Source organism: Lacerta agilis, chromosome 14 (genome assembly GCF_009819535.1).
Source record: "Lacerta agilis isolate rLacAgi1 chromosome 14, rLacAgi1.pri, whole genome shotgun sequence".
Lineage (NCBI taxonomy): Eukaryota > Metazoa > Chordata > Lepidosauria > Squamata > Lacertidae > Lacerta > Lacerta agilis.
The window spans coordinates 11496897-11639798 of NC_046325.1; the positions used below are offsets into that span (position 1 = coordinate 11496897).

General features: G+C 42.2%; 12 protein-coding genes across 12 annotated transcripts; all 12 read right to left on the reverse strand.

The window, feature by feature from the left end:
• Positions 1 to 1027: 1027 nt before the first annotated feature.
• On the reverse strand, positions 1028 to 15010 carry LOC117057437 (vomeronasal type-2 receptor 26-like). Its single transcript, XM_033168280.1, has 7 exons — positions 14793 to 15010; positions 13977 to 14268; positions 11954 to 12565; positions 6099 to 6127; positions 5748 to 5979; positions 4478 to 4604; positions 1028 to 1929 (listed from the first exon to the last, which is right to left on the reverse strand). The coding sequence occupies exons 1-7, from the start codon at positions 15008 to 15010 to the stop codon at positions 1028 to 1030; spliced, it is 2412 nt and encodes an 803-aa protein (XP_033024171.1).
• A 2401-nt stretch (positions 15011 to 17411) lies between these two features.
• Positions 17412 to 25859, reverse strand: LOC117057438 (vomeronasal type-2 receptor 26-like). Its single transcript, XM_033168281.1, has 4 exons — positions 25042 to 25859; positions 21814 to 22041; positions 20526 to 20652; positions 17412 to 18313 (listed from the first exon to the last, which is right to left on the reverse strand). The coding sequence occupies exons 1-4, from the start codon at positions 25840 to 25842 to the stop codon at positions 17412 to 17414; spliced, it is 2058 nt and encodes a 685-aa protein (XP_033024172.1). The 5' UTR covers positions 25843 to 25859.
• A 5348-nt stretch (positions 25860 to 31207) lies between these two features.
• On the reverse strand, positions 31208 to 39239 carry LOC117057439 (vomeronasal type-2 receptor 26-like). The gene is made up of 7 exons (XM_033168282.1): positions 39022 to 39239; positions 37299 to 37590; positions 35329 to 36189; positions 34590 to 34817; positions 34144 to 34178; positions 33079 to 33167; positions 31208 to 32109 (listed from the first exon to the last, which is right to left on the reverse strand). The coding sequence occupies exons 1-7, from the start codon at positions 39237 to 39239 to the stop codon at positions 31208 to 31210; spliced, it is 2625 nt and encodes an 874-aa protein (XP_033024173.1).
• Positions 39240 to 44051: 4812 nt separating this feature from the next.
• On the reverse strand, positions 44052 to 56411 carry LOC117057440 (vomeronasal type-2 receptor 26-like). The gene is made up of 8 exons (XM_033168284.1): positions 56358 to 56411; positions 53988 to 54215; positions 52871 to 52974; positions 51297 to 51588; positions 49412 to 50272; positions 48220 to 48447; positions 45907 to 46033; positions 44052 to 44955 (listed from the first exon to the last, which is right to left on the reverse strand). The coding sequence occupies exons 1-8, from the start codon at positions 56409 to 56411 to the stop codon at positions 44054 to 44056; spliced, it is 2796 nt and encodes a 931-aa protein (XP_033024175.1). The 3' UTR covers positions 44052 to 44053.
• Positions 56412 to 57848: 1437 nt separating this feature from the next.
• Positions 57849 to 75020, reverse strand: LOC117057441 (vomeronasal type-2 receptor 26-like). The gene is made up of 8 exons (XM_033168285.1): positions 74803 to 75020; positions 72794 to 73085; positions 65450 to 65613; positions 64084 to 64375; positions 62330 to 63190; positions 61609 to 61836; positions 59614 to 59740; positions 57849 to 58752 (listed from the first exon to the last, which is right to left on the reverse strand). The coding sequence occupies exons 1-8, from the start codon at positions 75018 to 75020 to the stop codon at positions 57851 to 57853; spliced, it is 3084 nt and encodes a 1027-aa protein (XP_033024176.1). The 3' UTR covers positions 57849 to 57850.
• Positions 75021 to 77947: 2927 nt separating this feature from the next.
• LOC117057442 (vomeronasal type-2 receptor 26-like) lies at positions 77948 to 86349 on the reverse strand. Its single transcript, XM_033168286.1, has 6 exons — positions 86132 to 86349; positions 84779 to 85070; positions 82281 to 83141; positions 81630 to 81764; positions 79546 to 79672; positions 77948 to 78849 (listed from the first exon to the last, which is right to left on the reverse strand). Exons 1-6 carry the CDS (start codon positions 86347 to 86349, stop codon positions 77948 to 77950), a joined length of 2535 nt encoding a protein of 844 aa, XP_033024177.1.
• A 2095-nt stretch (positions 86350 to 88444) lies between these two features.
• LOC117058708 (vomeronasal type-2 receptor 26-like) lies at positions 88445 to 89345 on the reverse strand. The gene has a single exon (XM_033170046.1). It carries the CDS (start codon positions 89342 to 89344, stop codon positions 88445 to 88447), a length of 900 nt encoding a protein of 299 aa, XP_033025937.1. The 5' UTR covers position 89345.
• Positions 89346 to 103004: 13659 nt separating this feature from the next.
• LOC117057443 (olfactory receptor 4K14-like) lies at positions 103005 to 103964 on the reverse strand. Its single transcript, XM_033168287.1, has one exon. The coding sequence runs from the start codon at positions 103962 to 103964 to the stop codon at positions 103005 to 103007; it is 960 nt and encodes a 319-aa protein (XP_033024178.1).
• A 5412-nt stretch (positions 103965 to 109376) lies between these two features.
• Positions 109377 to 110330, reverse strand: LOC117057444 (olfactory receptor 4K3-like). Its single transcript, XM_033168288.1, has one exon. It carries the CDS (start codon positions 110328 to 110330, stop codon positions 109377 to 109379), a length of 954 nt encoding a protein of 317 aa, XP_033024179.1.
• A 5221-nt stretch (positions 110331 to 115551) lies between these two features.
• On the reverse strand, positions 115552 to 116490 carry LOC117057445 (olfactory receptor 4K3-like). The gene has a single exon (XM_033168289.1). It carries the CDS (start codon positions 116488 to 116490, stop codon positions 115552 to 115554), a length of 939 nt encoding a protein of 312 aa, XP_033024180.1.
• Positions 116491 to 123880: 7390 nt separating this feature from the next.
• On the reverse strand, positions 123881 to 124840 carry LOC117057446 (olfactory receptor 4K3-like). Its single transcript, XM_033168290.1, has one exon. It carries the CDS (start codon positions 124838 to 124840, stop codon positions 123881 to 123883), a length of 960 nt encoding a protein of 319 aa, XP_033024181.1.
• Positions 124841 to 132799: 7959 nt separating this feature from the next.
• Positions 132800 to 133741, reverse strand: LOC117058587 (olfactory receptor 4N2-like). Its single transcript, XM_033169827.1, has one exon. It carries the CDS (start codon positions 133739 to 133741, stop codon positions 132800 to 132802), a length of 942 nt encoding a protein of 313 aa, XP_033025718.1.
• Between the last annotated feature and the right edge of the window lie 9161 nt (positions 133742 to 142902).

Genomic DNA, 142902 nt, shown 5'->3' on the forward strand with positions numbered 1-142902 from the left:
GAGCACCAGACTTTGAAAGGCTCAATTATAGTACCTTTCGCAGACTTTCTCATTAGCTTTGATAGTGCACTTTGCAAGTCCATGAGGTGGTTACACAAGTGGGAACTTTAATTACAGTTCTTTTGATAATTAAAGGGAAGATAGTCACTTGTGCATCTTTCCTAACAGAACTTTTCATATCCTCTTTGCTTCATAAGATTTTGGCTTACAATAATAAACAAGAAGGAGAAAATACTGGAAATACAACCCTTTGGTCTCAAGCGAGAGAGAGAGAGAACATGTTTGACCATAGCACTGGCCTCTGGAAATTCTGACCTGGAAAGAAGAAACCTAGGGAGAGGGGGAGTCTTCCCCTAATTACATTGCATTCAAAGATCACATGGAAGAAAAACAATTGCATGAGTTGGTCTCCATGTCTTGCCAACAGATGGGAGAAAAGCACCAAATTTTATGCTGGAGAAACTAAAATAAGGCACGGGTAATGTTGAGAATTTCAGATGTATTATAAATGACCTTGGAGAGTTGTGATGGGTGTGTATGTATGTGCATGTGTGGCTGAAAATGTGTTTTTTGTCTTATTTTTATGGGATGGCATTCAATTTCGTTGCACTTGTACAATGTTGTACTTGTACAATGACAATAAAGAAATCTTATCTTTTAATGTGACCCCAAAATTCTCCAAGGGGGATCCTACTTCCATGAATAAAGATGTTATTGTGGATTTCATTGGAGTCTCCTGATCTTCTGCATCAAACAGTGATAGATGTGCTGGACTCCTCTTTCCCTATCTCTAACTCACTTGAGGGGTCTCATCCTAATAGGCTCCTCAGATCGCGCTCATTTTTTCATTAATAATTCCTGCCTTTTCTTGCTGTTCCAGCTTAATCAGCACATTTGACCAGCAGGTTTGGTTTCATACAATCACCGCCCCTCCACAGATTCCTCATTTAGACAATGTGACAATGTGATGGGTGGACACAAATTCCGGGCCTATAGAATATAGGAAAGAGATACTCTCATGCATTCGTCAAGACTTCCTTCTAATTAACAGCTCCCTACCGTTCAGTTCAGGTCTCAGCAAAATAATGTAACATTTTGGGGAAAAGATGCAACCCAACAACCCAGCACTGGAGGCTAAGATAGAGAAGATCTCCACAGCCACCATGTATTTACCCTTTGTGCTCATGTAGGAAGGCACAAAGGATAACCAAACACTGCAAAAGACCAACATGCTGAAGGTGATGAACTTGGCTTCGTTGAAACTGTCAGGTAATTTCCGGGCCAAGAAAGCCACAGTGAAACTGACAGTAGCTAGGAAGCCCATGTAGCCCAAGACACAGTAAAAGAAAGTCACAGTCCCCTCATTGCACTCCAGTACAATTTCTTCAGCCACTGACTTCATGTCAGCATTAGGTAATGGAGGAGAGATCACCAGCCAGAGAGTGCAGATGACTGCTTGGATAAGGGAGCAGGAGAGGACAATAGAGTTCGCCAGTCCTTTACCCACCCACTTCCTCAACCTGGATCCTGGTTTTGTGGCCATGAAAGCCAGAACCACAGTGATGGTTTTTGCCAGCACACAAGAAACAGCCAATGAGAAGATGATGCCAAAAGCAGTTTGTCGGAGGAGACATGTCACCTTGTCAGGATACCCGATGAACAGTAATGAAGAAAGGAAGCAAAGCAAGAGGGAGATGAGCAGAGCGTAGGTGAGGTCCCGGTTGTTGGCTTTCACAATGGGAGTGTCCCTGTGCTTCACAAATATTTGTAGTACCAATGCTGTAATGAAAGCAAAGGAAAGAGCAGAACAGGCTAAGCTGAGGCCCAGAGGTTCTTCAAAGGACAAGAAAGTTGCACACTTGGGAATACATATAGTCTTATTTTTGCTTGGATACTTATCATCTTCACATTCATAGCAGTCATTCATGTCTGAGAAATAAAAACATGGTCCTTAATCCCCAAAATATGAGCAACATGCCACTAATTGTAAATACATAATTAAAATAATTTTAAAAATCTACAAGGAGTTCCATACAATGGATTCTGAAAATGATGGAACCATGCTCTTCTGACCCAATTGATGTAAAATAATGATTGAGGCAAAATGCAAGGCCACTAAGACACGTCCTGTTCTCTGGCTAGAAGCCAACTAAAGTTAACCTTCCAGTAGCACCTTAGAGACTAACTAAGTTTGTTATTGGTATGAGCTTTTGTTTCAACTATGGCAGACCAACACGGCTGCCTACCTGTAACTCAAATTAACCTGTCACTGATCTAGTTGCTCACACTTACATACTCCCTAATTAAGGAGTATTTGTGTAATTCAGTATTTGCCAATTTGACATTTGAAGACTTAATCAACAACTTTCAACTGCTTTCTGGATTTAAGTACAGTGGTGCCTCGCAAGACGAAATTAATTCGTTCCGCAAGTCTTTTCGTCTTGCAGAAATTTCGTCTTGCGAAACAAGGTTTCCCATAGGAATTCATTGAAATTTAATTAATGCGTTCCTATGGGGGGGGAACCAGTCAGGGCCTGTTGCTGGCAGCAGCGGGGGGGGGGGGATTGGGCCTGGCTGGGCCCAGCCAGAGCCTCTTGCCGCCTGCACGGAGCCAGCGGGGAGAGTGGTGAGTGAGCGGCGGCGGCGGGAGAAAGCTGGGTGTTGGGAGAGCAAGCGGGGAGAGCGGTTACTTACTGTAGTGAGTGGTGGCGGCGGTGGCGAGAGCAAGCCGGGTGTGGAGAGTGGGGCTGAAGCCAAGGCAGGAATTGGGCCTGGCTGGGCCCAGCCGGAGCCTCCTGCCGCCTGCGGGGAGAGCGGTGAGTGAGCGGCGAGCGGGGAGGGCAAGGGGGAGGAAGCTGGGGGTTGCGGAGCACAATCGGGGAGAGGGGGGAGGGCAAGCGGGAGGAAGCCAGGGGTGTCAGAGTACGATCGAGGAGAGGGGAGGGCAAGCGGGAGGAAGCCGGGGGTGTCGGAGCGTGATCGGGGAGAGGGGGAGGGCAAGTGGGAGGAAGCCAGGGGTGTCAGAGTACGATCGAGGAGAGGGGAGGGCAAGCGGGAGGAAGCCGGGGGTGTCGGAGCGTGATCGGGGAGAGGGGGAGGGCAAGTGGGAGGAAGCCAGGTGTGGGGAGTGCGAGCGGGGAGAGCGGTTAGTGAGCGGCGAGCGGAAAGGGCGTGCGGCGAGCTGGGAGGGCGACTGGGGAGGGTTCTTCTTACATTGGTACCACGCAAGACGAATGCCTCGTCTTGTGAAGCACCGCCATTGAGAAATTTGTCTTGTGGGTCAACTAAAAAATCGCAAAACCCTTTTGTCTTGCAAGTTTTTCATTGTGCAAGGCATTCGTCTAGCGGGGTACCACTGTATTTCACACTTCTCCAAACATTACGACACAATTTTCCGAAGTTTAAGGGCATCAAAATACATGTTTATATATGTTAACAGAAAGTAAATGCACATTCAAATATTATTTGTAAGGAACAAAATATAAGCCTAAACACATTCTAATTGAAAATCCAGGATTAAATATTTAATAAATCAAATGAATTATGGGCAAAAATGTGTGAAAGTTACAGGGATTCAGCCAACTGTATCCAAAGTGTCAAAACAGATTACAAGGACTGTTGTAGAAAATGATTTCACATTTAGGGACCAATACTATGCCAAGATGATGGTGTAATCCAAGCCTGGCATAAATTAAGATGGCATAAAGTGCACCAGATGCAAAATGCATTCAGGATCAGGGCTGTCACTGCTTGAGCTAGCCAAAGCTTATCAGAGAGAAAACATACTTTAAAAAGAGTTTTGGAGTTACACCACCCTTTTCATTAGCTTAATTTAGGCTGGGTTTCCAAGTCATGTGACCCAGCCGAATAGCCTTCGTGTATTGTATTGTATTCTTAGTACCCTACCCTGGTATCAACCCTGATATGATGGCATATTTCCAGCTGCTACAGAAACCTCCTGGCTCATCTGAATATCTACTTTATACTAATCCTGTTCAACCTGGTGGATCTTGCTATAGGATTCTTCCTTAATAACAGAATTAAACATCCACAATCACTAATAATAATAATAATAATAATAATAATAATAATAATAATAATAATAATAATAATATATTTATACCCCACCAATCTGGCTGGGTTCCCAGAACTCTAGTGTCAACTGATCTTCCAAACTCATAACAATATATTCAATATCATCAAAATCTATTTAGGATTCTCTTCTTCAAGTTGTAAGATAACATATTCACTTTGAGTGTAATGGAACCAATCACAAATTCTCTCTCTCTCTCTCTCTCTCTCTCTCTCTCTCACACACACACACACACACACACACAAACTTTCATTATGTCCCTATTCAGCAAGATTTCTCAATATTTCATGAACTGTCAAAAGAAATCTTGCTGAATACAGGATTTCATATGCATGTTCTTGATCAGTGGCAACAAGCTATAAATATAGACAGTACATTTCTTACCCTCCTGGTCTGAAATCTTCCCTTCTGGACATGGGATGCAATCGTAGCAGCAAAATGCTTCCCCCTCCTTCACCTTCTTGCAAAAACCAGGGCAGCAGCTCTCAGTACATACAGACTTAGGCTGTGTCTAATATACAAATGAAAGAGATATATAAAATAAGTGGACTCAAAAAAAGCTAAGAGGAGAAATTAAGCTCTTTCTTCAAAGGGATTTGCTATAGAACAACAACATTCATTTCAGAAATTCACTTAATAGCTTGTTTCAATTCCATTTGGACTCATTTTCTGACATTTCCCAGTGACTCAATGTGCAAACTCCAATAAATTGTTGCTTTTTTGCAGTTACTGTTGTGTTTAGTAATTATTTTAGTATCCTCTATAATCAGGCCTCTGACTCTTTATGCACACCTCTTTCTGCCAAAGTGACATTAAAGGGTTGTGGTGGTTTCCCTACCGCAAATTAAGCCTCAAAGTTATGCACCTGCTATTCTAAATCCTTGAAACATGGCATGTATAATCGGCTTTGTGAGGTGTACAAATGTGTCAAAACTTTATACCAATTTTGTAAAAGGAGCCACAGTTTAGAAAGTGTTGAAAATGGACAAATGGACGCTTTTTAAACTGAAATATTTACAGCTGAAATCCATAGGTCTTAACTAGCCGGTCAAAACCTCGACAAAGGAACTTATTCAGCAAACTTCCCTTATTTAGAATCATAGAATCATAGAGTTGGAAGAGACCACAAGGGCCATCCAGTCCAACCCCCTGCCAAGCAGGAAACACCATCAAAACATTCCTGACAGATGGCTGTCAAGCATCCGCTTAAAGACCTCCAAAGAAGGAGACACCACGACACTCCTTGGCAGCAAATTCCACTGTCGAACAGCTCTTACTGTCAGGAAGTTCTTCCTAATGTTTCGGTGGAATCTTCTTTCTTATTATTTATTCTCCCCTCACTGATGCAGGAACCCAGAATTGTAATGAGAACCAGGGTTTCAACCAGACTGATCCTCCAAACTCATAACAATATATTCAATATAATCAGAATCTATTTAGGATTCACTTCTTCAAGTTGTCAGTTAATATATTCAGTTCAGTTTGAAAGTAACTGGAACCAGTATAGAGACTGGGCAATTAGCTTATAACATTAAATCATAGCTTGTACTATCTTTAATCCAATTTTATAAGGCTCAAGGATGTACAATGAAATTATATTTGCATGTTATGTTAAAGTGTTCAAAATCACAAATGGCTGATGGTTGCATCCTACCTGGTTAAACCAACGGTGCCATTTTATGGCTCCCTCATTGATGGTCAATGCTTGCTGTGGAGGAGCTAATGGGTCCATCCCTCCAACCTTCACTCTGTTAAAGGATTGGTTGGAGGAAACAATCCAATTGGTAATATCAAATCCAGCTAGTATCTCCCCATTCTGGTCCAAGGAAATCTGATCCCCAGCACTGTTGTTAAATGAGATACCCCTCAGAAAATTATGGACCTGGGTTGAGGAAGAAAGAGAAAGTATAGAAAAGGTTTCAATTCAGCAAGAGACAATCATGATGTTTACTTTCATGTCAGGTTTACAAATATCCACCTTTCATCTTTCCATTTATATATATATTTAGAGGTGTACTGGTCCAGTAAACGCTTCTGCTGCACAGACCAGCAACATTTCTCTTTGCAGAGCATTAAACAAGTCCAGCAGCGGGGTTCTTTGTGCAGCAACGAAGTAATGACACACGGGAGCTCAGCTTCCTAAAGACAGGTTTATTGTAGGCTGATAACAGAAACACCTCTGGAGCTTTCACTGTGCCACGCCCAAGAGGCAAATCAAAACAAACGCTCTGTGTTTACTAAGCAGCTTAACAACTTAACGACCTAGATCACCCTTCTCGCTAGCAAACAACAACAGGATTACTTCAGACCCATTTCTTCACAAAATTTTTCATGACGCTGAAACCCAAGTGGTTTTGTAAAACCATCAGCTTGATTTTCATGACTAGGACAGTAATTTAATTTAACAATTCCTGCTCTCACTGTTTGACACACATTTTGAAAACGGATATCCAAATGTTTTGTACAACCTTTAAACTGTCCATTTTGTGCTAACTTAAGACACGGTTGATTATCGCCACATACAGTGATTGGCGTGATTACTTTTTCATACATCTCTTGTGCCAAGCATTTGTAAAATTCTAAGTCTCTACATAATTCGGATAAAGCACAGAACTCAGCTTCTGTCGATGACAAAGCAATCAGGTTTTGTTTTTTAGATCTCCATCCAATCAGAGAGTTACCAAATTTTATTACACAGCCAGACACTGATTTTCTATCTTTTAAGTTTGCCCAATCACTATCTGCCCAGCAAGTAACCTGTGCTTGTCCTTCAGAAGATAATTCAAGACAGATATCTTTGGTGTATTGTAAGTATCTTAAGACTCTTTGAATTCCTTTCCATGTATTTACGCTAGGTTTTGATGCTTCCCTACTCAGCACATTAACAGCATACGCAATGTCTGGTCTACTCCATTGCGAGATGTGAAGTAAGCTTCCCAGTGCTGACTGAAAAATTTCAGGACGCTTGAATTCAGCACTCTCCTTGAACTCATTGTCTTTTACGAAACCCATTTCCATTGGAGTTTTAACACCTGCACATTCTGTCATGCTAAATTTTTTCAACATTTGCAATATCTTGCCTTTTTGATTCAGTAGGAAACTGCCATTTTTGGTCCTATCTATCTGAACACCAAGATAGACCTTTACATCACCAAGATTCTTAATTTTGAAGTGTTTATTTAACTCTTTGGCCAATTTTTTTACTTCTTCTTGCGTCTTTGAAATATAAATCAGGTCATCTACATAAACAAGCAAAGATTCTCGAGCGTCTCCTGAACCTCAGAAATATAAGCAATTGTCAGCCTTGCTTCTGCTAAAACCAATGCCTACCAAAACATCATTCAGGCACTCATTCCAATTATGAGCAGATTGCCTGAGTCCATAAATGGATTTATGTAGTCTCCATACCTGATTTAATTTATTGTCTTTCAAACCTGGCGGTAGCTCCATATAAAGCTCTTCAGCCAGGTCTGAATGAAGATAAGCAGTTGAGACATCAAATTGACTCACTTTTAATCCTTTCTGAGCAGCAACCACTAATAGTGCTCTCAGGGTTTCACTCCTTGAAGTGGGTGCATAAACTTCGGTGTAATGTAACCCCTTTCTTTGGGTAAAACCTCAAGCTACAAGCCTTGCTTTGTACTCTGGTTTCCCCATTGCTGTTGTCTTTATTCTATACACCCATCGGCAACTTACTGCCTTGGTACCTTCTGGCAGTTTGGAAATGGAAAACACACCAAGTTCCTTCATAGAATTTAATTCTTTTTTCATGGCCTCACGCCACCTATTGGCCTCCTCCTGGGGTAATTGCTCAACCTCCTTAAAACTTTCGGGTTCGGAATTCGCCAACCCTGCCCAAACACTAATAGCTTGATACCTCTCAGGAGGTTTTCCTTTGGTGGTACGCTTGGAGCGTCTTAACAGCTCCTGCGATGTTCCTTCAGTTGCCCCCTCTAACTCAGAATCACCTGTTGTCACTAGTAGTTGAGGAACTTTCTGATTCTGATTTTACACGTCTCCCTTGCTGTACAGGTGAACTTTCAGAGCTAGATGATTCTGACTTTACAGACTTGTGTGAACTAGACGGTTTTTCACCCTCGTCCTCAGACTCAAATTCCTCAGCCTGTTCTGGAACTAATAACTGCCCTGGGGCCTGTGTTTGATCGTTACTGTTCACCACATCAAATAATATGTCAGGATTTCCATGTATTCTATTCCAACCATCCTGTTCACAAAATTCAGCACTTCTGCTGATTGTGACTTTCATTTGATTGCCTTCCACATTCACAAATCTCCAACCTTTTGTGTTTGTTTGATAACCACAGAAAAACATTTCTTTAGATCTGGGATCACCTTTCTTACGTTGTGCCCTAGGCACCAGTACATAAGCACGACATCCAAAAACTCTTAGATGATCAATTTTTGGTTTTTCCCCAAATAACATGAAGTAAGGAGTGTTGCCTACTGTGACGTTATACACTCTGTTAAAAGTATAATTTGCATACAGTGCAGCCTCAGCCCAAAAACGCTGTGGAAGTCCAGAATCAAACAATAAAGCAGCAATGGCTTCTTGTAATGTTCAGAATTTTCTTTCCGCAACTGCGTTCTCCTGGGGTGAATAAGGATTGGTAAGCCTATGAACTATACCTTTCCTTTTTAACCACGTCTCTAGCTTGTGGTTTACAAACTCCCCACCACAATCTGATGGTATTTTACGTACCCTAGTGTCACATTTACACTCGACTTCTTCAATCCAATCCATTAGAATTGAAGCTGCTTGTGATTTTTCTTTCAGAAAGAAAACCCAACTAGCCCTCGAAAAATCATCCACCAGAATTTGCATAAATCTCGCACCTCCAAGCGATTTGATTGGCATTGGTCCACACACATGTGTGTACAAGTTCAAAGGGTTTCTTGCTTACTCTATCAGATCTAGGGTAGTTACATGTCTTAACCTTAGCCTGCTTACAAGCACAACAATCCAAAAAATTCAAACAGGGTTTAATGTTACACCCCTCAGCTAAATCTGGCATCTTTCTTACATACTTAAAGCATATATGAGCTAACCTTCTGTGTAGTAGATGTGCACAACCTGTATGAGGAGCCTTATTTACACACTTAGCTTGTGCTTCACCTGTTGAACACCTGCCTGCTGCTAACTGCTCTTCATCCAAAACAAAAAGCCCATCTTCACAGGGAATTTTAACCAGCTCCCTCCCCTGTTCTGAAATGGTGCACACATCATTTTCAAACTCAACCTTAAAACTACTTTTTACCAGGCATGACACACTCAAAAGTCCATTCTTCATTCCTGGAAGAACAAAAACAGGAAGGTTAGTTTGCAAACAATTAACATAAATTGTGCCTTTAAGGTTCATTTCTCGTTTACTATTGTCTGCTATAGTCACAGTTTTTGCAACTGGTAAGGTCTTGCAGTTCATCAGGCTGCCACAAGATGTCGCCGGAATTAAACTGTGACTTGCTCCACTATCATTTATCCATTTCAAGGTTTGTAGATTTCTTTTAGGGCTTTGTTGCGCTGCCATTGCAGATAGTTCCTTATCAGTACCTCCTCCCCCTCTGGGTCATTGGTTCTTGTAGTTCTCACGTCGTCTTCCCCGGTAGCTCCTGAAATTGGCTTTTGGCTGTTGAAATTCCTGTTGCTTTTCTGGACACTTTGCTATTAGATGAAACCTGCTGCCACATTGAAAACATGACTTGCTGGTCATAGCAGACACTTGTGAAGCTTCCTTACAGCTCTGCTTGCCAGTTCCCCCAAGTTGGGAATTATCTGAACACCGAACACTTGGATTATCAGCATGCTTTCGATGATGTTGATACTCTTGCTCACACAATCTACCAGTCACATAATTCACATTCAGCTGGTCCTCTGGCAAAACTTGTAAAGTTAGTACTAAGTTTTCAAACCCTGCATGCAGGCTGCTAAGCAGAGTATAAACTTTAATATTTTCAGGAAAATTCACGCCTAAAGATGACAACCGGTTAAAGTATTCAGTCATTTGTGATGTGTGATCAACCACACTGTCCCCCGGCTTCAATTTTAACCCATACAAAGCATGTATAATATTCACCTTCTCTCCGGGCGTGGTTCTATGGTGAATACGCCTAAGGGCTTCCCAAATTTCAAATGCAGACCGTAGGTCTTCAACATGGGGTAATTGAGAGTCCTCTATCGATACCATCAACATACATCTAGCTTTGGTATCCATTTTATCATGTTCTCTATTCTGAACATGTGCAGCAGCCTGTTGCTCTGGTGTGGCATCTGCTGCAACAGCCACAAATGGCTTTCGCCTCTGGACGTAGTCTGTCCACACTTCTTTAGCTTCTAACCAAACTTGTGCCCTCTTAGACCACTGCACATAATTAGTGGAGTTCAACTTTGGAAAAGGAACCTGAAAATTTTCTGCTGCCATTCTTGAGGTCTGCTGCTACTCCCTCCGTGTGCCCTTGCTTCTCTTCCCCCTTGAGATTTAAATTACTCACTTTTCAGATGCTAGGAGCCTTCTCTGAAGCCTTTAAACTTCCCTCTGTTTCTTCACTAGCAACCTTCCACCGTCTGCTGTTTTTAGTAGCAAAAAAAAAAAAAAAAAACCCACACACACACACAACGGGAGGTTAAGCTAGCCTTTTGCAGCTAATTAAGCTGTTAATCTTCACTTAAGCAGCTCCTTCAACTTTCACAGCCTCTCGGTTCCTGGATTTACGACCAAGCGGGTCTTCTTTCACAGGAAGGCTGCTTTCACTGTCTCTGCACACAACACAGCCACAAAAAAGTTCTGGTGTCCATAACCTTAGAGGTGTACTGGTCCAGTAAACGCTTCTGCTGCGCAGACCAGCAACACTTCTCTTTGCAGAGCATTAAACAAGTCCAGCAGCGGGGTTCTTTGTGCAGCAAGGAAGTAATGACACACGGGAGCTCAGCTTCCTAAAGACAGGTTTATTGTAGGTTGATAACAGAAACACCTCCGGAGCTTTCACTGCGCCACGCCCAAGAGGCAAATCAAAACAAACGCTCTGTGTTTACTAAGCAGCTTAACAACTTAACGAACTAGATCATGTGACCTTGCTAATCTCCCAGCGTTTCAGGTTTCAAACCCTAACATATATGACATTTAAGCCAAGCCTTTCTCACATGTGGAAGTTCATTTCAAATTACAGATTCTTAAGATCTCCTACAGGAAATGCACGCACAGCCATGAAAAACTGGGTGCTCTGTTCATTTTGTTGTCTAAAATATATCACTTTGCTCTTTATAGACTTTGTATGCTATGCCATGTGATACATTATTCCTTTGATACTCCAGCTTCAGAGGTCAATGGGAAATCAGCCCCATGCTCATCTAAGAGGTTGGTATGAATAGTTGAAGGAAAATTTAAAAATAAAATCTGCAAGAAATGAAAGGAGAATAAAATACGTCAACACCCATGTGACTGGGAAGGCTTTCCTAAACAAATAGGTTTTAAGCAGGTGTGTAAATGAATACAGTAAAGGTTTCTGTCTGATGTCAATAGGAAGGGTAGTCCAGTAGGCTGAATTTGAACCTAGAAAAATGTGGAGAAGTTCCCATTAGTCACTATGTGCATTTCAAGAGAGATAAAGTGACTATCTCATCGCCAAAGGGCAGTGAATTGAAGAAGTGGCTTTGGCGGCACCTATGGAAGATTTCAGGAGCATTACTGCACCCACATTGCTGACCCCTGCTGGGGTTGCAAAGGAAAAGTGAACATTACCAAGAGATAAAACCAAAGGCTTTTGAACCTCTTTCAGGAAGGGTGTTTAGCTCATTACCTGACTCAGATGTTGATTCTGAAATTTCATTCCTCCACTGATCATTACTGGTCTGTGTTTGACTCGGGATGTAGACATGGCATGTAAAGCATGGGCCACAGCATAGACAGCATTGTAGATGTTGTAGCTGTGGCTGGTCATAGTCATTTCAAAGAAAGGACCAGGAAGATTCTCCAACTTCTCTTGCCCAGTGCAAATATCCCCCGTCACACTGCCAACAACTTGATTTGGAAATACACAGCCAAATGCCTGTTGCCAGAAGTCCAGAATAAAGCCATCTCCTTTTGGGCTGGAAGGGGTTTTGCTCTTGACAAATTGACGAAATCCTGGTGGATCATTTGAGTGAGTTGTGAATGAGAGAACCCCATGGAGTATTTCTGTATCCCAAGTCCGTTGAAAGACAAAAGAAGTGAGCTGCACCTGGGCTGTCATAATCCACACTTTTCCTTTTGGTGTATTTGAACTTTGTTCCCGTTCTGATAGGTAAGGCAACCATCTAAAAAATGCCAGAGCATATGATTCTCCATAAGCCAACACTACATTGGCTTTGCTATCATTTATTTTGTCATGTACTTTTGCCCCCTGTTTATACATATCATCAATTTCAGTGACATAACTAGATTTGTGGCTTCTTTCTATGAAGGCGAAACAGATGCCACTCTGGGAAAAAAGGGGAACCACAGTTTGCACAAATCTTTCTGCATTCTCATCATAGAAAGTAAGGATCCCAATCCATATCCACCTGAAATGCAGAAGCAAAGAGAGGATTCCCTTATACTGGTGGGCTTCCTTGGGTGCCATCTGGTAGAATAAAAGGCCTGGGGTTTTATCATTCATCACTGGAGCAGGGCCATAAATGAGCTAAACATAGTTGTGGTAGGAGGAGAAAGAGACAGAAGCAACAATAACTTTTAGACATTTGATTTGTGTGTTACAAGCTTCACTGGGGCAATTTCCAATTGGGGATTGCACTCCTTTATTTTTGGCAGTGCATGCTATTTTTGTTAAGCCAAGCTACACTTAGATGCCAATCAGCTGTTATCATATATCCGAATTCGATGTTTCCGTTTTTATTTAATTACAGCAATGGGTATTGAGATGAGTATCTGTATGAGATGTACAGGTAAGTATTGATAGTATCATTTCCACCCTCTCTTCCATTTATTCTCCTCCTTGTTAATGCAGAATACCTGCTAAAAAGCCCACAATGAGAGTATATATATATCTGTAATCAAACATGGCTACCTTGCTAAGCTATTCAGTTCTTTATGCTTAAGAAATTGTTTCTATAACTACATGTAAGTATATAATTATGAATCCTTGCATTAATTTTGTATCCAATTGTATTTAATCGAACATCTGGAAATGTATTATGATGACTCTAATGAGATTTTGCTTGGATTATTATTAGTTAGCACTAATAGATACATTAATGGATCGAGACTACTGAGGAAGCACAGAAAACTGTGCTCAGGGAGTAGGCTATCCGCCAACCCCAACAAATTGGCCCTGTCTGGGGCAAAATAGCAGCTCTTTAACTTTATGGACTGCTAGGGCGAAACGGGGATAGAACGCTGGCACTCTGTCTTCCATCCGCACTTTACAGCTACTGGGAACATAAATGAACCCACCTACCTTCCTCTTGAACTTACTTAAAAAACAAGAAAAAAATTGAGTCAATAGGTTGTTAGAACTTAGTAAAATCTGATATTGCAAGTTCACTTTATTTTTGATAGCTTATAAGTTTTCATGGCATGTTGTAAGTAGTTGTCTTATTCATAGAAACTTGATGAATGGTGAAAAATTGTTTTTGAACAAGAATATTTATTGTGTGAATAATTGTCGCCTATGTGCTCTACGGGTTTTACTACTACTGTTATCATATATCAGGCAATGACTAGGCCAAAAGGGATATCTGAAGCAAAAACATATGTGCTATCAAGACTGTTTCTTACCTTGGATCTGTCATTAGCATGGCTCACCTGATTATATGAAATTTGCACATTTATTTATCCAAATCTATCTGGATATGTATAGCTCCCATGACATGTCAGAGATATCTCTCTCTCACCTGTGGAACTTTATAGATATCCAAGATGGTTGCCACATGAAGGGAGGTTTGGGAGTCCAGTCCCCCAATGATGGCTATCAAGTTTTTCTTGATGTCACAGATGTAGTTGGGGACAAATGTTTCCAGTGTGGATATGAGCAACATTGTGGCATGAGAGGTCCATTTGGCATTGAAATAGCTATCATAGATGCGGAAGCCTAAAGTGACATTGGGTAAGAGCTGAGGGTTCTCGTTGATCTCCTTCACTGCAAATTGCAAGGCCAGGATGTGCTGGTAATTCTTAGGCAGCACTCTAAGAAGAGAGTTTCATATTCTATTAGAAGGCCATTTAACACTTTGTAAATTTATCACAACTCAGTTCTACATTATCCTCATTAGTATTATTTATTACTGAATTTCTTTAACGTTTTGTTGCAGGGGAGGAACATCTTGAACAGATGTCACTAAAAGTGATCCACCTCTTCGCCTACAGTAGTAGAAAAGAGATGTAGGGGGAAATTCTATGGGATGTTTAATTCAGTGGGGAAAGTGGCAACATTTTATCATTTTATTCAAACTAGTGGAGATCCTCCTGACTACATTTCTCCCACATGATATCTCTCTCTACCCAAACAGTAATATTCTGCCTCTAGGACAAGGGTGGAGAAGTGTGGCCCTCCAGATGTTGCTGTCCAACAATTTCCATTATTATTGATGCAACTGATCGAGTCCAACAACCGCTGAAGGCCACAGTTTAGCCACCCCTCCTCTGAAACTGGTTACTCCAGTGTCCAACTAAGGAATCAAAATGCATAAGTGAAATTATCCAGTTCTTACTGTATCTCTTCCAGCAATGTTGGTGGGGGGTTTTCGGTGAAGCCCATTGAAATGGAAACGATGATGCTGTGAGAGGCTATGCCACCAATGATGAGGTCTCCTTCCTGATGATACTGATGAAGTGGAGTGTGTGGATCATGGATGTTGCATTTAACAATGGGAGGTTTGGATAATGCATGATGAAGTAGAATCAGCAGCAAGGCCAATAATGCCACCATTTCGCCTCTATGCCCTAAGATGTCCCTAGTACTATTACAGCTTTTGAGACTGAAGTAGTCTGACCTAGTTGTCCTTTTAGTCTCCTCATATATCTGAAAACTAGACTGTGAAAACTGGGGGGGGGGGGAAATAATGACACTGAAGGATACTTGCTGGTTTCTGATTCCTAGGTCTAGCTGTGATTGCTGGAGGTAATATATTTTTAGCATGCTTCTCCAACCTTGTATCCTTCAGATGTTTTACATATAATTCACAGCATTCACAGCAAGCTGCAGGTGTTGGGGGTTATGATCCAAAACAGTCCAAGGGCACCAGACTTTGAAAGGCTCAGTTATAATACCTTTCACAGACTTTCTCATTAGCTTTGATAGCGTACTGTGCCAGTCCATGAGGTGCTTGGACTAGTGGGAACATTAATTATAGTTCTTTTGATAATTAAAGGGAAGTGTGTGTTTTTCTGAAAAGAAGTTTACATTTCCACTTAGTTGCATAAGATTTTGAAGAAGAAGAAGAAATACTGGAAATGCAACGCTTTGGTCTCAAGAGAGGGAGGAAATGAACATGTTTGATCGTAACACTGGCCTCTTGAAATTCTGATCTGGAAAGAAGAAACCTATGGAATTGGGGGTGGGTTCACAGCATTAACACCCCTAAAGTCTTTAGTATGATAATGTGACCCCAAAGCTGTCCAAGAGGGATCCTACTACCATGCATGAAGGTGTAAATGTGGAGTTCATATGAGTCTCCTGACCGCATCAACAGTGAAAGATGTGCTGGACGCCTCTTCCCCTATCTCCAACTCACTTAATTTTTCTTCTTCTTATGGGCTCAAAAGGTCTGTCTCTCTTTCCCATTGATAACCTGGTGCTCAATTCCTATCCCTATTGTTCAGTTCAGGAAGGGGGGGGGGAGATTTCTGGCTATGCTATTATGCAGATGTCCAGGAAGTGCTGGGAGATGCACACACACACAATTTAGCCTTGAACCTCTGTAAACATGCAAGTATGAGAGGTGGATCTTTTTTGTGATTCAAACACATGGTGCCATGAAAATGTGCCTAAAGAGTTCCAAACCCAGAAATTCACAACACAGACAATTTCAAAGGCAAACTTTTATGACAGTTGGGTTCGGGGAACTGAGGTTTCAGTCACTATGTTATAAGTAATCAATGCAATGTAATGCTTTCATTGGTGTATTTTAATTCTAATATTCTAATTCATTCATACACCTTAATCTGAAGAGATAAGAGTTCCTTCAAAGTGGAAAAGAAAGTGGCAAAACATTACCCTTAGCTACAGAAGCCCCTATGTTGTGAACCATTCCTGGGGAACCCCACAGAATCACCAGGAGGGAGCCCCTCGTCCTGCCCATTGCTACCAAGGATCCAGCCCAGTGCCCCTTTTCAGTGCTATTTTTCCAAGAAAAAGAGGTGGCAGAACTCCACATGAATGCCTCCACCCAAGAGGTAGCAGAACTGAGGTGTGGCTGAAAAAAAGCCCAGACTCTTGTGTCAATGTGATAAGTTGGTATTGGTCTCTTCTGTGGTTATTTGGTATACTGCCAACTTACTACCAAACCGAGCACATCAGCAATCAACCCATGAGGACTTTCTGAGTCCCTCCCAGCCCAAGTCACTGCCAGATGCAATTAAGTGTATAGGCGGCGAGCATTTTGCGTATGCCTGTTGAACTTGTGACTGCCGAAAACCCAGCCAAAAACGATTGGAAACTCAAATAACTACATTTTGAGTGTTTGACATATTTATTTCCCTTTACGTGAGATGGGAATTTATTTAGCTCTTTCCCTTTCTTTGATGTGGTCATGGTAATTGTTTATCTTGGCTGCTAAGGGCAAATCGTTATAATAAGAACAGTGCTCTTGTTATTACTGCATCTCACTTTCCTTATCTCATGTTGTCACATCTTTCGTTGCCAAAATTTAAACGGTTGTGCCAGAAATATGTTTTTATTTTTCCCTTTCCCTTTCTTTGTGCCTTACAAATGAGAATGTAATTTAAGAGCAGACAAATTCTTTCTTGCACTCCACCCCAAGTGGTGTGAGATTCTTGGGGCTTTAGGCATTCACCAACACTTTGTCTTTTTTTGTAATTAGGCACAGCAGAGACTGTGACTTTTAAAGATATATGTTTTATTTCTACATATATATGACCTGAGCCTATGATGGAGGGGTTCACAGCATTAACATCCCTAAAGGGTAGCCTTGGATTTAAACAAACATCATACAATCACCCTGATTCCCCTGATTCCTCATTTAGACAATGTGACAACGTGATGGTTGGACACAAATTCCCGGCCTATACAATATAGAAAAGAGATATTCTCATGCATTCGTCAAGACTTCCTTCTAATATCAGATCCCTATTGTTCAGTTCAGATTTCTTTAGCATTTTCTTCTTATTAGGTGTTCCCTATTGTTCAGCTCAGGCCTCAGCAAAATAATGTAACATTTTGGGGAAAAGATGCAACCCAACAACCCAGCACTGGAAGCTAAGATAGAGAAGATCTCCACAGCCACCATGAATTTCCCCTTTGTGCTCATGTAGGAAGGAACAAAGGATAACCAAACACTGCAAAAGACCAACATGCTGAAAGTGATGAACTTGGCTTCATTGAAACTGTCAGGTAATTTCCTGGCAAGGAAAGCCACAGTGAAACTGACCAAAGCTAAGAAGCCCAAGTAGCCCAAGACACAGTAAAAGAAGCTCACAGTCCCCTCATTGCACCCCAGTACAATTTCTTCAGCCACTGACTTCATGTCAACATCAGGGAATGGAGGAGAGATCACCAGCCACACAGTGCAGATGAGTGCTTGGATGAGGGAGCAGGAGAGGACAATAGAGTTTGCCAGTCCTTTCCCCACCCACTTCCTCATCCTGGATCCTGGTTTTGTGGCCATGAAAGCCAGAACCACAGTGGTGGTTTTTGCCAGCACACAAGAAACAGCCAATGAGAAGATGATGCCAAAAGCAGTTTGTCGGAGGAGACACGTCACCTTGTCAGGATATCCAATGAACAGTAATGCAGAAAGGAAGCAAAGCAAGAGGGAGATGAGCAGAGCGTAGGTGAGGTCCCGGTTGTTGGCTTTCACGACGGGAGTGTCCCTGTGCTTCACAAATATTTCCAGCACCACTGCTGTAATGAAAGCAAAGGAAAAAGCAAACGAGGCTAAACTGATTCCCAAAGGTTCTTCATAAGACAAGAAAGTTCTATGTTTGGGAATACATAAATTCCGATGTTTGTTTGGATATTTTTCATCTTCACACTCATAACAGTCATTCATGTCTGAGAAAGAAAATATTTTGTATTAATCTCAATGTATTTATCTCACCAACACACTAACTCTTGTTTCCTTCTTTCTTTTCTTATTGCATTTTATAAACAAAATTAAAGACTGGTTTCATGGCTACATAATTAAGACTTGGGGGGGGGGAGAATATGCAAAAATGGTAAATGATGGAGCTCATACTGCTCATACAGCCAATCAGAATTACAGAATTGAGGGGAAATGTAGCAGGGTTGGAAACCCTTCCTGGTCGACTTCACATAAATCAGGAACTAACCAAGATTTTCTAGTCCATATTCTGTAGCTTAATGTTTTAAAATCTACATCTAAATGTATTTTATGAAAAAATGCACATTTAAATAAGACTTTGATGAGCAATGATACAGCTAAATGCATATTGAGGGAATGTGCAGATTTACATTTTTAAAAGAGGATATTTTAAAAAAATAATACAAATTAATGAAATGAAACTGTGTGCAAAAATACCCGCACCCCGGGCTCCCCGGCTGTGCCCACTATGGCTCTGAACCCTTCCCTCGCTCCCCCTGTAAAGGGGGAGTGGGGGTGAAGGGACAATGGAGCCGGGCTATAGGGGACATGCCCCAACCGGGACGCGGAGTGGCGGTCACCCCCGCGACGAGCGTTAAAGTTCTACCTGTTATGTTTGGAGCTAAAGAAACCCGGTGGTCATGAGTATCTGATTGGATTAGTTTCTGTGCTTTTTTAACGATCCGGGGGACATTTGAAAGGAAGCCTGCCTCCCTCCCTTCGGGGGAAAGAAAATAACCAGTTTAAGAGGCTGCTGTTACAGAGATGGTTACAAAGTATTTGAATTTTGATAAGTGAGACTCTTTTCATCTCCCTTTGGGGAGCAAGTCTGTGGAAAATATCCTCTTTTAAAGTTTTGGTCTTTGCGCCCTGGTTTCAGGGAAAATGGCTACGAAAAGTTGGAGCTGAAGTGGAAAATCACTGGCACAAAAGGGAGAACATAGAAATAGAAACTGAAATCTGATACCTATCCCCCTTCTCAACATGTTGGACTTTGTTTTTGAACTCGTTTTGAACTCTGGATTAACGGATGAACAAAGATTTGTTATCTTGAAGCTGGAACTGCTTGATCAGAAATTGAAGGTTTTGAGTGGGGACATGAAAATTTTTTTACTTCCCACAGAGGAGGCCTTTCAAGTTTTCTACACCATGGAAGAGAACCTTGGCAAAGAGCTGAAGGGGATGATTGAAGATTGGAGAGAGATGGTTTGGCGACTCCCGAAAAAAGGAACGTCCTTTGGGGGTGGCAGCCCCGGGACGGCAAGAACTGTTATATCCAGCCCCCGAGGTGAGAGCTTGGGAGTGAGGGTCAAAGAACTAAGATATCTACAAATACAAGAAGAATGCAACATTGAATCGGAGAAGCTGAAAGAAGATGAACTGTGTACCCTGATGCTCGATGCAAGGTCTATTGGGAACTGTGTCTGGATCTGTGGACGTATAAGAAAAGAGAACAATTGGAGGATTGGTTCCGGTGATAGATGGAAATGGACAATGGACAGAGGGGGAATAGGGTGAAGTATTAAGTGTAAAATTTAAATGGTTTGTTATGGTAATTTGAAATCGGAGGGTTAAGACTTTAAGTTTTATTTTATTTTTAATAAGAAAAGGGATATTTTGAACTTTATGTTATTAGCAGCAGTATAAGGGATAGAAGAAGTTCGTATAGATTTGATATAAGAATAATGTATTAAGATCTAAAGATTTGTTATTAACTACTATGGATTAAGATAATTGTTTAGATTTGAATTTTTTTTAAATGAATTCAATTTTCAGAGAGATGATGTTATTAAAGTAGATTTTGGATTTAAAACCGAAGGTGAAAAGGCAGGGGAAGTCAATCGTCAAGATTTGGAACTAGAAATTTTTATTTATGCATGTAAACAAGAAGAAGAATCCTGGCTATGTTTATATTTGTTTTATATTTGTAGGTGTGGGTGTGGGTTTATGTTTTGTTATGAAAATACCAATAAATTCTTATATATAAAAAAAGAAACTGTGTGCAAAAATATGTTAGGCCAACCATTAAGTCCATTGCTACCCAACTCTTTCTACCTTGTTTCAAAAACTGAGAAAAGAAACCTTAGTGAATATATGGTTTCATACATATGTTGCTCTCAGTTTCAGGGAACCAGATATAAATCTGTACCATATATTTCTTACCCTCCTTGTCTGAAATCTTCCCTTGTGGACAAGGTGTGCAGTCATAGCAGCAAAATGGCTCTCCTTGTTTCACTTTCTTGCTAGAACCAGGAAGGCAACTATTGGTACATACAGAGTTAGGCTGTGTCTAATTCAAAGTGAAAGAGGAATATATATATATAATTTTCAGAATGATACAGTATAATAGAGGAAGAACAAAACTGAGTACTCTTAGTAGGTTTTATGTTAAAAAAAACCCCAACTCAGATTACCTGTTTCTTAAGCATTCTTTCTGCTTTGCTTATATGGTGATTGTCTTCCCATTATTCATTCTGCCCACTTTCCCATGCAGTTCTCCATCCCTTTCCCAACAACTAAAAGTATTTTTTTGTATAAGTGGGTTTGTTGTTCTAGGCTGATAGGGACAATCTAATAGTGCAAATTACTGGTATATGCTTGAATCAATATCACAAAATAGGTAAAGGTAAAAAGGTAAAGGACCCCTGGACGGTGAGGTCCATTCAAAGGTGACTATGGGGTTGCAGCGCTCATCTTGTTTTCAGGCCAAGGGAGCCAGTATTTGACCACAGACAGCTTTCCAGGTCATGTGGCCAGCATGACTAAACCGTTTCTGGTGCAACAGAACACCGTGACAGAAACCAGAGCGCACAGAAACGCCACTTACCTTCCTGCCTCAGCAGTATCTATTTATCTACTAGCACTGCCATTCTTTTGAACTGCTAGGTTGGCAGAAGCTGGGACAGGGCAACGGGAGCTCACCCCATCATGGGAATTAGAAGCGCTGACCTTCTGAGCGGCAAACCTAAGAGGCTCAGTGGTTTAGACCACAGCGCCACCTGCAAATACTGGAAGTCTGAAGGCACCCCAAATCTCTGTTGATGAGTTGTGGGTGACTTCATGCAGTTTATGTTCCAGTTCTATCTAGAAATATATCAGTAAGAGGTAATAGGACTTCTTATGATTATTATAGTGCTCATGAAGATTTTTTATCTACAAGAGACACTTATATGTGGCAGGCCAAATATTTCACTCATCATCTAGTCTGGTTTACTGGGTGGAATTTGAATGTATATGCAAGAGTGATTATTGTGGATTGTGACCCTTATCTATTTTGAATTCATTTCACAATACCAGTTGTATGACTAGCATGTAACAATTATTTATGTGTTGTGCTATTTTCAGTCCTATGATTTTAATAAGGGCTGAACAATGCTCACCATAATTAACTTCATATGTTATACACATTCAAAATTGGAATCTTCACAAATAGCTGACATTTACATCCTACCTGGTTAAACCAGTTATGCCATGTTATGGCATCCTCGTTGATAGTGAATGCTTGGTCCGGAGGAGACTGGGGGTCCATCTTCCCAACTTTCACTCTTTTAAAGGATTGGTTTGAAAAAACTATCCAGTTGTTGACATCAAATCCGGCTGCTATCTCCCCATTCTGGCCAAAGGAAACCTTGTCCCCAGAACTATTGTTAAACGAGATCCCCCTCAGAAAATGGTGGAGCTATATTGAAAAGAAAATGGCAAGAATTTAATCAAGGCTGACATACAGGAAGGGATAACGATGTCTTGCATCTTTCAGGTCGAACTCTTTAAATATCCATTCTGGATGGAAGCAATTTTCTTCTCATCTTTTGAAGTTTATTTTCAATTACAGATTTTCAAGAATTATGGCAGTCTGTTTCTGAAATTAACAGGCAACCGCAAAACATTGGAAAGTTAATGGAAGTGGTGGCTCTGTGGATTTCATGGTCTCTCTCTCTCTCTCTCTCTCTCTCTCTCTCTGTGTGTGTGTGTGTGTGTGTGGTGGATTTCTGTATCATTCCTTCTATATGCCAAGTTCAGAGATAAATTTGATTCTGTCTGTAACCAAAACAACATCACCCACATGTAAGAGGTAGGTATGAACAGGCTTGGGGGAACCTCAAATTCTACAGAGGTACAAAGTAAGACTTTGGGGAAAGAAACCCCAAGGAGAGCACAAGCCCCCAAACATCCCAATGAGGACTGAGAGCATATAGCAGCCTCAGAATGTTAAGAGACACTCTGTTAGGGAGGAGTACAGAGAACATACACACACAAAGAGGACAATGTTATACAGTATCTGCAAGGAATAACACATTTCAAACTTTTATTAGAATTCCATGGAGTAGGAATGCAGGAGAAACCCAATTTTGTCTGCATTTTAATACTCAGTTCAGACTTTTGGAACAAATATGTGAACGGAAATACAATTATGCTTTCAAATTCACATGTCTCTGAATTTTGCAGTGCAGTTCTCAATGCACATTTAAATGCATTTATTAGGGGGAAGTGTCCATAAAATATATACACCTGTGAAAGGAACTTATATGTATGGTAAACTGCTTGGGAAAATTTGCTTATTTGGCAAAGCTGTTTTCAAAAAAATGCATAAAGATTTTGCAATATATATATTTCATTATATCATAATAAGAGTTAATAATTACAATTCTATACATATGTATCTAAAATGTGGATGATATTATTATTATTATTATTATTATTATTATTATTATTATTATTATTATTATCCAAATACATATATGTTTATTTTTAAGCTACTATATTTTGTACAAATATGTCCCAAATATTATATTTGCCCACGCCTTTGTCTTTAAGTAAGGTAAAGGTAAAGGTACCCCTAACCATTAGGTCCAGTCACAGACGACTCTGGGGTTGTGGCGCTCATCTCGCTCTATAGGCCGAGGGAGCCGGTGTTTGTCCGCAGACAGCTTCCGGGTCATGTGGCCAGCATGACTAAGCCGGTTCTGGCAAACCAGAGCAGCGCACGGAAACACTGTTTAACTTCCCGCCGGAGCGGTAACTATTTATCTACTTGCACTTGGACGTGCTTTCGAACTGCTAGGTGGGCAGGATCAGGGACCGAACAACAGGAGCTCACCCCGTCGCGGAGATTCGAACTGCCAACCTTCCGATTGGCAAGCCCTAGGCTCTGTGGTTTAGACCACAGCGCCACCCGCATCCCTTGTCTTTAAGTAATCTGTTGTAAATGTAGTCATATCTTCAATCCATTGCTTAAAAAGAGCCAGACATTTATCTTTCCACTGCATTAGCATCAGTCTTTTTGTCCATAGTAAGGACACAAAGAATCTATTTATGTTGTCTAGTTGTTAAATTCCATATGATGGATATGTAATTCAAAAGAACATTTTCCTCTGAAAATTTTAAATTTTCCTTCACAGTCGTATTTATATAACCCACTACTTTCTTCCAAAACTTAATTAGTGTAGGACATTGTAAAAACATGTGTTTTTAGGAAGAATTATCCTTACTACATCTACAACAACATGAAGTCTTAGATAAACATTTTACAATTATAGTAGTAATACAGTATAAATTCTAAATATTATTTTCTGTTGTACAGGCAGTTCCCTCTTTGTGTGGGGGATGTGCTCTGGGTCATTGTGTGTGTCAGCAGAGCACACATAAGTCCCGGCCTTCCACTGTTCCACTGTGGGGGATGTGCGGTGGCAAAGTTCTGTGCTGTCGCTATTAAACTTCGGTCCGCACAATTAGGTGGCTCGTGATCCTTCTTTTGATTTAAGTATTATAATAATCTGGATTGTTGATTTTTTAATTAATTTCTAAATTTATTCTTTTAAAGCAATAATTATTCATTTTAATGTACTTTAATTTTAATATGGCCAACCCCTTTTAGATCAAATCTCAGATCAATTTTAAATTGCATTTATTATTGATTCTGTATGTGTCTTTTTGTGTGTGTGTGTGTGTGCTGGTCGTTGACCGTAATAAAGTACTTAACATGAAGTCTTAGATAAACATTTTACAATTATAGTAGTAATATAGTATAAATTCTAAATATTATTTTCTGTTGTACAGGCAGTTCCTTCTTTGTGTGGGGGATGTGCTCTGGGTCATTGTGTGTGTCAGCAGAGCACACATAAGTCCCGGTCTTCCACTGTTCTTTCCTGCTCCGCCCCATTCCTCTTCCTGCTCCGCCCTTTCTCAGGACCAAAAAGACCTGCGAGTCAGGGTTCATGTGCCAATTGAATGCACACAAAATGGTTGCTGGCTGTGTAAATCATACTGTAAGGTTCATTGACACCTTTGTTATATAGAAGCTTCCTCATCGGTCAGTTGATCTAAAGTCAATATGTATGCTTCCATCCAATTTTTCCCTTATCATCGTTTTTTAAAAGTTAGGTTGCTTCACAAAGTCAATTTAGCAAGGGAAAATAGGTCAATTCTATTTTTATTAGACATTATATTACATTTCTTTCTGACACAAATGTTTCCAGAGACTCCCAAGCTCTAACATATTTTGATCCTTATATTGTCCATCCAGCCAAAGGTGCTATTACATTTATATTCTAAAGTTGCCCTGATTAGAAAATTAATACCAATTGTGGGCTTCCGGTATTTATTCGATTTTCAAAGGTTCCTTCTTCAGTGGTACACAGTGAAGAGGCAAACAGTTAAATGGAGATGTTCAGCTCATTACCTGCCACAGATGTTGATGCTGAAGCTTCAGTCCTCCGCTGGTTACCATTGGTCTATGTTTGACTCGGGATGTAGACATGGCATGCAAAGCATGGGCCACAGCATAGACAGCATTGTAGATGTTGTAGCTGTGGCTGGTCATGCTCATTTCAAAGAAAGGACCAGGAAGATCCTCCAGCTTCTCTTCCCCAGTGCAGTTATCTCCCTCCACATTGCCAGAAACGTGATTTCTGAATACACAACCAAATGTGTGCTGCCAGAACTCCAAAATAAAGCCATCTCCTTTTGGGCTGGAAGGGGTTTTGCTCTCAAGAAATTGGTGAAATCTTGGTGGATCATTAGAATGAGTTGTGAATGAGAGGACCCCATGGAGTATTTCTGTGTCCCAAGTCCTTTGATAGGGAAATGAAGTGAGCTCCATCTGGGCAGTCATAATCCACACTTTACCCTTTGGGTGACTTGGCATTTGTTCTCCTTCTGATAGGTATGGCAACCATCTGAAAAATGTCATAGCATACGATTCCCCATGGACAACAACTGCATTGGCGTTACTATTCATTATATTATCATGAATTTTTGCCCCCTTGTTAAACAAATCATTAAATTCTGAGACAAAACTGATTTTCTGAGTTCTCTCTGTGAAGGCAAAACAGATACCCCTCTGGGAGAAAAGTGGAACCACAGTTTGTATAAATCTATCTCCATATTCATCGTTGAAGGTAAGGGTCCCAATCCATGTCCATCTGAAATACAGAAGGAAGTAGAGAATCCCCTGATACTGGAGGTCTTCCTTGGGGACCATCTGATAGAATGAAAATCCTGGGGCTTTATCATTCATCAGTGGTGCAGAGCCATATACAAGCTAAACAGAAATGTGGGGATGGAAGAAAGTGGAAAACACAATAGCCATTTAAATGGACCAGTTTTAATTACTTAGTGCACTTGAACCATGTTATATCAACAGTCCTTACAACAATGCTATAATGTATATAACTGCTAACTTTTCATGGAATGGACAGAGGGAACAATGACATTTTTAAGAACTTCCAACAGAGTCATTGTTTAGGAGAGAACTGCAACCATACTGGACACCATTTTGGCTCAAAATATCCCCTCTTTAGAGCCTTCACTATAAGAAGATAATGCGTATATATCTTGCAGCAGAGGCAAAAGTTATCAGGAGATTAGAAGTTCCCTGAATTCTCTCATATTTTATCCAAATCCTACAACAGTTTAAATTATAGCACCCCCCCTTTGTACCACTGTCCAGGGCAGTTGTTGGAATGACAGAGGCTCTTCTTCAGGGGAAGGTGGCAATTTTCTATAACTCCACCACATTCAAAATGCCTCAAATGAAGAGGCATTTCAGGGGATAGTGCCAAGAAGGGAGGAAGGGGATGGCAGCTACCACCAGAAACATTGAAAACCAATGAAAGTTCTTTGTTCTGCTGTTGTGCCTACCATTTCCCCCTCACCCTCCATGTTTACATGTGTTCAGGTGAAAGTATTGTTACACACCACCTTATGTTTGAGTGGTGTGAGATTCGAAGGGTCCACATGCTTCCAGTACCTGGGATTCATGTTTCCTTTTGGAATGAGGTGGACACTGAGATGTCTTTATGATATATGGTTTATATACGCATATACAATATACAATCTGAGCCTACGATGAAGGGGTCTATAGCACTACACTCCAAGAGGGTTTCCTGCTTCTCCCATAGGTGCAGCAGCCTTGGATCCAAAACAGCAGCCATGCTCTCCGACTACTTTCTGCAGAGTGTCACAGCTTTGTTAGGTCACAACACTACCAATACCAAAAAACACCACTGGCCTTTTATCTTAGGGAGGGGCTTCACCCAATTTTGCTGACAGGCACAGAATCATCTGATGGCCCATCTGCCTACCTTTTGTTAGGTTGATGATTCGGCTGTTATCAGATGATTACCTCATGCAGAAGATGCCCTGTGTTATTTCCAACACTTACTGGATCCAGGGAGTTAATAGTTTGCTTAATTTCTAACCCTTTACCGAATTTAGAGATTTAAGGGAGTCTGGATGCTACCACCCCAAACTCATAACAGTATGAAGCGAGACAGACCACACATTACTTGTTCATTAATGAATTATTTCTGAGACTGAGTTAAGTTCTTCTGGTTACTTGGAATGTTCACGTTTGTTTCTCCAAACTACACAATCCAACATTGATGTGGTAAATTTCCATACAGGACAGAGAGTGAGAAATATCCTACCTGTGGAAACTTATAGATATCCAAGACTGTTGCCACTTGAAGAGAAGTTTGGGAGTCCAGTCCACCAATGATGGCTAAAAGGTTTTTCTTGATGTCACAGATGTAGTTGGGGACAAATGTCTCCAATGATGACATCAGCAACATTGTAGCATGACAGGTCCATTTGGCATTGAAATAGCTGTCATAGATGTGGAAGCCTAAAGTGACATTGGGTAAGAGTTGAGGGTTTTCATTGATCTCCTTCACTGCAAATTGCAAGGCCAGGATGTGCTGGTAATTCTTAGGCACAGCACTAGAAAGAGAGTTGCATTTTGTATCAGAAGGATATGTCATGCTACCTAAATCTTTCACAACTATGTTCTATATCATCTTCTTCATTATAGTATTTATATAAGAATATATGCTTGAGGCAATCCTTTTTGTCAACACAAAGATTAGATAGTTGAAAAACAGACACATCTTATACTTTCTTTGTAAGGTAGTTATTTAGAGTTGGTTTTACTAAAAGAAGTGATATGATTCAAAATCCTTGGGAGATGCTATTTAACACAGAGAGGCATAAATTAATTTTCATAAAATTATTATTCCACACTATAGCAGTTTACCAATAAAAATTAAAAGACTCTTAAAAGATTAATGAAGACACTATTAATTTAACAAAGTTGTTGAAGATAATGAAATCAGAGGGATGAAACGATAGAGGATCCCAAGATAAGGTACAATATGGAGAAATTGGACAGACCTATTTCTCCCTCTCTCGTAATACCACATCCAGGGTCAATCCAATGGAGCTGAAAGGTGGAACATTTGGGTGTGGGGGGGGATGTTGTACTACATCAGGCGCCGGCAACCTGTGGCCCACGGTCCACAAGCAGCCCACAGGGGTAGTTTAACTGGCCTATGAGCCGCCCCCAAACCGAGCTGCCTGCTTAGTGAGTCCCCGCACACTGCGCTAAACTGGCGCGGCATGGGGACTCGCTTCTGCAGCGCCGGAAATTGCATCTGTGCATGCCCAGATGCCAGAAATCGCTTCTGCACATGCCCAGATGCTGGAAATCATGCATGCATGCTCACGTGCGATCCAGCCCACAGAGGGATCTCCGCGGGAGTTGGCCAGCCCAGGCAAGTAAAACCTAGCCGACCCCTGTACTACATCATAAGGCTCACATTATAACTATGTGTCATGGGATATAGTCATAGCCAAAAACTTAGTTTATATTAGACAAACCCATGAAGGATAAGGGCATTTTTGAGTACTAGATGCAATAGATAAGGCTCTTTGTGATGGACCAGCCCTCCCAATATCTGCTTGGAATTTCCTCAAAAACAATCTGAGTCCTCTTATGTGCTCTGCTTAAAAGGAAAGGGGGAAAAACCGAGGAGACAACCAATCCAGTCTGAGGGGTATGGAAAATTATTTGCAGATGACATCACAACTTTGCAGGTATCTCTACACGTGATCATCCCACTTATTTACCATGGTATAAAAGGGAGAAAAGAAGGAATAAAAATGCAATATTGAAAATACTAAGTCCTTACTTAAGGTCTTCAAGTAATATTGGTGGGGGTTCTTGGGTGAAGGCTATTGAATTGTAGTTGAGGATGCCATAAGATGCAATAGCCCCAATGATGAGGTTACCTTCCTGATGATACAGGTGCAATGGAGTGTGTGGATTGTGGACGTGGCATTTAGCAATGTGAGTCTTGCATACTACACAAGGAAGTAGCATCAGTTTAAAGACCAGTAACACCATCATCTTGACCATTATCTTCACACCAAAATTCCCATATTTCTAACCATAGCAGTATCATTAGAGCTTCTAAGAAAAAAACCTGCCAGAACAAATATGCCAATATGTGTGAAACCCAGAGATATTATTATTATTTTAATCCTGATCATACTAGTGAATCCTTGCCGGCTTTAACTCCCTAACACCAGTTGTTATAACATATTAATACCAGCCTTCTCATAACACTCTCCAGATGTTTTGCACTTTAATTCCCACCATCCTTTATTGACTAGCGATGGATGTAGTCCAGAATATTTGGAGGGCACCACATCTGGGTGTTAGGAGTTGGAAACAAACGTAAGTCAATCAATAAAGAACATTGTCAGAGAAGTTAACTCTTAATTCAAAGAAACAAAAAGAAGCTCAGGCCTAGTGATCACAGCACCTCTTCCCAGTAGGTCTTGCCCCAATGTGGCAGGGACCAAAAGTTCCTGCCTTCCTGCAAGTGCCCAAGTCCCCTCCTCTCTAGGGTTTCTTTCCAAACAGTTGCAGACTGCATCTGCACACAACCAATCTCTGCTCTGCTCTCATCATTTTTCTCTGTGTTCTAGGAGACTGGGGATGGGGGAGATGGTTGCAGCAGGAGACTCCCTGGCTTCCTCAGCAGCCTGCCTCACCACTGCCTCTTGGCTCCCCTCCTCTGCCCCTGAGTCTGGACTGCTCTTTGCCCCAGCCTCTTCCAGCTCACGAAACCCTGTTACCTCTTCAGCTTCTGACACCCCATTCCCCAAGTCTGCTCCCTCTTCTCCCTCTGACCACTCATCACCATCCCAAAACCAATTCCCTGGCCCTGTGCGTTCTTCCCTTGGGGAATTCCCAGCTAGTGCCCCCCACTGCTCCTCTGCATCCAGCCAGTCCATGGCAATGAGGAGAGCTCATTTATACTATCCTTGACAGACTGTCTCATTAGATTTGGTAGTGTCTAGTGCAAGTTCTTAGGGAATGAGGAGTGTGATAAGTGGAAATGTTAGTTACTGTCTTTTTGGTAATTACAGGGGAGATAATCATCAGCTGAAATCTGGCAATTCTCTGTACAATTGCAAAACTAAGCTAAACTAAATTAAGCTTTAACAGAAGTTTCCATTTCCACTTACAGGGGCACTAGCTCCCAGGGGCTGAGTCCTTCCATTCCCATTTTTTGGGGGCTGCCCCCTAATGTCCAAAAAGCATGGAGGCAGGGCTGTCGCAAGGGGGGGCGGGGGGCCCCGGGCAGCGCCCCTGCTGGGGGTGACACATCGGGGGCGGCCCCACCCACTAGGCTTTTTTAAAACTTTTTTTTCCTTTTTTGTTTTTTAAAAAATCTTTTTAGGCTATTTTCAGCACTGCTGGGGTGGAGCCGCAGGGGCGGCCAGCAAGGAGGCCAGTCTAATTTGAGTATTTTCAGTTCTGGGAACTCAACTTGCTTTTGTTAACTTTATGAACTGGTCAATTGATTTTGCACATATAACCTTTTTTTGGGGGGGGGGGGGAGAAACTTGGTGCTACTCATAGTAGCTGAAAGAATTTCTACATGCTCTTCCTTAGGGCAGAATACTCACAGGAAGAATATTATATTATCAGACATCCCATATCTTAAGATTTAGTGTCAGGAGTATAACGTATTCCTGGACACAGCAGAGTTAACCACAGACTTTTCTGGAAGCTTCTGGCTGTTGTCTAATTAACTGGACAGCACAACGCAGGAACTCAGGAACTCATTTGGATAACTATATACAGTATTTATTGAAGCAACTAGTACCCATAAGTTACTATTTACAGACTATACAAATAAAAGAAACAAAACATAAAATCTTTCCTCTCTGTCTCTCTCTCTACACTGACCACTTACTCCAGCACCAACCTAACACTACCACCACAAGCTCTCACACAGAGCTCACTCTTTAGGAACTCATTGACCAATCACAGGTCGTTGCTAAGGGTCTAGAGAGAGAGCAGATCTGGGCTTTCTGCCAACTGGTAATTGCTTGAAGATAGACAGCTGAATTTCTGCACGTAGGCAATTTGAAATCTCTAACACCATAATGCATTTGGCCCAGGAAATACAGGGAGCAGGCTATTGTGAGCATTGTGGCTGTTATGACTTGTGCTGCAAGCCTTTTTTCTGCAGAATGCCAGGTTTATTATTTCTTTAATTTTTCTTCCTTATCAACTGTTCCCTGTTGTTCAGCTCAGGCCTCAGAATGATTATGTAACATTTGGGGGCAAAGATGCAACCCAGCAACCCAACACCGGAGGCTAAGATGGAGAAGATCTCCACAGCTACCATATATTTTCCCTTGGTGCTCAGGTAGGAAGGAATAAAGGACAGCCAAACACTGCAGAAGACCAACATGCTGAAAGTGATAAACTTGGCTTCATTGAAACTGTCTGGTAACTTCCTGGCAAAGAAAGCCACAACAAAACTTACAGTGGCCAGGCAGCTCATGTAGATGAGGACACAGTAAAACATTGTCACAGACCCCTCATTACATTCTAGTATAATTTCTTCTGTCACTGATTGCATGTCCATATGTGGGTATGGAGGGGAGGTTACCAGCCACACAGTACATATGCCCACTTGAACAATGGAGCAGGAAAGGAGAATGGAGTGGCCTAGTCCTTTCCCCACCCATTTCCTCATCCTGGATTCTGGTTTTGTAGCCATGAAGGCCAAAACCACCATGAAGGTTTTTGCAAGGACACAAGAAACAGCGGTTGAGAAGATGATGCCAAAAGCTGTTTGTCGCAGGAGGCACGTGACCTTCTCTGGTTGGCCAATGAAGAGCAATGCACAAAGGAAGCAGAGCAGGAGAGAGATGAGGAGAGTGTAGGTGAGGTTTCGGTTGTTTGCAATGACAATGGGTGTGTCGTGGTGTTTTATAAATGTACCTAGAACCAGAGCTGTGATCAAGGAAAGGGAAAGAGAGCAACAGGCTAAACTGATGCCCAAAGGTTCTTCATAAGACAAGAAGCTGGTATCCTTGGGTAGACATGCATCCCGATTCTTGCTTGGATAATCTTTGTCTGGGCATTTATGACAGTCATTCATATCTGGGGGGGGGGGAATAATAAAGAAATTATCTCATATATATGTTTAGTACTGTCTGATATTCTGTAATGTGGTATTGTTGAATTTAATTGGTTCAGAGTTATGTGGACCATTGACATCTGAATGTTTATACACACTAGCCTGGGTGCAGCCTGTGTAACTCAGGAGGAGTGGCAAGGCCCCATCTATATATTATTTGAACCACATACTATCCAACTACCCTCAAAGCATTGTCATTCTCATTTGATTAGCATATTTTGACTATCTGAAGGGCAATGATTACAAAGAGGAAAGATCACACACACAGTAGATCATCTCCTCTTTTGAACCTTAAACCCAGCCATCCTTACAGCACCATTCAATGCTAAGTACTGAGTCTGGATCTATTTAATCTACTGTATTTATTTCTCCTACCATCCTGGTCTGCAATCTTCCCCTCTGCACATAGGATGCAATCGTAGCAGCAAGGTGGCTGTCCCTCCTTCACTTTCTTGCTGGATCCTGGAAGACATCTCTCAGTACATACAGAAAGAGGCCGAGTCTATTCCGTAAATGAAAGACCAGAAGAATCATCAAGAGAATAATGAGATTGGACATATTGCTCTTCTCTATGTTACTAAGTTGACCCAGAATTTCAGCAATATGTGGAATGGCTATATATAAGAACTTTGCTTCAGGATGAAAACAGAAATTTCACGGCATCGGTTGGAGGCCCCATTAGCTAAAGTGGTACATCAGATTAAGAACAGTTTCAGGTTAAGAACAGACCTCCAGAATGAATCAAGTTCTTAGCCTGAGGTACCACTGTAGTAATGTTTGAAGTGATGTGATATTTCCTCTGTTGTTCTAGGATGTGCAGGTGTTGTTCCCTACATAGCAGTGCCCTATCTGCTCTGCATAGATTGCCCTGTCCATTAATGTACACTCAGAAGTTTCTTTAGTGTCTCTGTTAAGTTTGTTATGATTGTTACTTTTGAGTTCGTTGTCAACTAGTTTTTCATCTCTAGAACTGATTTTGGTACCGATGGCCACGCCTATTCTTTGACCCCTCAGATGTTGTCTGGGGAAGAGACAAATAAGGGATTTTTGAAGAATGCAATCTTGGTAAATTCCAAAACAACAAAAATTCTGGACAAGTCCATGAATTGGAATGAGGACCTATGACACTCCTTGGAATGCTGCAACACAATTCTCAGCGTGTTAAGAAAAATATATACATTTGAATACCTATTTTGAGATAACTCTTTTTTGAAGACTGATGCACGCTTGCTCTTTACACCTTTCTTCTAAGCATTTTCCTCTTAGCTATCTCCTTCACTCTCTCAGTCTTCACCAGTTCTCCTGCTTGTACCTCTTCCACTTGTGGCCTTAGAACAATAGTGGTCTCCTGCACCTGCTGCTGTCTGTCCTCACTTTCTTCCTCTGGTATTGCAGTGGTACCTCTGGTTATGAACTTAATTTGTTCCGGAGGTCTGTTCTTAACCTGAAACCATTCTTAACCTGAGGCGTGCTTTCGGTAATGGGGCTTCCTGCTGCCTTCATGCCGCTGGTGCACGATTTCCATTCTCATCCTGGGGCAAAGTTTGTAACCTCTGGGTTAGTGAAGTTTGTAACCAGAAGCGTTTGTAACCCAAGGTGTTTGTAATCCTAGGTACCACTATATTATACATCCTTTTCTCAACCATCTCATTTCCCCATCTATTAGCAAGAAAGGCGAAATCTTGGGGCTTATCTATTTATACATACTCTTACACTCAGTTAAAAACCAGTATTTTATAAATGTAACGAAATCCTAATTTATTTTGTTTGTTTTATTATAGATTTCTCTTTTGTACTTAATATTCAGGTTGCCGTTTCCAGCGGAAAGAAAGAACCCATTTAGTTACTCCAACTTTCCACTTGTGTGCTCTGCCGGGTGTAAGATTGTTCAGGATCACAATGATCATTCAGAAATCCACTTTCACCAAGTACACCTTCTGGTGCAGCGGAAATATATGCTGAGGCCCTGATTGGCTGAAAAAAACCTGTTCTCTTGCCTCCAGTCCTTTTCATAGAAAAACTGGTATTTGACCTAGATCAAAGCACCCATATTCAGATGAAGGATTGTGCGATGCAAAAACAACATTTGCATGTATGCAGTTTGTGGTGGTGTCCATTAATGGTTTGGATTAGAGTAAAACAAACTAGCTTTTATTTTGGTCTGAACTAGGTTCCTTAAGGTATATTTGCACTGTTATCCTTGCTAAACTGTATTTTGTAGTATAAGAGTTCTTCAGTTCTGTAATCTCCTTAATAACATTTTCTTTTATAACTTGAGTGGCTTCTTGCAGTAAGCTTTTGCCTCTTAATCTGGTACTTGGATGCTTTGGTCATATTCTACACAATAACTTCCAGTTTAAAAGACAGCGAGTAGACATGCAGGTGAATGATCACCATATGCAAGACTGAATCTCTTTGGAATTATCTAACAATGAAACTCTACCTGATTAAACCAACTGTGCCACGTTATGGCATCTTCATCAAGGATGAAAGATTGGTCTGGAGGAGCCTGCGGATCTATCCTCCCAACGCTCACTCTGTGCAAACTTTGGTTGGGGAATATTATCCAATTGACAATATCCAAGCTAGATGCTGCCTCTCCATTCTGGTTGATGAAGACCACATCTCCGGCTGTATTGTTAAATGAGATACTTCTCAGAAAGTGATGGAGCTAGATTGAAAACAGAAAAGGCAATTATTTGGAAAAGGCTGCAGTTCAAATACATGGCTAAGGTGTCTTTCTGTTGGGGACAGGACCTACAGCAAGTGTTGGGTGGTGATTAAGTCAACTGTGAGTGGAGTCAGGTCCAAGCATGGAGAGACCACCAATTTTCTCTCTCCCACATCACTCTCCCTTTTGTTACAGTCTTTCTATCTCTTCCCTGCCCCACACTTCTTTTCCTTTCTCCATCTTCATCTCAGGAGACACAACAATGGTGTACGATCACCTGATTTGAGACAGGATTTGGTGTATATGGGATGGAGAGAATGCTGAACATCTCTCTCGACCATTACCACTGCTTTTTATCTGTGAATGCAGTAGCATCTCAGTGGTATCGAAAGTTCTCTCATACAAATGTTTTTATTTTCTGAGAGGAATGAGCAAGCTGACAACATTTTGGAAACCCATACTTTGTGAGGGAATAACAGGTCTCTTCCAGGTGAGGATGTTTAGCCTTTACCTGCCAAAACTGTTGGTTCTGATTCTTCCCTCTCCCTCCGTATGCCATTCTTCTGTGCCTGAATCTGGATGTGGACATGGTATGTAAAACATGGGCCACAGCATAGACAGCACTGTGGATGCTGTAACTGTGGCCTGTCATGCTCGTTTCAAAAAATGACCCAGGAAGGCTCTCCAGCTTCTCTTCTCCAGTGCAAATATTCCCCTCCACCTTGTCTGAAGTGATATCTGGGAATACACATCCAAAGGCCTGTTGCCAGAAGTCCCTGATAAAACCGTCCCCATCTATGCCAGAAGGGTTTCTGTGCACAACATACTGATGAAATCCGGGTGGGTTTCTGAAGTGAATTTCAAAGGCTATAGCACCATTGAATATTCCTGAATCCCAGTTCCTTTGAAAGACAAATGAAGCAAATTCAATCTGGGCTGTTGAGATCCATACTTTACTTTTCACATTGTTTGCCATGTCATCATGTTCTGATAGGTATGGAAGCCATTTAAAAGATGCCATAGAATAAGATTCTCCATTTGCCACTATTACATTAGCTTTGCTGCTCAGGATTTTATGGCTTATTGTTGCACCCTGTTGTAGCATTCCAGTAATTTCAGAAACAAATCTAAAACTGGGAATTCTTTGTAGGAATGCAATGCAGACACCACTCTTGGTAAACATTGGGGAAATGGTTTGCACAAATCTTTCTCCATTGTCATTGTCCATTGCAATGACTCCAATCCATGTCCACCTGAAATGCAGAAGCAAAGAGAGAATTCCCTCGTACTGAAGGGCTTCTGGGGCTGCCATCTGGTAGAAGGGAAGCCCTGGGATTTTATCATTCATCACTGGAGCAGAGCCATAAATGAGCTAAAATGAAAATGGAGGAAGAGAAGAGAAAATGCAGAGTACTTTCAAAGTATTCTTATACATTATGTGGTGAACCCTTTTGGTCAAGTATGCCCTTTGCCAATCTTTCAGGGTTTGTGTGCCTCTCTCTCAGATATACAAAAGACAAACATGCAGATGGGCTGAAAACTGGAATCATCTCCCATTTCTGGTTTTTAAAACTTTGATTTGATGATTGGAAAGGGGCACTGTGTCTGTTCTATATTTATTTTTATAAATCTTGTTAACGCTTTGACACTAGAGCAGGGCATTGTGTCTATTTTACATTTTTTATATAAAAAAACCAAAGTAACTTTTTGTGTTATTGCAAGATTTGGCAGCATCTTGTACAATGGATAAAATTGAATGGGGGAACATACCATGCCCCAAACAGCAGATGACCTAGACATTATCTGGCTTTGTCAGAATTGCAACTTGGTCCAGATACACATTTCTTCTCTGGAGCTTCATCTTTCTTCTTCATGATGCACATGCCCCATCACACAACAGAACTGCATTGACTCTTCTCAGACTTTATTTATGAAAATTTATTTTACTTGTGAATCAGCTGCTCACCGCTATTACTGTTCTCCTGCAGAAGTGGATTGTATCTGCAATTTGCCATAAATCCACAATAAATTTAATTGGGTTTGGTGTCGTAAGGAGGAATAGTTACTGTACTGGCTCCTACCTGTCAGCTTTTATCCTGTTAGCAATTTCCCCCTTTCCACAGCAATCCCATTCAGATACCCTCCTCCCTAAACAGAAAAGGCTGCATAACCAAAAACAGCAGGTGAGGGAGAAGCGCGCTCTCACATCCGTGGACTTTGGGATACCAGTGTTCTAGATGTATTTGTAAGACTGGGAGGAGTGATATTTTTTCCTGATATTGCACCCTTTCCCCTTTATTCAGGTTTGTTTGTTTCCTTATATTATATATATTATAATCATGTAGCACTTTTATTTTCTAAGGATCTCAAGGTGGTGTACATGGTTTTCCTTCCAATTTCATCTTCACCCTGAACTGAAACCGAGGAACCTGCCTCCTTCTCTATGCAAACTGATAGAGGTATAGTACATAGGGGTCCTACCTGCGGAATCTTATAGATATCCAAAAGAGTTGCCACATAAAAGGAGATTTCAGAATCCAGTCCTCCAATGACCCCAGCCAGATTATTTTCGACATCCCATATATAGTTAGGAACTAATTTCTCCACCTTGGATAAAAGCAGCAGTGTGGCAAGATATGTGCTCCTTGCATTGTAATAGCTGTCATATAATTGAAAGCCCAAGGTAATATTGGGTAAGATGTGAGGGTCTTTGTTGATCTCCTTGACTGCAAATGCCAAGGCCACGATGTGCTGGTAAACCTTAGGCACCACCCTAGAATGAGAGTTGCAAACCGTATCAGCAGCAACTTCAACAGATATATCCTTTTACATATCAACACAGCAGTTAATCATATTGAGTGTAGTGGGGTCAATTCTCAGTCCATTCTACTATTGAAAAATTATAACCTGAAAGTTCTTCCTAATGATTTGTTAGAAACTCATTTCCGGTAGCTTGAATCAACTGCTTCTAGTCCTTCCTTCTGGAGCAGGAGAAACCAAGCCTGCTCCATTGTGACAGCCCTTGAGATATTTTAGAATGGTTATCATACCTTCCCTCAGTCATATATATATATATATATATATATATATATATATATATATATATTCATGTGGCACACAAAACTTGTATTTATTTCATGTACAAAACTGCACTCTTTAGCATGAGATTTTATGATTTTCTTCGCATTGTTCCCCACCCCTCTTTTTCTGAATTAGATACAAAAGACTCCAAGGAAAAGAATAAAATGGAAATCCTCTATATATTGGTGCCAAGTGTTACAATTCCCCTGGCTATTGCCTTACTATTTTTCTTCAGCTGTATTTGCCGCAACAACCAGAAGTCTTCTTCCCCTCCAGTGCAAAGGCAGCCTAAGCATGTCAGAGGACAGAACGTAGAGATGTCTATGCTGAATGCATACAAACCAAAGGTATTGTTGGTGAAATCTATTTTATATGCCTATGTCATAAAAGAGAAATGTTTCCACTTAGTATTCTAGTTCAAAGAACCTTTGCTATGTTGGTCTCTTCCAGCTCTTTTGGGTGCAATAGTTTTCCTAATGATGTGTCAATTCCAGCTGACTGCATTTCACAAATACTAGTAGGACAATATTACAATTGTTTCCACTCCATAAAATATTTCTTCTGTGAATATAAAATTGTACTGAGTTTGGACATATGCTAACTGATTCAATAAAAACAAGAAATAAACCAAATCCCCAGTTTTGTACATTAGACTTAGGCTTTGTACATGAGACGAAATCCTGTACTCATTTACTTAGAGCTTAGCCCTATTGGACTCAGTGAGACTTACATGTGAGTGGCTATGTATAAGATTGCACTGTTAGGCTGCCATTTTAAGCATATTTACAATATGCCAAACTCCCTCAACTGTTCTTCATAAGGATTGGTTTCCAGACCCTTGATCATCTTTGACTCCCTCCTCTGAACATTTTCCTGCTTGCCAATATCCTTCTTAAATTGCTGCAATCAATACCAGACACAGTATATCAGGTGTGGTCTGAGCAAGGCAGAACTAGAGCAGTAGTATTACTTCCTTAGATTAGGACACTATACTTCTGTTGATGCAGCCTAGAATAGCATTAGCTTTTCTTGCTGTGGATTCACACTGTTGACATATGAAGAGCTAGATGGCTAGCCAGTGGATCATTCCCCTGCTGTAATAAATGAGTGGCTTAGTTCTTACACAAGCTCTTCAGGCAGTGCTGGTGGGGGTTCCTCAGTCAATGTTGCCGGAGAGGAGAAGAAGGCACCATGGGAAACAATGCCACCAATGAGGAACTCTCCTGGCTGATGATACGTGTGAAGTGGACGGTGTGGACCTTGGAGCCTGCATTTTGCTAGGTGAGCCTGACATACATTGTAAGAAATCAGTTCCAGCAGCAAGAACATTAAAACTAACATCTTTAATACAAGGGCAACTGCTTGTTCTAGGCAGAAACCATAATTTTTATGGCAATACTAGAATAGGTTTCTCCAAGATAAAAATTGTCTCAATTAAACAGTGGTTTAATTTCCTGAGAGGACACAATCTGTGAGTATTCAAAATCAGACCTGCTGATCCCAGACACTATTTAAATAATTCTGGTTAAATTGTAGTATCCTCTGCGTTATGTTGCCAGTGGTCAGGGAAAATGTACAGGGATTTTTGAGGCGCAGCAGATTAATTATAGCCTTTGTTAATAGCTATGCAGGAATGCAGTTATTCATCCAGTGCTTGGGATTCCCTGTGGAATTGCTGAAGAAAATTGCTGAAGAAAATATTCAGAACTGCTATTTTAAATAACCTTTCATTAAATAAGAATGGACCAGTGGTGTATGGGTGAAATTAGAACTTAGAAGCTCACAATAGAAGACCCTGTAGTCAATGGAGACTCCAAAATGTAGCATGGTGTAGTCAGCATCTTGGAATTTGGCTGAGTGGACCTGGATTCATACCAGCCATGCGGCATGACTACAATGGCCGCTCATTGCTGTCCTGGGGGAAGACAGTTGTGTCCCCTTCCTCCCAGCCTCCTTCTCCTGTGCCTTGGGAATGCATGTTTGCCCAAACCCTCAAGGGCAAATGCCCCTGTGATTCTGGAGAGGTTGAGTAGGTGCCCCAGGCCCTCCTGTATGACTCCTTTTATAGAGCCTTGTGTAAAATCTCGCCTTATTCTGTCAGCCTATGTGAGCTAGCACCTTAGGGAGAGAACGGATTCTTGAAATCTCTCAGACCCCACAGTTCATCCAGACCCAGGCGAGGGTGGTCAGGATTCCCAAAGTTGCTGAGCCTGACTTTCTAGCCTTTTTGCTGAATTTTAATTCAGTGCCCACCTTCATTCAGTGATGCTGATATCTCTGGCTTCTTCTGCAAACTTCTGCATTTTATTTTTCAAATATGTATTCTGTGTTACTTCCACTAGGGCAATGGTTGGGGATGTGTGGCACTCCAGATGTTGATGGATCCCAAAACAAACCAACTCCAGCCAGTGTGGAAAATGGTCAGCAATGATGATGGCAGTAGTCTAGCAATATCTGGAGGGCTATAGATTTCCTATCCCTGCTTTAGGGGGATTGAAAACAGATAACAACAAAAGAAATAATATTTTTTACTGTGTTTTTATATCTGCTGTAAGCCACTCAAAGTGGCTGGGGAAATGCAGCCAGATGGGCATGTTATTATTATTATTATTATTATTATTATTATTATTATTATTATTATTATTATTCTCATTATTCTCATTATGAAGGATTGGAATGTAAAGTAGGGAGTCAAGAGATCAAAGGAACAACTGGCAAGTTTGGTCTTGGAGTTCAAAATGAAGCAGGGCAAAGGCTAATAGAGTTCTGTCAACAGAACAAGGTGGTCATCACAAACACTCTTTTCCAACAACACAAGAGACGACTCTACACATCACCAGATGGGCAGCATCGAAATCAGATTGATTAGATCTCTGCAGCCAAAGATGGAGAAGCTCTATATAGTCAGCAAAAACAAGACCTGGAGCTGACTGTGGCTCAGATCATCAGCTTCTTATAGCAAAATTCCAGCTTAAACTGAAGAAAGTAGGAAAAACCACTGGGACAGTAAGACACAATCTAAATCAAATCCCTTATGAATACACAGTGGAAGTGAGGAACAGGTTTAAGGATTCAGATTTGGTGGACAGAGTGCCTGTAGAACTATGGATTGAGGCTCGTAACATTATACAGGAGGCAGCAACAAAAACCATCCCAATGAAAAGGAAATGCAAGAAAGCAAAGTGGCTGTCCAATGAGGCCTTACAAATAGCGGGGGAGAGAAGGCAAGCAAAATGTGAGGGAGATAGTGAAAGATACAGGAAATTGAATGCATATTTCCAAAAAATAGCAAGGAGAGAGAAGAGGGCCTTCTTAAACAAGCAATGCAAAGAAATAGAGGAAAACAACAGAATGGGAAAAACCAAAGATCTGTACAAGAAAATTGGAGAAATGAAAGGAACATTTCGTCCAAAGATTACCATAATAAAGGACCAAAGTGGAAAGGACCCAACAGAAGCAGAAGACATCAAGAAGAGGTGGTAGAATACACAGAGGAATTATACCAGAAAGATATGGAGGTCTCGTACACCCCAGGTAGTGTGGTTGCTGACCTTGAGCCAGACATCCTGGAGAGTGAAGTCAAATGGGCCTTAGATAGCACTGCTAATATCAAGGCCAGTGGAAGTGATGATATTCCAGCTGAATTATTCAAAATTTTAAAGGATGATGCTGTTAAGGTGCTACACTCAATATGCCAGCAAGTTTGGAAAACGCAGCAGTGGCCAGAGGACTGGAGAAGATCAGTCTACATCCCAATCCCAAAGAAGGGCAGTGCCAAAGAATGCTCCAACTACCGCACAATTGCACTCATTTCACACGCTACCCAGGTTATGCTTAAAATTCTGCAAGGCAGGCTTAAGCAGTACAGTGGAGCCCCAGGTTACACACACCCCATGTTGTGGACGTTCAAGTTGTGAACGCCCACAACCTGGATGTGTTTCCATAGTGCGTGCGACACGCACATGACCCCCAGATGCGCAGAAGCGTTCTGTGCACTTCGCACATGTGCATAAGAGCTCAAATCATGCTTCTTCCATTTCCCCCCTTGCATTTGTGATACGCACGCCCGCGTTATATACCGCGACCCGGAATGGATCGCTTATGTAACCTGGGGTACCAGTGTATGTGGACCGAGAAGTCCCAGAAGTGCAAGCTAGGTTTCAAAGGGGCAGAGGAACCAGAGACCAAATTGCAAACATGCACTGGATTATGGAGAAATCTAGAGAGTTCCACAAAAAAAATCTACTTCTGCTTCATTGACTATGCAAAATCATTTGATTGTGTCAACCACAGCAAACTATGGCAAGTTCTTAAAGAAATGGCAGTGCCTGATCACCTCATCTGTCTCCTGAGAAATCTCTATGTGGGACAAGAAGCTACAGTTAGAACTGGATATGGAATAACAGATTGTTTCAAAATTGGGAAAGGGAAATGACAAGGCTGTATAGTATATTGTCTCCCTGCTTATTTAACTTATATGCAGAATTCATCATGTGAAAGGCTGGACTGGATGAATCCCAAACTGGAATTAAGATTGCCGGAAGAAATATCAACAACCTCAGATATGCTGATGACACAACCTTGATGGCAGAAAGTGAGAAGGAATGAAAGAACCTTTTAATGAGCATGAAAGAGGAGAGCGCAAAATATGATCCGAAGCTCAACATAAAAAAAACTAAGATCATGGCCACTGGTCCCATCACCTTCTGACAAATTGAAGGGGAAGAAATGGAGGCAGTGAGATATTTTACTTTCTTGGGATCCATGATCACTGCAGATGGTGACAGCAGTCACGAAATTAAAAGACACCTGCTTCTTGGGAAAAAAGCAATGACAAACCTAGACAGCATCTTAAAAAGCAGAGACATCACCTTGACAACAAAGGTCCGCATAGTTAAAGCTATGGTTTTCCCAGTAGCGGTGTATGGAAGTGAGAGCTGGACCATCAAATCCCATGGACTGCAAGAAGATCAAACCTATCCATTCTTAAGGAAATCAGCCCTGAGCGCTCACTGGAAGGACAGAGCCTGAAGCTGAGGCTCCAGTACTTTGGCCACCTCATGAGAAGAGAAGACTCCCTAGAAAAGACCCTGATGTTAGGAAAGATGGAGGGCACAAGGAGAAGGGGACGAGAGAGGACGAGATGGTTGGACAGTGTTCTCGAAGCTACCAACATGAGTTGGACCAAACTGCGCGAGGTAGTGGAAGACAGGAGTGACTGGTATGCTCTGGTCCATGGGGTCATGAAGAATCAGACACGACTAATCAACTAAACAAATGTTATCTCATAGCACATGGATAAACTATGGAACTCACTGACATAGGAAACAATGGTGGAGACAGTGCATTTGCACTTGGGCATGGCTTGAAGGTTTCACACAGGCATCTGGTTGGTCAGTGTGAGTACAGGCCGCTGGATGAGATGGGGCATTGGCCTGATTCAAGAGGATCATCTTACATTTCTACAATCTTGGGTATGGTAGGTTGATGGTGAAATCTGATTGTTAGCAGTAAAGGTAAAGGGACCCCTGACCATTAGGCCCAGTGGTGGACGACTCTGGGGTTACAGCGCTCATCTTGCTTTACTGGCCGAGGGAGCTGGCGTACAGCTTCCGGGTCATGTGGCCAGCATGACTAAGCCACTTCTGGTGAACCAGAGCAGCACACAGAAATGCCATGTACCTTCCAGCTCGAGCGGTACCTATTTATCTACTTGCACTTGGATGTGCTTTCGAACTGCTAGGTTGGTAGGAGCAGGGACCAAGCAACGGAAGCTCACCCCATTGCGGGGATTTGAACTGCTGATCGGCAAGGCCTGCAATAGTACAGTTTCAAGGATCCTATTATGCTGAAAGCTGTGAGCCAAATTTTATCATTGAGAATTAAGGCCAGATAAAGATTTACTTGCATATATTTTGACAAAAATTGCTCTGAGTCGTCTTGTCAGCACATGCTACAAGAGAATAATGTATGTGTAAACTTATGATTCCTTTCTTCAAAGCAAATAAGTCAATTTTACAAATGAATTTTCAACTATGGAAACTTAGATTCCATAAAAATTATATAAGGAAGCAACTGAACATATATTTCCACATATTCTACTGTACACACAGAGAAAAGCACGAAAGACAGCAAAGGGCAGGTTTATTATTTCTTTAATTTTTCTTCCTTATTAGCTGTTCCCTATTGTTCAGCTCAGGCTTCAGTACCATTATATAACATTTGGGGGAAAATATGCAACCCAGCAACCCACCACTGGATGCTAAGATGGAGAAGATCTCCACAGCTACCATATATTTTCCCTTGGTGCTCAGATAGGAAGGAATAAAGGACAGCCAAACACTGCAGAAGACCAACATGCTGAAAGTGATAAACTTGGCTTCGTTGAAACTGTCTGGTAACTTCCTGGCGAGGAAAGCCACAGCAAAACTTACAGTTGCCAGGCAGCTCATGTAGATGAGGACACAGTAAAATATGGACACAGACCCTTCATTACATTCTAGTATAATTTCTTCTGCCATTGAGTGCATGTCCACATCTGGGTATGGGGGATAGGTTGCCAGCCACACTGTACATATGCCCACTTGAACAATGGAGCAGGAAAGGAGAATGGAGTGGCCTAGTTCTTTCCCCACCCATTTCCTCATCCTGGATTCTGGTTTCGTAGCCATGAAGGCCAAAACCACCATGAAGGTTTTTGCCAGGACACAAGAAACAGCGGTTGAGAAGATGATACCAAAAGCTGTTTGTCGGAGGAGACACGTGACCTTCTCTGGTCGGCCAATGAAGAGCAATGCACAAAGGAAGCAGAGCAGGAGAGAGATGAGGAGAGTGTAGGTGAGGTTTCGGTTGTTTGCAATGACAATGGGTGTGTCGTGGTGTTTTATAAACGTACCAAGTACCAGAGCTGTGATCAAGGAAAGGGAAAGAGAGAAACAGGCTAAACCAATGCCCAAAGGCTCTTCATAAGACAAGAAGCTGATATCCTTGGGTAGACATGCATCCCGGTTCTTGCTTGGATAGTCTTTGTCTGGGCATTTATAACAGTCATTCATATCTTGAAAAAAAATAAGGATATGGTCTTTAGCTCCTTTCACGCCAGCTTGCTGAAATGCTTACTTTCTGTCTGAGAAGAAAAGAGCTCAGCTCAAATTAAAAAATATGTCCTGTACTCTATCATGTGGTTCAGAGCGATTTGGTCCTATAATCAACACAGCCAGGGCCATTCCTCCTCGTGATATTTGAATGTATCATCACACTAGCTTGAGTGCAGCTTGTGTAAGTCAGAAGGAATGGCAAGGACCACTCTGGATACAATTTGAACCACATACCACCTGGCTATTCTCAGTGCATCGTTATTCTCATTTGATCAACATATTCCAACTACGTATCTCTCTAAATATTGTCCCTGTATACCCCAATTGTTCAGCCTGTATACTGAGATCAGGGGTGTAGGAATGGGGGTGCAGAATGCCCTGGGTGTCACCCTGAGGGGGGATGACAAAATGGCGGGCTGCACTCACCGCAGGGCCTGCAGCACGCCCAAGCCATGCGACTCGGGCGCCAGCAGGCTCCGCTCTGTCCGCCTGTTGCCTCGCCCCCAGCTGTAGGGTGGCTGAGGGTGAGCGTGCACTGTTGGTATGCGCACCTCACTTGCTCCATCTGTATGGGTGCTGCTCACGCGCCCCCCTTATGTCCAAAATAAACAACAACCTGACTTTTTGAAGACACCTGAAGACAGCCCCATATAGGGATGTTTTTAATGTTTGATGTTTTACTGTGGTTGATGTTTTCATTTTTTGGAAGCTTCCCAGAATTGTTGGGGGAACCCAGTCAGATGGGCAGCATATGTATTATTGTTATTACTACTACCAATATCTGAAGGGAAATGACCACAAAGTGGCAGGGACACACACACAATAGCTTATCTCGTCTTTTGAAACTTAAGCTCAGCCATCCTTACACCTTTCAATCAAATGGATCCATTTAATCTCATTATTTCCCTTACCATCCTGGTTTGCAATCTTCCCCTCTGCACATGGGATGCAATCGTAGCAGCAAGGTGGCTGTCCCTCCTTCACTTTCTTGCTTGATCCCGGAAGACAACTCCCAGTACATACAGAAAGAGGCCGAGTCTATTCCGTAAATGAAAGACCAGAAGAATCATCAAGAGAATAATGAGTTCAGAATGTTTTGGGTTCTAAGGCTCTTCTCTATGTTTCTAAACTGACACGGAATGCCTCTAGCAAGAGCAATTGCTACTTTTCTTTTTAGTAGTACTGTAGTAATGTTTGACGTGATGTGATATCTCCTCTATTGTTCTGGGATGTGCAGGCACACTTTGAAGTTACTCTAGTGTCCCTGTTAATCTTGTTATAATGGTTACATCTTAGAATGTTGTCCACTAGGTAGACATCTCTAGAATTGATTTCGTGTTGGTGGCTACACCTGTTCTTGGACCCATCAGATGCTGTCTGGAGAAGAGATCCTTATAGTTTCAAATAAGGGATTTTTGAGGAATGTGTACTTATGAGTTTTCATAAAATAATAAAATAAAAATTCTGGACAAATACATGAATTGGAATGAAGCTATCCAAGAGATTTGACACTGAGCATGTTAAGGGGAATATATACGTTGGAATACATATTTTGCTCTTTTTTGAGGGCTGATGCATCCATTCCTAATGCTCTTCACACCTTTGCTCTCAGCCCCCTCCCTCACTTTCTCTATCTTCACCTTTTTTCCTGCTTCCACCTCTTCCACTGGACCCCTTAGAAGATTAGTGGTCTCCTGCCTCTTCTGCTGTCTGTTTTCACTTTCCCCCCTCCTTTTCCCAACCACTTCATTTCTCCACTTTTCTCACAAGAAAGGCAAAATCATGGGGATTATCAATTTATACATTGTCTTCCATTCAGTTCAGTATTTAATATTTATAAAGAAATCTCATTTTTTGGTATATTTTGCAATAGTTTTCTTTATATACTTAGGATTTTGGTTGCAGTCTTCCAGAAAGGGAAAAAAGAACCTATTTAATGAGTCCAACTGACCTCCTGTGTGCACTGTTTGATGTAAGATTGTTTCAAGGTCAATATGATTGTGCAAAAATCCACTGGATAGCTAATTGGTCTTTCAGATGTACACCCTCTAGAGCAGGGGAAATGTATGCCAAGCCCATGATTGGCTGAAAGAAAACATGCTATCCTGTATACATGCCATTTCATAGGAAAACTAGTATTTGACTTGGGCCTAATGACCCACATTCAGATGGAGATTGTGTGATGCAAAAACCACTTTTGTATGGCTGAAGCCTCTAGTGGGGTCTGTGAAGGGTTGGGGTTAGGGTGAGACAACCTAGCTTTCACTATTTTGGTTTGCAATCAGATCCCCCAAAGTGAGCTTACACCAGGGGTCAGCAAACATTTTCAGCAGGGGGCCTGTCCACAGTCCCTCAGACCTTGTGGGGGGCCAAACTGTATTTTGGGAAAAAGTAGAATGAATTCCTATGCCTCACAAATAACCCAGGGATGCATTTTAAATAAAAGCATACATTCTACTCATGTAAAAACATGTTGATTCCCGGACCGTCCGCGGGCCGGATTGAGAAGGCGATTGGGCCTTATCTGGCCCCTGGGGCTTAGTTTGCCTACCCATGGTTTACACTGTTTGTCTTACTTAACTGTATTTTATAGTAAAAGGGTTCTACTGTTTTGTAACCTCCTTAATGAAATATTTGCCTTTATTCCTGAAGGGCTGCCTTCAGGTGTCTTTTAAAAGTTATGTAGGTCTTTTATCTCCTTGACATCTGGAGGGAGGGTGCTCCACAGGGAACATTCTTCTAGGGATATGCATGGTGAATTTACTTATTTATTCATGAAGTGCTTTATCCAAACCTTTAAGTCTAGGATTTCCACTGTGGTACCATGGGAACCTCATAGAGCTCATTGGTGCATGCCCAGGTCCTCTACTCTACCATTTTCAAATATTTTTGTTAATGTAATGAATTTTGCTCTTTAAACTGAAGTGACTGGAAAGTGGGATCTAGTGGCATCTTAACTTTTCTCCAGACTGTTTCTGGATCCCACATGGGGCCCATAGAAAAGATTGAGGGAGCAGAGAAGTTAGAGGCACAAGTTACATAGAAGCAAGTGGTGGGGCTTACCTTCCCCACCCTCAATATTTTATTCAAGTTGGTGACCCTGCTTTGGCCATCCACTAATCAGTAACTTGCAGCTCAAAGGACAGTGATTAGACAGGCAGGTGGATAATTATTGCTTAAGCTATATTGAATCTCTTCTGAATTAGATAAAAATGTGGCCCTACCTGGTTAAACCAACTGTGCCATGTTATAGCATCTTCATCAAGGATGAATATTTTGTCTGGAGGAGCTTGTGGATCTATCCTCCCAACTTTCACTCTATGCAAACTTTGGTTTGTGAATATAATCCAATTGACAATATCCAAGCTAGATGCTGCCTCTCCATTCTGGTTGATGAGGACCACATCTCCTGCAGTATTGTTAAATGAGATACTTCTCAGAAAGTGATGGAGCTAGATTGAAAACAGAAAAGACAGGTTTTTAGAAAAGGCTACAGAGCATCCAGCAAATGATGGGTGGTGATTTAGGCAACTGTGAGTGGAGTCAGGTCCACGCATGGAGAGAGCCAACCCATTATCTTGCACAAACATGCCTCTCTCTCACTCTTTCTTACAGCCCTTCTTCCCTACACTCCCTTTTCCATCCTTTCCTTTCTCCCTCTCCATCTCATGAGACACAGTGTTGTGCAGCCACCTGCTCTGAGGAAGGATTTGGTGAATATGGGCTTAGAGATAATGCTGAACCTCTCTATTGACTTGGACCACTGATTCATATCTGTGAATGCAGTAGCATCTCAGTGGGTTGCAAAGTGTCTCTCATACAAATGCTTTCCCTCAAATACAGGGCAATATCCACTCAAAATATGACACAAACATCATTTCCCTTTCCTCTGAAGTATACTGCCATTATGTAGTCCAGATTTGCAAGCAGCACGATATGTGGGGAATCATCAAGGATACCATCATATCAGTGCGTTCTCCTCTGTCAGCAGAATTATAGATTCATTTGTGGACTCTGCCCAAATGTTTGAACTCTGAGAGGGAAGACCAAGGTGACAGCATTTTGTGAACCCATGAGTATTCAAAAGGTTGGGGGTAGGTGCCCTGTGCCATACAATATTTCCAAAATAAAATCATAATCTTCAAAAGGATGTGCCAGAGTGAAGACACCCTATCTTCATCTTGGCAGGTCCTTCTGATGATGGCAAGGAAACATCCCAGGAAAATACGCTGGTGATCTCTGCAGCAGTGTGAAGCATCTTTGCACTAGTGCATCCCTTTGATGAAGGTAAGATGTTGGGGAGGGGGAATGATTGGTCATCTGTGATGTAATGACCTCCCCTCCCCCAATGTTGGGCACAAATCTGATTTTGAGGAAGCAACAGTGCTTTCTTTTTTGAAGATGTTCAGCCTTTACCTGCCAAAACCGTTGATTCAGATTCTTCCCTCTCCCTCCGTATGCCATTCCTCTGTGTCTGAGTCTCGATGTGGACATGGCATGTAAAGCATGGGCCATGGCGTAGACAGCATTGTGGATGCTGTAACTGTGGCCTGTCATGCTCATTTCAAAAAATGATCCAGGAAGGTTCTCCAGCTTCTCTTCTCCTGTGCAAATATTCCCCTCCACCTTGTCTGAAGTGGTATCTGCGAATACACATCCAAAGGCCTGTTGCCAGAAGTCCCTGATAAAACCGTCCCCATCTGTGCCAGAAGGGTTTCTGTGCACAACATACTGATGAAATCCTTGTGGGTTTTTGAAGTGAATTTCAAAGGATATAGCACCATTGAATATTCCTGCATCCCAATACCTTTGAAACTCTAATGAAGCAAACTCAACCTGGGCTGTTATTATCCATACTTTACTTTTTACATTATTTTTTATGTCATCCTGTTCTGATAGGTTTGGAAGCCATCTAAATGTTGCCATGGAATAAGATTCTCCAGAGGCAACCACTATGTTAGCTTTGCTGATAAACATTTTATGGCTTATTGTTGCACCCTGTTGTAGCATTCCAGTAATTTCAGAAATAAAACTAAAATTGGGGATTCTTTCTAGGAATGCAAAGCAGACACCACTCTTGGTAAACATTGGGAAAATGGTTTGCAGAAATCTTTCTCCATCGTCATTGTCTGTTGTAATGACTCCAATCCATGTCCACCTGAAATGCAGAAGCAAAGAGAGAATTCCCTTATACTGAAGGGCTTCTGGGGCTGCCATCTGGTAGAAGGGAAGCCCTGGGCTTTTATCATTCATCACTGGAGCAGAGCCATAAATGAGCTAAAGGAGGAATGGAGGAAGAGAAGAGACAAAGTAATAGTTACAGAATTCTTTCAAACTATTCATACAGTATACATTATGTGGTGAATCCTTTTAGTCAGGGGTTGCATGCCCTCTCTCATTTATACAAAAGATACACATGCAAATGGCCTGAAAATTGGGATCATCTGCCATTCCTGCTTGTTAAACATTTGTTCTGTTGACCAGAGAGGGGCATTGTGCCTATTTTATCTTTTTATAAACCAGCCAACCAACCAGCCAACCTTATGCATGCTTTCAGGATCTTGTATGATGGATAAACCTGATTGGAGGGACACACCATGCCCTAAACAGAGGATTGCCTACTCCTACATGAGACATTGTTTACTGTAGCCATGTCAGAATTCCAACTTGGGTCAGATACACATTCCTTCTCTGGAGCTTCTTTCGTCTTCATGATGCACTAACCCCAACACACAGAAGAGCTGCCATTTCTCCCTCTTCTTTTTCAAGACTTCTCAGACATCATTTACGAACATTTATTTCACTTTGGAACCAGCTGCTCAGTACTATTACTATTTTCCCGCATAACTGGATTATATCTGCAATTTGCCATACCTCCAGAGTGTGTTTAATTTGAAAGTGCTTTCCCCCTAAACATTTACATATTTGGTATGGTGTCATGGCTGGTGATAAAGAAACCCACTCTCCCATCATTGGCCTTTGGGATGTCCTTGAGGTGTGTGTAAGAGATTGGGGGTACCGCGTATTTTTTCTGGTATTGCACCCTCCCCCCCCTCTATTTAGGTTATTTTAATTCTGTACCACCTTTATTTTCCAAGCATCTCAAGGTGGTGTACATGATTCTTCCCCCAATTACACCCTCACCCTGAACTGGTCCTAAACCCTGAACTGTACCATCTTTATTTTCCAAAGAACTGGTTCTATTCCAATTTTATCCCCACCCTGAACAGGTAACACACCCTGAACAGGTGCTGTGAATTCAGCCTATTTCTCTATGCAGCTAATAGAGTTATTGTCCTACCTGCGGAAACTTGTAGATATCCAAAACAGTTGCCATATAAAAGGAGATTTCAGAATCAAGTCCCCCAATGACCCCTGCCAGATTATTTTCAACATCACATATATAGTTAGGAACAAATTTCTCAGCCCTGGATAGAAGCAGCAGTGTGGCAAAATATGTTTTCCTTGCATTTTTATAGCTGTCATATAAGTGAAAGCCCAAGGTGATATTGGGTAAGATGTGAGGGTCTTTGTTGATCTCCTTCACTGCAAATGCCATGGCCATGATATTCTGGTAAATCTTAGGCACCGCCCTAGAATGAGAGTTGCAAACAGTATCAGAAGGAATTAATATATCCTTTTACATATCAACACAGTAGATATTCATATCGACTTCACTGGAGTTAACTCCCAGTCCATTCCATTGCTGAACAGTTCTTATAATCAGCAAGTTCTTCCTGATGTTTAGACAGAATCTACTTTCTTTCAACTTGAACTCATTGGTTCGGGTCCTACCCTCTGGAGCAAGAGAAAACAAGCTTGCTCCATATTCCTAGTGACAGCACTTGAGATAACTGAAATTGGCTATCCTACATCCCCTTACCCTTCTATTTTCATAGCTAAATATACCTGACCCCCTCAACTTTCCCTCATAAGGTTTGGATTTCAGTCACTTGATCACATGTGTCACTCCCCTGTGCACACATTGCATCTTGTCAAAATCCTTCTTAAATTCTGCTGAACACAACTGAACACAGTACTCCAGGTGTGGTCTGAGCAGGGAAGAATAGAGCTGCTCTATTACTTCTTCTGATTGGGGCACTATACTTCTGTTGATGCAGACTCCTTGATCCATTTCAAGTGTACTACTGGCATTGCCAGGTGTTCCCTATTTTAGATCTGTGCAGTTGGTATTTCCTGCCTAAGTGCAGAACCTGCCATTTGTCCCTATTCAAATTGATTTTGTTAGTTTTGTCCCAGTTCTCCAATCTCTTAAGGCCAAGGGTATCTCGACCAGGGGTTGTTAATGTAGTGCCCATAGGAACATTGGAACCCGTGAGGTCTTTCCTTGACACTTCTGAAATCTCTCTCTGACATTTACAAAGTTTCAGATCTCTCTGCTGCAATGACCGCTTCCTTACTCATGAGGCAGAGATGGTGGTTGTAATTCACAGAATTCTATACTTCATAATATATACCATCATTGTGCAACAAACTTTAGAAGATCAGGAAATGAAACGATATGAGCATTCAGCTTCTGTAAAGTTTTTTAAAATACATTCTCACGAGCACTCCTGTTCAGAAAAAGTCTATTAAAATCGGCTGTTCAAAAGGGCTCTCTCTCTCTCTCTCACACACACACACACCCAATACATTTATATTCATTCCCCTATTGAGAAATGGGAGCTTCTACAGTATTCTTTTAATTCACACGAGATTCTTATGGATTTTACATCAGCATATGTCCCACTGAAATTGAAAGTGGTTATCCCTGGGTAAATGGGTAGAAGTTTGCAGCCTCAGTCATTATGCTGAGGCTGCAACTCTTGGTTTGATCATTCCCCTGCTGTAATAAATGAGTGGCTTAGTTCTTACACAAGCTCTTCAGGCAATGCTGGTGGGGGTTCCTCAGTGAATGTTGCTGGAGAGGACATGAAGGCACCATGGGAAACAATACCACCAATGAGGAACTCTCCTGGCTGATGATACATGTGAAGTGGACGGTGTGGACCTTGGAGCCTGCATTTTGCTATGTGAGCCTGACATCCTTTGTAAGAAAACAGTGTCAGCAGCAAGACCACTAAAATCAGCATCCTCAATACAACAGCAAATGTTTGTTCTACACAGAAATCACTATTTCTCTGGCAATATTGCAGCTTGCCTCTCCAAGATAAAAAAAATAAAACTCTCTAATTTCCACTGTAGTTTAGTTACCTGAGAGGATGCAATCTGGGAGTATCCAAGTTTAGACTTGCTGATTCCAAACACTATTTAAATAATTCTGGCTATTTTTATTAACCTTTGCATTATGTTGCCAGTGGCCAGGGAAAATGTACAGGGATTTTTGAGGAGCAGCAGATTTAATGATAGCCCTGTTAATAACCAAACAGGAATGTAGTCATTCATCGAATGCTAGGGATTCCCTGTGGAATTTCTGAAAAAAATTGTTTGTCACATATTCAGAACTGTTATTTTAAATTCCCTTTCATTAGATAATAATGCAGCAGTGGTGTATAGGTGAAATTAGAAGTTAGAAGCTCACAATAGAAGACCTTGTAGCCAATGGAGACTCCAAAATGTTGTATGGTGTCAGCATCTTGGAATTTGGCTGAGTGGACTTGGATTCTCATCAACTATGGCATGAATACAATGGCTGTCCCACACTTTTCCAGGGGACGACAGTTGCCTTGCCTCACTCTCAGCCTAGGCATGTATGTTTGCCCCAAGGGCAAATGCTCCTGTGACTCTGGAGAGGTTGAGTTGGTGTCCCATGCCCTCCTGTATGACTCTTTTTATAGAGCCTTCTATAAAATCTCTCTTGACTCTGTCTGCATCTGTGAGCTAGAACCTTAGGGTGAAAGAGGAATTTCAAGAAGAAGCAAAGCGCTCTCTGCCGCCGGTTGTCACAGCTTCACAGTGCCAGGGTAGTGATCGATCCACAGTACCCCGCCTTCCACCTCGCTCACTCTCGGGAGCCCTTACTAGGGCTTACCGGAGAGTAAGGGAGGTGCGAAGGGTATCCGTCTTCAGGACGCTCTTCCCGAAGTATTTTCGGGGGCCGTATCACAGTTATGGCTCCCCCTTCCCTGACAGCGTCGGAGGTCCCCGGAGCTGGGGCTTCTCCCGACTGGCTAGTATGGCGCTTCACCGCAAGTCCCTGTATGACTCCTTTTATAGAGCCTTCAATAAAATCTCTCTGGACTCTGTCCACCTCTGTGAGCTAGAACCTTATGGAGAAAGAGGATTCTTGAAATCTCTCAGGCCCCACTGTTCATCCAGACCCCGCTGAGGGTGGTCAGGATTCCCAAAGTTGCTGAGCCTGCCTTCTCAGCCTTCTGGGTGGATTTTAAGTCAGTGTTCAACTTTATTCAGTGACGCTGATGTCTTTGGTTCTTCTGCAAACCTCCACATTTTTATTTTTAAAGTATGTATTCTACTTCAATTCCACCAGGACAGGGGCTGGGGATATGTGGCACTCCAGATGTTGATGGATCCCAAAACCCACGAGCCCCAGCCAGTATGCAAAATGGTCAGCAATGATGAGGGCTGTAGTCAGGCAATATCTGGAGGGCTATAGGCTTCCAATCCCTGCTCTAGGGGGATTGAAAGCCACTAACAACTAAATAGTATGTTTTACTATGTTTCTATATATGCTGTAAGCCGCCCAGAGGAGCTGGGAAAACCCAGCCAGATGGGTAGCGTATAAATATTAAAATTATTACTATCTGCCAGGAAACAGCCTACACACAAGTAGGACCCTGGCAGAGACACATGCCCGACTTGCATGTTCCCTCCTTCCTTCTTAAGATTCTTCAGCCCCCAGACATCACTGCGACTGATCTGGGAAGACATCAGCATGTTCTTAGAATCCGCAGAGTTTTGCGCAGTTGCGTAACAGACCACAGCAACTCAGCATGTTGGCTAACCTACTTTATTTACATATAATACACACGGAGCTCTCAGACATGGCTCCCTCTCTGTCTAGCATCAGGCAGCAAAGAGAAAGAACAAAGGACAACAGTCCCACTTCAAGGAACACAGTAAGACAAACATCCTGTCTACCGTCACTTCCCACTTCCCACTCTGTGGAATTAAAACACATACCTAGTCATGTGATATACAACAAACCCATGACTACACACAGGTGAATGAATCTCCAACACTATCATTATCACTATTATTATTATCATTATTATTTGTCAAACTTCCTTCTATTCCTATTTCTACCTGAATACCTGGACCTTCTGCAAGGGGAGCATAATCTTACAGACACTCACTAATAAGCATAGTTAGCATGCTGTATAATAGTACAGATGTCTACTCAGAAATAAATGTTTTAAGATTTAATGGGCACTTACTCCCAGATAAGTGAGTACAGCTGCCAACCTAGGCTTTGGTTTAGGGTTGAAATTGGGAGAAAGCAGTGGCATTGCGACCTTAAGAGCTGTATGGCAGGAATAAATTCAAAGGTTAAGACTGGATTCTAGAAAAGTACCAGAGACATGGAAAGAGGCACACATAACATTAATTCCAAAACAAGAGGCAGATTTAACTTTAATTAAAAAATATAGGCCAATTTGGTTATTAAATAATGATTACATTTTTTTGCCAGCATAATGGCTAATAGGATGAAAGACACTTTTTTCATATGTGATGGGATTGTAAAATAATCAAAAATTGTTGGGAAATGATTTATAATGAAATGAAAAGAATGTTTAAGACAACCTTTATATAAAGCCCAGAAGCTTTTTTACTAGGCATTTCAGGTCAAGAGTTGCCAAAAAAGAAGAAAAATATTTTTATGTATGCAACAACTGCGGCCATGTTATTGCTAGCCCAAATAAGGAAAAGTGAAGAAATACCAACGAAAGAAGAATGGCAAGAAAAATTGATGGAATATGCTGAAAGTTAACCAGAAGACTCCTTGATAAGGAAAATAGAGACTTTAAGAAAGATTGAGAATCATTTATGTTATACCTAAAGAAACAATGTAGTGAAATGGACTCACTAACTAGCAGGTTTTGATTAAACACTTACAACAACTAAAATAAGTACAGAAAATACAACAATGATATCAAAACAACAAGAAAACAATAATAATTATACTAAGACTCCAAATTAAGAACAACAAAACAAGCAGAAGAAATTGCTACGTAAAAATGAAAAGAGGAAGTTGAGGGAAGTAATGGGGGGATGGTGAGAGATTATGAGGACAGTATTCTTTTTGTTTTTTGTTATGTGAATGATGCAATGATTATTAAAAATATGTAAAATTCAATTAAAAATATTTTTTAAAAAGCCCGGATTCTAGGAAGCGGAGGTCCATTATGGGCACACACGTGCAACATGCAGTCTCTCTGACCTCTTTGATTCCGCTTCCATTCTCATTAAGCTCTAGTTTACTTTCATTCTCCATTCATTATCTTCAGATCAAATCAATGTTATTTTCTCATCAAACATTGGCTGAAGGATGCCAACAGTCAGTGGAATGTCCAACAATATACCTGCCATACTGGATGTTTTTGATCTTATTAAAAATCCAGTCACTTTACCTCTCCTGTCTTCACCTTAAGATCTCCACAGCATCATTTCTTATCAAATCAAACAAAGGAAGGAAGGAAGAAATCGCCAAGGAAGAAATATGAAGTGGCCAAGTTACTTGGGTTTTCTAGGCAGTTTACACCAAATGTAAATTTCCACTGGCACATGAAGAAATCTCTCTCATTATAACCACCTCAGAAATAATTAAGAAATGGAGACTTTTCCAGCTACTATGCCCACCAGGGTTGTTATGTGGCTTTGGGGGGGAAATGTTGATTCCTCCACTCTTAAATCAATTAACCCTGTCAGGATACCCAGGATCCAACAGCTGGCAGCTCATGGTTTCATCAGTCATTAGAGCATGGGATTTTTTATTTCAAGGTCATGGGTTTGAGCCCCACATTGGACAAAGTACTCCTGCATTCCAGGCCATTGGACTATATGACCTCTGGGGTCTTTTCCATCTCTGCACTTTGATGATTCTTGGTGTCCCAACATGGAAAACAGCTTTGTCAGAGCACCAGATGTTTATCCCTTGTTCATACATTTCTCCAAAGTGAATTTGATAGCCAAGAATTATATCTGGCTATCATCAATCACCATGTTTAGTCTGCCATGTTTCTCGCTTAGAAGCCCACCATTACTAAGGAGATTGCTGGGCCCACTTTCAACGTCTCCTGCTGCTCAGGCTGATCACAGGCCAACACCCCTTCTTCTTTTTTTAATTAATGGAATAATTTGGTGAGCACATACAGAGACACACACAGTTGTTTCTGCAATTTGGTAGTGTTATTAGTCTCTAGAGGGTCACCATGTCTTCAAATCCCACAAACCTCCAGCAATAATCCGGAGGCAGAATTAAAGGGAATCAGACCTTGAAGTACAGCATGTGGGAGGCCACATAAACTTTATAAATGGCTATGTAATTGATTTGTATTTCAATAGGTATTGCTATTTTTTATTGATATAATATGGTGTATATTAGACTTTTGTAATTTATAATTAATTTTAAAAAATCTAACAAAGAAAAAGAGAGAATTAAAGCCAGAAACAGATTTGCTAACATGTATATTTTGACAAGATTTCCTCTGAGTCTTTTTGTCAACACATGCTACAACAGAATAATGTATGTGTAAAGGTATGGTTGAGTTTTTCCAAGGAAATAAGTCAATATTAAAAATGAATTATCATCTATGGAAACTTGGAGTCTAGAAAAAACAATATAAGACAGGTGCTGAACTTATATTTCCAAATATTCTACTGTACACACAGAGAAAAGCACAAAAGACAGCATAGGGCAGGTTTATTATTTCTTTAATTTTTCTTCCTTATTAGCTGTTCCCTATTGTTCAGCTCAGGCTTCAGTAACATTATATAACATTTGGGGGAAAATATGCAACCCAGCAACCCACCACTGGAGGCTAAGATGGAGAAGATCTCCACAGCTACCATATATTTTCCCTTGGTGCTCATGTAGGAAGGAATAAAGGACAGCCAAACACTGCAGAAGACCAACATGCTGAAGGTGATAAACTTGGCTTCGTTGAAACTGTCTGGTAACTTCCTGGCAAAGAAAGCCGCAATAAAACATACAGTGGCCATGCAGCTCATGTAGATGAGGACAGTGTAAAACATTGCCACAGACCCTTCATTACATTCTAGTATGATTTCTTCTGTCATTGAGTGCATGTCCACATCTGGGTATGGGGGATAGGTTGCCAGCCACACAGTACATATGCCCACTTGAACAATGGAGCAGGAAAGGAGAATGGAGTGGCCTAGTCCTTTCCCCACCCATTTCCTCATCCTGGACTCTGGTTTTGTAGCCATGAAGGCCAAAACTACTGTGAAGGTTTTTGCCAGGACACAAGAAACAGCTGTTGAGAAGATGATACCAAAAGCTGTTTGTCGGAGGAGACACGTGACCTTCTCTGGTTGGCCAATGAAGAGCAATGCACAAAGGAAGCAGAGCAGGAGAGAGATGAGGAGAGTGTAGGTGAGGTTTCGGTTGTTTGCAATGACAATGGGTGTGTCATGGTGTTTTATAAATGTTCCTAGAACCAGAGCTGTGATCAAGGAAAGGAAAAGAGAGCAACAGGCTAAACTCATGCCCAAAGGTTCTTCATATGACAAGAAGCTGATATCCTTGGGTAGACACGCATCCCGATTCTTGCTTGGATAGTCTTTGTCCGGGCATTTATAACAGTCATTCATATCTGGAAAAAAGTAAAGAAATTAGCTCATATCATGTCAGCTTACTGAAATGTTTCCTTTCAGTCTGAGAAGGAAAGAGCTCTGTTTAAATCAAAACACCTGTTTAGTACTGTCTGATGCTCTGCAATGTGGTATTGTTGGATTTAGTTGCTTCAGAGCTATGTAGTCATGTAAGTGCTACAGCCAGGGCCATTGACATCTCAATGTTTATACACAATAGCGTGATTGCAGCCTGTTTAAGTCAGAAGAAGTGGCAAGGCCCCCTCTAGATGAGCCACATACCATCCAACTACTCTCAATGCATGATAAAAAAAATTCCTTCCAGTAGAGACCAACTAAGTTTGTTATTGGTATGAACTTTCATGTGCATGCACACTTCTTCAGATACCAGTAGTGTGCATGCACACAAAAGTTCATACCAATAACAAACTTAGTTGTTCTCTAAGGTGCTACTGGAAGGAATTTTTTTATTTTTTATTCTGTTTCGACTACGGCCGAGCAACATGGCTACCTACCTGTAATCTCAATGCATGGTCATTCTTATTTGATTAGCATATTTAGACTATTTGAAATGCAATGATCTAAAAGAGGCAGGATCACACACACAGTAGATTATCTCTTCTGAAACGTAAACTCAGCCATCCTTACAACACCTTTCAATTATTTAAGATCTATTTAATCTCTTTATGTCTCCTTCCATCCTGGTCTGCAATCTTTCCCTTTGCACATGGGGTGCAGCCTGTGTATGTCAGAAGGAGTGGCAGTAGATTATCTCTTTTGAAAGTTAAACTCAACTGTCCTTGCAACACCTTTTAATTATTAGTGCTGCGTCTGGCTGTATTTAATCTATTTTTTTCTCCTACCCTCCTGGTCTGCAATCTTCCCCTCTGGACATGGGATGCAATCGTAGCAGCAAGGTGGCTGTCCCTCCTTCACTTTCTTGCTGGATCCTGGAAGACATCTCTCAGTACACACAGAAAGAGGCTGAGTCTATTCCAGAAATGAAAGAGCAGAATGCTGAACAGTTCCAAAAAAAGGGATTTTTGAGGAATGCAATCTTGGTGGATTCCAAAACAACCAAAATTCTGGACAAATACGTAAATTGCAATGAAGTTGCGTGTCAAGGTTCCAAGACACCCCCCCCCCCAATAATTCACAAATTTAAGTTTTAAGGTTTCGGCATTAATTTGGCCACAACTTTATTTAAATGCAACCAATGTGAGTGGTTGCTTATGCATTGGTTCCTACTATCTGTCCCCCGCCCTGGGACAGAACTGACATCCGCTAGCCAGCGAAGTCAGTAAGAGTAAACACCTATAGGGGTGAGATCAGGAGCTGGGTGCCAGGCCCTCGGCTCTCCCCCAAATGCTCCCAGGGGCTCTTGCATGGCCCTAGCCCCTTCTCGGGGGGGACGGACAAAAGCAAGATGAGCCCCTGAATTCCTTTAACGGAATACCCTTGCAGCAGCATTTTGCAGGGGCAGGCCCAGCCAATTCCTTACCCCTACACCAACCAATTTTAACCAATGCCTAACCACAACCTTACAAGTTCTGACAATTTGCTATGCAGTAGGCAAAAAACCAAATGGCACCAGCCAATCAGCCAAATGGACAAAATTCCTACCAGGCCCCTGCTCCAAAGCGGACGAGCCCATGACAGGCGTAGCAAGGTCAAATGTAAGAAGAGAAAAGGCCCTGAAAACAGGGCGGGCGGGCAGGAGATCCGTTGCACGCAGCAAATGTGAAACCTAAAAGTTGCGTGCAAGAATTTAAACAACTATGCCTGTCAATCATTAACTTGCAACATGCTCATCTCCCCAGCAACGTGATGAGCCCAATCCCAACTGTGGCCATCCAAACTAACCCGCCCAGCAACAAGGGAGTTGTCATGTTAACCCTTCAATACATATTTTGAGATAACTCTTTTTAAAAGACTGATGCATCCATTCCTAATGCTCAGTCACTTGCTCTTTACACCTTTCCTCTCTGCTCTCTCCTTCACTCTCTCAATCTTCACCACTTCTCCTGCTTCCACCTCTTCCACTTATGAACTTAGAAGAATAGTGGTCTCCTGCACCTGCTGCTGTCTGTTCTCATTTTCTTCCTCTGGTATTATTACACCTCCTTTTCCCAACCACCTCATTCCTCCACCTTTTAGCAAGAAAGGTGAAATATTGGGGCTTATCTATTAAAGCATCCTCTTTAACTCAGTTAAAAATCAGTATTCTGTAAATGTAAAAATATCCTAATTTTTTTGTTTATGTAAATATAGATTTCTATTTTTACTTAAAATTCACATTGCAGTCTTCCAGAGGAAAGGAAAACCCATTTAGTTACTTCAACTAACTACAGGTACTTGTGTGCAACTCTGATGTCAGATTGCTTCAAGGTCTAACAGATCATCCAATTCAAAGTTTCATGCTCTTTCACCACATACACCCTCTTGTGCAGGCAAAATATATGCAGAGGCTCTGATTGGCTGGAAAAAAACTCTGCACTCCTGTCTCTAGGCTCCCTTTCATAGTAAAACTGGTATTTGACCTAGATCAAAGCACCCATATTCAGATGAAGGCTCTCTGTTTGTGTGTCCCTAAGGTATATTTGCAATGTTAATCTTGTTTAACTGTATTTTATACTATAAGGGTTCTTCTGTTTTGTAACCTCCTTCATGAAATATTTGCCTTTACTTATTGAGTGGCTTCTAGCAGTAAGCTTTTGCCTCTTAATCTGGTACTTGGATGCTTTGGTCATATTCTACACAGTTACTTGTAGTTTAAAAGAAAGTGAGAAGACATGCAGGTGAATGATCACCTATGCAAGCTTGAATCTCTTTGGAATTATCTAACAATGTGGCCCTACCTGATTAAACCAACTGTGCCACGTTATGGCATCTTCATCAAGGATGAATGATTGGTCTGGAGGAGCCTCCGGATCTAGCCTCCCAACTCTCACTCTGTGCAAACTTTGGTTGGAGAATATAATCCAGTTGACAATATCCAAGCTAGATGCTGCCTCTCCATCCTGGTTGATGAAGACCACATCTCCCGCAGTATTGTTAAAAGAGATACTTCTCAGAAAGTGATGGAGCTAGATTGAATAAAGAGAAGGCAATTATTTGGAATGGCTGCAGTTCTAATACAGAACTGAGGTATCTTTTTCCTGTGGGCAGGACTTACAGCAAGTGGTGGGTGGTAATACAGTCAACTGTGAGTGAAATCGGGTCCAAGGATGGACAGACCACGAATGGTCTCTCTCCCCCTCTTATAGAGCCATTTCTCTCTCCCCCTCTCTCTCTTTTAATCTCCCACAGCTATCCCAGGAGACACAACATTGGTTTGCGACCACCTGCTCTGAGGGAGCATTTGGTGAATATGGGATAGAGGGAATGCTGAACATCCCTCTGGACTATGACCACTGCTTCTTATCTGTGAATGCAGTAACATATCAGTGGTCTCCAAACCTCTCTCATAGAAGTGCTTTTTCTTGTCTGAGATGAATGAGCAAGCTGACAACATTTTGGAAACCCATACTTTGTGAGGGAATAACAGGTCTCTTCCAGGTGAGGATGTTCAGCCTTTACCTGCCAAAACTGTTGGTTCTGATTCTTCCTTCTCCCTCCATACGCAATTTCGCTGTGCCTGAGTCTGGATGTGGACATGGCATGTAAAGCATGGGCCATGGTGTAGACAGCACTGTGGATGCTGTAACTGTGGCCTGTCATGCTCATTTCAAAAAATGTTCCTGGAAGGTTCTCCAGCTTCTCTTCTCCTGTGCAAATACTCCCCTCCACCTTGTCTGAAGTGGTATCTGGGAATACACATCCAAAGGCCTGTTGCCAGAAGTCCCTGATAAAACCGTCCCCATCTGTGCCAGAAGGGTTTCTGTGCACAACATACGGATGAAATCTTGGTGGGTTAATGAAATGAATTTCAAAGGCTATAGTACCATTGAATACTCTTGAATCCCAGTTCCTTTGAAAGACAAATGAAGCAAATTCAATCTGGGCTGTTGTGATCCATACTTTACTTTCTACATTATTTGTCATGTCCTCATGTTCTGATAGGTATGAAAGCCATCTAAAAGTTGCCAAGGAATAAGATTCTCCATTTGCCACTATTACATTAGCTTTGCTGCTAAGAATTTTATGGTTTATGATTGCCCCCTGTTGTAGCATGTCATAAATTTCAGAAATAAAACTATAATCGGGGATTCTTTCTAGGAATGCAAAGCAGACACCACTCTTGGTAAACATTGGGGAAATGGTTTGCACAAATCTTTCTCCATTGTCATTGTCCATTGCAATGACTCCAATCCATGTCCACCTGAAATGCAGAAGCAAAGAGAGAATTCCCTCATATTGAAGGGCTTCTGAGGGTGCCATCTGGTAGAAGGGAAGCCCTGGGCTTTTATCATTCATCACTGGAGCAGAGCCATAAATGAGCTAAAGGAGCAATGGAGGAAGAGAAGAGACAAAGTAGAGTTCTTTCAAAGTATTCTTATACATTATGTGGTGAACCCTTTTGGTCAAGTATGCCCTTTGCCAATCTTTCACAGATTGTGTGCCTGTCTCTCAGTTTTACAAAAGACACACATGCAGAAGTGTTGAAAACTGGGACCATCACATTTCTTATTTCTTCTTCATGATGCACATACACCATCATACAGCAAAACTGTGCTGCCTCTTCTAAGACTTTATTTATGCATATATATTTTACTTGTGAATCAGCTGTTCACTGCTGTTACTGTTCTCCTGCAGAGCTGTATTGTATCTGCAATTTGCCATACCTCCACAGTGAATTTAATTCAGTTTGGTGAAATAAAGAGGAATAGTGATTGTACTGGAACCTACCTGTCAGTTTTTTTTTAGCTGAAAGCAATCCACACCACTTCCCCAGCAGCTTTTTTTAGATGCCCTGATCACTAATTTTAGTACTGTCGCCTACCTGTCAGCTTTTATCCTGAAAGCAATTTTCCACTTTCCCCAGCAACTCTATTCAGATCCCCTCCGCACTAAGCAGAAATTGCTGCATAACAAAAAACAGCTGGTGAGGGAGAAGCCCCCTCTCCCATCACTGACCTTTGGTATATAAGTGATTTAAATGTGTGTGTAAGACAGGGAAGAGTTACCTACTTTTTCAGGTATTGCAACCTTCCCCTTTATTCAGGTTTATTTGTTTCCTTATATTACAATTATGTACCACCTTTATTTCCCAAGGGTCTCAAGGTGGTGTACATGGTTTTCCTTCCAATTTCACCTTCACCCTGAACTGATGCCGAGGAACCTGCCTCCTTCTCTATGCAAACCAATAGAGGTATAATACATAGGGGTCCTACCTGCGGAATCTTATAGATATCCAAAATAGTTGCCACATAAAAGGAGATTTCAGAATCCAGGCCCCCAATGACCCCAGTCAGATTATTTTCAACATCACATATATAGTTAGGGACAAATTTCTTCACCATGGATAAAAGCAGCAGTGTGGCAAAATATGTGCTCCTTGCATTGTTATAGCTGTCATATAAGTGAAAGCCCAAGGTGATATTTGGTAGGATGTGAGGGTCTTTGTTGATCTCCTTGACTGCAAATGCCAAGGCCATGGTGTGCTGGTAAACCTTAGGCACCACCCTAGAATGAGAGTTGCAAACTGTATGAGCAGGAACTTCAACAGATGTATCCTTTTACAAACCAACACAGTAGTTAATCATATTGAGTGTAGTGGGGTTAACTCTCAGTGCGTTCTGCTATTGAATCACTCTTATAAATACAAGGTTCTTTCTGATGTTTAGTTGAAATATCCTGTCTTGTAAGTTTAAGAAGCTAATTTGTGTCCTAACAAGAGAAAAAAAGTGTGTTCCATCTTCCTGGTGACAGCCCTTGAGATATTTGAAAGTGGCTATTCCTCCCCTCAGTCTCATCATAGCTAAACATACCAAACTCCCTATACCATTCCTCATAAGACTTGGTTTCCAGACCATCTTTGTTGCCCTCCTCTGCACATGTTCCAGCTTGATAATATCCTTCTTAAATTGTAGTGATCAGTACTGGACACAGGACTCCATGTAACCATAGCAGAATAGAGCAGTACTATTACTTCCTCTGATCAGGACACTATACTTCTGTTGATGCAGATCCCTTGAACCTTTCCACATGTACTACTAGCAAGCCACGTGTTCCTCATCTTAGATTTGTGCATTTGTTCCTACTGAAATTCATGCTGTTACTATTGTCTCATTTCCCCAATCTTTTAAGGTTAATAGTATCTAGAGCATGGGTTGCTAATGTGGGGCCTATGGGATGTCTTGCTGTTCACGTCTGAGGTGTTTTCCTGACACTTACAGTCTCTGGCCTCTCCCTTCAGTGATCTCTTTTTCATTAGGCAGTGATGGTCAATATAATTCACTGAATTCTATACCTCATAATAAGTACCTTTCAGTCCTGAAAGAAACCTTAGCCTAGATCAGAAAACGAAACATTCAGCTTCAGAACAGTTTTTTAACAAGACGTTCCTATGGATTTTTCCTATGGTTTTTTCACAAGACATTCCTATGGATTTTTCCATCAACATATGTCCCACTGAAATCAAATGTGGTTATCCCTAGGTAAATGTGTAGAGGTTTGCAGCCTTAGTCATTTTTCTCAGACTGCAACTCTTGGTTTGGTCATTCCTCTGCTGTAATAGATGAGTGACTTAGTTCTTACACAAGCTCTCCAGGCAGCGCTGGTGGGGGTTCCTCAGTGAATGTTGCTGGAGAGGAGATGAAGCCACCATGGGAAACAATGCCACCAATGAGGAACTCTCCTGGCTGATGATACGTGTGAAGTGGACTGTGTGGACCTTGGAGCCTGCATTTTGCTAGGTGAGCCTGACATACATTGTAAGAAATAAGTTCCAGCAGCAAGAACATTAAAAGCACCATTCTCAATTCAAAGGCAACTGTCTGTTCTACACGGAACCCGTGATTCCTCTGGCAATATTATAATTAGCTTCTCCAAGATAAAAACTGTCTCATTTGAATGGTAGTTAAGTTTCCTGAGTTGATGCAATCTGGGAGTATGTAAGATCAGACTTGTGGATCCCAGACCCTATTTAAATTATTCTGGTTAATCCTTTGTGTTCCTTTTCAAGTGGCCACTGAAAGTCCACAGGTATTTTTGAGGAACAGCAGATTTAATTATAGTCCTGTTAATAACCAAGTTGGAATATAATTATTAATTCAATGTTTGTGAACCCCTGTGGAATTGAAGCGGAGAATGTCTTTGTCACATATCCAAAACTGTTGTGTTTGGTTGCAATTCAATAGATAAAAAGGGTGTATTGGTGAAATTAGAAGTTAGGAATTCATAATAGAAGACCTGGTAAACAATGGAGACCCCAAAATGTAGTATGGTGTTGTGAGCATCTTGGAAATTGGCTGAGTGGACCTGGATTCACATCAACCATGTGGCATGAGAACAATGGCTGGTCACCACTTTACCAGCGGGTGACTGTTGCGTTCCCTCACTCTCAGCCTCCATCCCCAATGGCCTGGGCACACACATTTGCTGGTCTTTGGAGGGAAATTCTCCTTGGCCAATGGATGCCAAAGAGGATGGGTCTTTTCCACCAAAAAGGGAACTTAAAAGGGGCCAATCAGTGGTGCCACTTAGAGGGTCGCCATTGGCCGCTGCCTTATCTAGTGTGGCAGTGAGGCTTAAAAGGGTGGCTGCAGGGCACTCTTGCAGCCCTGTTGGGTGAAGAGTGACACCCTCCCACACTCCCTTCATACTTTCATTCACAATTCAGGTCCATTAATGATCATGCTTGTAAAATGTATTTTCCTTTTCAGGTCATGATCTAACATTGCTTTTCTCCTTAAGCGTCATTCTGTTTAACCAATTCATTTTTCTTCTGCCCGCTAACCTTGCTATGGTTGCTAACGGTTGCTGTATTTGGAGCTGGGAAGGAATTTGCCTGTAGAAAAATTGGCTGGCCTGGAGGTTTGACCTTCCTAATAGCAAAACGTCAAAACCTTCGGTGGTTAAGCCATTGGGTAGAATCGCAGTCTTCAAGCACTGGGAGAAATAGCGCCTCACTCAGTACTGAACCAGTGATGTATTTTGGGTATCCCATTAGCTCTACCTTCACCCAAAATTGGCTTGAGTCCTGGCTGGTTGGTCACCCTAGGTTGAAGGTGATGGAGCTGTGCAAAGCCCTCATATTTGTCCCACTTTCTGCCCCCATTACCCAAATGACTTGACCTTTCGCTGGTGCCTATAGCTCTGTACAGCCTGGGACCCAGAAACCTGAAATATTGTCTAATGTTGTTTTAAACTGTTTTAATAAGGTGAAGGATGGATGATTAATAAATAAATATCCCTCCTGTGACCAACTGGCAACTGCAGATTCAGGGAACCTGTGGCTGTTTAGACAGAACACTCTTCCTGAATATGGATATGCAATTGTTTTTTGAATAAAGGGAACATGTTATCATAGCATAACACAAACATCAATTCTAAAAATGCAATCTGTGCACAGCAATCAAAGTTTAATTTATATTTTTGTGTTATTTCATATATTAAAAAAGGAGATGATTTGTCCCCCTTCCTCCGCCCCCAACTGAAAACAGGAATTGAATCCCGATGGGTGCTGTTCCCATAGGGGCATCCTGAAACCAGCAGGAACTGTTGAGATTCCTTTCCACCTTAAGCTGTAGACATGGGACTTTTACATGTGTCATGTGTCTGCCACACACCAGCACACAGATTGCTGGGCACTTCCGCTATTGTTTTTCTCACTGTCTCTTTGTCAGTCCTGAATTATGCTTAATAAACTACTTGTAAATATGCATCTACATGGCCTCCTAGTGCCTCTTTTGTTGTACTACAAGAACTGCTAGACTGTGTTAAGGCTTTTGAAGTCTGAACCATTTCTACGTTGATTCAGAGGTCAGTGTTCGCCCGGCAGTTCGGCTGGGGAGGGCCGGTACAGCTGGAGGCTAGCCAGCTGCCCTCCCGATGTCCTCTGAATGTCAACAGGATCAAACCCTCCCCTAACCAACTACTTAGCAGAGGTTTCTGCAAGGAACATGGTGGTTAAATAGACCCTAGCAGACTTATCACTCATCCTCTGAAAACTCTGGATCACTCCCCATAGCCAGTGGTGGAGCTTCATGCTGGCGCGCGTTCTGGGGTGAGGTGCACTGCCCGCAGGGGTGTGGTGTGCGTTCTGGGGGCATGGGGTGCCACCCGCAGGGGCATGGGGTGCATTCTGGGGCACGGCGCACATTCTGGGGGCGTGGCGCGCTGCCCGCAGGGGCGTGACATGCGTTCTGGTGGTGGGGTGCGCTGCCCGCAGGGGCGTGACATGCATTCTGGGGGCGGGGCACGCAGTGTGGGGGCAGGGGCAGCCGAGATGGAACCCTACCGGGATCCCGCTGCCCGGGGTGCCCTGCCCCCTACGCCCCACCCTTCCTACGCCAGTGCCCATAGCCCACCCCAAAATGGGACAATCTGTGCTTGTCTTCATTTGACTTGGCCCATGCTTTGGATGACCCAGTTTGGATTGGCCTTCAGCCAAATTCAAGACACAGCCTGTAAGATAGCCCTCATCTTCCCTTACCCAATCCTAGCAGTCATAAGAAGGGTGCTGCTCCATGAGATCAAAGGCCCATCTAGCTCAGAAAATCGCTGAGAAAATGAGAGTGCTGCTGAAGACAGTGGCCATGTAGAGGAGGAGAAGGAAGACAAAGAAGAAGAGTTGGATTGCCCATGTTTCAGAGAGGTCAAGCACGACAAACTCAGTCACCTATTGTCTGGTTTTGCACCCAGCATTCCTTTTTTGCATATTACTGTGAATATTGGAAAGGGAGAAAGGAGACAGTATTGAGATGCTTCCATCACAGTCTTTGGTTAAATCAGCAAAAAGTGCATCTTTGTGCTATCTGCCATTATTCTTGACTGGGTACCAAGACTCCAGTCCCAGTGGATCATACATTGTTCATAGAAACAGCTGAAGGTTACTTATAGTGGGGAAACCATTGTTCCAACTAGCTCACTAATGTTTGCAGTGGAGACGGGGAATTTGTTATTGGGCTCCAAAATCAATTACCTTTAGTCATTGACCATTCTGCTTGGGTTGATGGGAGCAGACAAAATAACTGAAAGTCTTGTTCCCTGTCCTACACACCCACCCACACCCCCTGCCTTTCATTGAGTGAGACCAGCAGTCTATTTTGCTCAGTGCAATAAGAGCCAACTCCTGGGGCTGTGAGGGCTTCAGCCACCACAACAAAATATTTGAGGGAGCCAGGTCCCATACAAAGTTGATAGGCATTGTCATTCAAATGGTTTGTGTGCACTGCCTCATGCGATTGATTATGCAGGGCATGGCTTACCAGGGCACCCACAATATTTTATCCAAGTTGGCAGTCCTGCTCAATACAGTCTACACCTACCGATAGTGGCTTTCCCGTGTCTTAGAGACAATAAATTCACAAACTTACCTGGAGATGCCAAGGATCGAACCGGGCACCAACTGAATGTAAACCAAATGCTCTGAACCTCCTCTCCATTTTATCAACTCAACTAAGATATACTGCCCTTCTGTCCAAACTTTTGCACACACCCTAAGCAACCCAAAAACCAACTATGAAATTGGATGTCCAACAAATGTCTGAATGATCATAGGATTCCTATCCTTGAATTAGGTGTGGGTTGCTATTTTTTGGAAGAGAGGAAGCTGCTTTGTATTGAATCAGTGTTGGAGTGACAAGGGAATCAAATATGCCACAAAAAGAGGGCAAACAATCCAAGGTACAGTTTGCTAAAATTTATCAGTCTACATGTCAAAGAATCCACTAGTTTTAGGGACTAGGTAAGAAAGAAATAGCTTCTAAATGAGGACCATATTGACTGAGACTTGAAATCATACTCCCTCATGTTTTGAATAAAAGAAGTGAATTGAATTTTTAAAAAACATCTCTACTCAAACAATAAGACATCAAGTACAAATGGGGCATAACTTTTAAGCTAATTATTGGAATGGAGAATGGAATGCTATAAAATCTATTCAGAATGCTTATGGTTTCAAAGAGGCTAGACATTAGCATTCACAGGGGAAACATGAGAAGGCACTCTGGACCAGGTCTTGTAACTTTAATGGAGCAAAAAAAGATGTATGTCAAATCAATATTTGAAGAATCCTGGAAATAAGGTAGCAGAAAGTAGACAAAGAAGATAAATAGATGCAGGTTCAAAAAGGAGTTGCATTGCAAAAGTTAAACACAAAAACCTAAACCGAGATAGAACCAACTAACTAAAGAACTAACTAACTAACTAACTGATTTGAGTTTCAGGCATGAAGGAATTTCTCAACAGATTTTGCATTTTTCTTGCCCCTCTTCTTCTTTTCTATGAAAAAATATTTTTCTTTTGAGTTATTTTCTTTATTTTGAGTCATACACCCTGCACTTTATCTAAGTAAGACATATTTTTATCATCGAATCATAGAGTTGGAAGAGACCACAAGGGCCATCCAGTCCAACCCCTGCCAAGCAGGAGACACCATCAAAGCATTCCTCACAGAGGACTGTCAAGCCTCTGTTTAAAGACCTCCAAAGAAGGAGACTCCTTCTTTGAGAATTAAGGCCAGATACAGATTTGCTTACATGTATTTTTTTTACAAGAATTGTTGAGTCTTCTGGTCAACACATGCTGTTAGAGAATAATGTGTGTATAAATGTATGATTGTTTTTTCAAAGAAAATAAGTCAATTTTAGAAATGAATTCTCAACCATGGAAATTTGGAGTCTAGAAAAAAATTATATAAGGCAGCAGCTCAACTTATATTTCCAAATATTCTACAGTACACACACAAAGAAGCCTAAAATACACCAAAGGACACTCAATGGATAAAACTCAATGGGGGAACATAACATGCCCCAAACAGCAGATTACCTAGACATTATCTGGCTTTGTCAAGATTGCAATTTGGGTAAAATACACATTTCTTCTATGGAGCTTTTTCTTTCTTCTTCATGATGCACATACCCCATGGGGTGTGGTAAAGAAGAATAATTATTGTACTGGCACCTTCCTGTCAGATTTCTATTTTTATTTTTTTTGCTGTAAGCGATTCCTCCTCTTCTCCAGCAGCTTATTTGACATGCCCTACTCACTGATTTTTGTGCTGGTACCTACATGTCAGCTTTTATCTTTTCCACAGCAACTCAGTCCAGATACCCTCCTCACTAAGCAGAAAATGATGCATAACTAAAAACAGCCAGTGAGATAGATAGATGTTTATTCGGCATTTGCGCCCATCTTACAATACAAAACAGAACAAACAAACGAGAATCAAATAAAACAACGACACCGTACAAGCCACAAATAAGATAACACAACTCACAAGGACCAATATTAACATTTCCGTAAAAGCATATCTCAGAGAAATTTTAAAATTAAAATTTAAGCATCAAACTAAAACCAATGTCTAATTCTATTTTTGAAAAACATATCTAACTATCAGTGATCGGCTGACATCCCATTTTGTCTCTTGTGCGAGATGACGGCTGTTAGGAATCTAGCAACCTGTAGAGTTATGTAAGGGTCCACATCTTGTAGAACCCAAGCAAGACGTAGGTCAACTGGCTTATCAGCAATGGACTGAATTAGAGCCAGTGTGGTGTAGTGGTTAAGAGCGACAGACTCGTTATCTGGGGAACCGGGTTCGCGTCTCCACTCCTCCACATGCAGCTGCTGGGTGACCTTGGGCTAGTCACACTTCTCTGAAGTCTCTCAGCCCCACTCACCTCACAGAGTGTTTGTTGTGGGGGAGGAAGGGAAAGGAGAATGTTAGCCGCTTTGAGACTCCTTCGGGTAGTGAAAAGCGGGATATCAAATCCAAACTCTTCTTCTTCTTCTTCTTATCAGATTTAATATACTGGCACGGATCAAACTGTACATAGGGCAATTGAACATTACATGCTGTAGAGATTCAGTTGATTTATTTTCACAGGCACACATGGGGGAAACTTGGCCTTTAGTAAATCTGTGACTCAGCACGTTTGATGGGAAAACATTAAACCTAGCTTTAATGAAGGCGTATCGATGTGAAGCAACCGTGGGTGATATTAGATAAGACGGAACTCGGTAAATACGGGTAATGCCAATATTTAACGGCGAACAAACTCCCCCACCAGTTAAGAGATTTTGATATAGCTCCACATCTTCCAGACTTTGATTTATGCACCTTTTTGCCACCGTAAGATCCAGTCTGAGTAATTCAGAAAGAGAAATCTCATAAGCCAGCAATTTGGCATGGACTTTTCCAGTCCACAAATTTGTGAAATCATCCTGCCACATGCATTGAATAAGATAGAGGTTCGGGAGTTTATGCCAAAGGGTTAGCCAATAAATCAAAACTCGCCTCCACAAAACTGACTCAACTGAGGGGATCTTCATTTCTAAGTGATTGGCTGCATTACTTACGCATGATGGTAGTTTTTAGAGTCGGCGTAAGAATTGGCTTTGGACCGACTCTAAAATTCCTAAATATTTGAATTTATACACGTGTTCAATTTTCGTTCCCTCCAGTTTCCACGGATAGAGTTTCTGACTCCTTGAAAATATCAATACTTTAGACTTGGAATGGCTAATGGACAGGTGATTTAAATGGCAGAAGGTCACAAGAATCTTTACTGCCCTCCTTAAACCCACTCTAGAGTAGGAGAGGAGCACCGCATCGTCTGCATAAAGAAGTAATGGACAGCGATAATCTGCTATATGCAGAGCGTGAATAAATTTGTGTGAGTCGGCTAGAGGGTTCCTCATAATGAGAAAGAACCCACTCTCCCATCAGTGGCCTTTGGGATATCAGTGTTCTAGATGTGTGTGTAAGACAGAGGAGAGTTACATATTTTTCTGGTATTCCAAAGATCTCAAGGTGGTGTACACAGTTCCAATTTCATCTTCACCCTGAACTGTTGATACACCCTGAAGGAATGCTGAGGAATCTGTTTCTTCCTCTATGCAAGCTAATAGAGGTATTGTACATAGGTGTCCTACCTGTGGAATCTTATAGACATCCAAAATAGTGGCCACATAAAAGGAAATTTCAGAATCAAGTCCCCCAATGACCCCAGTCAAATTATTTTTGACATCACATATATAGTTAGGGACAAATTTCTCCACATTGGATAAAAGTAGCAGTGTTGCAAGATATGTGCTCCTTGCATTGATATAGCTGTCAAATAACTGAAAGCCCAGGGTGATGTTGGGTAGGATGTGAGGGTCTTCGTTGACCTCCTTCACTGCAAATGCCAAGGCCACAATGTGCTGGTAAAGCTTAGGCACCACCCTAGAATGAGAGTTGCAAACGGTATCAGCAGGAACTTCAACAAATGTATCCTTTAATATATCAAGATAGCAGTTAATTATATTGTTTTCATTTGGGTTAATTCTCGGTCCATTCTACTATTCAACAGCTCTTATCAATGGAAAATTCTTCCTGATGTTTAGTAGCAATCTCCTTTCTTGTAACTTGAATACACTGATTTGGAGCAAGAGAAAACACTCTTGTTCCATTTTCCTGGTGACAGCCATTGAGATATTGGAAAACAGCTATCATACCTCCCATCAGAGCTCATCTTTGTGCTCTCTGTTCCACCAGCTGGTCAGGTCTTCTTCTCCTTGGGCTGGGAAAAGGAATGCTTCCCAGAGAGAGTGAATCTGTTAGCTCTCCCTCTCCCAGCGCTTCTTCTCCTAGCTGTTGCCCATCCAGTATTTCCCAGAAAATTTCTTCAAACTATGTACCTCTGCAAACCACTGTTCCAAATCTATGCTTTACTCCTTCTCCTGGGAATGTTCAGGATCCTGATCTGGAGCGGGGTGTGTGTGTGTGCCCCTACCATTCCTTCTCAGTGCAGCCCTCCTCAGCATGGTCCCTGACATCAGTGGAGTTAACTCTCAGTCCACTCTACTTTTGGACAGTTCTTATCAATAGAAAGTTACTCCTGGTTTTTAGTTGAAATCTCCTTTCTTGCAACTTGAATACACTGATTTGTGTCCTAACCTCTGGAACAAGGAAAAAAAAAACCAACCTTGTTCCATCTCCCTGGTGACAGCTCTTGATATATTTGAAAATGGCTATCATTCCTCCCCTTAGTCTCATCATAGCTAAACATACCAAACTCCCTTAACTGTTTCTCATAACACTAGGTTTCCAGATCATCTTTGTTGTTCTCCCCTTTACCTGTTCCAGCTTGCCAATATGCTTCTTAAATTGTGGTGATCAGAACTGGACACAGCTTTCCTAGCGACTAAGGCAGAATACAGCAGTACTATTACTTCCTTTGATCAGGACACTATACTTCTGTATAGTGTACTACTGGCAAGCCAAGTGTTCCTCATCTTAGATTTGTGCATTTGTCCCTACTGGAATTCATGTTACTTTTGTCGTAATTTTCAAATATTTTAAGTTTAATAGTATTTAGAGCAGGAGTTTCTAATGTGGGGCTCATGGGACGTCTTGCCTTACACGTCTGAGGTCTTTTTTTTTTACACTTAGAAAGCTTCTGGTCTCTCTAGGTTCTCCCTGCAATGACCTCGTTTTCATGAGGCAGTGATGGTGGTTGGAATTCACTGAATTCTATACTTCATAATAAGTACCTTTTCGTGCTGAAACAAACCTTAGCCTAAGATCAGAAAATCAAACCATAAGGACATTCAGCTTCAGAACAGGTTTTTAAAAATTCATTCTTACTAACACTCTAGTTCAGATAAGGTCTATCAAAATTAGATGTTCAAAAGGTCTCTCCCAGACACACAAACATGCATACATTTCAATAAATTTATATCTATTTTCCTATCAAGAAATGGGAGGTTCTACAGTATTCTCTTAATTCACAAGAGAGTCCTGTGATTTTTTTTTTGCACCAGCTTAAGTCCCATTCAAATCTAAAGTGGCATTCCCCAGTTAAATGAGTAGAGGTTTGGAGCCTCATTCATTATTCTGAGGCTGTAACTCTTGGTTTGAACACTCCTCTGCTGTAATAGATGAGTGGCTTAGTTCTTACACAAGCTCTTCAGGCAGTGCAGATGGGGGTTCCTCAGTGAATGTTGCCGGAGAGGAGATGAAGCTACCATGGAAAACAATGCCACCAATGAGGAACTCCCCTGGCTGATGATACGTGTGAAGTGGACGGTGTGGACCTTGGAGCCTGCATTTTGCTAGGTAAGCCTCACATACATTGTAAGAAATCAGTTCCAGCAGCAAGAACACTAAAACCACCATTCTCAATACAAAGGCAACTGTCTGTTCTACATGGAAACCGTGATTCCTCTGGCAATATTATAATTAGCTTCTCCAAGATAAAAACTGTCTCATTTGAATGGTAGTTAAGTTTCCCGAGACGATGCAATCTGGGAGTATGTGAGATCAGACTTGTGAATCCCAGATGCTATTTAAATTATTCTTGTCTTGTTAATCTTAGTGTCCTTTGCATTACTTTTCCAAGTGGCAATTGAAAGATAATAGGAATTTTTGAGGTGCAGCAGATTTAATTATAGCCCTGTTAATAACCAAGCTGGAATTTAATTAATTATTCAATGCTTGTGAACCCCTGTGGAATTGAAGAGGAAAATGTGCTTGTCACATATTCAAAACTGTTGTGTTTAATTCCCTTTCAGTAGATAATAAGGAGCCAATTATGTATTGGTGAAGTTAGAAGTTCATAATAGAAGACCTTGTAAAAAAATGGAGACTCCAAAATGTAGTGCGGTGTTGTCAGCATCTTGAAATTTGGCTGAGTGGACCTGGATTCACATCAAGCACGTGGCATGAGAACAATGGCTGCTCACCATGTTTCCAGGGGGGGGGACAGTTGCGTACCCTCACTCTCAGCCTCCATCCCCGATGGCCTGGGCACACACATTTGCTGGCCTTTGGAGAGGAATTCTCCTTGGTCGGTGGATCTCCAAGGGGAGGGGTCTTTCCAACCCAAAAGGCACTATAAATGGGCAGCTTAGTGGTGCCTCCTGGAGAGCAGGGCCTTGCTGGCTGCGGCCATTGGCTGCTGTCTTGTCTGGCCTGTCAGTGAGGCTTAAAAGGGCAGCTACAGGGACCTCTCTCAACACGGCTGGGTGAAGAGCGACACCCTCCCACTCTCCCTTATTATTTCCATTCACAATTCAGGTCAATTAATTACCATGCTTGTAAACTGACCTTTTCAGGTCATGACCTAACATTGCTTTCCTCCTTAAGTATCATTCTCTTTAAGCACTTCATATTTCTTGTGCCTGCTGACCTTGCTATGATTGCTAACAGTTGCTGTATTCAGAGCCGGGAAGGAATTTGCCTGTAGACAAATTTCCTGGCCTGCAGGTTTTGCCTTCCTATAGGAAAACGTCAAAACTTTTGGTGGTTAAGCCATTGAGTAATCCTAGTCTTTAAGGGTTGGGTGAAATAGGGCATAACCCAGTACCGAAACAGTGGTGTATTCCGGGTACCCAGTTAGTTCCACCTGTACCCAAAATTGGTTTGTGTCCGGGCTAGTTTTCTTGGTCACCCCAGGTTGAAGGTGATGGAACTGTGCAAAGCCCTCATATTTGTGCCACTTTCTACCTCTGTTACCAAAATGACTTGACCAGCCACTTGTGCCTAAAACTCTGTACAGACTAGGTCCCAGAAACCTGAAAGATTGCCTGTGTGGACCTGGATTCACACCAGCCATGTGGTGTGTCTGCAGTGGCTACTCACTGCTGTACTGGGAGATTACAATTTTGTCCCCTTGATCTCAGCCTCATTCCCTGATGCCTCTGCGACTCTGAAGAGGTTGAGTTGGTGCCCCAGGCCCTCCTGTATGACTCCTTTTATAAAGCCTGGTGTAAAATCTCTCCTTATTCTGTCAGCCTATGTCAGCTGGCACCATAGGGAGAAAGAGGATTGTTGAAATCTCTCAGACCCCACAGTTCATCCACACCCAGGTGAGGGTGGTCAGGATTCTTAAAGTTGCTGACTTTCAAGCTTTTTGGTGAATTCTAATTCAGTGTCCAAATGCATTCAGCGATGCTGATGTCTCTGGCTTCTTCTGCAAACTCCAGCATTTTATGTTTAAAATCTGTATTCTGCTTCACTTCCACTAGGGCAGGGGTTGGGAAGTGTGGCACTCCAGATGTTGATGGATTCCAAAACCCACCAAACCCAGCCAGTATGGAAAATGGTGAGCAATGATGATGGCAGTAGTCTAGCAATATCTGGAGGGCTATAGGCTTCCCATCCCAGCTCTAGGGGAATTAAAAGCAGATAACAACAAAAGAAAGAATGTGTGTTACTGTGTTTTTATATATGCTATAAGCCACCCAGAGTGGCTGGGAAAACCCAGCCAGACGGGTGGCTTATAAATAATAAAATTATTACTATCATTATCATTATTATTAGTCCTACTTCCTTCCATTCCTGTCTCCACTTGAATACCTGGACTTTCTGCAAGGAGGGGGCATAATCTTACGGACACTCATTAACAAGCATAGTTAGCTTGCTTTATATTAATACATTCAGACAAAATCTTGAGGGGAGGGAAACCAAATTCGAGGGGGGGTATATTATTTCACAGTACATAGATAAACTATGGAACTCAGTGCCATAGGAAACAATGGTGGAAACAGTGTGTTTGCTTTTGGATACGGCTTGAAGGTTTCACACAGGAATCTGGTTGGTCAGTGTGAATACAGGCTGCCGTACGAGATGGGTCATTGGCCTGATTCATGAGGATTATCTTACATCTCTGCGATCTTGAGTATGGATAGCTTGATGATGAAATCTGACTGTGAGCAGTACAGAATAATAGACCATAAATGAATACACGAATATTCAATGGCCTACAATAATAAAGTTTCACAGATCACATTATGCTGAAAGCTGTGAGATAGGTTTTATCATTGAGAATTAAGGATAGATACAGATTTGCTTACATGATATTTTGACAAGAATTGCTCTCAGTCTTCTTGTCAGCACATGCGACAACAGAATAATGTATGTGTAAAGGTATGATTGTTTTCCTCAAAGCAAATAAGCCAATTTTACAAATGAATTTTCAACTATGGAAATTTGGACTCTAGAAAAAATTATATAAGGCAGCAGCTCAACTTATATTTCCAAATATTCTACTGTAAACACAGAGAAACACACAAAATACAACAAAGGGCAGGTTTCTCGTTTCTTTAATTTTTCTTCCTTATTAGCTGCTCTCTATTGTTCAGCTCAGGCCTCGAAATTATTATGTAACATTTGGGGGCAAAGATGCAACCCAGCAACCCAACACCGGAGGCTAAGATGGAGAAGATCTCCACAGCTACCATATATTTTCCCTTGGTGCTCAGATAGGAAGGAATAAAGGACAGCCAAACACTGCAGAAGACCAACATGCTGAAGGTGATAAACTTGGCTTCGTTGAAACTGTCTGGTAACTTCCTGGCGAGGAAAGCCACAGCGAAACTTACAGTGGCCATGCAGCTCATGTAGATGAGGACAGTGTAAAACATTGTTACAGACCCTTCATTACATTCTAGTATGATTTCTTCTGCCATTGAGTGCATGTCCACATCTGGGTATGGGGGAGAGGTTGCCAGCCACACAGTACATATGCCCACTTGGACAATGGAGCAGGAAAGGAGAATGGAGTGGCCTAGCCCTTTCCCCACCCATTTCCTCATCCTGGATTCTGGTTTTGTAGCCATGAAGGCCAAAACTACAGTGAAGGTTTTTGCCAGGACACAGGAAACAGCGGTTGAGAAGATGATGCCAAAAGCTGTTTGTCGGAGGAGACACGTGACCTTCTCTGGTTGGCCAATGAAGAGCAATGCACAAAGGAAGCAGAGCAGGAGAGAGATGAGGAGAGTGTAGGTGAGGTTTCGGTTGTTTGCAATGACAATGGGTGTGTCGTGGTGTTTTATAAATATACCTAGAACCAGAGCTGTGATCAAGGAAAGGGAAAGAGAGAAACAGGCTAAACTGATGCCCAAAGGCTCTTCGTAAGACAAGAAGCTTATATCCTTGGGTAGACATGCAGCCTGGTTCTTGCTCGGATAGTCTTTGTCAGGGCATTTATGACAGTCATTCATATCTGGAATAAAGTAAAGAAATTAGCTTATATCATATCAGTTTGCTGAAATATTTCTTTTCTGTCAGAGATGGAAAGAGCTCTGTTTAAATCAAAACACCTGTTTAGTACTGTCTCAGGCTCTGCAATGTGGTATTGTTGAATTTAATTGGTTCAGAGCTATATCATCCTGTAAGTGCCACAGCCAGGGCCATTTACATCTCACAATAGCATGATTGCAGCCTGTGTAAGTCAGAAGAAGTGGCAAGGCCCCCTCTAGATGAGCCACATACCATCCAACTACTTTCAATGCATGATAAAAAAATAAAAAATCCTTCCAGTAGCACCTTAGAGACCAACTAAGTTTGTTATTGGTATGAACTTTCATGTGCATGCACACTTCTTCAGATACCAGAAGTGTGCATGCACACAAAAGCTCATACCAAAAACAAACTTAGTTGGTCTCTAAGGTGCTACTGGAAGGAATTTTTTTATTTTTTTATTTTGTTTCAACTACGGCAGTCCAACACGGCTACCTACCTGTAATCTCAATGCATGGTCATTCTTATTTGATTAGCATATTTAGACTATCTGAAAAGCAATGATCAGAAACGGCAGGATCACACACACAGTAGATTATCTCTTCTGAAACGTAAACTCAGCATCCTTACAACACCTTTCAATTATTTAAGATCCATTTAATCTATTTATGTCTCCTACCATCCTGGTCTGCAATCTTTCCCTCTGGACATGGGATGCAATCGTAGCAGCAAGGTGGATGTCCCTCCTTCACTTTCTTGCACGATCCTGGAAGACATCTCTCAGTACAGACAGAAAGAGGCTGAGTCTATTCCATAAATGAAAGAGCAGAAGGTTCAGCAAGAGAATAATGAATTTGGAAATCTTGATGTTACTAAGCTGACCCAGCATTTCAGTAATATGAGGAGTGGCTACCGGTATATACTGTATATATATATATTTAGTAGCAGTAATGTTTAAAGTTGAGTTGATATTTCCTCTATTGTTCTGAGATGTGCAGGTGTTGTGCTTACATAGCAGTGCCCTATGTGTTCTGCATAGATTGCCCTGTCCATTAATGTACATTCTGAGGTTACTCTAGTTTCTCTGTTAAGTTTGTTATAATTGTTACTTTGGAGTATGTTGTCCACTAGGTTTACATCTCTAGAACTTATTTTTGGTGCTGGTGGCTGTGCCTATTCTTTGACTCATCAGATCCTGTCTGGGGAGGAGTTCCAGATAAGGGATTTTTGAGGGACGCAATCTTGGTGAATTCCAAAACAACAAAAAATCTAGACAAATCATTGAATTGGAATGACGCTATCCAAGATCTATGCCACACATTGGAATGCTACAACACAATTTTAAGCATATTAAGAAAAAAAATATACCGGTACATTTCAATACATATTTTGAGATAACTCTTTTTAAAAGACCATTCCTAATGCTCAGTCACATGCTCTTTACACTTTTCCTCTCAGCTCCCCTTCCTCCACACTCTCAATCATCACTTCTCCTGCTTCCACCTCTTCCACTTGTGGCCTTAGAAGACTTGTGGTCTTCTCCTCCTGCTGTCTATCATCACTTTCTTCCTCTGATAGTATTATACCTCCTTTTCCCAACCACAGCATTTCCCCACTTTTTACAAAGAAAGGCAAAATCCTGGGGCTTATCTATTTCTGCATCCTCTTTCACTTAGTTAAAAATCAGTATTTTATAAATGTAAAGAAATGCTAATTTCTTTTGTTTATTTTAATATAGATTTCTCTTTACTTAAAATTCAGGTTGTAGTCTTCCAGAGGAAAGGAAGAACCTATTTAGTTACACCAACTTACCACCTGTGTGCACTGTCTTGAAGGGTCACAATGATCATTCACAACTTCACTTCATGGTTACATGGTCTTTCACCAGGTACACCCTTTACTGCAGGGGAAATATATTCTGAGGCCCTGATTGGGTGAAAATAAACCTGCACTCCTTTCTCCAGGCCTTTCTATAGAAAATATTGTATTTGACCCAGATCAAAGCACCCATATTCAGATGAAGGATTGTCTGATGCAAAAACAACATTGGCATGTGTGCAGTTTGTGGTAGAATCAGTGAATATTTAGGAATAGGGAAGGGATGTCCAACCAGTAGATCGTGATCTACTGGTAGATCCCTGGCTGATCCTGGTAGATCACAGAATCCTTATTGTGTACAAAAAGTTACGGGGGGGGGGGAACAACCTCTGTGACATCCTCCCCCATAAAAACTCAACAAATCTGGGCAATCCACCCACCCCACACATGTTCCTCCTCCCTCCAATGACAATGGGTTGATCACTGCCTTTTTTATACTGGGAGTAGATGACAGTCTGTTAGGAGTTGAATATGCCTGAATTCATTAGGGTAAAACAACCTAGCTTTTATTTTGGTCTAAACTGGGATTCCCTACACTGTAAGCCTTTCTTAAATGTATTTTGTAGTAAAAAGGTTCTTTTGTTTTGCATCCCCCTTAATAAAGTATTTTCCTTTATTCCTTTAATGGCTTCTAGCAGTAAATTTTTGGCTCTTAATCTGGTACTTGCATGCATTGGTCATATCCTATACAGTAACTTGCAGTTTAGAAGACAGTGAGAAGATATGCACGTGAATGATAATTGCTTATGCAATATTGAATCTCTTTGGAATTATCTAACAATGTGGCCCTACCTGATTAAACCTACTGTGCCAGGTTATGGCATTTTCATCAAGGATGAATGATTGGTCTGGTGGAGCCTGCGGATCTATCCTCCCAACACTCACTCTGCGCAAACTTTGGTTGGAGAATATAATCCAATTGACAATATCCAAGCTAGAAGCTACCTCTCCATTCTGGTTGATGAAGACCACATCTCCAGCAGTATTGTTAAAAGAGATACTTCTCAGAAAGTGATGGAGCTAGATTGAAAACAGAAAGGGCAATTGTTTGGAAAAGGCTGCAGTTCTAATACAGGACTGAGGTATCTTTTTTTTCCTCTGAGGAGGACCTACAGCAAGTGGTGGGCAGTGATTAAATCAACTGTGAGTGGAATTAGGTCCAAGGCTGGAGAGACCACCAATTTTCTCTCTCCAACATCTCTGTCCCCTTTATCACAGACTTTCTATCTCTCCCCTGCCACACGCTTATTTCCCCCTCTCCCTCTTAATATCAGGAGACACCACAGTGGTTTGTGATCACATGATCTGAGGGAGGATTTGGTGCATATGGGATAGAGAGAATGATGAACTTCTCTCTTGACCATGACCACTGCTTCTTATCCATGAATGCAGTAACCTATCAGAGGTCTCCAAACTTCTCTCATAAAAGTGCTTTTTCTTGTCTGAGACGAATGAGCAAGCTGACAACGATTTGGAAACCGATACCTTGTGAGGCAATAAGAGGTTTCTTCCAGCTGAAGATGTTTAGTCTATTACCTGCCAAAGCTGTTGATTCAGATTCTTCCCTCTTGCTCCGTACACCATTCCTCTTTGCCTGAGTCTGGATGTGGACATGGCATGTAAAGCATGGGCCATGGCATAGACAGCATTGTGGATGCTGTAACTGTGGCCTGTCATGCTCATTTCAAAAAGTGATCCAGGAAGGCTCTCCAGCTTCTCTTCTCCGGTGCAAAGATTCCCCTCCACCTTGTCTGCAGTGATATCTGGGAATACACATTCAAAGGCCTGTTGCCAGAAGTCCCTGATAAAACCATCCCCATGTGTGCTGGAAGGGTTTCTGTGCACAACATACTGATGAAAGCCTGGTGGGTTTCTGAAGTGAATTTCAAAGGCTAAAGCACCACTGAATATTGCTGAATCCCAGTTCCTTTGAAAGGCAAAAGATGTGAACTCAAGCTGGGCTGTTGATATCCATACTTTACTTTTAATATTGTACGTCATGTCATCATGTTCTGATAGGTATGGAAGCCATCTAAAAGTTGCCATGGAATAAGATTCTCCTAATGCTACTATTACATTAGCTATGCTGCTAAAGATCTTATGGTTTATAATTGTTCCCTGTTCTAGAATGGCATCAATTTCAGAAATAAAACTTAAATTGGGGATTCTTTCTAGGAATGCAAAGCAGATGCCACCATTGGTAAATATTGTGGAAATGGTTTGCAGAAATCTTTCTCCATTGTCATTGTCCATTGCAATGACTCCAATCCATGTCCACCTGAAGTGCAGAAGCAAAGAGAGAATTCCTTTATACTGAAGGGCTTCCGGTGCTGCCATCTGGTAGAAGGGAAGCCCTGGGCTTTTATTATTCATCACTGGAGCAGAGCCATAAATGAGCTGAAAAGTAAATGGAGAAAGAGAAGAGACAAAATAGATTCCATTCCAAGTATTCATATACATCATGTGGTGATCCCTGATAGTCCTTTGCCAATGTTTCAGGGTTTGGTGCCTCTGTCTCAGTTACAGAAAACACACACATGCAGATGGGCTGAAAACTGCGATCATCTCCCTTTTCTGTTTTTTAAACCTTTGATTTGATGACTGGAGAGGGGCACTTTGTTGTTGTTCAGTCGTTCAGTCGTGTCCGACTCTTCGTGACCCCATGGACCAGAGCATGCCAGGCACGAGAGGGGCACTATTTCTGTTTTATTTTTATTTTTGGAAATTTCGTTAACACTTTGATGACTTGAGCAATACATTCTGTTTATTTTACGTTAAAAACAAAGAAACAATTTTTTGTGTCATTGCAAAATTTGGCAGGGTCTTGTACAATGGGTGGGGGACGCCGGTGGTGCTGTGGGTTAAACCACAGAGCCTAGGGTTTGCCGATCAGAAGGTCAGCGGTTCATATCCCCTCGACGAGGTGAGCTTCCATTGCTTGGTCCCTGCTCCTGCCAACCTAGCAGTTCGAAAGCACGTCAAAATGCAAGTAGATAAATAGGTACCACTCCAGCGGGAAGGTAAACAGTGTTTCTGTGTGCTGCTCTGGTTCGCCAGAAGCGGCTTAGTCATGCTGGCCACATGACACGGAAACTGTACACCGGCTCCCTCGGCCAATAAAGCGAGTTGAGCGCCACAACCCCAGATTCTTTCACGACTGGACCTAATGGTCAGGGGTCCCTTTATCTTTACCTTTACCTGTACAATGGGTAAAACTGAATGGGGGAACATAACATGCCCCAAACAGCAGATGACCTAGACATTATCTGGCTTTGTCAGAATTGCAGCTTGGGCCAGATACACATTTCTTCTCTGGAGCTTCGTCTTTCTTCTTCATGATGCAGATGCCCAATCACACAGCAAAACTGTGCGGATTCTTCTCAGACTTTATGAACATTTATTTCACTTGTGAACCAGCTGCTCACTACTATTACTGTTCTCCTGCGGAACTGGATTGTATCTGCAATTTGCCATAACTTCTCTGTGTCTTAAATTGTGCGGGGTGTGCCAAAGATGAAGAGTTATTGCACTGGCTCCTACCTGTCAGTTTTCTTTGCTGTAAGCAACTCCCCCTCTTCCCCAGCAGCTTATTTGACATCCCCACCTCACTACTTTTTCCACTGGCACCTAAAATCTTACTGCATTTATCCTGTAAGCAATTCCCCCTTTTCCTCAGCAACTCAATTCGGATACCCTACTAACTAAGCAGAAATTGCTACATAACTAAAAACAGCTGGTGAGGGAGAAGCCCACTGGCCTTTGGTATATAAGTGATCTAAATGTAATGTGTAAGACAGGGAAGCGTTACATATTTTTTTCAGGTATTGCAACCTTCCCCTTTATTCAGGTTTGTTTGTTTCCTTTTATTATAATTATGTGCCGCCTTTATTTTCCAATGATCTCAAGGTGGTGTACATGGTTTTCCTTCCAATTTCATCTTCACCCTGAACTGCTGATACACCCTGAACTGTTGCTGAGGAACCCGCCTCCTTCTCTATGCAAACAAATAGAGGTATAGTACATAGGGGTCCTACCTGAGGAATCTTATAGATATCCAAAAGAGTTGCCACATAAAAGGAGATTTCAGAATCCAGGCCCCCAATGACCCCTGTCAGATTATTTTCAACATCACATATATAGTTAGGGACAAATTTATTCACCATGGATAAAAGCAGCAGTGTGGCAAGATATGTGCTCCTTGCACTGATATAGCTGTCATATAAGTGAAAGCCCAAGGTGATATTGGGTAGGATGTGAGGGTCTTTGTTGATCTCCTTGACTGCAAATGCCAAGGCCACGATGTGCTGGTAACCCTTAGGCACCACCCTAGAATGAGAGTTGCAAACTGTATGAACAGGAACTTCAACAGATGTGTCCTTTTACAAACCAACACAGTAGTTAATCATATTGAGTTCTGTGGGGTTAACCCTCAGTGTGTTCTGCTACTGAATAGCTATTATCAATAGAAGGTTCTCTCTAATATTTAGTTGAAATATCCTCTCTTGTAACTTGAATACAGCAAGAGAAGACAAGCTTGTTCCAACTTCCTGGTGACAGCCCTTGAGATATTTGAAAATGGCTATCATACCTCCCCTTAGTCTCAGCATAGCTAAACATGCCAAACTCCCTAAACCGTTCCTCATAAGACTTGGTTTCCAGACCATCTTTGTTGCCCTCCTCTGCACATGTTTCAGCTTGCTAATACGTATCATTCTTAAATTGTGGTGATCAGAACTGGAAACAGGACTCCAGGTGACCAAGGCAGAATATAGGAGTACTGTTACTTCCTTTGATCAGGACACTATACTTCTGCTGATGCAGATCCATTGAACCTTTCCACATGTACTACTGACAAGCCAAGTTTCCATCATCTTAGATTTGTGCATTTGTCCCTATTGAAATAAATGTTGGGGTTTTTTGTACCAAATTCATAATCTTTTAAGGTTAATAGTATCTAGAGCAGGGGTTGCTAATGTGGGGCCCATGGGAAATCTTCCCTTACACATCTGAGGTCTTTTTTTCTGACACTTAAAAAGTCTCTTGTCTCTCTGGTCTCTCCCTGCAATGACCTCATTTTCATAAGTACCTTTCAGTGAGTGCTGAAACAAACCATAGCCTAAGATTACAAAATCAAACTATAAGGACATTCATCTCCAGAACTGGTTTTTAAAAATTCATTCCTACTAATACTGTAGTTCAGATAAAGTCTATCAAAATCAGCTGTTCAAAAGGGCTCTCTCAGACACACAAACCTGCATACATTTCAATACATTTATATTTATTTTCCTATTGAGAAATGGGAGCTTGGTTTTCCCAAGGTAGATGAGTAGAGGTTTACAGCCTCAGTCATTATTCTGGATGTAATAAATGAGTGGCATAGTTCTTACACAAGCCCTTCAGACGGTGCTGGTGGGGGTTCCTCAGTGAATGTTGCTGGAGAGGAGAAGAAGCCACCATGGGAAACAATGCCACCAATGAGGAACTCTCCTGGCTGATGATACGTGTGAAGTGGACGGTGTGGATCCTGAAGCCTGCATTTTGCTAGGTGAGCCTGACATCCTTTGTAAGAAAACAGTTCCAGCAGCAAGAACACTAAAAACACCATCCATACAAGGGCTACTGTTTCTTCTATGCAGAAAACATGGTATCTCTGGAAATACTAGAATTAGTTTCTCCAAGATAAAAATTGACTAATTTAAATGGTAGTTTATATTCCTGAGATGACAGAATCTGGATGTATCCAAGATCAGACTTGCTTATCCCAGACAGTATTTATATAATTCTGGTTAAGTTGTAGTATTCTTTGCGTTATGTTGCCAGTGGCCAGTGGAAATCCACAGGGATTTTTTTGAGGAGCAGCACGTTTAATTATAGCCCTGTTAATAACCAAGCAGGAATGGAGTTATTTATCCAGTGTTCAGGATCCCCCATGGAACTGCAGAAGAAAATTTCTGAAGTAAATATTCAGAACTGCTATTTCCATTTCATTAGATAATAATGGACCAGTGGTGTATGGTTGAAATGAGAACTTAGACGGTCATTGTAGCCAATGGAGACTCCAAAATGAAGTATGGTGTAGTCCATAGCTGTCAACTTTTCCCATTTTTAAAGGGAAATTCCCTTATTCCGAATAGGATTCCTTGCAAGAAAAGGGAAAAGTTGACAGCTATGGGTGTAGTCAGCATCTTGGAGTTTGGCTGAGTGGACCTGGATTCACACCAGCCATGTGGCATGACTGCAATGGCCACTCACCGCTGTTATTATTGCTATAATATCTGGTTTTCTTGCATTCTCTATTCATCATAAAATTCTAATCAATTTTATTTGCTAATCAAACATTTGCTGAAGGATGCAATCTTATCAAAGTAAACACAATCCATTCCCAAGGAGGAAATGTGAAGTGGCAAAGTTACTTGTGTTTTCTTGGCAGCTCACACCAAATGTCAATTTCCACTGGCACATGGAGAAATCTCTCTAAGTTGTACATTATAACCACCTCAGAGATAATTTAAAAATGGAGGCTACAACAGAATAAAGTATGTGTAAAGGTATTATTGTTTTCCTCAAAGCAAATAAGTCAATTTTAAAATTGAATTTTCCATGCACCATACCCACCAGCGTTATTATGTGGTTTTGGCACAAAATGTTGATTCCTTTCCTCTTAGGTTGATCAATCCTGTTAGGATTCCCAGGAGCTGACAGCTGGCAGGTCCTGGTTTCATTCCATCAGTAGAGCATGGGACTCTTTATTTCAAGATCATGGGTTCGAGCCCCACATTGGGCAAACGATTCCTGTCTTCCAGGCCATTGGACTATATGACCTCTACAATTCAATGATTCTTGGTATCTCAACATAGAAAATTGCTTTTTCAGAGCATCAGATGTTAACCCCCTATTTACACATTTCTCCATAGTGAATTTGATAGTAAAGATTTATGTCTGGCTTTCATGAATCACCATGTAGGAATGAATGTCGGCAGACTGCCAGAGAAGATGTTTAGTCTCCCATGTTTCCCACTTAGAAGCCCACCATTACTAAGGAGATTACTGGTCCAACTTTCAACATCACCTGCTGCTGTTCAAGCTGATCAGCTGCCAACCCACCTTCTTATGTTTTTTAATAAATGGAATAATTTGGCGAGCACACACAGACACACAGAGTTGTTTCTGCAATTTGGTAGTGGTAATAGGCTCTAGAGAGTCACCATGTCTTCAAATTCCATGAACCTCCAGCAATAGCCTGGAGGCAGAATTAAAGGGAATCAGACCTTGAAGTACAGCACATGAGAGGCCACATAAACTTTATAATTGGCTGTGTAATTGATTTGTATTTGAATATGTATTGCAATTTGGTATTGATATAATATGGTGTATATGGACTTTTGTAATTGAAAATTAATTTATTTTTATTTTTTAAAAAGAGAGAATTAAGCCAGATACAGATTTGCTTGTATGTATATTTTGACAAGAATTGCTCTGTCTTCTTGTCAACACATGCTACAACAGAATAAAGTATGTGTAAAGGTATTATTGCTTTCCTCAAAGCAAATAACTCAATTTTAAAATTGAATTTTCAACTATGGGAATTTGAACTCTAGAAAAAATTATAAAAGGCAGCAGCTGAACTTATATTTCCAAATATTCTACTGTAAACACAGATAAAAACACAAAACATAGGAAATGACAGGTTTCTCATTTCTTTATTTTTTTCCCCTTATTAGTTGTTCCCTGTTGTTCAGCTCAGGCCTCAGAATGATTATGTAACATTTGGGGGAAAAGATGCAACCCAGCATCCCACCACCGGAGGCTAAGATGGAGAAGATCTCCACAGCTACCATATATTTTCCCTTGGTGCTCAGGTAGGAAGGAATAAAGGACAGCCAAACACTGCAGAAGACCAACATGCTGAAAGTGATGAACTTGGCTTCGTTGAAACTGTCTGGTAACTTCCTGGCAAGGAAAGCCACAGCAAAACTTACAGTGGCCAGGCAGCTCATGTAGATGAGGACACAGTAAAATATGGACACAGACCCTTCATTACATTCTAGTATAATTTCCTCTGTCATTGAGTGCATGTCCACATCTGGGTATGGGGGAGAGGTTGCCAGCCACACAGTACATATGCCCACTTGAACAATGGAGCAGGAAAGGAGAATGGAGTGGCCTAGTCCTTTCCCCACCCATTTCCTCATCCTGGATTCTGGTTTTGTAGCCATGAAGGCCAAAACCACCGTGAAGGTTTTTGCCAGGACACAAGAAACAGCGGTTGAGAAGATGATGCCAAAAGCTGTTTGTCGGAGGAGGCAGGTCACCTTCTCTGGTCGGCCAATGAAGAGCAATGCACAAAGGAAGCAGAGCAGGAGAGAGATGAGGAGAGTGTAGGTGAGGTTTCGGTTGTTTGCAATGACAATAGGTGTGTCATGGTGTTTAATAAATGTACCTAGTACTAGAACTGTGATCAAGGAAAGGGAAAGAGAGAAACCGGCTAAACTGATGCCCAAAGGTTCTTCATAAGACAAGAAGCTGATATCCTTGGGTAGACATGCATCCCGGTTCTTGCTTGGATAATCTTTGTCTGGACATTTATGACAGTCATTCATATCTGGGGGGAAATAAATATATTACTTTCTGTCTGGGAAGAAAAGAGCTCTGTTTCAATCAAAGCACGTGTTTAGTACTATCTGATGCTGTGTAATGTGGTATTGTTGCAATCTAAGCTTTCTCTATCTCATGGATATGCCAACAAACCACATGAGAGCATTAGGGAAAAAGTAGTCCCAAGTTTTTAATTCTGTGCAGAAGGTTCTGTTATGGATAACTCCCTAAAACAAATAAAAGTAATACAAAGAGTTCCAAACTGTTTTATACATTTGGCACAAATTCCAAACATTCCATTAAGTTTAAATTTCCTATCCAATTGAAACAGTTTGTTTCCCTCACCCCATTTCCTCTTAAGGCATTTTGTTGTCTCCTTATGATTGGTCCAAATTACAAACAATATGAGCATGTGTACTGGCTCCCAGTTTAAACAAAGGAGCTTCCTCGTTGTCTCTTAAAATTTTATTGAAGGATTAGATTTCACCTCAGTATTGTATTTCACTCTAGTTACCGAGAATAGTCTGACCACAATCCGTGCATGCTCAGTATGTCAAAACCTTATATTGTATGATTCTTTGTATTTAATTACTACAGTATTCTTGAATTTAATTGGTTCAGAGCTATGTGGTCCTGTAAGTGCCACAGCATGGGCCATTGCCATCTGAATGTTTATTCACACTAGCCTGGGTGCAAATCCATGCTTGGCAAATCCACATCATGATCAACTCTCATCCAGAAATCAATGTCCCCACTGTGGAAGGACGGGTACATCCACAATTGGCCTCCACAGTCACTTACGGACTCGTTGTTAAAACCGTATTTATGGAAAACAATCTTACTTGGCTATGAGTTATAGAAGAAGAAGAAGAAGAAGAAGAAGAAGAAGAAGAAGAAGAAGAAGAAGAAATGATTTGAACCACATACCATCCAATTACTCTCAGTGCATAGTCATTCTCATTTGATTAGCATATTTAGACCATCTGAAAAGCAATGACCACAAAGAGAGTGGATCACACAGACAGTAGAGCATCTCTTTTGAAAAGTAAACTCTGCCATCCTTAGAACACCTTTCAATTATTAGTACTGAGTCTGGATCTATTTAATCTATTTATTTCTCCTACCATCCTGCTTTGCAACCTTCCCCTCTGCACATGGGATGCAATCGTAGCAGCAAGGGGGCTGTCCCTCCTTCACTTTCTTGCTGGATCCTGGAAGACATCTCTCAGTACATACAGAAAGAGGCCGAGTCTATTCCGTAAATGAAAGAGCAGAAGGATCAGCAAGAGAACAATGAGTTTGGAAATCTTCATGTTCCTGGAACCCACTCTATGTTACTAAGCTGAGTCAGCATTTCAGCAATATGTAGAATGACTATATATTTTAGTAGTAGTGATGTTTGAAGTGATGGCATACTCCCTCCATTGTCCTGGGATGTGTAGGTGTTGTGATTACATAGCAGTTCCCCACTTTTTAGCAAAGAAGGCAACATCTTGGGGCTTATCTATCCTCTTTTCCTCAGTTAAAAACCATTATTTAATAATTGTTAAGAAATATTTATAATATTATAAATATAATAAAATAAAATATTTGACTTTATTCCTTGAGAGACTTCTAGCAGTAAACGTTTAGCTCTTAATCTGGCACCTGGATGCATTGGTCATGTTCTACACAGTAACTTGCAGTTTAAAAGACAGTGAGTAGATATGCAGGTGAATGCATTATGCAATATTGAATCTCTTTGGAATTATCCAACAATGTGGCCCTACCTGATTAAACCAACTGTGCCAGGTTATCGCATCTTCATTTAGGATGAATGTTTGGTCTGGAGAAGCTTGCGGATCTATTCTCCCAACGCTCACTCTGTTGAAACTTTGGTTGGAGAATATAATCCAATTGACAATATCTAAGCTAGATACCGCCTCTCCATTCTGGTTGATGAAGACCACATCTCCAGCCGTATTGTTAAATGAGATACTTCTCAGAAAGTGATGTAGCTAGATTGAGAACAGAAAAGGCAATTGTTTGGAAAAGGCTGCAGGCTAATGCAGGGCAGAGCATTTTACTTTTCCTGTGGCAAGAACCTACAGCAAGTGTTGGGTGGTGATTAAGTCAACTGTGAGTGGAGTCAGGTCCAAGCATGGAGAGCCCACCAATTTTCTCTCTCCCACATCCCACATTCCTCTCTCTCCCTCTCCCCCCTTTCTTACAACCTTTCTTTATCTCCCCCGCCGCACACCTCTTCTCCTCTGTCCCTCTTCATCTTACGAGACACCACAGTGGTGTGTGATAACCTGATCTGAGGGAGGATTTGGTGTATATGGGATAGAGAGAATGCTGAACATCCCTCTGGACCATGACCACTGCTTCTTATCTGTGAATGCAGTAACATATCAGTGGTCTCCAAACATCTCTCATAGAAATGCCTTTTCTTGTCTGAGATGAATGAGCAAGCTGACAACATTTTGGAAACCCATATTTTGTGAGGGAATAACAGGTCTCTTCCAGGTGAGGATGTTCAGCCTTTACCTGCCAATACTGCTGATTCTGATTCTTCCCTCTCCCTCCGTATCCCATTGCTCTGTGCCTGATTCTGGATGTGGACATGGCATGTAAAGCATGGGCCATGGCGTAGACAGCATTGTGGATGCTGTAACTGTGGCCTGTCATGCTCATTTCAAAAAATGATCCAGGAAGGCTCTCCAGCTTCTCTTCTCTGGTGCAAATATTCCCCTCCACCTTGTCTGTAGTGGTATCTGGGAATACACATCCAAAGGCCTGTTGCCAGAAGTCCCTGATAAAACCGTCCCCGTGTGTGCTGGAAGGGTTTCTGTGCACAACATACTGATGAAATCCAGGTGGGTTTCTGAAGTGAATTTCAAAGGACATAGCACCATTGAATATTCCTGAATCCCAGTTCCTTTGAATGACAAATGAAGTGAACTCAACATGGGCTGTTGTTATCCACACTTTACTTTTTATATTGTATGTCATGTCATCATGTTCTGATAGGTATATAAGCCATCTAAAAGTTGCCATGGAATAGGATTCTCCATGGGCAACTATTACATTAGCTATGCTGCTAAAGATCTTATGGTTTATAATTGCTCCCTGTTGTAGAATGGCATTAATTTCAGAAATAAAACTTAAATTGGGGATTCTTTCTAGGAATGCAAAGCAGACACCACTCTTGGTAAACATTGGGGAAATGGTTTGCAGAAATCTTTCTCCATTTTCATTGTCCATTGCAATGACTCCAATCCATGTCCAACTGAAATGCAAAAGCAAAGAGAGAATTCCCTCACACTGAACGGCTTCCTGGGCTGCCATCTGGTAGAAGGGAAGCCCTGGGCTTTTATCATTCATCACTGGAGCAGAGCCATAAATGAGCTAAAAAGTAAATGTAAGAAGAGAAGAGACAAAATAGATTCCATTCAAAGTATTCATATACATTATGAACCCTGCTAGTCAAATATGTCCTTTGCGAATATTTCAGGGTTTAGTGCCTGTCTCTTATTTATACAAAGGACACATTCAAATGGACTGAAAACTGGGATCAGCTCCCATTTCTGGTTTTTAAACCTTTGAATTGATGACTGGAGAGGGACACTGTGTCTGTTTTATTTATTTTTGTAAATCTTGTTAACACTTCAGTGACTAGATCGGGATATTGTCTATTTCACTAAAAAACAAACAAACCATATTTTGTGTAATTTAAAAATTTGGCAGGGTCTTGTACAACAAATAAAACTGCATGGGGGAACATACCATGCCTCAAACAGCAGATGACCTAGACATTATCTGGCTTTGTAACTACAATTTGCCATACATCCACAGTGAATTTAATTGGGTTTGGTGCAGTAACGATTTATAGTTATTGTACTGGCCCCTACCTGTCAGTTTCTTTTAGCTGTAAGCAATTCCCCCACTTCCACAGCAGCTTATTTGACATGCCCACCTCACTACTTTTCCCCCTGTCACCTAAAATCTTACTGCATTTATCCTGTAAGCAATTCTCCCTTTCCCCCAGCAACTCAGTTTGGATACCCTCCTAACTAAGCAGAAATTGCTACATAACTAAAAACAGCTGGTGAGGGTGAAGCCCACTCTCCCATCACTGGCCTATGGTATATAAAGAGGAATAGTGATTGTACTGGAACCTACCTGTCAGTTTTTTTTAGCTGAAAGCAATCCACACCACTTCCCCAGCAGCTTTTTTTAGATGCCCTGATCACTAATTTTAGTACTGTCGCCTACCTGTCAGCTTTTATCCTGAAAGCAATTTTCCACTTTCCCCAGCAACTCTATTCAGATCCCCTCCGCACTAAGCAGAAAATGCTGCATAACAAAAAACAGCTGGTGAGGGAGAAGCCCCCTCTCCCATCACTGACCTTTGGTATATAAGTGATCTAAATGTGTGTGTAAGACAGGGAAGAGTTACCTACTTTTTCAGGTATTGCAACCTTCCCCTTTATTCAGGTTTATTTGTTTCCTTATATTATAATTATGTGCTGCCTTTATTTCCCAAGGGTCTCAATGTGGTGTACATGGTTTTCCTTCCAATTTCATCTTCACCCTGAACTGCTGATACACCCTGAACTGATCCCGAGGAACCTGCCTCCTTCTCTATGCAAACTAATAGAGGTATAGTACATAGGGGTCCTACCTGCGGAATCTTATAGATATCCAAAAGAGTTGCCACATAAAAGGAGATTTCAGAATCCAGGCCCCCAATGACCCCTGTCAGATTATTTTCAACATCACATATATAGTTAGGGACAAATTTATTCACCATGGATAAAAGCAGCAGTGTGGCAAGATATGTGCTCCTTGCACTGATATAGCTGTCATATAAGTGAAAGCCCAAGGTGATATTGGGTAGGATGTGAGGGTCTTTGTTGATCTCTTTGACTGCAAATGCCAAGGCCACGATGTGCTGGTATCCCTTAGGCACCACCCTAGAATGAGAGTTGCAAATTGTATGAGCAGGAACTTCAACAGATGTATCCTTTTACAAACCAACACAGTAGTTAATCATATTGAGTTCAGTGGGGTTAACTCTCTTGTGTTCTACTATTGAATCACTCTTATAAACAGAAGGCTCTTTCTGACGTTTAGTTGAAATATCCTATCTTGTATCTTGAAGAAGCTAATTTGTGTCCTAACAAGAGAAAACAAGTGTGTTCCATCTTCCTGGTGACAGCCCTTGAGATATTTGAAAATGGCTATTCCCTGACAAAGAAAGGAGAAGCCTTTAAAAGAACAGTGACACCAGCGGCCAACAGTGGAACTGCAAGGAAGTTGCAAGGAGGAAAAAATAGAGAAAATAAGAGAAAGGGACAGCGACCTAAGAGGCGGAAGAAGAAACTACAAGTGATTCCAAAGCCCCAAGGGTTTCAAAGACTGCTGGAGAAGGACAACAGGGGGGGGGGGAAAGGTCAGCACAAAAGGAATACAAAAGAAAGTAAAGGATAACATACAAGATTTGGGCTGAAAGAAAGGAACTAAAAGAAATTAAAGAACTAAAAACTACGACAATGACAACAAACAAAAAATATAATACAAGAAGAAATTCAGGTACAGAACAAGACATGGAAATTAAAGATTTAATCCTAAATTTAAGAGGAGATTTGAGAGGAGATATTGGAGAAATGAAAAAAGAATTTAATGAATTAAAAATGGAAGTGAGTAACAATATGAAAGGGATTGAAGAAAAGTTAGACAAAATGAATGGGAGAATAGAGAGCAATACTAAAGCAATCACAGAGTTGAAAACTCAAGTTTTGGAACTGACAGAAGAGAATAAAGGACTGGTAAAGATGATACAGGATAATAAAAACAAAATACAGATTTTGGAGGAGACTGTTAAAAGATCCCTTAAGGAAATCAAAGAATGTAAAAAGGAAGGAGAAAGAGCAAGGAAGGAGAGGGAGGAGTTTAGAATAACGCAGGAGGCAACTTGGGATGCTATGTCGTTGTTGCAAATGCAAGCTAAGGGGAATATTCTAAGGTTCAGGGGTGTACCAGAAGTACCAGAGGAGAACTTACAAAAAATGCTTATCAAAGAGATAGCAGTCTGGTTAGACATACAAGAGGAAGTGGTAATGGAGGGCATTGAAACAATATACAGAGTCAACTCCAAAAAAGCGAAAGAAAACAAATGGCCAGGAGACTGCTTGATCTCCTTTGAATCAAATAAGTTGAAAAACAAAATTTTACAAAATAGAAGGAGGAAGATTTTTAAGATAGAAGGAGAAAACATAATAGTTCTGAGAGAAGTCCCACCCCGTCTATTGAGGAAGAGAGAGAAATATCAGTTCCTAACAAAAGCTCTGAAAGCCAAATCAATACCTTTTAAATGGGAATACCCAGAAGGAATATCCTTTAACTTCAAAGGGAAGAGGAGGAGGTTTGATACACCAGAGGATGCTGATCTCTTTTATGGAAAGTACAGGGCAGAATTAGGAGGAGAGAAACTGCAAATAGGAAAGAAACCCAACCCAGAGACAGCGCAAGAAGAAAGTAGTTCCGAGAGTGATTAGAGAGTTTTAATATAACGGTGTGAAATTCAACTTAATAAAATGGACCTCAAAATACTATCTTGGAACGTGAATGGCTTAAATAATAAAGTAAAAAGGAATAGGATAAGACACATACTATTGAAACAAAAATTAGACATCATCTGTCTACAAGAGACCCACATAAAAAGAGATCACAAAAGAATATTAATAGACCCGAAATTAGGAGTCGAATTTATTGCAGCTGATGAGAAAAAGAAGAGGGGTGTAGTAATATATATAAAATCTAGCCTAGAGCCACAATTAATGTTTACGGACGATGAAGGAAGAACAGTTATTCTCAAAATAAACCACAGAGGTGAGATTATCTATATTATAGGTATATATGCACCAAACGAGAAAAAAGCAGAATATTTTAAAAAGGTTGAACTCAAATTGATGGAAATTGCCGAAGGGAAAATGGTGATGATGGGGGATTTAAATGGGGTGGTTAATCCAAAACTAGATAGAACAGGGAAAGGAGAGGAGAAGAAGCAAGGGAAATTACCACACAGCTTTTTCAAAATGGTGGAGAAACTAGATATGAAAGATGGTTGGAGGTTCCAAAACGAAACGGGAAGGGAATATACTTATTTCTCACACGCAAAGAAAATGGCAAGCAGAATAGACTCAATTTGGTTATCGAAAGAATTATTGAATAGAATTAAGGAGATAAAAATAGAACCAAGAACTATCTCGGACCACAACCCAATCTTACTCCAAGTAAAACCAGAATGGAGATCAGGAATAAGGAGGTGGAAATTAAATGAAGCTCTAATATATGATGAAAAATTTTTGGAAGGGGCGAAAAAAGAATTAGTGGAATTCTTTAAGCTAAATAATGATAAAGAAACCGACCAAACAACAGTTTGGGATGCAGGTAAAGCATTCATGAGAGGTTACTTTATAAAACAAAATATTAGGATAAAAAAAGAGAAAGAAAAAGAGAAAAATAGAATAATTGAAGACCTAAACAGAAAAGAAAAAGAGCTACATAAGAATCCGAAAAATGAGAAATTAATAAAAGAGATCAATATGCTAAGAACAGAATATAAAACCAAGATAGAGCAGGAGATGGATTGGAATCTTAAAATTTGGAAACAAAACCAATTTGAGTTTGCAAACAAACCAAGCAAGTTTCTTGCTTGGCAACTGAAAAAACGAAAAAATGAAAAAACAATAAATAGGCTAAAGATAGGAGATAAGTATATAACCAAACCACAGATGATAATCGAAAACTTCATAAGATATTATGAAGAATTATACAAGAAAAAGGAGGAGGACGGAAATGAGATAAACAACTATCTAGAAAAGTATAAGTTAGAAGTTAACATAGAGGAAAAAGCGAAAGAATTAGACACCCCGATAACAACACAAGAGATAAAAAATGTTATGAAAAAGTGCAAACCCAGGAAGTCACCAGGCCCTGATGGACTACCAACAGAATATTATAAAAAAATGGAGGAAATATTAATTGGCCCTTTAAAAGATTTAATGAACCAGGCACTAACAAAAGGAAGCATACCAGACTCCTGGAAAGAAGCGTATGTTACGCTTCTCCCAAAACAGGATGCGGACCTCGATCTGATGAAAAATTATAGACCAATCTCCCTCCTGAACAGTGATTACAAATTATTTGCAGGAGTAATCGCAAATAGATTAAGGGAAGTAATCAAGGACATAATTCACCCTAATCAAACAGGATTCATACCAGGCAGACAACTCTCCAGCAATACCAGGAACATAATAGACATACTCGAATACCTAGAGTTCAAAATAGACAAGAAAGCTGCACTACTGTTGTTGGATGCCGAAAAGGCATTCGACAACGTCTCCTGGGAGTTTATGAGAAAGCAAATTGAAAAAATTGGATTTAAAGAAAATTTGAGGAGAGCTATAGACGCAATTTACAAACAGCAGAGAGCGAGGTTAATAATAAATGGGAACGTAACAGACAGCTTCCCAATAACCAAAGGGACCAGACAAGGGTGCCCGCTTTCGCCCCTACTATTCGTTTTGGTGCTGGAAGTTCTGTTGAATAATATTAGAAAGGAAAAGAATTTGAAAGGGATCGTGATCGGAAAGAACATCTATAAAGTGAGGGCATTCGCCGACGATCTAATAATTACAACACAGGACCCAAAAGAGAATATACCTATAGCATTAAATATCATCAAGGAATATGGCAAAGTGGCGGGCTTAAAAATAAACTATCAAAAAACCACTCTAATGACCAAAAATTTAGATAAAAAAGAAAAAGAAGAATTACATCAATTAACAGGATTAGAAATAAAAAACAAGGCCAAATATCTAGGATTACATATTACACCTAAAAGCATTAATTTATTTGAAAACAATTATAAAAAGGCATGGAAAGAAATAAAAACAAATATGGAGGGCTGGAACAAACTGCACCTCTCATTATGGGGAAGAATATCGGTGATTAAGATGAATGTCCTCCCCAAGATGATATTTTTATTCCAGACAATACCAATCTTGGGGGGCATGAAATGTTTCAAAGAATGGAAAAAAGATCTGGCAAAATTTGTTTGGAACGGGAAAAGACCAAGAATTAAGTTTGAACTGTTAACCGATAGGAGAGAAAGAGGGGGATTCGCCATGCCGAATTTAGAACTATATCATGCGGCCGCAGCCTTAAATTGGCTAAAGGAGTGGATAACTCTAAAAGATCCTGAACTACTGGATTTGGAAGGGGTGGAAAACAGATATGGTTGGCACTCCTACCTCCTGTACGATAAGGTGAAGGTCCACAGGGGATTTCTTAACCATCTAGTTCGGAAATCTTTATATTTAATTTGGATAAAATATAGAGGAATATTAGAACCGAAAATCCCACTGTGGGCCTCACCTTTGGATGTAATAAAAATTAAAAAATTAAATATGGAGGGGGGAAGAGCCACTTATCGTATGTTATTAGAAGAGAAAGAGGGTGAACTACATCTGAAAAAATATGAAGATATCAAAGAACATCTCAATGATTGGCTGCAGTACTTTCAAATTCATCAAAGATTTATAATTGATAAAAAAAATGGTATAGCAAAAGAAAAATCTAAATTTGAAAAGGAAGCAATCCAAAGCAAGGGGAAACACATTTCTCGTATTTACAACATACTGCTAGAATGGGATTTGAAGGAGGAGGAGGTCAAATCAGTGATGGTGAGATGGGCCCAGGATTTTGGATATAATATATTAATGGAGCATTGGGAAAGATTGTGGCAAGTGGACATAAAATTTACCGCTTGCTACAATCTAAGAGAACACATATTGAAAATGATGTACAGGTGGCACCTCTCACCAGAAAAAATTGCAAAAATGTACAGAAATGGGTCCCCTTTGTGTTGGAGGTGTGAAAAAGAAATCGGGTCATACAAACATATGTGGTGGACTTGTTCTGAAATAAAAAACTATTGGAGCCAGATTTACGAAGAACTTAAAAAATTGACAAAGAGTACTTTCAAAAAAAGACCGGAAATGTTTATGATTAGTATTTTGCCAGAGGAAATTAAAAAGGAAAAAAGAATACTATGTATGTATGGCACTACTGCAGCGAGAATACTAGTGGCCAGAAATTGGAAAAGCAAAACTGTACCATCTATAGCTGAATGGCAAAGTCTAATGATAGAGTATTTACAGTTAGCTAAGACAACGGGTAAAATAAGAGGACAGACTAACCAAAAGGTCTGTAGGGAATGGAGGAGATTTAAAGAATATTTAAGGGAATGTGGCTTAAACGGAATCCTGGAAGCAGACTTTGATTGAACCTTAGTAAGTAAATGGAAAATATTGAGATATTTATAAGAGAAATAAGAGAGAAACAAAAATGTATGTTATGTTAAAGAAAGATTTGACAAAAAATACAAAGAGGATAATTGGAAGTGTCGAGAGTGAATGATATCAAATGGAGTAAGAGGGTATGTAAGGTATGCGAGAATAAATGAGTGTTTGTAAGATGTGTGTTGTATGTAGGAAGGTATATGTATGTATGAAGGTATATGTGTAAACTGTCTGATATTGGATGATATTGTTTGATAAAGTTTTATTTGTTATGATTTTAATCAATAAAGAGACATTTAAAAAAGAAAAAAAAGAAAATGGCTATTCCTCCCCTCAGTCTCATCATAGCTAAACATACCAAACTCTCTAAACCGTTCCTCATAAGACTTGGTTTTCAGACCATCTTTGTTGCCCTCCTCTGCAAATGTTTCAGCTTGCTAATATCCTTCTTAAATTTCAGTGATCAGAACTGGACACAGGACTCCAGGTGACCAAGGCAGAATAGAGTAGTACTATTACCATTTACAAAGTCTGTGGTCGCTCTGGTCTCTCTCTGCAGTGACCTCGTTTTCATGAGTCAGTGATGGTCGTTGGAATTCACTAAACTCTATACTTCATAATAAGTACCTTTTCATGCTGAAACAAACCTTAGCCTACGATCAGAAAATCAAACCATAGGGACATTCAGCTTCAGAACAGGTTTTTAAAAATTCATTCTTACTAACACTCTAGTAGTTCAGATAAAGTCTATCAAGGTTGGCTGTTCAAAAGGGCTCTCCCAGACTCACACCAGCATAATTCCCATTCAAATCTAAAGTGAATTTCCCCACGTAAAACGGTAAATGTTTGCAGCCTCAGTCATTACTCTGAGGCTACAACTCTTGGTTTGATCATTCCCCTGCTGTAATAAATGAGTGGCTTAGTTCTTACACAAGCTCTTCAGGCAGTGCTGGTGGGGGTTCCTCAGTGAATGTTGCTGGAGAGGAGAAGAAGCCACCATGGGAAACAATGCCACCAATGAGGAACTCTCCTGGCTGATGATATGTGTGAAGTGGACGGTGTGGACCTTGGAGCCTGCATTTTGCGATGTGAGCCTGACATTCATTGTAAGAAATCATTTCCAGCAGCAAGAACACAAAAACTACCATCTTTAATACAGGGGCAACTGTTTGTTCTATGCAGAAACTATTATTTTTCTGGCAATACTAGAACAGGTTTCTCCAAGATAAGATCTGTCTCATTTGAGTAATGGTAATTAAGTTTCCTGAGACGATACAATCTGGGAGTATGTAAGATCAGACTTGTGGATCCCAGACCCTATTTAAATTATTCTGGTTAATTTTAGTATCTTTTAGGTTACTTTTGCAAGTGGCCACTGAAAGTCCACAGGGGTTTTTGAGTAGCAGCAGATTTAATTATAGCCCTGTTAATAACCAAGCTGGAATTTAGTTATTTTTTTTCAATCCTTGTGAACCCCTGTGGAATTGCTGGAGAATACCGGTATGTGTTTGTAACATATCCAGAACTGTTGTGTTTAATTCCCTTTCAGTGGATAATAAGGGGCCAGTGGTGTATTGGTGAATTGTGAAGTTCTTAATAGAAGACCTTGTAAAAAAAATGGAGACTCCAAATGTATTATGGTGTTTTCAGCATCTTGGAACTTGACTGAGTGGACCTGGATTCACATCAACCATGTGGCATGAGTATAATGGCTGCTCACCACTTTTCCAGGGGGTTTTGTACCCTCACTCTCAGCCTCCTTCCCGCTGGCCTAGGCACACATATTTTCTGGCCTTTGGAGGGGAATTCTCCTTGGCCGGTGGATCTCCAAGGGGAGGGGTCTTTCCAACCCAAAAGGCACCATAAATAGGCAGCTCAGTGGTGCCTCCTGGAGGGCAGTGCCTTGCTGGCTGCGGCCATTTGCTCCTCTCTTGTCTGGCCTGGCAGTGAGGCTTAAAAGGGTGGCTGCAGGGACCTCTCACAACACGGCTGGGTGAAGAGCGACACCCTCCTACCCTCCCTTTTTATTTTTATTATGTATTTTCCTTTTCAGGTCATGATCTAACATAGCTTTTCTCCCTAAGCGTCATTCCGTCTAACCACTTCGTTTTTCTTGTACCTGCTGACATTGCTATGATTAATAACGGTTGCCATATTCGGATCCAGGAAGGAATTTGCCTGTAGACAAATTGGCTGGCCTGGAAGTTTAGCCTTTCTTATAGCAAAACTTCAAAACCTTTGGTGGTTAAGCCATTGGGTAGAATCGCAGTCTTCAAGCACTGGGAGAAATAGCGCCTCACTCAGTACTGAACCGGCGATGTCTTCTGGGTACCCCATTAGTTCTACCTTCACCCAAAATTGGCTTGAGTCCTGGCTGGTTGGTCACCCCAGGTTGAGGGTGATGGAACTGTGCAAAGCCCTCATATTTGTGCCACTTTCTGCCCCCATTACCAAAATGACTTCACCAGCCATTGGTGCCTAAAACTCTGTACAGCCTGGTACCCAGAAACCTGAAAGATTGTCTAATTTTTTTATACTGTTTTTAATGGGGTGAAGGATGGGTGATTAATAAATAAATATCCCTCCTGTAACCAACTGTCAATTGCTGGTACAGGGAACCTGTGGCTGTTTAGACAGAAAACTCTCCTTGAATATGGAGATTCAATTGTTTTTGACTAAAGGGAGCAAGATATTATAGCATAACATACACTTTTTCTAAAAATGCAATCTGTGCAAAGCAAAGTTTAATTTGTAATATCTTTGTATTAAAAAAAAAATGAGATGATGCACTCCCTTCCTCCACCCCCAACTGAGAACAGGAATTGAATCTTGATGGGTGCTGCTTGCATAGGAGCACCCAGAAACCAGCAGGATCAAATCCTCCCCCAAACCAGCTGCTGAGCGGAGGTTTCTGCAGGGAACATGGTGGTGAAATAGACACTGGCAGCCTTCCCACCCACCACTCAACCCCTGAAATCTCCAGATCACTCCACATGGCCCATCTGAAAATGGGACAATCTGTCCTTGTCTTCATTCGACTTGGCACAAGCTTTGCATAATCCAGTTTGGATTGGCCTTCATCCAAACTGTTGACAATCCCACGTGACAGCAAAGTCTATTGTTCAAGAATGTGCAATATTTCAGCTCCACTGGATGAGCCTGGGTTATACAATCAGGAGATGTGGGGAATTTCTCCTTACTAAATTTTTCCACCATGTATAAATGCATCGGAACAGTGAATGAAATAACTGGCCATTTGCTATTATTCTGTGACAGCCAAAATCAGCTACTAGAGGTGGCCGCCTAATGCTGTCTAATGGTGGGGACGTCCCTGAGTTGAAACCTGCCCAGAAAGCCTTGCAGAAAGGCTTCTAATGGCAGACTTTATCTCCTTGTTCTTCAGAGCATAGATGGTTGGGTTTAGCAAGGGGGTGACACAGGTATAGAAGACAGAAAGCACTTTATCAATCATGAACCGGGCTGATGGACGCAGGTAAATAAACAAACAGGGCCCAAAGTACATGGTGACCACAATCAGGTGAGAGGTGCATGTGGAGGCAGCCTTGGTGGTCCCTTCAGAGGGACCCCTGGAGTGGATTGTGTAGAGGATGAATCCGTATGAGATGAGCAGGCCAATAAAAGAAACTAGTGACAAAATTCCACTGTTGGTGACCATCATGATCTCCAAGGGATTTGTGTCAATGCAAGCCAACTTGATGACCAATGGGAGGTCACAGAAGAAACTGTCCACTTGATTGGGCCCACAGAAAGGCACATTAATAATGAAACCTAATTGCACAGTGCCATGGAGGAGCCCACCAGCCCATGAAGCAAGGAGAAGTGCCATGCAATGAGGCCGGCTCATGAGTGAGGCATAACGGAGGGGATGGGAAATGGCCACATACCGGTCAATTGCCATGGCTACCAGCAGGAGCATCTCGCTGCCTACAAACACATGGAGAAAGAAGATTTGTGCCATGCAGCCCTGGAAGGAGATGACATGATGTTGGGCAAGGAAATCCAAGAGAGATCTTGGGATGGCAAAGGAGGATAGGCAGAGGTCCAGGAAAGCCAAGTGACCCAGCAGAAAGAACATGGGTGAATCTGAAAGACGGTGATCCCTGAAAATGGCTGAGAAAATGAGAGTGTTGCTGAAGACAGTGGCCATGTAGATGAGGAGGAAGAAGACAAAGAAGAAGAGTTGGATTACCCAGGTTTCAGAAAGGCCAAGCAAGACAAACTCAGTCACCATTGTCCGGTTTACACCCAGCATTCCTTTTTTTGCATATCACTGTGAATATTGGAAAAGGAGAAAGGAGACAGTAATGAGATGCTTCCATCACAGTCTTCGGTGAAATCAGCAAAAAGTGCATCTTTGTGTTATCTGCCATTATTCTTTTTTTATTCTTTTTTATTTGATTTTCTTTCATTAGACAGTTACATATTCCAATCCATACTTTAACATATATTAAATATAAAACAAATCCAAGCAATATCCACATTTCTTCACCCATGACTTCCCACCACCTCATTGCAGCTTCTTCTTGACTCGGACCTGAGACTCCAGTCCCATTTTTCATAGGAACATCTGAAAATGACTTAAACAGAGCAAAGCCATGGCTCCAACGAGCTCACTTATGTCTGCAGTGGAGATGGGGAATCGGTGTCCTTGCATTTGTTATTGGACTCCAAATCCATTTACCTTTGGCCACTGACCATTCTGCTTGGGTTGATGGAAGCAAAAAATATATATGAAAGTCTTGTTCCCTTTCCTACACACACACACACACACACACACACACACACCTGCCTTTCATTGAGTGAGACCATCAGTCCATTTTGCTCAGCGCCATAGAAGCCAACTCCTAGGGGGCTATGGAAGCTTCTGCACCCACAATAAAATATTTGAGGGGGCTATGCTCCCACAAAGTTGATGGAAATAGCCATTCAAATTGTCTGTGAGGACTGCATCATGTGATCAATTATGCAAGGCGGGGCTTACCTGGGCACCCACAATATTTTATTCAAGTTGGCAGTCCTGCTTAATACAGTCTACACCGACTGATAGTTGCTTTTCCGTGTTTTAGACACAATAAATTCACAAACGTACCTGGAGATGCCAGGAATCGAACCGCACCAACTGAATGTAAACCAGATGCTCTAAACCCCCTCTCCATTTTATCAGCTCAACTAAGATATACTGCCCTTCTGCCCAAACTTTTGTACACACCCTAACCCACCCCACCCCACCCCCACCAATTATCTAAATGTTCAAAGGTTCCCTAACATTGATTTAGACACAAGGTTATTGTTTTCTAGGATGATAGGAAGCTGCTTTGTATTGAATCACAGTTTGAGTGACAAGAAAATCAAACATGACCCAAAAAGAAGGGCAATCACTCCAAGATACAGTTTGCTTAAGTTCACCAGTCTATGTGTCAAAGAATCCACTAGTTTTAGGGACTGGGTAAGAAAGAAATAGCTTCTAAATGGGGACCGTATTGAGAGACTTGCAATCATACTCCCTCATGTTTTGAATAAAAGAAGGGAATTGAATTTTAAAAAACATCTCTACTCAAACAATAGGACATAAAGTACAAATGGGGCATAACTTCTAAGCTAATTGTATATTGGAATGAAGAATGGAACGCTATAAAATCTATTCAGAATGCTTATGAATTCAAAGAGGCTAGACATTAGCGTATGCAGGGGAAACATGAGAAGGCCCTCTGGATCAGGTCTTGTAACTTTCTTTAATGGAGCAACAAAAGATGTATGTCAAATCAATATTTGAAGAATCTGGAAATAATGTAGCAGAAAGTAGATGAACAAAAGAAATAGATGCAGGTTCAAAAAGGAGTTGAATTGCAAAACTTAAACACAAAAACCTAAACTGAGATACAGCAATAACCAATAACTAACTAACTAACTAACTAACTAACTAACTAACTAACACTAAATGGAGTTTCAGGAGTGAAGTAAATTCTCAACAGATTTTTTTTTTTTTGCCCCTCTTCCTTTTTGTCTTTTACAATTATTTTCTTTTGAGTTATTTTCTTTATTTTGAGTTATCTCAATTAATTATGGAATTATTTTCTCTGAACACAAAAGTGTGAAATTCCCCTAATAAAAGTTGTTGGTATGCATGTTCATTAGCAAATGAAAAAAGCTGATTTTATTATTTCTTTTGAAAACTAGTACAATTCTTGTGTGTGCGTGTTTTAGCAAGATAGGAAGCTCCTTATTTTGTGTCAGACCATCGATCCATTTAGCTCAGTCAGGGTTTCAGACAGGAGAAAATCCACAACCCTTTCTGGAAATGCTGGGGATTCAATCTGAGACTTGATGCATGCAAAGCAGATGCTGTCCCCTTCCACATCTCACCAACTCCTCTAAAATATGCTATCCTTCTGCCTAAAGTTTTGTATGCTCGTCAACTATTCCTCTTCCTAAGAATCAGTTCATATTCCAAGATGCAATGTGAGGTGCTTGGAGCACAGCTGTTTGGGGTTCCTCAGAGCTGCTGTAGAAGGAAATTAAAGGAGAATCTAAGGAGAACTTACCCTCCAGAGGACACTGTAGAAAAGAAAGCTGGAGCTACTCTGTGTCCTCTCACAGCAGGTTTCAGCAGCTGCTCCTCCACTACCAGGGTGTGTGACAAAAAAGTGGATCGTAGCACTGTGTTTGCAGAGAGTTCATCCAGACTTCCTTTTGTGCCACATTTCTAGTCACAGGACCGGGTGTTAAATCTCTATGTTCGAGGCAGGGGGGGGGACACCAGTGGCAGAATGATTAACATACCATTTGCCACTATCATGCTCTATTTTGTGAATTCCTTCCGAACAAGAATCTAGGTAGGCACTGTCAAGAGACTGAGTCCTCAGCTAGATGGTCAGAGTCTGATGTGGAATGGTAGACTGGATTTCTCAAGTTCTTAAGTTTTTCCTTAGCAAGGAACACAACTTCTCTAACCTCAATATTCCAACAACATGCTGGGAATGATCTATTCCAGATCAGGCTCCGGCCATCTGGTTGAGTCTTCTGACAGTGGTAAGACCAGATGCCTATGGTAAACCCATAAAAAGAACATGGGTGCAATAGCCCTCTCTAGCTGTCCCCCCAGCATTTAAAGGCACACCACCTCCAAAACTGAAGGTACTAAATATAGTCCCCAGGGTTCTTGGTGGACAGTTGCATCCTTATAATGCTGACCAGTCCTGAAAATACACCCATGTCCATGGGTAATCTAGTCACCAAAAAGCATGTGGAGCACTGGAGTTAGAGAGGGGGAAAGGGAAGATTAGCAGTTGGAAACTGCTGGACAGCTCCTTGGAGGAGTCTCCAAAATGTCACTTGCCCCAGAGTTTTGCACCTGCCTGTTGGAAAAATCTAATACACCCTCAACTATTATTTTTTTTACCCACCTGCAAATCCCAGCATATATTCCTTGAGGTTTTCTGCAGCAACTTATTCTGTAAAGCTCAGCGTCAGTATGGATAACTTTCTTCTAGTTCCATCTGCTGCCTATGAGTGGTGACAGGATGAGATACCTGTGTGGATGAGATCTCTGCTTAAAAGGCAGGGTGAAGAGCAAATCAAGAGTTAGTGAAGTGTGTGTGTGTGTGTGTGTGTGTGTGTGTGTGTGTGATTAATTGTTCATTCTTTTTGAAATGAATTAGCTGGTGCATTTTCTGCTTCAAGAGAGCTAGCAATAGAAGCAATACTTTGTCACTAAGGTACACAGGTGTCCTCAGGGGTGTATTGTGTGTTGATTTGACTTCTGGTTTGGTTTCCAGGATAGATGGCAAGGGAGAAGAAAAGATGGGGAGAAAGAGGGTTTGATTTTCTACCTCTTTCTTGAATACGTGATTCCACCACCTCCAGCAACTGAATAATGTCCAGCTGTACCAATCAAGAGGAAAGAAAGTGCAGGATATTAAGTGGGTAACAACAGTAGCAAGATGATTTGTGGCTAAACTATTTCCCAGCTGCCACCATTATTATATGTGCCTCTATGAACATGCATCCACGAACCTCAAAACAGGCATTTGTGAGAGGTAGAACTTTTGTGTGAGTCAAATACATGCCTAAACAGTTCTAATGCCAGAAATTCACAACACAAACAATTTAAAAATGGAACTTTTTAAACTGTGTCATTATGGGAAATTGAGATTTAAGTTAATACAATGCAATCAGTGTGATGCAAGACAATAATGGGTTCGTTTTAATCCTAATACATTCACAATGCTTAATCTAAAGAAAGAAAGAAAAAGAGTTGTTTTAAAGTGGAAAACAAAATGATGGAGCATAACCCTAAATTACTGAAGCCCCAAGAGAATAGGAAAGAATGCAATGACCTCACTTGGGCCTTGCAACTATCTTGCTGTTATGTGTATGTGAGTTGTCTCTGGGCTTGTCCACACTTCCTATTGTCCTGTGCTAAGAAGTTTTCTGCTTGTCCTGTGCTTGGTCCGAGTGTTTTTCTGTTTGCCCAACTGCTTTCCCCAGGAAAGCCCACTGTTTACAGCTTAGGGCTTATACACCCTTCTGTTTGCCCTGCTGCTTTCCCCTCTGTTTGCCCAATCTTTAGTGCTAAATTGGAACAAACAGCAATCAGATTTTCCAGGAGCAAAGGAAAAACTGCTCAGACACAGGCCTAGAAAGCTATGAATGAACAGAAAAAATGCTCAGACCCATTGTTTCTAGGCCCAGGACAAGCAGAAATGTGGACGAGACCTCAGTCGGAGCAAACGTAAATTCATGGAAAACCTAATTCAGAGGTAAAGATCAGGTTTCCACAAGGAGAAGTGTTGGGACAAGGAGGAAGTATGGATGAGCCTTCAGTCAGCAGGAAATGAAACCTGAGTCTCTGTGTCACTAGAGTCAGCAGGCAGGGAAGAGATCCAGCTCAGCATGTAGACAGAAGGAGCTCCCAGCATGTTGGAGGAGAAGCTAAGTTTCGCAATTGTGAACCAGCATGTTGCTTAAGATCACTCTCTCTGGGGAGAGAAACTGGAGGTAATAGAGCTATCTATAGTAGAAGCGGGGCTTTTTTCAGGGGGAAATCACAGCAACTCTGTTCCAGCACCTCTTACCATTCTAAGAAAATGAAGGTGTTCATTGTGAGTCCTAGCACCTCTTCTTCTAGAAAAACACTGAGTAGTAGCCACTGATAGCCCTATCCTCCATAGATTTGTCTAATCCACTAAAGATACCCAAACTGGTGGTCATCATATGGTCGTAATTCCCATTGTTCAGCTGTGTGATGCACAAAGAAATATATCCTTTTCAGCTCCACTGGTTGAGTCTGGGTTCTAGAATTAAAACAGGAGGAAAATGTCTCTCTATCCACTTTCTCTACACCAGGCATGTCCAAAGTCCGTTTTGGGGACCTAATCTGGCCCATTGGTTGGTTTAATCCAGCCCCTGTGGCAGTTTATTTCCTGGGGTAAAATCCTAAAAAAAAACCTCAACAACTTCAATACTAAAAAAAGGTTAACGACTTTGGTTGGCCCTTTGGTTGGCCCTCACGACCCTTCACTTCATCAAATCTGGCCCTCTTTGAAAAAGGTTTGGACACCACTGCTCTAGACTGTGTATAAATGCAAATAATTAAGTAACTAGTGATTTGAGACTCCATAGTGACAGCCTAAATCAGGTGCTAGAGGAGGCCATATCAAGCCACTTAATGGTGGGGATGGCTCTGAGTGGAGACCTGTCCGGAAAGCCTAGACAACAGACTTCCAAGGGCAGCCTTCATCTCCTTGTTCTTCAAAGCATAGATAGTTGGGTTCAGCAAAGGGGTGACAAAAAGGGAGATAATGTCGAGCACTTTATCAATCATGAGCATGGTGGATGGACAAAGGTAAATAAACATAATTGGCCCAAAGTACATGGTGACCACAATCAGGTGAGAGGTACACGTGGAGGCAGCCTTGGTGCTCCTTTCAGAAGGGCTCCTGGAGTGGATTGTGTAGAGAATGAATCCATATGAGAGAAGCAGGCCAATGAAACACACCAGTGACATAATGCCACTGTTGGTGACCATCATGACTTCCAGGGGGAAGGTGTCAGTGCAGGCCAACTTGATGATCAAGGGGAGGTCACAGAAGAAGCTGTCCACTTGATTGGGTCCACAGAAAGGTGCATTAATGATGAAACCCAGTTGCACAGTGGCATGCAGGAACCCACCAGCCCAGGAAGCAAGCCCAAGCCCCACACAATGGTTCCGGTTCATGAGTAAGGCATAACGGAGAGGATGGGCAATGGCCACATACCGGTCATAGGCCATGGCTATCAGCAGGAGCATCTCACTGCCTGCAAAGAGATGGAGAAAAAAGATTTGTGCCATGCAGCCATGGAAGGAAATGACATGGTGTTGGACAAGGAAATCAAAGAAATTTGGAATGGCAAAAGAGGGCAAGCAGAGGTCCAGGAAAGCCAGTTGACCCAGCAGAAAAAACATAGGTGAGTCTGAAAGGTGGTGATCGCTGAAAATGGCTGAGAGGATAAGAATGTTGGTGAAGATACTAGCCATGTAGAGGATGAGGAATAAGAGAAATAAGAAGATTTGGACTTCCCAGGTTTGAGAGAGGCCCAGCAGGATAAATTCGGTCACCACTGTCTGGTTTGCTTCCATCGTCCACTTCTTGCATATCACTGAAAATTGGGAAGTGAGAAAGAAGATGGTAATGAGATACTTCTATCAGAGTCTTAAATCAGTGAAGAGGAGCATCCTTTTGTCTGTTTCCATTATTCTTGGCTGTGTCCTGAGACTACAGTCATAGCGGATCATATGTTATCATAGGAATATAGAAAGGTGAGTTATAGTGAGTCAGACTGTTGCTCCATCTTACTCAGCAACAACTGCCCAAGGGATAGGGAACCTGTAGCCCTTCAGACCACAATGGCTGAGACTGATGGGAACTGTAACCCAAAGGGCCGTAGGTTGCCTGTCTTTGTGATTTACACCCCTCCCCCTTTTAAGAAGACAGCAAGGTACCTTATATTGATCATTTGACCATTTAGCTCAGTTATAGTCTGCAGTAACTGGCAGTGTTTCTTCAGGGTTTTAGACACAAGGAAATTCACATGTTTGGCACTGGATCTGTGACAATCTGAATACAAAGCAGATGCTTTGCCTCTGAGCCATGATCCTTCCCTGTCTTGCTTCTGAGCTATGATCCTTCCCTGTCTTATCAGCTCCTCTAAAACATCCTGCCCATTTCCCCACGTTTTGTATAGACACAAGCACCTGAAGTCACCAACTATCAGCCCTCCTAAGAAGTAGACCACTTTGCAAAATGCAATGTAACAAGCGTCTTCAGAGCTGCTACAGAAGGAGATTGCAGGAAATTCTAAGCAGAAGTTACCATCCATTGATTAGTATGAAGAAAGCACAATTAGCTTTGTGTCCTCTCACACCTCTTTTATTTAGCAACAGCTCCACCATCTCCTTTTAGCAGCATCTCCGGACTCCTTTTATAGACACAAGGAGTGCTCTGAATGTATTCCTTTGTCTATCTTCATTACTTAATTGTATCTATGAATGCTGTGTTGTTTAAAAGTTTATCTTAAAGTGGAATGCCTCTCCTCTTTTCATCTCTTTCTAAAATCCATCCTAGTCCTTGGTTTCACCCCACCCACCATTCTGATAGGTTTTCCACCCCCGCCTCTTTTTCAGGAAATGTGGGCTGGTAGACTGGAGACCTGATGTTCCTCTTCCTTACCCATTCTATTCTTAGTGGCTCTCAGATAGGTGTAACCTTTTCTATAAACATTAAGGGAAGAGAAGGGAAGAGAAGGGAATGAGGAGTCCTTCACTGTCCTACTTAGCCATCTCCTCTTCCTGTAACCTCCATTGTATTCTCACTCTTCTAGCTCACCATCTTTCCACCCCCACCTTGAAAATAGCAATAGGCAGTTAGCTTTCTGTGATCACTGGACCTGAGCACAAGAGCACACTTCTCTGCTGTGGATTCCAGCAACTAGTATTCAGAAGCATACTGCCTCCGACCATGGAGGTAGAGTTTGGCCATCATGACCAGTAGCCATTGATGGCATCGTCCTTCATAAATGTGTCTAATCCTTTTTTTAAAGCTATCCACGTTAGCGACCATTGCTGCTTCCTGAATTATTTTCCTTCATCCATCCTGAATGATCATTCAGTTTCATTAGTGTTTACTATGTTTCTATATATGCTGTAAGCTTCACAGAGTGGCTGGGGTGGCCCAGCTGGATGGGTGGGGGTAATAATGATTATTAATAATAATAATAACCTGAAATAATTTTAAACAAAATCGAAAATTCTTTCTAGTAGCACCTTAGAGACCAACTGAGTTTGTTCCTGGTATGAGCTTTCGTGTGCATGCACACTTCTTCAGATACCAAGAAGAAGTGCATGCACACTTCTTCAGATACCAAGAAGAAGTATCTGAAGAAGTGTGCATGCACACGAAAGCTCATACCAGGAACAAACTCAGTTGGTCTCTAAGGTGCTACTAGAAAGAATTTTCGATTTTGTTTTGACTATGGCAGACCAACACGGCTACCCACCTGTAACTGAAATAATTTTGTTTTCACTTTTGATGACCTTGGGGTTCTACCAAGGATGCTGACCCTTCCCTTTCGTTTCTCAGTGGTCCTGTTTTAGCTACATCACTTTTTGGTGCCAAGATCACTATTAGACAGGACCACAGATGGTGCAGCCATGATATTCCATTATGCAAAGTAAAAAGAAGCAGCTAGAGAACTCATGGGTAGCTTGTGAGATTTATTCCTTCAGCATATTGTAATGTTCAGTAATAATGAATTGCACAAATGCACACAAACACACAGACTTTGTAAACCACTTTGAGAGCTTTTTATGATCAAGTGGTATATAAATAGATATCTCAGTGACTTCCACCCATTACATCATGTCTAGAGAACCAGGTGCAGGAATTCTGGAAGAATTGTAAATAGGTGTTCAGCCAGATGATTACAGTGTGATCTGGAATAGTAGTCCTAATTCATCAAATTATTATATTTTGCTTAGCAAGGAATATCACTTCCCTAAGCTCATTGTTCCAAAAGTATGCTGAGACTGAACCATTCCAGATCAGGCTGTAGCAATCTAGTGGAATGTTCTGACAGTGGTCAACTAGACACCTATGGGAAACTCACAAAAAGACATGATATGCAATAGTCCTCTCCTGCTGCCCTTTCCCAGCATTTAGAAGTATGCCACCTGTTTCTGGAGGCACTATATATAGTCTTCAGTATTCTGGGTGGACAATTACATCCTAATAATGCTGACCAGTAGCCATATTACCCCTATCAGGAATCTACCCATCAAAAGGCATGTGGAGTGCTGGAGATAGAGAGAGGAGATTAGCAGATGAAACTGCAGGAGAGCTCCTTGGAGGAGTCTACAAAGTAATACTTTGCAGAATTTTGCACTTGCCTTTTGGAGAAATCTAATGCATCCTCAACTAGGTTTTTACCCACCTGCAAATCCCAGCAGAAATGTCTTAATGTTTTCTGCAGCCACTTCTTCTGTCTAACTCAGAATCAGCATGAACCTATTTGATCCAGTTTCTTCTTCTGCCCGTGAGTGGTGTGGGGCTGTGGATATCTGTGTGGATGATATAGCTGCTTGAGAAGTAGGATGAAGAGTAAATTAACAGTCAATGGAATGTGTAGAATTAATTGCTCGTTCTTTTTGAAAGGAGACTGCTGAAGCTGGTGCCTTATCTGCTCCTAGGGAGCTAGTGGAAAAGGTAATACTTTGTCACTGTGGTAAATGTTACATGGCGTCCCTCAAGGGTGCATGGTCCTGGTTTAGGTTCTGGTTTATTTCCCTTGGTAAATGGCAAGGGATCAAAGAAGATGGGAAGAGAGAAGGCTGCGATTTTCTACCCCTTTCTTGAATGCATGATTTCACCAACTCCACCAATAGAATCATTTCAAACTGTTCCAATCTGGGTGGAAGGAAGGAAGGAAGGAAGGATAGGATTCCAAGTGAATAACAAGATTAGCAAGATTTCTGAGAGGTAGATCTTTGTGTGAATCAAATGGTCCTTGTCTGCAAAATGTACCTAAACAGTTCTCAATCCAGAAATTCACAAGACAGACAATTTAAAAGGCAAATTTTTATTATGCCGGGGAGGGAGAAAATGAGGCTTCAGTCACAATGGTCTAATCCATGCAATGCAATACCTCCACGAGTCCATTTTAATTCTAATATCCTGATACATTTGTACTCCTCAATCTGAAGAAATAAAGGGCCCTTTCCAAGTGGAGAAGAAAGTAGTGAACTGTAACACTTAGCTATAGAAACCACAAGAAATTAGAATAGATGTCATTGAACTATCTCAGGACTGGAGATTTGTTCCTGCAGCTCTGTGTATGCGTGTAAGTTGAAGTCAGAAGTCAGGACCAGGAACTCTGAGTCTTCTGGACTCATAAAACTGCCCTTGCAATTGTTTTGAGTTTCAGGGCTGGAGGAGACCCCTGTCTGAAACCCCGGGTAGCCACAGCCAGCTGGTATAGACAATACTGTGGAGATGGACTAATGGTCTGATTCAGTATAAGGTAGGTTCCTGCCTTCCTATGAAGAAGGTGTGGGATAACCAGCCTCATATAACCAACATGCTTAAGTCTAATTGATGCATGAAGGGGTTAAAACCATAAAGTAAGCTGTCTTGCTAGGTTTAACTAGAGTCACTCCCCATCACCTTTGTAGGAAAGGTTATCAAGCTCCCTGTTCTGCCTTCATTCTACCATGTGAACCCTACTAGTAAAGAGGTCTGAGTTGGTTGCACCAAACTAAGACCATGTGGCTTAAACAATATATATATATATATATACAAATGATTTCTATACAAATGATTCAGAAACACTCACCACTTTGAAACCTAAGTTTTAATGCCCATGTTTTCAGACTGCTGTATGGAAAAGCACATGAATCTGACCTTTGAAGCGTTTGTAAGCAAACCATGTGTAACTTAACAAATGTGTGGACTCTTTCTATGCTAAGGGAAGATGGGAACTTTGGGAACAGCTTAAAAGGGGGCATTTTAAAAGTCTAACAGCCTCGATTGCTACATTTTACTTTGCTGCATATCTTGTGATTTAAATCTCTGTTGGGCTTTTCTAACCAACGAGTACTTGTCCCAGACGTAGATCTATACCATGCCCAAGGAATACAGAGAGATAAAACACAAGCTGAACAACTCTGTATGTGGTTTACAAAAATTCATTAACAGTAATAAATGACATTTCAGCACCTTCTAATAAACAGAATTTTAAATGATATCTCCAATGCCAAAATAATAATGACATACGCAACTCAGTATCTCAAACCCAAACAGTCCAAATACTTCTGAATTAAGTCCATAAGAACAACTCCACATGAGTATACTTGTGCTGGTGCGATCCAGATGGAACTCCAACAATGGTATTATCACTGTTGTGTGATTCACCTCATGTTCAACATATTGTTATTACCATAGAATTTTCTGGATACTGCAGGTAATGTAGCTATCATCAGCAGTAGCCACTGATAGCCTTATCATCCATGATTTTTTCTAATGCATTTAAGGCATCCAAAGTGGTGGCCATCCCTTGTAGTAGCAAAATCTATTGTTCAATTGGTTGCTGTGTAAAGAAGCACTTCCTTTCCTGATTGACTGGATAAGCCCAAGTTCTACAATTACAAGAGAAGGAGGGGGGGGGAACCCACCCTATACACTTTCTCCACATGATGTATAAATGCAACAGGAACAGTAAAATAAACAACTGACAATTTACTGCTCTTTTGTGACAACCGAAATCAGTTGCTAGAGGTGGCTGCCTCAAGCTGCCTAACAGTAGGGCCATCAATGAGTGGAAACCTGCCCAGAAAGCCTTGCCAACAGATTTCCAAGGGCAGCCTTCATCTCCTTGTTCTTCAAAGCATAGATAGTTGGGTTCAGCAAGGGGGTGACAGACATGTAGAAGACAGAGAGCACTTTATCAATCATGAACCGGGCATATGGACGCAAGTAAATAAACATAATGGGCCCAAAGTACATGGTGACCACAATGAGATGAGAGGTACATGTGGAAGCAGCCTTGGTGCTCCTTTCAGACGCCCCCCGAGAGCGGATTGTGTAGAGAATGAATCCGTAGGAGAGAAGTAAGCCAACAAAAGTCACCAGTGACATAATGCCACTGTTGGTGATCATCATGACTTCCAGGGGGTAGGTGTCAGTGCAGGCCAATGTGATGATCAAGGGGAGGTCACAGAAGAAACTGTCCACCTGATTAGGCCCACAGAAAGGTGCATTAATGATGAAACTCAATTGCACAGTGGCATGGAGGAGCCCACCAGCCCAGGAGGCTATCACAAGTCCCATGCAATGGCACCGGCTCATAAGTGAGGTATAACGGAGAGGATGGGCGATGGCCACATACCGGTCATAGGCCATGGCTATCAGCAGGAGCATCTCACTGCCTGCAAAGAGATGGAGAAAAAAGATTTGTGCCATGCAGCCATGGAAGGAAATGGCATGGTGTTCGGAAAGAAAATCAATGAGATTTGGGGTGGAGAAGGAAGACATGCAAAGGTCCAGGAAAGCCAGGTTACCCAGAAGAAAGAACATGGGTGAGTCTGAAAGGTGGCGATCCTTGAAAATTGCTGAGAGGATGAGGATGTTGGTGAAGAGTGTAGCCATGTAGAGGAAAAGGAATAAAACAAATAAGAAGATTTGGACTTCCCAGGTTTCAGAGAGGCCCAGCAGGAGGAACTCAGTCACCATTGTCTGGTTTGTTGACATTCCTTACTTGCGTATCACTGTGAAAATTTGCAAGGGAGAAAGGAGACAATAATGAGATACTTCCATCACAGTCTTAGGTTAAATCAGCAAAGGGTGTGCCTTTGTATCATCTGACATTATTCTTGACTGAGTCCTGGGACTCCTGGCCACGTGCTTCACAGGAACATATGTAGGTGACTTATAATGAGTCAGACCATCACTTCATCTAGCTCACTATTGTCTTCAGAAGGGATGGGGAACCTGTAGCTCTTCAGATGTTGGTGTTCTTCACCTCACATCATCATCCCAAAAACTGAGCATGCTTGCTGGGCCTGATGGGAGTTGGAGCCCCCCCCCCCGAGAGAGACCGACCTTTAAGGATGACAGCAAGCGGCCATATTTCAAGTCAGATCATTGATCCATTTAACTCAGTATAGTCTGTAGTAACTGGCAGTAGTACTACAGGGTTTTTGACAAAAGAGGAATGCTGGAGATTGAACCTGGGACTTTCTACAGCTGAGCTATGACCCTTCATCTTATCAGCTCATCTAAAATATACTGCCCTTGTGCCCATAGCTTTGTGCATACACCCTAAATTCCCTAATTACCCATCTTCTTAAGAAGTAGACCACTTTCCAAAAAAACAGTGTAAACAGAGGGAACTTGCTGGAACTCAGTTCTGGCAGGTGTGTTCCAGAACATTCACAATGGGTGTCATTGCCATTCTAAGAGAAAGAGGGATGCATTCACAGTGAGTTCCAGCACCTCTTTTTCTAGAAAAATAGCACTGCCTGGAGCACAATCCCTTTGGGTTCTTTAGATCTGCTGCAGCAGAGATTAGAGGATAATCTAAGAAGAAGTTACCATTCAGAGAAAACTGTGGAGAAGAAAGCATAAGCTGCTTTGTGCCCTCCACAGCTCTTTACTTAGTGGCAGCTCCACCACCAGGGTGTGCGGCAGTGACTACATGTTAGGATTTTAGTTGTCACCCTCCATCTCTTTTTTAAGGAAATGTGAGCTGGTGAACTTTCTCCTCCTCACCCATTCCATGGTTCCTTGCACTGCTGGAAGTGTAATTAGAGTTACAACATCCACCCTGTTCTCACAGTAGCCAACCAGATTCCTGCGGGAAACCTGTAAGCAGGACCTGAGCACAAGAGCATTCTCCCCTGCTGTGGTATTCAGAAGCATGTTGACTCTGACCAGGGAGGCAGACCATAGCCATCATGACTTGCAGCCTCTGATAGCCCTGTCCTCCATGAATGCATCAAATGCTCTTTTAAAGCCACCCAAGCTGGTGGCCATCATTGCCTCCAGAAGTACTTTATTTCATCTGTTCCCCCTTTCAGCTTCATTGGTGTTTCCCTATTTTATTTGTGGCACTTCTGTTAACCTTGGGGTTCCATTGAGGAGGCTGATACTTCTCTATAATTTTGGAAGTGGGGTTTGCATCATGTGAAAGCATTATAGATGTTACAACCATTGTGTTCTGCTGTAAGAAGAACTAGCTAGGCAAGTTCTGGCACCTCTAGGAGTTATTGTCTCAGAATATTGTGATATTCAGTAAGAATAGAATAGACTAAAAGAAAAGAGAATAAAATAAAATTTACACACACACACACACACACACACACACACACACACACCTCAACTTCTATCCATGACACCATGTTCAGAGGCAGAAACAAACTGACAGAATTATTAACAGGTTCAGATGCATTAAAGGTAAAGGTAAAGAGACCCCTGACCGTTAGGTCCAGTCGCAGACGACTCTCGGGGAGCGGCACTCATCTCGCTTTATTGGCCGAGGGAGCCAGCGTACAGCTTCTGGGTCATGTGGCCAGCATGACTAAGCCACTTCTGGTGAACCAGAGCAGCACACGGAAACGCCGTTTACCTTCCCACCGGAGCGGTACCTATTTATCTACTTGCACTTTGATGTGCTTTCGAACTGCTAGGTTGGCAGGAGCAGGGACCGAGCAACGGGAGCTCACCCCATCGCAGGGATTCGAACCTCCGACCTTCTGATCGGCAAGCCCTAGACTCTGTGCTTTAACCCACAGCACCACCCGCATCCCACGTCAGATGCATTATCATGTCTTATTTTGTTATTCTCTTACAAAGGAACATCTTGTTAGGCACTCTCAGAAAATGGAGTCCTCATCTAGATGGTCACCTTTCCCAGTGTTTCTCTAAATGTTAATTTTCACATCATCTTTGAGTTTTCATACAATGCAGAAGGCACTTTCAGACCTACACTAGAATATGGCACAAACTTTAGTGCTAATTTCTACGTTATTTGCTGCCGGGGGGGGGGTGTCATTGGAAATAGTATTGAAATAAGTGCTAAACCTATGCTATATTTCTCTATAATTTTGGAAGTGGGTTTTGCATCATGTGAAAGCTCAAATGTAATGTAAAAAACAACGGTTAGGGAACTGTTGGGAAAGTGGAATAAACATACATATACAAGCCACAGTCTGATCTGGAATGGTAGCTCTGATTTCTTCATACCTTATATTTCACTTTGCAGGGAACACCAGTTCCCTAACCTCAGGATTCCAACAACATGCTGAACCCAAACCATTTTTGATCAGGCTGTGCCCATATAACTGAGTGTTTTGCCTTCTGACGGCACCTATGGGAAACCCACAAAAAGGACATGAATGCAATAAGCCCTCTCCCACTGCTGTTCCCCAGCAATCAGAGGCATATCGCCCCAGTAATCAATGCAATACATATTCTCCAGTGTTCTGGATGAATGACTATGTCATAACATTGCTGACCAGTTCCCATGTTGCCCCATATTCCATCAGTAATTCAACCACCAAAAGACATATGAGGTGCTGGAGTTGGAAATGAGAAGTTTAGGTGACAGAAACTGCTGAAGAGCTCCTTGAAGGAGTCTGCAACGTGTCATTCTTCCCAAAGGCACCCGCCTTTTGACAAATCTAACACCCCTTCAAATGGTCTATATCACCCACCTGCAAATCCCAGCAGAGATTCTTTGAAGTTTTCTGGAGCAACTTCTTCTGTTCAGCTCAGCATCAGCCTGGAGCTGTTTGATTCAGTTTCTTCTTCTGCCTATGTTATCTGTGTGGATGTGATCTCTGCTTGAAAGGCAGGCTAAAGAGCAAATCAAGAGACAGTGGTGTGTGTGTGTGTGTGTGTGTGTGTGTGTGTGTGTGTGTAATTAATTGCTCATTTCCCCCCCAGGGGGCTGCTTTAGTTGGTGCCTTATCTGCTCTTACAGAGCAAGAGTGGGGGGAAGTAATACTTTTGTCACTAAAGCAAGATTTACAAAGCTACCCTGAAGGACGCATTGTGCATTGGTCTGACTTCAGGTTTGGTTTTCTGGGTAGATGGTAAGAGATAAAAAGGGAGGATAAATAAGGGTGTGATTTTCTCTCCCTGTCCCAAATGTGTGTGATTCTACCACCTGTCCCAATGGAATAATATCCACCTCTAATTAGGGGAGGAGGAGCTTCTTTTTCATTAATGCTAATGCCCCTATAGGAACGCCATCAATTTCTATATCCTCCAGTGTTGACCACTGGTTTCTCTTACTTGATGACATTGACTTGTCTCGAGAGACAATGGAAGAGTATGACATCTGAGCTAAAGTCAATCCATCAGAAGCAGAGTGTGGTGTGGAGCCTCCGGGGTGTCTTCTGTGACCCCAGATTTCTGAGGGGGTGCATCCCAGCAGCCCTACAACAGGCTCCCTTGCCAAGGCTGCCTTCCAGAGCCACAGGGAGGTGAGCTATGCATGGGCTGGGCCTTCAGGTCTGTGGTGGCTCTGCTTTCTCCTCATGGCTGGTGATGGGAGGACTACCACTTGACGTCCGCAACGAGGTTAGGAGGAGTCCTGGCTCTTCCACTTCTGCACTGGCAAGATCACTCAAGAAGGCACGTTAAATTCTTCTCACCTATTCTCTTTCCTCTTCCACTCTTTCCTTCCCTCCCTCCAGCCCCACCACTGTCTCTTACTTGTTTCCCTTTGATCACTGCCTTCTTGGTGACAATCACCTCTCAGTCAAGACAAGACAAGCCAGCTGGCTAAATCAGTTGTGGGTAGCCAATCAGTCTTAAATTATTTGATTACAGTAAACCAGTGCAATGCATTTTTCAATAAATCAATTTGGTAGACACAGAACAATAGGAGTGAGCTAAGGAGTATTGCCTGCTTATCTATGCCATATTGTAATAGATGTTGTTTCATTTGAATATTTAATCAGTATAAACATTATCTCCCCCCCCCCGTCTCCTTGCCACTTTCCTTTTGGCTGTTTGCCAGAGTATATTATACCAGTGATCAATCTTAATTAACTGAAAGGTTCTCCAAGTTTTGGCTACTAACGTTTTCTTGTAGCTTCAATTTTAATTTGCATATTTGTAAGAAATGAACTTAACTGATATGCTAACAGCCATGAGATTCGATGATTTCCTAAACATTCCTGCATCTCTGCTACTGCAAAAAGCCGTCTCTTGCTGTAATAATCTTTCAAATAATATAACGTGTTCTTTCCATAGATTCCTATTATATGATCTGTATCTATTTTGAAGTAAAGGATGACATTGTATCAGAATTATAGGTGACAGTCTGGGGCCAAAACCTTTTGTCCATTTCCCCCCATATTCTAAATTATTTGAGTGCATAGGGGTTAGTAATTCATCTTACTTCTTTTTCATTAATGCTAATGCCCCTATAGCAGGGGTGGCCAAATTCCAAGAGCACCTTAGAGACCAACTGAGTTTGTTCCTGGTATGAACTTTCGTGTGCATGCACACTTCTTCAGATACACTTCTTCAGATAAGTGTGCATGCACACGAAAGCTCATACCAGGAACAAACTCAGTTGGTCTCTAAGGTGCTACTAGAAAGAATTTTCGATTTTGTTTTGACTATGGCAGACCAACACGGCTACCCACCTGTAACTGCAAATTCCAAGAGACTGTGATCTACTCACAGAGTTAAAAACTGGCCGTGATCTACCCCCTTTTTGGGGGGGTTCATGTAAAAGTTGTTGAGCTTCTTTTGGGAAGAGGAAAGCGACATTTTTAGGAACGAAGGCCCTATTTTTGGTGGTTCGTGTCATTTTAGGGGTGCAGGGTAAAGATGTTGAGCTTTTTTTAGGGTAGCCCAAGTTTTTTTAGCATCTTTGTGGGCAACCACTGATCTACCGGTGATCTACCACAGACATCCAGTGATCTACCAGTAGATCACGATCTACCTGTTGGACATGCCTGCCCTATAGGAACGCCATCAATTTCTATATCCTCCTGTGTTGACCACTGGTTTCTCTTACTTGGTGACATCAATTCCATCATATGGCTAAGTTGGCTTGCTTCCTAATAGCTACTTAAATTAGGAAGGCCCCAATCGCCAATCAATAGATGGAGATATGATAAATATTTTTATATATGATCAGTGTGATTGACATATAAACTTAATAAGTTTTTTTATGCCATTTGTTCAGATGAACTGTTGGTATTCAAACTGGCAGCATCCTGGAACAACAACAAAAGTAATCAATCATGTATAATCATAATTTTAGATGTGGATAGTCTGTCCAAAATGGAGTCTTATTTATTCTGATGTATTATATCCATATTCATACCTTTCCAATTAGACTGCTACAACTTGTTCAAATTATGGGTAATTGGTACCCCCAGATATCTAGAACGCTTCCTAGTGAATGAGTCCAGGAGCACCACCAAGTTATGTACCTGCTCCTTCACAGAGAGAGTAACCCCCAAAAGAGGAAGCAGTCTCCCATCCATCCTGTCTAGGGAACCACCTACTAACAGTACCTCTGTATTATCTGGATTGAAGTTCAACTTATTGGCTCTCATCCGGTCTATTACCAAAGCCAGACACTGGTCTAGCACATCAACTGCCACACCTGTAGATGTAAAGGAGAATAGAATATTTATTAAAACATCAATAAATACTGATTGGATTAAAAACAATATTCAGGACCTCCTGATAAGATGATATATGCCAGATGCCCTGGCCTAGTAAATAAGGGATGCGATGGTCTTTCCAGTATCCTGGTCCCCAAGCTGCATAGGTCTTTGCGCACCAGTGGCTGGTCAAGTTATTTCAGTAGCTGAGGTAGAAAATCAAAGAAATCCTAGGGTGGCACACAGCACCCCATTTGACCTGGGGCTACCCAGAGAACATCCAGGACTACATCCAGGCCCAAACCAATTTAGGAATGGGGTGGAGCTAATGTTGAATGAGGTTTCTTAAAAAGACTTTTAAAAACTTAGCTTCCCCACCCATCAGCTGTGTGCTGTGTAAGGAAGCATTTCATTTTCAGCTCCACTATATGAGCACAGGTTCTACAATAAGGAAAAAAGGAGAAAACTTCTCTCTAACCACTTTCTCCACCCCATGTATAAATGCATGAAGATCAGTAAATTAAATTTGTTGCTCTTTCGTGACACCCAAATTCAATTTCAAGAGGTGGGTGTTAGGGTTTTTATGTATCCTTGAGCTGCTTCAGCATGGATTGGTATGATGTGTATAAGTCTGAGTGTGTGGGAAAGGAAGTTTGTCTTATCTCTTCAGCCTGTGTTATTGTTATTGGAGTTTAGTTTCTCTTTTGAGTGTGTAGCAGTTCTGTACATTTGTTCAGAGAACACAGACGTGCAGAGAATTTATGATGTGATTGAGAATCCGATTCTACAAGTTCCAACTAGAATTTGGACGGATCGGGACAGGCAGGCAAAAGCCGCCATTACTCTGGCTCTCTCAGACGAGTAGTTGATTCATGTTGATGGCTTGGCTCACGGGCAAGAAATGTGGGAAGCTTTGCAACATGTCCATATAAGGGGAGCTGCTGGAAGCACTTTGTTATTTTTTTCAACGCCTCAGTAATTTAAGGCTAAAGAATGGAGATCTGCAGAAGCACCTCATGCAGATGAAATTTCTGCGCAGTCAGCTGGTGCAAAGAAATTTTCCGCTACCAGAACCCGTGTTTTGCTTCATGCTGATCAACAGTCGGGATGAGAGATTTACGACTATTGCTTCTCAGCCCAGTGCCCTGCCAGCCGCTGACCTCACGGTGCCTAGAATTTGTGCCATGTTGCTTAATGAGGCAGACAGGCAAGCAGCAATTGTGACAAATGAGGGGAAGAGTGGAGCTTCGGAAGCCCCCCCTCCGGCTGCTCAAGGAGAGCTGGCAGTTGTTTTGGAAGTCATAAGGTGTCACAGCTGTGTGGAGACCTGTCCAGAAATCCTTGCCAACAGAAATCCTTGCCAATGACAGCCTTCATCTCTTTGTTTTTTAATGCGTCAATAGTTGGGTTATCCACACTGTGAGCAGTAAATTAAATAACTATTGATTTTGCCTCTTTTTTGTGACAACCAAAATAAGCTGCCCGAGGTAGCCATCTCATGCTGACTAATGATAGAGCTGGCCTTGAGTGGAAACCTTCCCAGAAAGCCTTGCCAGCAGGCTTCCCATAGCAACCTTCATCTCCTTGTTCTTCAAAGCATAGATAGTTGGGTTCAGCAAGGGGGTGACACAGGTGTAGAAGACACAGAGAACTTTATCAACCATGAATTGACTGTATGGCTGCAGGTAAATAAAAATACAGGGCCCAAAGTACATGGTGACCACAATGAGGTGAGAGGTACATGTGGAAGCAGTCTTTGTGGTCCTTTTCGAGTGGGGCATGGAGCAGATGGTATAAAGAATGAATCCATAGGAGAGAAGCAGAGCAACGAAAGACACTAGTGACATAGTGCCACTGTTGGTGACCATCATGACGTCCAGGAGGTAGGTGTCAGTGCAGGCCAACTTGATGACAAAGGGGAGGTCACAGAAGAAATTGTGCACAAGATTGGGCCCACAGAAAGGTGCCTTAATTGTAAAAACCAATTGCACAGTGGTGTGGAGGAGCCCACCAGTCCAGCAGGCTAGCACAAGCCCCATGCAATGCCGCCGATTCATGAGTGTGGCATAATGGAGAGGATGGGAGATGGCCACGTACCGGTCATAGGCCATGGCTATCAGCAGGAGCATCTCGCTACCTCCAAAGAGATGAAGAAAAAAGATTTGTGCCATGCAGCCATGGAAGGAAATGACATGGTGTTGGGCGAGGAAATCAAAAAGAGATCTTGGAGTGGCAAAGGAGCACAGGCAGAGGTCCAAGAAAGCCAAATGACCCAGCAGAAAGAACATGGGCGAATCTGAAAGATGGCGACATCTGAAAATAGCTGAGAGGATGAGAATGTTGATGAAGATAGTAGCCATGTAGAGTAGGAAGAAGACGACAAAGAAGACCAATTGGACCTCCCAAGTTTCAGAGAGGCCCAGCAGGACAAACTCAGTCACCATTGTCTGGTTTCCCCATGCCATTGCCTTCTTGCAAATCACTGTAAAAACTGGAAAGGGAGAAAGAGGTGGTAATGAGATACTTTATAGTCTTAGCAAAGGGTGTAGCTATGTGTCAGCTGCAGGAACATAGGAAGATGACATATACAAAGTCCATTCCTCTATCCAACTCAGTATTATCTGCACCAGGAGTTGAGAACCTGTGGCCCTACAGAATCCAGCTCTTTACCCTGACCATTGTCCAAGCTAGCTGATGGGAGTGGGCGCTCAACAGATATCTGAAGGGCTGTAGTGCACACACAAACCTCTTTTAGAGAAAGAGGAAGCTGCCTTACAGTATATTGAGTCAGACCATCAGTTCATATAGCTCAGTATAGTTTACACTGACAGGCAGTGGTTTTTCAGAGTTTTAGAGGAGCAAATTCACACTCCTACTTGGAGTTGCCAGGGATTGAACCTGGGACCTTCTTAATGGAAAGCAGATGCTCTACTAGTGAGCTATGACCCTTCCCTATCAGTGCAGTTCCTCTAAAAGATATTGTCCTTCTACAACTCACACACATACACACCATCTTTCCAACTATCTATCTTCCTAAGAAGCAGAGCACTTTCCAAAATACAATCTAAATTTGTGGAATATCTGAAGAACTACCCATTTGGGTACTCCAGATCTGCTGCAGAAGATTAGAGGAGATTCCAAGGAGAAGTTACCACACAGAGGAGCCCATGGAGAAGAAAGCAGAAACTGCCTTGTGCCCTTACGCAGTGGTTTCATTTAGCAGCAGCTCCACCGGCAGGGTGTTTGACTGAAACTTCATTACAGGACTGTGTACACACACAGAGGTGGATATGATAGAGCCATTGTCTATCTTCATTACTGAACTGTATCCACTTCTTTTTTGTTGTGCAAAGACTTACCTTAAAATTGTGTGTTGCTCTGATTGAATTATTAATAGGCCAGATGCATTAACTTCCCCTATTTTGTGATTCCTTTCCAAATAAACATCTGGTTAGCCACCATAAGAAGACAGAGTGCTCAGCTTGAAGTCACAAGCTGCATTCACACTACTGTTTATTCCATTTCCCCATTTCTCAAACTGTTAATTTCTGCAGTCACATGATGCAAATATCACTTCCAGAACTTTAGTGCCGTTTAGTCCTAGTTTCCATGTTATTCCTTTCCAGAAAAAAAATCATTTGCAACTAATATGGAAGTGAGCACTAAACATTCACTATATTCCTCTATAGTTCTGGAAGTGGCTTTTATGTCACATGAAAGCTCCAATAACATGCAGAAATTAACAGGGAAACATCAGGAAAATTGAATAAACTGCCATGGGTAACCAGGACTCAACCCAAACTGCTGGCAATGCGAACGGGCCAGGAGCTGGTTTTCCCATATGTACTGGGATTGCCCAGAGGCAAAGAGATTCTGGAATAAAATTCTTAAGAACATTAATGAAGTTTTAAAAGTGAAGTTATCTATAGACTTTAACCTAATGACAATGGGATTACTTGGAAATATAGCCATAGAGAAAGGGGACCAGTTTACATTCAAAGCTACGATTCTAGCAGGAAAGGCAACAATAGCACTGGGGTGGAAGGATAGGAAAAAATGGACAGAAGAGGTCTGGTCTAATTATCTTTTTGATTTTATCCAATCAGATATCATTGCAGTCACGAAACAGGAAACGGCATGGAAGGTCAAGGCTACGATGATCAAGACCAGATGGAAGCTCTATTTTCAATGGATAATAACAACCGGAAAAAAGACATTCAGTGGAAATTAATGACTCATGCCCGTGGCTGAGGTCTACTGTTTGAACCCTTGCAATGGACCATGGGTGGGGAGGGGGGTGGGAAGGGAAAAAAGAAAAAAAAACTGTACGGGAAATTCAATACTTGACGGAGATTATACAATGTATGTAAAAATTCTCGTACAATAAACAATTAAAAAAAACTGCCATGGGTATGCAACTGGTGTCTGATGCAGTTTGAATTTATAACATTCTTATATTCTCACTTAGCAAGGAACACAACTGCTCAAACCTCAATATTCTGAAGGCATGCTGGGACTGTCCTATTATAGATCACACTGTAACCATTCTGCCATGGTTAACTGATGCCTAGAGGAAACCCACAAATATAACATGAGTGCAGTAAACCTCTCCCACTGCTGTTCCCCAACATTTAGAGGCATGCCATATCAGAAACTGGGTACCTGTATATTATGTAGTTGCCAGTGTTCAGGATGGACAATTACATGATAATAATATTGACCAGTCCTCACACTACTCCAGTGTTTCTCAGCAGTCTATCCACCAAAGAGCATGTGGAGTACTGGAGTTAGAGAATGGGAAAGAGAAGATCAGCTGATGAAAATGGCTGGAGAGCTACTTGGAGATGTTTGCAATATGTTATTCATTCCCATTGTTTTGCATCTGCCTTCTGGAAAAATGCAATACATCCTCAAATAGTTTCTCACCCACCTCCAAAATCCAACAGAAATTCCTTGAGGTTGCTAGAGCAACTTCCTCTGTCCTGCTCAGCATCAGCATGGAGCTGCTTGATCCAGTTCCTTCTTCTGCCTGTGACTGGTGTGAGGATGGCAATATCTGTGTGGATGATACATCTGCTTGACTGCATTAGTTGGTGTGTTATCTGCTCCAATGGTGCTAGAGAAGAAAACAATACTTTGTCACTAAGGGATGTGATACACAGCTGTCCTCAGGGGTGCATCATTTGTTGGTTTGACTTCTCATTTGGTTTTTTGGGTAGGTGGCAAGGGATCAAAAACAGGGTAATCTCCGAACTGTGCGTGTGCACTCAACCAATTGGATACTCTCCAATTCTATTAATCTTCAAGGAAGGAAGGAAGGAAGGAAGGAAGGAAGGAAGGAAGGAAGGAAGGAAGGAAGGAAGGAAGGTTGTATAAGATATTAATATTATGAAGACATTTTGTGGCTATATCATTACCCAGGTGCTCAGATGATCTGGCAACCCTATTACATATGATGCTAGGAACATGCATGTACCCGAAACACAGACCTCTGAGTGATGGATCAAATGTTCACTGCTCAGAAAATGTGCCTAGCCTTAAACCATTTTCAGGCAGAAATTCACAAATGGGGAAATGGGGAATCATTGTTGCCCTTCCATTAAATCTATATCAACAAATGCTGGACCACTATATTTCAATGATTCCATGTTCTGCCTCCAGAATCTCATCTTGAAGATCTATGTAGATCAGAGTTTTGTTTATCCAAGAGTGTGATTATTTTTGGAGGAGAGAAAAAGGTGTAATCCCAGATCCACACATTTTGCACAATCCAGGCATCTATAAGCCCTGTGACAGCCATTTGACTTTCCAATGCCATTTTGGTGCTTTGTAATAATAATATGCCAATTTATCTTTAACCTTAATGGGGACTCTGGCTACATACACACTATACCTTTAAAGTACATTCAAAGCACATTGTTTCCCACAAATAATTTGGGGGCACTGTTACTCCTCACAGAGTTATAGCTCTCAGCAACCTATTCCCTGTTCTACAGGGCCCATTATTCTTTGAGGGGAGAAATGTCATTTAAATGTACTTTAAAAAAAATACGTGGTGCACATATCCTCAGTGACCAGCTTCTAACTGTTATGGAAAAAATAATGAAATATCAATTTTTACTAGTAAAACCTGAGCTGAAAACAGAGAGCAATACAACAGCCATGTTTAGCACCTAGTCAGCATCAAGAATCCTCCAGCCACATAGCAGGAAATCCTTCCTGAGCTTCCCCTCTGGTTTAACAAGTACTGATAACTATCCCCACAGACTTGCCCAAAGAGCAGCTATCTATGTATGAATGAAACAGGTTCTTGATAATGGATTCTGGAGTCAATGTATTCACGATTTCAAAGGGTATCTCAAACTGGTTTGGAAAAGGCAAATAGCAGGTAGTGTCAGGCATCTTGATTAACAGACTCGTAAATATGCTGGAGAAACATGAACTCTGAGCATGACCTGATTTACAGGTACAACCCTTTTTGTGCTGTATCTCTGCCATTTGGGGGGTAGCTTTTCTGTTACAAGGGTGTTTGCCATCTGAGGGTTAAAAAATTGCAACATGCTTTTGTTCTGGGCTCTTCATCTCCTTGCATGGACAGTGGGAGACTGCTTGCAAACAGAACAATAATGATCAACATCTTGCCTTGCTTTCTTTTTTCATTGTTTTATCTCTGACTAACATAGCTGAGAGACGCGGGTGGCGCTGTGGTCTAAACCACGGACCCTAGGGCTTACTGATCAGAAGGTCAGTGGTTTGAGTCCCCGCGATGGGGTGACCTCCTGTTGTTCGGTCCCTGCTCCTGCCCACCTAGCAGTTCGAAAGCATGTCAAAGTGCAAGTAGATAAATAGGCACCGCTCCAGCGGGAAGGTAAACGTTGTTTTCGTGTGCTAATCCGGTTCGCCAGAAGTGGCTTAGTCATGCTGGCCACATGATCCGGAAGCTGTCTGCAGACAGAAGCCGGCTCCCTTGGCCTATAGAGCAAGAGGAGTGCCACAACCCCAGAGTCGTCCACGACTGGACCTAACGGTCAGGGGTAAATTTACCTTTACCTAACATAGCTGAAGTGCACTGCAACACCCCTGCCTTGTGGCAAATCTGTGGGTCGGGGATCTTGTTCATATCACACCTCTGTGGCAGCATGGGCTTACACATGAGTTAACACATAATGTATGTGTGATCAGGGATGTGTGAATGCTTTTGATTGTTGAGGATCTAGCCCTGCAACCCGAGAAAATAATAACTAACATCTGAACATGTAAGGAAGGAAAGAAAAAAAGAACTAATTCCTTATTCTTCCTCTGGGGCAAAGGGCAGTGAAAAGGTTCACATTCTTTTCCTCTTTGGGAAGAACAAAATACTTCTCTGCTCCTCTAAAGGTCTTGGCACACAGACACTGGAAGCTGCCATAGTAAGAGCTCCAGAGACTCAAGACAGAGTCACCCCGGCTGTCAGTCTTAAGGGAGCTCATTAAAAAGTTTGCATTGTGCATCAGAGAGAGAGAGAGAGAGAGAGAGAGTGCAGGTGACCTCTGGGATGGGATTGGAAATGGTGAAGCAGTAGGCCTTGTTCTGGGCCCTAGTCCAACAACCATTTATCCAAGGAATAAGGCAGAAGAGCGTGTCCATTGAGAAAAATTTACAACCATTTGTGCACTGTTTCAACTAGCCATGCCTTATTTCAGGATATTCCATTCCTTCCCTTTTCCACTCAAAAAGGAATTTAGAATCCCTTTGCTGGTGAACATGCTCAGTACTTATTCAGCAAGGGTTTTTTTGGGGTGGGGTGGGGGGCTTCCTTCCCCTAAGTTTATTTTGCATTTTATAGTTGTACTTTCGCAAACCTTGCAGTTCTCCCCGCCTGCTGATGATGATGTAAAAAGCTAGAATTAAACTTGAATAAAAAGCTCACAATTCTTCAGGTTTAAAGTACACACTGTAGCTTCCTGGGAGCTCTAGTTCCACCTCACAGAGCTACAGTTCCTATCATCCATAACAAACTACAGTTCTCAAGATTGTTTGGGGGAAGCCATGTGCTGTAGATGTGTGCGGAATGTGCTTTAAATGTATGGTGTGAATCTATCTACTCAGTTAGGGTTGCCATGTGCCCTCTTTTTCCAGGCCATGCCCTCTTTTTTTAGGGGTAAAGTTTCTGTCTGGATGGATTTTTTAAATTTGCAAAAATGTATTTGGCTATAATTTCTGGATGAGACATAGACTTAACTTGTGGCTGAAGACTTGCTTTCCTCTTCTCTTCTCCTGCCCCCGTCAGCAATGTGTCACAGCTTCTATAGCCTACATATAGCAGACATAGTTAAAATAAGAGTCGTTATAGAGTCCTCTTTTTTGCTCTTCAAAATATGGCAACCCTAACTCAGTGCAATCACTCATAACATGTACCTGACAAGACATTATCGGATGACGGGATCAAGAAGTGTAGATAAACGTTGTCCATGCCTTTCAGGTAGTATCTTATTAGGCTTTCAAAAGTTACCAACACTTTGCCTTGTGCGTAGCCTTAATACTATGGGGACCCACAGCAGTTTCCACCTGCATAACTATGACAAGGGTGGCGCTGTGGGTTAAACCACAGAGCCTAGGGCTTGCCGATCAGAAGGTTGGCGGTTCGAATCCCCACAACGGGGTGAGCTCCCATTGCTCGGTCCCAGCTCCTGCCCACCTAGCAGTTCGAAAGCACGTCAAAGTGCAAGTAGATAAATAGATACAGCTCCGGTGGGAAGGTAAACGGTGTTTCTGTGCGCTGCTCTGGTTCACCAGAAGTGGCTTAGTCATGCTGGCCACATGACCCGGAAGCTGTACGCCAGCTTCCTTGGCCAGTAAAGCGAGATGAACGCCGCAACCCCAGAGTCGTCTGTTGTGGGAATACACTTCGTGGGTTCCTTTGAACCCATGGTTATTTGTTTTAGGTTGACGTTATTTATGCACTATTTTATGTATTCTTCCGTTCTAAAGTGAAAGTAAAAGTAAGACTCAGTGGACATTTTGCCACTGAGATCACTCCGCCTAAAAGTTTAGTTCCAGAGGTTTTTGAAGTTATCAATGATCGTTTATTCTGCTTCCCGCCTTTTTTGGGGGCAGCAACAGCGTTCCTATTGGTAAATATATTGGTTATGATGTCACACTTGGTTATCAATAAAAGGCTGAGGCTCCCCGCTTAGGCATCTCAGTTCGGTTATGTTATTTTGGAGTTTAGTTTAGTTTAAGGGATTTTTGGGGAGCGGGCTGGATGGGTTGGATGGGTTGGAAGCGCGTGTAGGACTTAGCTAGGTTTTAGTTTGCGGAAGATCTATCGGTAAAGGTTTAGATAATTTTAGTTTAGCATAGGCTTAGATCGCGGAAGATTTGGCGCGTATAGATTTAGTTAGCCTTAGCATTGCGGAAGATTTGGCGGTGCAGGGTCTGATAGCTTAGGAAAAGCTTAGAATAGTGATAGGTTTAGTGAAGTGTAAAAGCCTATGTGGGTCAGCCAAAGCCATTCAAAGAAACAACGTGTCTGTCTTTATTTCATCTTTATTTAAAATTTTTCGGGGTTTATTTAGCCTTTAATGCTTGGTCGTAACTTTAGCCTTTAATGCTTGGGTATGTAACTTCAGGGTAACTCAGGAGGTTGCAAGTCTTTGTAGATAGTTCACGAGGCATTTTCACCCGGATTACTCACGCACCTTCAGATTTAGCCTGGCAAACAGCGGTCCGGTGGGAGTTTATGCTCCGGAATTATCGGCCGCTCCGATAATTTAACATGAATTTTACTATCTAATGAGACCATTGATCCATAAAATGAAAGCAATAATAAATGTACTACTGTATGCTATAAAATAAATAAAACAGTATTGTAGTTGATAAAAATAAAAATAATTTTTCTCTCTTACCTGCACTGATGATAGTCATTGTTTGGATGGGGGGCTTTTATCCATTTCCACAGTCGCACTATCAATCAATCAATCAATCAATCAGTAGCTGAACTGGCATCCACACAGTCCCATAAACAAATTAACTGGAAAAACCTCAAAACAAAAAAGGCAAAATAAATAGAAAAACAAAAGCACCAAATATCAGCTCCAAATATCAGCTCAGAACACTGCAATCGGAAACGGAAGGCTTGAATTACAATGGGGGGGTACAAATTAGCAGTGCAACAGGAAACACAGGGGGACTCAAAACGGAGCATGTTTGGCTTATGCAACAAAGTTCGGAAACCGGAACACCTACTTCCGGTTTTGCAACGTTCGAATTCCAAGTTGTTCATAAACAAAGCTGTTCGAAAACCGAGGTACCACTGTACTGTTAATCTACTGCCATCTCTGGAATTCACTAAGCAAAGGGTGTGTAAGAAATCTAATGAATTATGATTAAGTGCAAGGAAGCCTAAGAATAAAAGCACGTATTGCAATACTATGCCATAGTTGTTATCTTTCACTTGTCTGGAAGTTTTGTATTTTTTTCAGCAGTTTCCACATAGCAACTTTGATCTCCTTGTTCCTCAGTGTGTAGATCATGGGGTTCATCACAGGGAAGATCACAGTGTGGAAAAAGGCCACCACCTTGTCAAACGGGTGTTCCTGGAAAGGACGGCAATAAATATAGATAGCTGGGCCAAACATAATGAAGATGATGATGATGTGGGTGATGCATGTAGAGCAGGCTTTGTTCTTCCCTTGGCTCGAGCCCTTCCTCACCTTGACAAGGAGGGCCACATAAGAGATGAGGAGGAGGAGGAAAGATGCAATTGTGACCAAACCACTGTTGACAAACATGACAAACTCTAATGTATAAGTGTTGGTGCAAGCCAGCTTGGTGATCTGGGTGATGTCGCAAAAGAAGTTGTCCAACTCATTGGGGCCACAAAAAGGCAGTGGGGCAATGAGAATGACCTGGATCATGGAGTGTATGAAACCTGCAGCCCATGCACACGCCAGCATAGCCCAGCAGACCACCCTGGTCATCACAGTGACATAGTGTAGTGGGTGGCAGATGGCCACATAGCGATCCACAGCCATGGAAATAAGGAGAATGATCTCTGCTCCACTGAGGAAATGAATGAAAAAAAGCTGAGCCATGCAGCCTCTGTAGGAGATGGTTCTGCAGCCAGCCAGGAAGTTGGCTATGATCTTCGGAGTTGTGACACAGCTGTAGCAGATGTCCATGAAGGCCAGGTTGGCTAAGAAGAAAAACATGGGGGATCCCAAATGGGGGTCATGCCTAATTGTCATAATGATGAGGACATTTCCAGGTAGGATGATGGCATAGAAGAGCAGGAGTAGGGTACAGAGGAACAGCTGGACCAACCAGATCTGTGATATTCCCTGGAGAACAAACTCGACCACTACTGTATGAGTCCCATTTTTCATCCTTGCAGATTATAGCCTTGAAGTGGAACAATAATGAAGACATTAAATAGAAAACAATGACAGAATTCCCTCCCCCTCACTTGTATGCATTCCTGTACATCAGGGGTCAGCAAACTTTTTCAGCAGGTCCACTGTCCCTCAGACCTTGTGGGGGGCTGGACTATATTTTTTTTGGGGGGGGAAATAAACGAATTCCTATGCTCCACAAATAACCCAGGGATGCATTTTAAATAAAAGCACACATTCTACTCATGTAAAAACATGCTGATTCCAGGACCATCCGCGGGCCGCATTTAGAAGGCAATTGGGCCGCATCCAGCCCCCGGGCCTTAGTTTGGGAACCCCTGCTCTACATGCAGCCAGTTAGTAGGCTGGCCAAGAACCTTCTAAGTTATGTCTGGGTCAAATGAATTTTGCACAGGGAAGTGTAGATGATGTGGCACATCTCTGTGGGATGTCATTTATGGAAAAGGAAGGGGTGAGTTGGCAGACAAGGAGACCTATACAATCTGTTTTAGAACTTCCAAAATCTTATGCTTCGTGTAACTCCAGAACATATTTTAAAAATGGAGAGAGTTTGGATCATTAGATCAGGGTTAGGGAACCTGTGGGCCTCATTTGTTGTTAGTCTACAACTTCCATCAGCTATGTTGTCAGTGAAGGACAGGAGTTGTAGTTCAGGAAGAGCAAAGGTTAACTACAGTAATGTGGGATCCATAAACTATATGCTGTTTCCTGGCTGTGGGTAAAATTTATTCTCCTCTCTGCAAATGGGCCTCCACCTTCCTGAAAGATACTCGGAGTCCAGTGTGATTTTCATGCTCTTTATTCAGCTCATAGTAGTGAGGAATGTAGTTCCCCCAAAACGTTTGCTTTATATACACTATTTACACAATGGGCCCCACGTGATTGGCTAATTCCGGGATACTCCTGTATGCCAATCAGAGTGCGGATTCACTTCCACCTGGAGCTGGATTGGGTGGCTCCTGCAGACCAATCAGACTGCTCAAATCTCAATCCTATTGTTCTGGGACCAGTCAGACTGCTGCAATCTCAATCCTATTGTTCTGAGACCAGTCAGACTGCTGCAATCTCAATCCTATTGTTCTAGGACCAATCAGACTGCTGCAGTTTGGATCCTATTCAACTCAGTACATAACACCCCTCCCCTCTAAGTTCCAGTCCTGCCTGGGAGGTTGCATCCATAGTCCTCAAGGTACGCTGGCCGCCTACGTGTGCGTTGCGGCCTGGGCTGTTCCCTGGTCAGGGGTTCTGGTTCAGGCTCGTGTTCCAAGGCTGCTGGTTGTGATGGGGCTGTTTGGTCTGGCGCAACCAGCTCGCTCTGTCGTGCCTCTGGTTCCGGTGCCCTTTTGGCCTCACGGGTCCTCTCAGTATTTACTGATTCTGCCTCCCCTGCCGGCCCCTCCTGCTCTACGGGTCTCAATGCCCCACTGTTCCCTTGGGACTCCTCTGACCTGTCCTCCTCCTGGTTTTCTCCTGGGAATCGTCGCCGTAGCTGGTCGCAGTGGCGGCGCCAGCATTGCCCCCCCTCTGTTAGCACCTCGTATGACACGGGGCCCGTCACCCTGGTGACTGTGGCGGGTACCCATGCTGGGCCTGCCCCAAAATTCTTTGCGTACACTGGATCCTGGGCCACAAAGGTCCAGGGGTTCCTGCCTTCCCCCACCACTACCTCATCCTGAGCTCTGTCAGGGTGGAGGCGGTCCAGTCTGATTGCGAGGCGCCGGCCCATTAGTAGTTCAGCGGGGCTCCGGCCAGTCGTTGAGCTGGGGGTGCTGTGCTGTGCTAGAAGGAATGTGGCAAGGCGGTACTCCCAGTCCCCTTGCATCATGCGGCGTAGGGTGTCCTTGGTGGTCCGCACCATGCGCTCTGCTTGGCCATTGGTGGCAGGGTGGAATGGTGCTGAGCGGATGTGGCGGATGGCATTCTGCGCTGTGAAGGTCTGGAATTCTTCTGACGTAAATGCGGTTCCGTTGTCTGAGACAAGAGTGTCAGGGAGTCCATGGGTTGCAAACAGCCTGCGTAGTACCCGGATGGCTGCGGACGTAGAAGTGGATGGTACCAGTGCGACTTCCAGCCATTTGGTGTAGGAGTCCACCACTATGAAGAATGTTTTCCCCTGGAAGGGGCCCGCAAAGTCCATGTGCAGGCGTGACCATGGTGCTCGGGCGGACTCCCAGGACTGCACTGGGGACCTTGGGGGATCTGGGCGGGATTCTTGGCAGGCCTGGCAGTGTTTGACCCAGGTCTCTATCTCTCCGTCAATCCCTGGCCACCATACATAACTCCTGGCGAGGGCCTTCATTCTCACTACCCCTGGGTGTGTCTCGTGTAGGGCTGCAAGGACCCTTTTGCGAAGGGGCTCAGGAACGACGACCCTGCTTCCCCATAACAGGCACCCCTTGTGGGCCGACAGTTCATGTTTACGGGTTGTGTAGCCAGCGAATTCTGGCCCGGGGCTGCTGCTGGGCCATCCCCTCCACACCCAGTCCAGGACCCGGGAGATGACCCTATCTTTCTTGGAATGGTGTGCAACTTCTTGTGCCTGAATAGGGCGGTCGGGAAGCAGCTCCAGGCTCATAACCTCTTGTGCGGGTGCTGGGTCGGGGCCTGTTTCTGGTAGTGGTAGCCTGCTGAGGGCGTCTGCGTGGCCCATCGCTTTCCCAGGGCGGTGAATCAGTGCATACTGGTAGCCGGCAAGGAAAATTGACCACCTGAGGACGCGAGGAGACAGCACTTGGGGGGTCTGCTTTTCGGGGGCGAACAAACCAAGCAACGGCTTGTGATCAGTCACCACGGTAAAGGGCCGCCCGTACAAGAAATCGTGGAATTTTTTTACTCCCTTCACGATTGCCAGACCTTCCTTGTCGATTTGCGAGTAGTTCCGCTCAGCTGTGGTGAGTGTCTGGGAAAAGTATGCCACTGGCACCTCTCTTCCATCTGGGAGTTGGTGTCCAAGGACAGCACCGATGCCGTAGGGTGAGGCGTCACATGCTAACACCACCGGCAGCCTCTCGTCGAAGTGTGCCAAGACCGAGTTTGAGACGAGCAAGTCCTTGACTGCCTGGAATGCGGCCTCCTGGCGCTGGCCCCACACCCAAGGGGCCCGCTTGTCCAGGAGTCTGTGTAGGGGCTCTGCTACTGCTGCCTTATGGGGAAGGAAGGCATGGTAAAAGTTCAATAGCCCCAAGAAGGCCTGAAGTTCAGTCTTGCCCTTGGGCGCTGGGGCATCACAAATGGCCCGTACCTTGTCCCCAGTCGGGTGGACCCCTTCTGCATCCACCATAAATCCCAGAAAGTCCACCTGAGGCACTCCCAGTAGACACTTTTCCCGCTTCACCTTGAGACCCGCTGTCTGGAAACGGTGCAGAACGGTGCGAAGGCGATCCTCAAACTCCTCTGCCGTGGGCCCGGCAATCAACACATCATCGAAGAAGGGGGTGACGCCAGGAATCCCTTTAAGGAGAGAGTCCATTAGATTCTGGAATATGCCTGGTGCCACGCTGACACCGAATTGCAGCCGCTTTACCTTGAACGCTCCCCTGTGTGTCACAATTGTCTGTGCCTCTGCTGTGGCTTCATCTACTGGCAGCTGTTGATAGGCTTGGGCCAAGTCCAGCTTGCCAAAAATTTTTGACCCAGCCAGGGTGGCGAGGACATGGCTGACCACTGGCACTGGGTATGCGTGGGCCGTGAGGGCCTTGTTTATGGTACATTTGTAGTCTGCGCAGATGCGGACCGAACCATTAGGCTTGACGGGTGTGACGATCGGGGTTTCCCAGGTGGCATTAGGCACAGGCTCCAGCACTCCTTGCTCCACGAGCCGGTCCAATTCCTCGTCTATACGGGGTTTCAGGGCGAATGGGACCCGGCGGGCCTTGAGCCGGACAGGTCGTACTGCGGGGTCCAGCTGTAGGGCAATGGGGGGGCCCGTATACTGTCCCAATTTCCCATCGAAAACTGCCGGAAACTCCTTGCATATGGCGTCCACATCCACTTGTAAGCTAGTGCGGTTCACCCCAGTGACGGCTAGCCCCAGTGGTCCAAACCATGCCAATCCCAGTAAGCTAACGTAGGAGCCCTTGACCACGAGCAAGTCCAGTTGCCGCGTCCGCCCTCGATATTGCACCCTGAAGGTCCCCACCCCCATTGTGGGGACCTTACGTTTCTGGAAGTCCCGGAGGGTGAATGGGGCTGGCCTGAGTTTGGGACCCCCACTAGGGCACAGTTTCCTTAAAGTCCGTGCCGAGATTATGGATAGGGTTGAACCTGTGTCCAGCTCCATGCGGCACGGGGCCCCCTCTATCTGTACCTCTACATAAATTTTCTCTATGTTGGGGTGGGGCAACTGGTATACCTGGTAGTCCGTGGTCTCCGTCGAGTTGCCTTGGTGCGTTGGGCCCCGGGACCTGGGGCTCTTGGGGTGGTCATCTGATGCCTGGCGTCGGATGGGCCGAGCCCGACACACCCGGGCGATGTGGCCTGATTTTCTGCACTGCCTGCACTCGGCATTGCGGAAACGGCAGGTCCTCCTCTCGTGATTCTCCCCGCAGCTTGCGCAGTTCCCTCCTTCTGGTCGAGGCAGCTGTGGTGTGTGCACGGCTTGAGTGCGCCGCTGTACTCTGTGCACCTCCTCCCTGTCTGATCCTGAATCGTCGATGAGGTCCTCGTGGTGGACCCTTGGTTGGGACGGCACGCTCGGCCGTGCCTCTTGCATCGACCTCTCGGCGGCTTCTGTTGCCAGGGCCTCCTCCAGAGCGACCTGGAATGTTAGGTCCTTCTTGGCATAGAGGCGTCGTTGCAGCTTCTCGTCCCTCAGGCCACCGACGAGGCGATCACACAGCATGTTCTCCAACTCTGAGAAGTTGCAGAACCGAGCGGCTTGGCGGAGGGAGGTCACAAACCCCGTTATGGTTTCCCCAGGGGCTTGCCGCTTTGCATAGAAGGCATTTCGACGAGCCACCACCGAGGGCTGTGGCGAGAAGTGCCCCTTCAGCCGTTCCACTATTGTTTTGTAAGGAACGGTAGCGACATCATCAGGCGCAAGGAGAGCCCGGGCGATTTCAAATGTCTCCTCTCCGCAGACGCTGAAGAATATCGCCCTCTTCTTGGCATCGTTGGTGACCCCTTTAGCTTCTAGAAGAAAGGTGAAACGGGTGGCGTATCCTTCCCAGTCTCCTGATGCTGGGTTGAATGGCGAGAAGCTGCTGTCCGTTGCCATCTTGAGTTCCTTGGGACCCGGAGCTGAAGCCTGGATACACGGTGCGAGGCAGCTGTGCGGCAGGTGGCGTTGCTGCGGTGCTGTGTGTGGCAGTCAGCTCAGCGGGATCCCATCCTCGTCGCCAGTGAAAGATACTCGGAGTCCAGTGTGATTTTCATGCTCTTTATTCAGCTCATAGTAGTGAGGAATGTAGTTCCCCCAAAACGTTTGCTTTATATACACTATTTACACAATGGGCCCCACGTGATTGGCTAATTCCGGGATACTCCTGTATGCCAATCAGAGTGCGGATTCACTTCCACCTGGAGCTGGATTGGGTGGCTCCTGCAGACCAATCAGACTGCTCAAATCTCAATCCTATTGTTCTGGGACCAGTCAGACTGCTGCAATCTCAATCCTATTGTTCTGAGACCAGTCAGACTGCTGCAATCTCAATCCTATTGTTCTATCCTCAAAGCTCCATCATAAGCCCCCTTAATTCTTAAATCTGATCATGTTTGTGTATTGCCAAACAACACTATTTATATAAATCAGCAAGTGACAGAAGCAAAACACTAGTAACACAGACAAAAACATAAATTAACACAGACAAAGCCACAAAGTGGCCACCAACTTCAAACGTTCCCACTTCCACTCAAGGTCTAGATGTGGTAATGAAAGGGTGTGTTCCTTGGCCTTACTCACAGGTACTCCAGTGATGCGGTTGATTATTCCTTTGTATGCTCCACCCAGGTGCAAAAGTTGAGAGTGTTGCAAGTTATACCATTCCAGCAAGTCCCAGCAGGAAGCTCCGATCAATTCTCCCAAAAATTGGGTGTGTTGCAGTAATCCAAGCAGCAGGGAGCAGGAGAAAGGCTCATGTCGATCCATTTGGTCTCTGCAACTTTAGCTAATAAATACAGCAGGTCCAGATCACTCTTGTGTGATTCCAGCACCCATGTGTGATTCCTGTCCACAGAAATGGCAAAGCAAGAGGCAAGCTCTTAGTGGAATTCAAACCTTCTTAGTAGTGATTTCAGCCAAAAACTGGTGTGTGATTTCAGTCAACAGGAACTACAGCACAGGGATCTCTAAGGCATAACTTAGCAAATCTAGCATTTGAAAAAAGGACAGTTCAGCTCTTAGACACCCTGCATCAATACCACCTAACAACAACCAATGGGCTCCTCATTATAGTAGATGCTCGGGTTGCGAATGTGATCTGTGCAGGAGGCACGTTCACAACCCACAGCGATCGCAACCCACAGCACTGCTTCTGCGCATGCATGGGTTGCAATTCAGCACTTCTGCGCATGCATGAAGCACGATTTAGTGCTTCTGCACATGCACAAGTGCCGAAACCCAGAAGTAGCCCGTTCCGGTACTTCCGGGTTCGGCGTGAGCGTAACCCGAAAAAACGTAACCTGCAGCGTTCGCAACCTGAGGTATGACTGTATAAGGGAAGAAAATGATTCCTAGTTTCCTTCCTGATCATCAGATCTTCACTCTTATATGCTTATGCTCTGAGTAACCTAGAAATGGATAGATCTGTTGATTTTTTTTGCTCTGCTGCTCATTTTCCCAATATTAAATTCACTCCCCCAATTTCCATACCAACATGTGAACTCTCCTTAAAAAAAGTTCACATGAAAACTTGTACACATTTTTCTATGCATTTCCCCCACTTTTCACATTTTTGCAAGCATTCTCTCTCCCCCCCCCCAAAAAAAAATATCTATGCTTTCTTTTGTTTAAAAACGAGGTGCCAATACTCATATATGGGTGAAAGTATTGTGGGTGCTTGTCCAGAAAGTCCTTGTCCAGAAGGCATTGTGCCTGTTCCTTTAAGGGCTACAGTTCATCTCATTCCTCCCCCAGTGACCCAACCTACCTTCCTTCCTCTTTAGTTGTGACTAGTGAGAAGGAGAAGAAGGGGGAAAGAAGAGCTGCAGAAGAACAAGGAAGGATAAGGAAAGGGCTGTAGAATTGAGAGAAAGCTGCTTCTTACTAGTCCCCAATTGCCCTCCCTAATTTTCTGGCAGTCCTTGAGGCATCACTAGGCTCCCTCATCCATCTCCATGGCTATATTGCTTCTGGCCCTAGGAGAGCCAGAAGTGGGGAGAAGAAGTTGCCGATTCAAGGACTTCCAGGGCCCTTAGGAGCAGCCTCTTCCATTACCTCCCAAGGAGCTTATTAAAAAGTTAGCATCAAGAGCTTTATTTAAAAGTCAGCTTTGAATTTTCAACTGCCAGGACTTCAAAGTACAATGCGGGTCTGTTTGGAAGTCCTATAAATTATCAGTTTTTGGAGGTTCGAAAGTAGCATGGGGGTGTTTAAAGCAGGGATTTCAAATAGCTTGTGCTGCCCTTTGAATCTTCAGGCAATAAGCTGACAAAGCAGACACCCAACAGGATTGAACCACACTGTTCCACCCATCAGGTGATGTCACCCAATTATACCAGCTGATGGACTGGTGGGTGTGGTTTGCAGAAGATGGCCTCATGAGCCATCTTGGACTCCCTGGAGGGGCAAGAGTGACCCATGGGACAGAGGTTTCCTACCCCCGAGTTAACGTTTGCCCACCAACACTAGAGACTGGATAATCCCTGGCTTTGCTGACATGATTGTGATAGCATTTTATCTGAACAATCTCTTCCTTTGGTAGACATGATTGTTGCATTACTGTTAATTTCTCTCATCTACTTTTGATCAGTCTACTGCAACCAGGGCCAGATTTTGGTTTGATGAGGCCCTAAGCTACTGAAAGTAATGGGGCCCTTTATATGCCCTTTATCAACAACAAATTGTCACTGTTTTTTTGGGTTGAATATATGCTATATGGTAATTGAAGGACCTAATAGGTCCATACACAAAACAAAACACTGTTCCTGTATGTAAGTTTTATTTTATTTGTTTTTTATCTTATATTTTGGAATTGTACATCCAGTTTTTTTTCTTTACATTTTTTAGGGCCCCCCAAGAGAGTGGGGGCCCTAAGCTATAGCTTGTTTAGCTTATACATAAATCCGGCACTGACTGCAACTGTTAGCTGGGTTGTCACTCTTTGACTCCTGCCTTTTTGATGACTCTGCTTTTGCTTGATGGGCTCTGGAATCCTGTCAGGCCTGTTGTGCAGGGCTCTGGAATCCTTATCAGCAGTGAAGAAATTTGCTCTTTTCCACGTTAGCAGAATACATTACCCCAGTTATGAACTGGCACTGCAACATGCTCATGTAGAATCAGAAGAATCTTTATTTGCATCAGCCACTAGCCAAAGCAGTAAAATAAAATAAAATGTACTGAAGATAGAGTTAGAACTTAACAATAATAAATACATTTTGGGGGTTTACATCAATAATCAAATAACAGATCTTATATTTTATGTAGTCATATCTCACAGGGAAGTTGTATTATTGGTTATTTAGATTAGTGTTGCCTAATTTGGATTTGTAGTGCTGTTAAATAGTAAAATATGATTGGCTACTGTCATGAAATTCTACTCAATATGATCCAGAGCAGAACTGCAACGTAAAGTTAGCAGAGTAAAAACTTAAACACGTTGTAGGATTCCCAATAAATAGACCAGAGGCAATTGTATTTCATCCAGCAGAGCTTTACAACTACTGAAGGCAAATGAGCATAATGGTCACAAATCCAATACATTCAGGATTGGCACTGTCCATAAGAACTCCAGTTGCAGCAGACTTAACTTAAACTTATAATAAATTATAACAAGTCTAAACCTTAACACTAAATATACTATGGACAAAACAACACACCAAAAGGAAAGAAAGACAGAAAGGAAAGTTAAACCCAGGCTCCTTCTGGTAGTATTATAGTGAGCATGACCTTGAGAGAAGAGACAACAGAACCAGTTTAAACTAGCTGTACTCAGCTTCAGTGGCAGAGTTATCTGCATGTGCCTTTTTGTCACCCCCCT

Coding starts and splice junctions, on each gene's coding strand:
- LOC117058587 (XM_033169827.1), bottom strand. CDS start 133,741: ATGAAAAATGGGACTCATACAGTAGTGGTCGAGTTTGTTCTCCAGGGA.
- LOC117058708 (XM_033170046.1), bottom strand. CDS start 89,344: ATGAATGACTGTCATAAATGTCCAGACAAAGATTATCCAAGCAAGAAC.
- LOC117057438 (XM_033168281.1), bottom strand. CDS start 25,842: ATGGTCCCCAAGGAAGACCTCCAGTATCAGGGGATTCTCTACTTCCTT. Junction 20,653..21,813: donor GGCATAACTGGTTTAACCAG/GTAGGATGTAAA, acceptor ACTTTGAATTAG/ACACAGCCTAACTCTGTATG. Junction 18,314..20,525: donor GAAGATTTCAGACAAGGAGG/GTAAGAAATATA, acceptor TTTCTTTCTCAG/ACATGAATGACTGTTATGAG.
- LOC117057440 (XM_033168284.1), bottom strand. CDS start 56,411: ATGGAGAATGAAAGTAAACTAGAGCTTAATGAGAATGGAAGCGGAATC. Junction 54,216..56,357: donor ATGGAAGCGGAATCAAAGAG/GTCAGAGAGACT, acceptor ATAAGGTTCTAG/CTCACAGAGGTGGACAGAGT. Junction 44,956..45,906: donor GAAGATTGCAAACCAGGATG/GTAAGGGAAATA, acceptor TTTTTTTTCAAG/ATATGAATGACTGTTATAAA.
- LOC117057445 (XM_033168289.1), bottom strand. CDS start 116,490: ATGTCAACAAACCAGACAATGGTGACTGAGTTCCTCCTGCTGGGCCTC.
- LOC117057444 (XM_033168288.1), bottom strand. CDS start 110,330: ATGGAAGCAAACCAGACAGTGGTGACCGAATTTATCCTGCTGGGCCTC.
- LOC117057442 (XM_033168286.1), bottom strand. CDS start 86,349: ATGGTGTTTTTAGTGTTCTTGCTGCTGGAACTGTTTTCTTACAAAGGA. Junction 81,765..82,280: donor TGAATCAACAGCTTTGGCAG/GTAATAGACTAA, acceptor TTTTCAATCTAG/CTCCATCACTTTCTGAGAAG. Junction 78,850..79,545: donor AAAGATTGCAGACCAGGATG/GTAGGAGACATA, acceptor ACTTTATTCCAG/ATATGAATGACTGTCATAAA.
- LOC117057443 (XM_033168287.1), bottom strand. CDS start 103,964: ATGCTGGGTGTAAACCGGACAATGGTGACTGAGTTTGTCTTGCTTGGC.
- LOC117057437 (XM_033168280.1), bottom strand. CDS start 15,010: ATGGTGGCATTATTGGCCTTGCTGCTGATTCTACTTCATCATGCATTA. Junction 6,128..11,953: donor CCCGAGTCAAACACAGACCA/GTAATGATCAGT, acceptor TCTGTGCAGCAG/AAGCGTTTACTGGACCAGTA. Junction 5,980..6,098: donor CTGGACCAGTACACCTCTAA/ATATATATATAA, acceptor TTCTTCCTCAAC/CCAGGTCCATAATTTTCTGA.
- LOC117057441 (XM_033168285.1), bottom strand. CDS start 75,020: ATGGTGGTTTTAGTGTTCTTGCTGCTGGAACTGATTTCTTACAATGTA. Junction 65,614..72,793: donor ATGTCTATAAGATTCCACAG/GTAGGACACCTA, acceptor AATGTATGTCAG/GCTCACCTAGCAAAATGCAG. Junction 59,741..61,608: donor GGCACAGTTGGTTTAATCAG/GTAGGGCCACAT, acceptor TTTCTGGAATAG/ACTCAGCCTCTTTCTGTGTG.
- LOC117057446 (XM_033168290.1), bottom strand. CDS start 124,840: ATGGCATGGGGAAACCAGACAATGGTGACTGAGTTTGTCCTGCTGGGC.
- LOC117057439 (XM_033168282.1), bottom strand. CDS start 39,239: ATGTTAGTTTTAATGTTCTTGCTGCTGGAACTGATTTCTTACAATGTA. Junction 37,591..39,021: donor GCACTGCCTGAAGAGCTTGT/GTAAGAACTAAG, acceptor CTCTCATTCTAG/GGTGGTGCCTAAGGTTTACC. Junction 33,168..34,143: donor TTCTATGAAAAGGACTGGAG/GCAAGAGAACAG, acceptor TCTCTTCCCCAG/ACAACATCTGAGGGGTCAAA.